This window comes from Prunus persica, chromosome G2 (genome assembly GCF_000346465.2).
Source record: "Prunus persica cultivar Lovell chromosome G2, Prunus_persica_NCBIv2, whole genome shotgun sequence".
Taxonomy (NCBI): Eukaryota; Viridiplantae; Streptophyta; class Magnoliopsida; order Rosales; family Rosaceae; genus Prunus; species Prunus persica.
Genome location: NC_034010.1, coordinates 11,422,831 through 11,538,241, shown reverse-complemented (window position 1 = coordinate 11,538,241; position 115,411 = coordinate 11,422,831). Strand labels below are relative to the sequence as shown.

The 115,411-nt window shown below is 38.3% G+C and overlaps 6 protein-coding genes and 1 long non-coding RNA gene across 10 annotated transcripts; 5 read left to right on the top strand and 2 right to left on the bottom strand.

The window, feature by feature from the left end:
- Positions 27,099–29,323, top strand: LOC18780564 (40S ribosomal protein S2-4). Its single transcript, XM_007211745.2, has 2 exons — positions 27,099–27,860; positions 28,915–29,323. Exons 1-2 carry the CDS (start codon positions 27,198–27,200, stop codon positions 29,071–29,073), a joined length of 822 nt encoding a protein of 273 aa, XP_007211807.1. The 5' UTR covers positions 27,099–27,197; the 3' UTR covers positions 29,074–29,323.
- Positions 30,720–31,453, top strand: LOC18778590 (40S ribosomal protein S25). The gene is made up of 2 exons (XM_007212210.2): positions 30,720–30,838; positions 30,919–31,453. Exons 1-2 carry the CDS (start codon positions 30,836–30,838, stop codon positions 31,240–31,242), a joined length of 327 nt encoding a protein of 108 aa, XP_007212272.1. The 5' UTR covers positions 30,720–30,835; the 3' UTR covers positions 31,243–31,453.
- LOC18779029 (L-aminoadipate-semialdehyde dehydrogenase-phosphopantetheinyl transferase) lies at positions 32,990–35,923 on the bottom strand. Of its 2 annotated transcripts, none has more exons than XM_007211704.2 (5): positions 35,673–35,923; positions 35,156–35,288; positions 34,658–34,902; positions 33,911–34,082; positions 32,990–33,480 (listed from the first exon to the last, which is right to left on the bottom strand). In XM_007211704.2, exons 1-5 carry the CDS (start codon positions 35,786–35,788, stop codon positions 33,289–33,291), a joined length of 858 nt encoding a protein of 285 aa, XP_007211766.1. In that variant the 5' UTR covers positions 35,789–35,923; the 3' UTR covers positions 32,990–33,288. The 2 variants fall into 2 exon arrangements, with proteins under 2 accessions (XP_007211766.1, XP_020411963.1); XM_020556374.1 differs by having other exon boundaries at positions 35,156–35,278; positions 35,673–35,811.
- LOC18778550 (ubiquinone biosynthesis protein COQ9, mitochondrial) lies at positions 36,074–38,420 on the top strand. Of its 2 annotated transcripts, none has more exons than XM_020558094.1 (2): positions 36,074–36,228; positions 36,967–38,420. In XM_020558094.1, exon 2 carries the CDS (start codon positions 36,989–36,991, stop codon positions 37,895–37,897), a length of 909 nt encoding a protein of 302 aa, XP_020413683.1. In that variant the 5' UTR covers positions 36,074–36,228; positions 36,967–36,988; the 3' UTR covers positions 37,898–38,420. The 2 variants fall into 2 exon arrangements, with proteins under 2 accessions (XP_020413683.1, XP_020413682.1); XM_020558093.1 differs by having other exon boundaries at positions 36,963–38,420.
- On the top strand, positions 63,633–68,566 carry LOC109947537. The gene is made up of 3 exons (XR_002270305.1): positions 63,633–63,785; positions 67,214–68,061; positions 68,162–68,566. It is a non-coding gene; the product is annotated as an uncharacterized LOC109947537 (long non-coding RNA).
- On the top strand, positions 79,798–87,700 carry LOC18779495 (calcium-dependent protein kinase 1). Its single transcript, XM_007213883.2, has 8 exons — positions 79,798–80,031; positions 80,270–81,483; positions 83,903–84,046; positions 84,182–84,334; positions 85,040–85,155; positions 85,348–85,515; positions 86,324–86,548; positions 87,293–87,700. The coding sequence occupies exons 2-8, from the start codon at positions 80,694–80,696 to the stop codon at positions 87,398–87,400; spliced, it is 1,704 nt and encodes a 567-aa protein (XP_007213945.1). The 5' UTR covers positions 79,798–80,031; positions 80,270–80,693; the 3' UTR covers positions 87,401–87,700.
- Positions 88,523–93,854, bottom strand: LOC18780678 (probable alkaline/neutral invertase B). Of its 2 annotated transcripts, none has more exons than XM_007211490.2 (5): positions 93,594–93,767; positions 92,403–92,895; positions 91,299–91,730; positions 89,934–90,492; positions 88,523–89,231 (listed from the first exon to the last, which is right to left on the bottom strand). In XM_007211490.2, the coding sequence occupies exons 2-5, from the start codon at positions 92,829–92,831 to the stop codon at positions 88,936–88,938; spliced, it is 1,716 nt and encodes a 571-aa protein (XP_007211552.2). In that variant the 5' UTR covers positions 92,832–92,895; positions 93,594–93,767; the 3' UTR covers positions 88,523–88,935. The 2 variants fall into 2 exon arrangements, with proteins under 2 accessions (XP_007211552.2, XP_020413507.1); XM_020557918.1 differs by having other exon boundaries at positions 88,548–89,231; positions 92,403–92,931; positions 93,594–93,854.

The following is a 115,411-nucleotide window of genomic DNA, read 5'->3' as shown; positions in this document are numbered from 1 at the left end:
GGAAATATCATTAAAAAAAAAGATATAAATATTAATGTATCAAAACTTTAACATAGGTAAAAAATAACACCAATGAAATGTGTCATGCCAAACATTAGGGGAGTACATGAATAATATGGTAGTAATGCACATTTCGTACATAAAAACCTATACCATATATATAGTGGAAGTACTACAATATACGTCACTTTATTGGCGTGAATGGAACCAAAAATCTATTACGATCCCAATGAAAACATATCAAATAAACAACCAAAAATAGAACTGAGTTGAATTCCCCTATAGGTGCTTACCAATGTAAGATTGAATGAATTAGTGGTGGTTGCTAATGAGATTGAGAAAAGAATTTATGGTTATATGAGTATGGGGAACTATGGGTCAGCGAAGGAGAGAGCGAGAGAGATGGGCGGTAAAGAGAAGGTGGTGTTCACCATTATCGTCGTCGTCAATGGTTGCCGGTTGGTGATTGGCTGGTTGGTGGCTGCTAAGATGAAGGAAGTGAAAGCGAAGGCCTAGGTTTTGACAGGTTGGGTTGGGGATTTTCTTTCAACCTACTAAGTAGGTTTTCAAGTTATCTCATCCAATGGTGTAGATTTGCCTTTGTTATTTTGTTTAAATCTAAAGGTCAATATCCCTTGGTGTATGGGTACACCAAAGGACTGTAGAATTTTCCATTTAATCAATTGCCTTATAATTTACTAGAGCCTATAACCTATTACGGTGCTACTGGTCCTTCAGTCACTGGGTAACAATAAGGGTGAAGGTAAAATCCAAGCCCAAGCAGAAGATGGTTCTCAGCTTACATGAGGACGTAGGTGTAGACAATGATTGTTGATGAGGACAATGACCATTCATGAGGACGTACAGTTTACAAGACCATATTGCGGAGGGGCTTGACAATGGACATACCTATGGATTGAGTATGCTTCTGTGAGAAGAGTATACTGTATATTTCCTTGTATTTTTTGACATTTAGACAAGATTCCTTTGCTGGTGCTATTCACAGACTAGGGCAGCCTGCTATGCTAATATAATTATGGCTCTAGCAAACAGTTCTTTTTGTACACTTATTTAAAGAAGTTAAAAAAAAAAAAAAAAGGGAAAATGAAACAAATCTCAAGCTATGTGATGCTATAAATTCTCCTGTCATAACAAATAACGGTTTAGTTTCTTTTAAATCCTAGTTTAGTTTGCTTCTTTCATTTTACTTTTCTCTAGCATTTCTGACTTCTTCTGTAGCAAATATTTTTAATTGCTTACTGAGGTGCTAGCTATTTTCAAATTCAGGCTGTCATCCAAAGAAGTTGTTTTCAACTACACACTACACAGACATGGGTTCATTAAATTTTTTTCATTTAGTTGGCCAAATCACTCTTGTTGGACTCATTTTGCGCTCTTCGAGTTAACCTTACTTGGCATTTGTTTTGCTACTAGAAAATGGCAAGTTTTTCTGGTTTATTTCTGTTTTTGGTTTGTTTTTGCATTTGTTGTAGGTAAGAGGGTTCTAATTATGTAATTTTGCGACTATTTCATTTTGTTTAGGTTCTTGATTCTACGAACATCTACTTCAAACTTGATCATTTTTTTTTTCTTTTGGTGGTTTCTTTACTTGAACTTGTTTTTTGTGCTCCGCTGTTGCAAGTAGGGTCGGATTTTTGGGAGATGCTTGTCCTGAACATATATATGGCTCGCAAGTTTCTGTACCAGCTTTTTCATTTTTACTGTAAGATGCTAAGCAGGTGTTGTGTAATAGCTAAGTAATATGCTTATTCTCCTTACCCTGTGTCTCTGGTTGAATTATGTATTGACTGTACTAAATAGTAATCTATCATATTACGCATATTGTGGAAGAAAAATATCTATGGATCGTAGGTCAAATAATTAAGCTATTCAATATGGGAATTATTTGATTCTTACCCTAATTAAATCAATTTCTCCAAATTGGAGGAAGAATAATTCCTTTCCATCTATGGAATTATTCTTCCGAAACCCTAACCTCCGAGGCTCCTATAAATACATGGCTACATCAAGGGTTGAGGTATATCTAAGGCTTGATCTGCTGCATATTTCACGCCCTAGTCATCTGCATCCAAATTGAACAAGCTGTGATCGAGCAAGTTCACATGGACGAGGGCAGCGCAGCCAACATCCTGCAACTATCTATTATCCAATAGATGGGATTGGAGCCCTTAACAAACTTGCTAGACCACTTATCGGCTTCAATGGGGCTACATCAATAACTTTGGGAATGATTGAACTTGACATCCACTCACCTTCGGTGGTTTGCTTGCAAACCTTCATGGTCATCGACGAGGTCTGCTCTAACAACGGAATCCTGGGCAGATCAATAGTGACCAAACTATGGCGAGGAGATGCATAGCCCAAGAGCTCAAGAAGAACAAGCAGTTGCACCAATAGTGTAGGCTGCCATTGGGTTCGGCAATAATGATATCTCCCAACATACCAAAACTGGCCGTCACCCCACCTGTGGTAGGGGATGTAAGGATTGATACATAAAATAACTTTTTATTTGATTGATAATCATATAAAGCAAAAGATATTTTAGCCATTTGCATCAAGCTCAAACTTCCTTCTTGCATGCGTACTCCTCCGGAAGCACACACTATAATAAGAGGTAAAAATTGATTGGAAGAAAGTTGCTACCTCACAATAGCAATAAAGGAGCCAGGATTAAGGCGAGGGAATATGCCTTGAAGACTCATCTGAAAAGGGTAGGAAATCTGAGGATGATGTTGAGTTAGTACCCCTTGATCCTGGCCCGCCAGACAAAGAAGCATAGATTGGCTAGCGCCATAACCCAAACGAGAAGGATCGAGATGAAGGGATCCACCCAGAAGGCTCCCTTGAAGAAGGTTGGGAGCATGCAGAAGGTGCTGGATTAGTACCCTTGAACCTAGCCAGCCAGATAGAAAAGCGCTGATCGGCTCGCTCCTAAGCCCAAACGAGAAGGTGGAGCTGACCACCTTTCTTCATAACAACAAATTGTTTGGGCCTAAATTCTGCACGCCCAGCCCAAAAACTATTGGCCCATAAAGATAAACAATTTCAGGCTCCATGTTTTGAAGAAATTAAATTATCAGCCCAAAATTAAAGAAGCCTATTCCATTTTTAGCGACCACCAAAATTCATCTTGTGTTTGGACCAAAACTTTGCACACCAGTCTATTTTTGTCGAGAGGCCCATGAGCCAAACATTTGGGCTTTCATCTACAGGAATCAGAAGAAGAAAAAACCCCAAGACACTGGAAAAGCCCAGACCCTTTTTACAAATACAGCCATGATCTGAAGAGAGTAAAATCCTATTATTTGTAACCAAAGAAATGATACACACAGTTTTGGATAAAAAGCCCAACTTTTGAGAAAGATCTTATCACTTGGTCTCTATCCCAAAAAAGCAACAAACAACAGATCTTTTTTAAAAGAAGCCCCACGTGAAGTCCTGAACTTTGAAAAAGTCAAAAATCTCAACTATCACAAAGGAGTTGATAGAGAATTAATGAAGGCAGGTATAAAAGGAAGACTTCTCTAAATCTTTTCAACCAAAAAAATCAAAATGCTTTTCTATATTCAAAAAAATTCTGCAGGTATCATTTCCAAGGGATAAGCAGACTACATTTTCTGAGAAGATAAGCAGGGAGTTGTTCATCAGAAAAAGCAAACTAACCATCATGGCAGATTGCATTCTTACAAAGGGCAGTTGAAGAATAAGGGATTAGATTTTCTTTTCAGGAAAGGTAGGGAAGTAATCACCATAAGAACTGACTATTGATAGCCTTTTCTGCCAGAATAGATCAAATTCCCCTTTTTCTTGGTATTTAAAACAAAAGATCTTTCTTTTGGAAAATTTGCCGCCCATTATTAAAAGATTAGAAGCCCCACTCTAGCATTTTCTATAAATATGAGAGGAGGTGAACAGATCAAAGACAACCAAAAAATCAATCAAAAAACAAAAACTCTCAAAGTCGCAATTGACAAACTCAAAATGATCACTCGATCTCAAAAGCCTACAAAACACTGAAGCAACCAAAGCTCATTGAGCCACAAGAAATAAGTCAGTTATAAGTCAAAATCTCTTATTTCAGCTCAGTTCAGAGAAATAGTTCTACAAAGCGAGATTTCTCTCGTTACAAATTTGGTTCAGCATAAGCCAAATCAAGCAGAGTCCGGCTTTTTATAAATATAAAAACCTCAACAAATTTATGAAAAGCCCTGATCAAGCAGAACAGGTACTACAGTACAGTTCCAGCTTAGTAATCATCAAATCCAGCCACTTTTGCCCCTTCCAGACTGAAGAGTCTCCAATTCTGCCCGTTCAAAAAGCCTTCCAGGGCTTGAAATAGATTAAAGCTCTGCCAAACTCGATTTATAGCTGAAACTTGATAGTTGAAGGTGTTGATAGTCCAATCCAGCAGAGACATACCCAGTCCAGTCCAGATCAAAGGTAGTTATCCAGGTAGAATTTGAAGTCCAACATCCTGTTGTTTTGCTTCGGAGTTGTCATTTCATTTTTGAGTCCTGTAATAGGCAGTTCTGCCTAAAACAGTTTGTCTTCCTTTCGTCTATTCTGGCCAGAACTACCCATTTTGTACTGTGAAAAATTATGAAGTCCTCACCAATCTGAGGCAAAGAAAAGAACTTACTTGGGATATATTCCTCACCCAAATTCACAACCGCTTGTTTAGCAATCAATAACTTGGGGCAAAAGTTATTTATTTTTAAGAAGTCTGCTAGGGTTTTCATTGCTAGTAGTGGCACGCTCATATACAAAAGAAAGTTGACTTGTTGACCACTAATGGTTGTCAAGCCAATGGGAAACCTTACCTTACCATCACAGGATTAAAATCAAAACGAGTTAACACAAATACATGTTCGCATGGCCGCCATTTGAAATGCCTGGCATTGACTCAAACGTCATGCCACTGACTCCATGTCAACCTTGCTAACAAGCCAGTGGCCTAGAAGAGGTCTCTTACTCAGAGTGGCTCCTAGCTGAGATCGACAAGCTCCTAGCTACCAGCTTCATCGAAGAGGTCTTCTGCTTAGAGTGGCTAGCCAACGTTGTTCTGGTGGCGAAACAATAAAAGGGCAAATGAAGAGTTTGTATCGATTACACCGACCTAAACAAAGCATGCCCTAAAGACAACATCACATTACGGAGAATCGACTAGCTCGTAGATTCAACTTTCGACAATCAGCTGCTCAGCTTTATGGACTCATACTCTATCTAAAATCAAATCACAATGCACGAGAATGACAAGGCAAAGACTTCTTTAATCATCGAGAGAGGGACCTACTACTACAAGGTCGTGCCCTTTGAGCTGAAGAACACCGTAGCAACCTACCAAAGGCTTTTGAATAAAATTTTCAATGTGCAGATAGGCAAAACCACGGAAGTTTACGTGGACGACAAGCTAGTCAAAGCCCCTGAGCTTGCAGACCACATCAAAGCACGTTCGGTGATCATCCTGTTGAGTCCTGGGTTACCCAATCCATTCTCGAGATGAATTCACCTTGAATAGTGAAGAAAAAAAACACAAAGTTTAATGGGCAGAGCAGTAGCCCTCAATCGATTCCTCTCGAGATATACCGACAAGTGCAAACCATTCTTCAAAGCTTTGAAGAAAGGACAAAAAGACAAGTGGGACGAGGAGTTCGAAGTAGCTTTTCAGAATCTAAAGACTTACCTCACTTCACCTCCCCTGCTCTCAAAGCCAGTTCCTGGTGAAGACTTGTTCTTGTACCTGGCAGTTTCCAACTAGGCTGTAAGCTTAGCTCTCATCCGAGAAGAACTTGGGGGCCAACATCGGGTATTCTACATGTCAAAAGCTCTCCTCGATGCAGAGGTTCGCTATTCAAAATTGAAGAGGCTTATTTTGGCTCTTGTAGTTTTCGCGATAAAGCTGCGAGCCTACTACTAAGCTCACAGAGTCATCGTTATGACTGAGTTTCCTTTGAGATCAATCCTTCACAGCCTTGATGCTTCTCAACGACTCATGAAGTGGACTATATAGCTAAGCCAATACAACCTCCTCTACCAGTAGAAGACTGTAGTAAAATCCCAAGATTTAGCATATTTTGTTACAGAATTCACACCATCGGCCGAAGTAGAGAAGCTGGTCAACAAAAAGAAGGAAAGTTCGAGAGCAGACAAAACCACCGCCGAACCTTACCAACCTAAAGGCATGTGGCAGTTACACAAATAGAGCATCGAATGAAAAAGAAGCTGGAGTAGGTGTCATCATCATCACCCCGGATGAAACCTTGTTGGAGCAAATTATCATGCTTAGCTTCCCAGCCTCAAACAACGAGGCATAATATGAGGCACTTGCTTGCTTGTGCTTAGCAAAGGATCTATCAATCAAGAAGCTAGTCATCTACTTAGATTCCCAACTGATCACAAATTAAGCCTCAGGAGAATACATGACAAAGCACCCAAGAATGTTCTTGTACCTTGACAAAGTACAAGAGTTGTTGAAGGCATTTTCGAGCAGAGAACAAGCATGCAGACGCATTGGAAAGCCTAGGATCAGCGCTGGATATCCAGTTCAAATGCTCCATCCCAGTCGAGCACCTTGACCAACCAAGCATAGAAAAGGCAGAGCAGCAGGACTTTATGCATATTGATGAGGATCCTAACTGGCAAGATCCCATCATTAACTACTTGGTGAACAAACACTTGACTAAGGAAAAATCCGAGGCCAGAAAAATCAAATAGAAAGCTGCGAGATACTACATGAAAGACGACATGCTTGTTCGCAGATCATACACTGTCCCTCATCTTACCTGTATCAAGTACACGCTAACGCTCGAGGTTCTTTGTAAAATACATAACGACGAATGTGGGAATCATGCTAGAGGCAGATCACTTGCTCAGAAGGCTCTTAGTATAGGCTATTTCTGGCCTACCATGCAATAAGGCTTCACGAAATATTCTCGAAGATGTAATCAATGCCAACGCTACAAGCCAATCCCTGGCCTGCCAGCCAAGATATACCATCCACAAAACAGTTCATGGTCATTCATACAGTGGGCCTTATGCCAAATGCACCTGCCAAGAAGGAGATGATGATCGTCGCCACCGACTACTGCACCAAATGGATCGAGGCCGAGGCTTTATCTTCTACCAAAGAAGCTGATGTCGAACGGTTTATCTGGAAGAACATTATTTGCCGATTCAGTTGCTCGCAATCGATAGTCAACGAAAATGGTACACAGATCGTGGGCAGGCAGATCACCGCATTCTTTGTAAAGTATGACATCAAACAACACTTGTCAACTCTCAGATACCCTCAAGGTAATGGCTAAGCAGGGGCATCTAACAAGATCGTGTTGAACTGCCTAAAGAAAAGACTAGAAGGTGTAAAAGGAAAATGGGTCAACGAGCTGCCAGGAGTCCTATGTGCATATTGCACAACCAAAAGGAAATCCACCGACGAGACACCATTTTCCTTGGCCTATGGGACAGAAGCAATCATCTCCTCACACATCACAGTCCCTTTCATGAGCATTGAGGTGGGTAGTCTTGACCAAAACTGCAAGTAGATGAAGTTAACCTTGATCTGCTTGAAGAAGAACTAGAGAATGCCATTGTTCGAGTTGTAGCCTATCAGCAACAACTCACATCTTACTACAACAAGAAGGCCATTGTTCGAGTTGCAGCTTACTAGCTCAGCTCCATGCAGGCGACAAGCCTTACCTCCATTATAGGTAAGCTACTTCCCGAATACAAACTCAATGAAGTCTTTTTAGAGCGTTATGTCCTAGACATACGCACGTAGGTGACAAGTCTTACCTCCATTGTAGGCAAGCTACTTCCCGAGTACAAACTCAATGAAGCCTCTTTCAAGCTATGTCCCTGACATACACACGCATTGACAAGCCTTACCTCCATTGTAGGCAACTTACTTCCCGAGTACAAACTCAATGGAGTCGTTTTCGAGCGATATGTCCCCGACATATGCACATAGGTAACAAGCCTTACCTCTATTGTATGCAAGATACTTCCCGAGTACAAACTCAATGGAGTCTTTTTCGAGAAGCTATGTGCCCGACATACGCATGTAGGCGACAAGCCTTACTTCCATTGTAGGCAAGCTACTTCCAGAGTACAAACTCAATGGAGCCTGTTGAAATGATAATCTTTATGAAATAAATAAGGCACAAGGAAAAAAGGGGGGGATGGCTGCCTATGTGGAAATTGATTAAAGGTGAATGACAATAACAATGATTCATCCAGCATATGTTTAGAAGGAATAAAGTTCCTTTGATGCAACGGTTGTACTTAGAGTGTTTCTATCAAACACTAAGGCCAAGGAGTGATGGTTCACTCAATCTTAAACTCCTCTAGACTTAGGGCCTATAAAAGAGCCATGCCTGCGACCAAAAAGAAAAAAACAGAAAAAGCAGAACAATGAGCAGCCGCATGAAGAAAAAAAGACAGCAAGCTCACTAGGGAAAGCAAAAGCCATCTCAAGGTAAAATCATAGTTCTATGGCACAGTTTTCTTGTTTGCTCACAACTCTAGGTTTTGATGTTCCTGGCTATGATGATTTCTATCATCATAAAAAAAAAAAGTCAGGGATCTCTCTAACGCATGGCTCTGCTCAAATATTGCCATAACCAACAGGGAAGATTTTCTTCCATGATGATCAACTCCAATTAAATGCTTCCAATATGTGTTCAATATCCAATTCACAAGCAATCCGTGAGAATTGCTTGTCATGGTGGGCAAGCCATCACAAAACCCAAAATGGTGTACAACGCTTTTCAAAAGACATAGATGAAATCCTAGAATTCTTTGGATTCCTCTTACTGTTGAGCCACAATAGCCAAAATCGTTAAATGATGTTCATCATGAGATGGACAACAAACAAAAAAAATCAAAGGCAGGTAATTCATGTAATTACCCATGAAGAAATTCCAAGCTTTCCCACCACAAGGGGACAATTTGGTTTGTCTTTGATTAAAGCTCACTACTTGGAGATCAAACGATATGAAGACAAAATAACAATTAAAGCAAAGGAGAAAACTATTGTTTGTGAACTCACCACGTGAAAGCATGAGGGTTTTTTTTTTTTTTTCCTTTGTGTGTAGTTGGCGATGAGCAAGGCAAAGTGAAGTGGAACTCTAAGGAAGAGTCCTGCCAATTGATAGTCTCAAGGTTCTCTTTGGTTATTGACCTTGGGAAGTTACTGCAAACAAATGACAACAAGGGGATTTGTGGTTCCACGTCACTTGCAAAGAAAAATCCCAGAGTCTCCCAATTGACAATAAGGTCTTCTGTTGCTGCCCATGCAAAAGCCAAGTTAGTTCAATAAATAAAAATAAAAAAATAACTAAAGAAAGAAAATAAGAGGATGATGCATGGGGATGCTACCACGTGGAGGACAAAACAACAGAATGAATTCTCTCTAATTGGCAGCAGAGATCAAGTAAAGTCTATGGTTTGATAAAGAAGAGTTCTTTGCCTTAGTTTACTGTGGTGCGAATGTATCTATTTAAAAAAGAGACACATAATCCTATTCGGAAAAGGGCCTGTTCTTCTTGTGCTTTTTGTGTTTAGTTGCAAAGAGACAAAAAAAAGGAAGGCAGCCAGAAGAAAAAAAATTTAAAAGGGGGCTGTGTCGCACAGCCCCTCCCTCTCTTGAATGATTCTCTTGGTCTACTTTGACTGAAAATTGAGTACAGGAAAAGAGATTGGCAATAGGGAAAGGATTGCTACAGTAGACAAAAAGAAAAGAAAAGAAAAATAGGGAAAGTGTTGTAAAGTCAAGGATGGATCCCAAAATGGTAGAGTCCACTACCTAATTGATTGAAGAACATCATGATGAAAGTACTGTGGGAAGACATCATTACACATTCACGGGAAGCCAAGAAACTTTGCCTATAAGTGGACTTCCTCCCTTCATTATAATTGACTGAGAACAAACATTCAATGAAGAGATCAGTTTCTATACTTTCTCTATATCTCAATTCCCTCTCTACAATTTCCTCTAGATTTATAACACGTTATCAGCACAAATATCTCTAAAATACCAGCTGGGATATTCGATCAAAGTACTCTTCTCCATTGTTTCCTTTCTTGGGTTTGGTTGAGTTGCTCATACTCTTCTGTGTATCAATATAGCTTCTGTGAAGCTTTGTTCCCACTGTCTCAGATCTTTGTTTCTCTCTCTCTCTCTGTCTTTAACACTTCCAGCCCCAATAATGGAAGCTGGCCAAGCTCTTTTGGCATCACTTCGATCAAGGCTACCCATGCAGAGCTCCAAATAGTCCAAAACCCACTACTACAGCAACCCACTTTACTAGAGAGAGAAATTATGCAATTGAAGCCCTTCTTGCTCCATCATTTCCAGCGCCTTGGCCTCTGCAAAGTTCATGAATGACAACAAGTAGTACTGACGGGAAAAAGAAGATGCGGGTGGCTTTGCTTGGGCTTTGATTGCAAAATTGGTCAAAAAAAAAGAAACAACACCGAAAGGGGGCACAGCTTTCGGTGCTGAAGATTATTGGTACCTTTTGTTCTCGTCCACACAGCTTTCTCAGGGAAGTGCTAAAGCAAAGCTCTCTGCCTCCTTATTCTTTCAATTATTTCATTATTATCCTACACTATTTAACACCAATATTAGTACAGGTGTGCTGGTTACAAGTGGAAAGGCAGAGCAAGCGTGATATTTATCTATCATGCACTAGTTTCCTTCGCTTGCCTATTATATACTTTATATAATCTATTTATATAGTAATTCTATGGACGGTTTCACCCTCTTATATTTTTGGTGGTGGTTTTATCCCCACATTTATTTTATTTATTGTATAGTATAGGTTTATTACCCATACAACAGTATCTATTTAAAAGGGTGGCGCGAGTTTATCGTCCACGCCTTTATTTTTATATAGAGCAGAATTATTGCCCATACAACAGTATCTATTTAAAAGGGTGGCGCGGGTTTATCGTCCATGCCTTTACTTTTATTTAAATGTATGGAGCAGAATTAGTGCCCATACAAGCACGTTTACTTTATCGCAAATTTACTTTTACTTAAAGTATGATGTGGAATTAACCCTCATACTTTATGAATTTATTTTACCGCACATTTACATTTATTTAAAGTATGGTGCGGGTTTATCGTCCATACCAGTAATTTATTTACCAGTAATTTATTTACAAGCAATTTATTTTATGGATTAATTGTGTGGTATGATGAGTTTTTTTCAGTATACAGATCAGGACCAGAAGTTCCTTGATCCTCATCATACAATTACATCAGGACTTGAAGATCCTTGATGATGATATTGATATAGGAGCTGGCAGTCTCTCTGGTACTATATTTGTAAAACATGTGATTGGACTTGAGGGTCCTTGATCCCTAACATGTAAATAAGGACCTGGGGTTCCTTAATGATGTAACAGTACCGTATTGGTTAATAGTGCCATACACATGGATAATAACTGTACTGGCAAATGTACTGTACACATGAATAGATACGTATTCATGACTTGATGAATAGTACCGGATATATGAATAGTGACGTATACATAAATATTAACCATTTTGAGTAAACCGTCACTATATACAAAAGGGAACCTACAACTCCTTAAACTCATGGATGAGCAATTAAATGAGATGCCAGAAGTTCCTCAAAATATGGACAATTATGTTAGGGCTTGAAGTCCCGAAATATGTACAGAAAATTGTAAAAATGTCCATACCATGAGAATATGTGATTTTGGCCTGAGGTTCAAAATCTAACAGTGTTGAGAACCTGAAGTTCCAACAATTAAATGGACAACCCTTGAGGTATTATTGCAAATTGTGGTATGCCACATATTTCTTTGGCATAAGAGAATGATGAATTTAATAAAGTTCGATTCTGTTATAATCGACACCTCAAGGAAGAAATATATTTTGTGAATTCCGGTTGTTTAGAATACACCGTGAAATGGATAATATCAGTATAAACCTCAAATGATGAATTGAGGCTCCCCACATATTTTGTTATATTTGGGCCGGAAGCCCATGGACCCAAATATATGAGAGATCCTGAACTTAAAGTTGTGGGTATATAGTAGTTAATGCTCTTCACTACTATATTGCGATATTAGCGTGGCTTTTACTCAATCCATATTTCATGTCCATTTGAAAAGGGCGAATAAATTTTGAGTTTGTGTTTAGCCCGGGCCAGGAGTTACGGGCTCACATGCGTTGAAATATGAAATTTGGGAGAGTCGATGTGGTTATTTGAACCTATAAGGCACAAGGTTCCAAACCGTCATTTTGAAAAGACGTAAAAACCATAGGTGCAAGTTTAAGAACGTGCGCAATTATTATAATAGGAAAGGAGCATACAACAGATAGATTTTTTCCACCTGCAATGAAGGTGCAGACCCTGTAAAATCTATAAAATTACATTATGTTCTGGAAGCCTCTGAAGGAAGAGGACGGCGCCTCTTAAGCTTAGCCATAAGCCTCTTGTGGTCTCCCAAAATTCTTTCATTGGAGACGTACAACATGTCTAGCCTTCTCAGTGTATCAACGGAGTACGAACTCACCAGTTTCAACAAGGCATTATTCTCTCCTTTAAGTTTCTCAACCTCCTGTTGAGACTCATGAAGCATTCTTTGAAGAGAGGAATTTTCAGTTGTTAGCTTCTGAACCTCGTTTGCTCTGGCACGCAAACGATCAGCCATGTTAGAAACAGAAGCAGCACTCTGAATGCTAGAAGCCATTGAGTCATCAATAGCCTCTTCCTCAGACCTTCTTGTTAACAGTATTTCATCCATTGGAGTAATGAAATTCCTAGCTACTATGACAACAGTAGCATCATTCATCATCACAGAATCATTAACTGTGAGATGACGATTTTGGAATACAAAGGATGGACGCCAAACTTTGGCGTCACTGGTTGTTGTGGGAGCATTATTTGAATTGAAATAATTTGGGCAGGAAGAAGAGGAAGCCATTTTAAGAAGGTTTCGAAAAAAGTCTTAGAAAAACTAAAGTTTCAGAAAATGAAGGAAGTTGAGTTGAGACGCAGTTGCTCCAATCAAGTTTTGTATAAGCAATATCTATAGATGGAAATGTGGCAACTTTTCCAAGATCCCAATATCTTCTCAGATCCCCATATTCTCTTTTTCTTTTCCAGATTCCAAAACTTCACGCGGCCTCTAATAATGTCTGTCGGCTCTTTCGCCGTTTTCAAGTATTATTTTCGTCAAAGTCGATCTTGCTTTGCGGATTTCACAGAGCTACTTTGTCAAAAGCACCCCGAGAATCTCGCAATTTTCCTATTGTTAATTTGAAATTCACCGGTTCTACCTATTCCTCTTATTTGTGTATAAATGTGTTACTAACGAAATTTTCTTTGCAGATCTAGATATGCGATATCCACTTGTTTTTCATATCAGTGAGCACTCAATGTGCTTAAGAAGCAAGACTATCTCTGATCATCCATTCATGAAGCGAGACTATCCCTGATCACGTTTCCGCTACATCGGGGAACTGTGAAGGCGACCACATGCCCTAATCTCTTGAAGTTCTTCTAGACTAGGAGAAATGAGAGTTTGTTGTCTGCTCTCATCAGCTTCCTCACCTGATTGCTTACCTTACCTTGCAATCAATATCACAATTTTTGTATCATTTCTTTCTTTTTATAACTCTCTGTTTATAAGGGATTTTATTTCTTTAGAACGAACATCCGAAGAAAGAATTCATGCAGTGATCCTAACTCTAAGGGTTATTTGTTTTTGACAGAGAGAAGAATTGTGATTTTTGCCCTTGCAAGATATAACTAGATCATCAAGCACTACATTATATTTACTGGGCCGATACGAGCTTGAATGATACTTGAGAAAAGTTTCTCCCACCTAAGGATGTAAGCAATACTTGTGTTATTTTATGCTTATATACTTATTTGATATTTTATCTTGAAAGGTAACCAAATGGGGAGATAAGTCCGTTCCAAAAGAATGGCTTGTATGTATCCATGAATTATTAACGCAAATTTTACAGATTGCAAGTTGGATACATTGATAATACACTGCACATATTAAAGTCCCATAAAATATAACATGGGTATAGCAGTGATCAATATGATGCACGCCTGTTGCGTAGCAAATGATGTGGATTGAAGTCCCGAAAGGACAATCCTTTGACATATCAATATTGATATTGTGCACGCCTAATGCATAGCAAATTGTATGGGTTAAAGTCCCAGAAATTAATTGACATGTATGTATTAATCTGTGGCATGCCTGCAGCATGACAGATATATGGGTTCTAAATGTTCCAACTCTGTAAATGGAGATTATCCTCGCCCTACTGTAAAATAATGCTCCATTGGAAGTTATAATCCACATTCTCACATAATAAAAGCCCTCTGAAGTGGCTTGGGTACCCAAAGGCAAAGAAATGCTTATAATTGATGCATACGCATGCACATGAGAATGGTGGGATCATGAATTGATGAATGACAATTTTTGGTTTTGGAGTAGCTACTCAAATCATCAATGGGCTGTGTTGATTGGAACCACGTTCAATTATTAAATGTCGACAATATCATTGGCCAAAATGGAATGAGGCAATTCCATTATAGATGAGAATGAACGTGAAAGAACAAACCCACAGTACGAACCCTAAAAGATGTTAATATTGAAAGTTATACTTGGGTGTTCGGAATAAAAGGGAATATACCTACTTTGTATGACACAATGTTTCTGGCAGAAACAAGGAATGTTGGGTTTTCTCCATATTTACAAATTCAATTGTGCCCCCTTATTGCACATTTACGGAGACCAACATGTTATCTTTAAAGGTTATTAAATGCACGGAGCATATCACCAGAAGTGGTTTCCTAAAGATGTATAAATAGCTGTGTTAAAGCTATATAATGTGTCATAAAGTTTAATCCCTTTAAACAAAATCCTTGAAAGGATTGAAATTGCATGAAGCAAGTCCCTGAAGGATATGTGCCTGAAGCACAAAATCTGTACTCAATACTAATGTGCATAAATTGCCTCAGTGAGTACATTGATTATAATGTGTTTGTAACACATTAAAGCTTCTGAAGAGTTTAAGAAATATTTATCTCGACCCAACGATCGAGCGTTGTGCCAACGAAATTTTTTGCTTATACTAAGAAAGTATTGAAACATTTTTTGAGGATTATCCGTTGGGCACTTAAATGTTTTTCCGGAAGTATACTGGACCAGATAGAGCTCAGCTCCATCACCACCACTTTGGGATGATACTATGAAAATTCCTATGGTCGCTTACTGGAAAAAGCTAGTCATGAAGTTTGGTTTTTATCCCACTGAGTTTTCCCTGGTAAGGTTTTAACGAGGCAGTGTGGCTCAAGATTGACTCACAAAAGCAGTGTCAACTCTGATATTAAGAAAGATGATCAACAGTATGGCTTAAAAGATATTTTGCCAAGCATCAGGGGGAGCGTGCTGTTAATAAAGACCTTCACACACTGTACTCTTTTTCTTTCGTTTAGGTTTTTATCCCACTGGGTTTTTCCTGGCAAGGTTTTAACGAGGCAGTGTCGCACGCGTGTTAATATACACAGAATTTTTATGTTACACATGGTTATGTACTCTTTTTCGCTTCGACCAGTTTTTTGTCCCATTGGGTTTTTACTAGTAAGGTTTTTAACGAGGCATATTCCATACCATTTATGGTCTCCAAGGAGGAGTGTTGTAAAGTCAAGGATGGATCCCAAAATGGTAGAGCCCACTACCTAATTGATTGAAGAACATCATGATGAAAGTACTGTGGGAAGGCATCATTACACATTCACGGGAAGCTAAGAAACTTTGCCTATAAGTGGACTTCCTCCCTTCATTGTAATTGACTGAGAACAAACATTCAATGAAGAGATCAGTTTCTATACTTTCTCTATATCTTAATCCCTTCTCTACAATTTCCTCTAGATTTATAACACAAAGCAAATACTCAACCTATATTTGTCTTTGGTTTCTGAAGCAAGAAGACAAATTGCTCTCAAAGCTCTCAATGTGGCCCACGGCAAGACACCTCCTTAATCTGCATATCCAAAAAGAGAAGTCAGCCACATGGAAAAAAAAAAATTGAAATAGAAGAAGAGAAGAAAAGGAAGATTATGGGTTTGTGGGTTACCGTGTGAAATCTCAAAAGGAAAGAAACAATGTGTTGCTTCTTTTGATGATGCAGCAGATGTCTTGGGGAAGTCTACAATGTTAACTATGGTTAGTATGTTAACTATGGTTAGCTAGTCAGTAAGTTTGTTACAAGTCTGGTACCTAGCACGTGTATTAGTTAGACAGCTAAGCTGTGTGGTTAGTTAGTTAAGCTCCTCTGTAATCTGTTTACATATAAGAGTGGGCTATGCTTTGTAAAGGATATACAGTGCATAATCAAAATCTCAGAAATTCTTTAGTCTTCTCTATTTCTCTTTTTCTGAAATACTCTTCTCCTTCCTTTCTGTTATCATGGTATCACGAGCCAGCATCGCTCACGCTCCTTCTTGATCCTTTTGCTTCCGCTCTTCCCTTTGTCACATTCCGCTTCAATTCTTTCGTTTGTTCTTCCATTCTTCAATTCTTCTGCTTGTTCAAATCTTCAATTCGTTTGTTCTTCGACTCTTCAATTCATTCTTCTTTCTTCATATTTCTTCATTTTGTTCTTCACATCTTCTTTCGGTCTTCGATTCGGGATTTTCTTTGCCTTTTAGGGTTTTGCTGCACTTCAAGATTTATTACTCCTCATGGCGTCGTCTCCAACAATCAAGGTTGAAGGTCTCTTGGGTATGGTTACTACTCGTCTTGGTGATGATAATTTTCTTAAGTGGGGTTTTCAGATTGAATCTCTGCTCCAAGGCTATGATCTCTTTGGTCATTTTGATGGCTCGCTTGTTCCTCCCCCCAAATTTGCGATTCTGGATGAGGTTGGCGTTACTTCTGAGGTCACAGCTGCTTATAAGGATTGGTTGCGTACTGATAAGTCTCTCTTGAGTTTTCTGATTACTACTCTTTCTGATGAGGCATTAGAATATGTCATTGGCAGCAAGACCGCTCGTGAGGCATGGCTTCAACTTTCTGATCGCTATGCTACTGTCTCGCGGGCTCGGATTAATCATCTTAAGACTGAGCTGCAGACTGCTCAGAAAGGTGCCGACTCCATTGAGCGATTTCTTCTTCGCATCAAACATATTCGTGATAAGTTGGCTTCTGCTGGGGTGCCAATTTCAGATGATGATTTTATGATCACCGTATTGAATGGGTTGCCTTCGGAGTATGACATGATCAAGACAGTTCTCATTGCTCGTGACTCGGTGATCTCCCTAAAAGATTTTCGTGCTCAATTGCTTGCTGCAGAACAGACTGCAGATGCTCGTTTTCACACTCCCCATGCTCTGTATATGTCTTCTCCCGGTCAGGTGTTGCAGCATCCTGGTTCTTCTTCTGCTGGTATGGGTTTACTTCCCACTCCTTCGGTTGCCTATATGGGTTCTCATGATGCTTCTGGTTTTCATAATAGAACCTCTGGTTTTCAATCATTCTCTGGCAATGGTCGAGGTTTTTCCTCTGGTACTGGTAGAAGTTTTGTCTCTGGCCGTGGTCGGTTTTCACAGACTCGGCTTCCAAATTCTGATTTTCATGGCAGGTTTCCTGGTGCTCCAGCTTCTAAATTCTCTGTTGTTCCGGAATGCCAGATTTGTGGCAAACGTGGCCACACTGCCGTGAATTGTTATCATCGTCATGGTGATGACAGTTCTAAACTTTCTGCTTCCATCATAGCTTGTCAAATTTGTGGTAAGAAGGGTCATGGTGCTTTGGATTGCTTCCATCGCTCAAATTATGTCTATCAAGGTCAGGCTCCTCCATCCACTATCTCTGCTATGGCAGCTCACAGTTCTTATATGCCTACACATGGTTATGATCCAATGCCAACTCCTTTGGACCAAGAGATGACAGAACATGTTTGGATTGCAGACAGTGGAGCTTCCCATCATATGGTTGTTGATGTATCTACTCTGCATGATGTTCGCCCCTGTGAGTCCACTGATCAAGTGACTGTGGGGAATGGGGAAGGTTTGAATATAACAAATATTGGCACTACTGCTTTGTCTTCTGCTTCTACTTCTCTTAAAATGCCTTCTGTTTTTCATGTTCCAAAGCTCTCTGCCAATCTTTTATCTGTACATCAGTTATGCAGAGATAATCATTGTATCATAAGCTTTGATTCTACTGGTTTCTGTATACAGGACAAGACAACAAAGGCAATACTGCTAAAGGGCTCTAGCCGTAATGGCTTATATCCTATTCCTTGTAAAGTTCCGTCCGCTCGGTTCTCGCTTTCTAGTCCAACTGCTTATCTTGGTCAGCGTGTGAGTTCTACTACATGGCATCAGAGATTGGGTCATCCAACGAATGAGGTGGTGAAGCTTATGCTTACAGAGTCCAACATGGTTGTTTTAGGGGATGCACAGTTTGATTTGTGTCCTTCATGTCTTCAAGGAAAGATGCACAGGCTGCCTTTTTCAAGTAGTCATGTTAAGACAGATATTCCTTTTTCTAAGATACACAGTGATGTCTGGGGGCCTTCCCATTTTAAGTCCATTCATGGCTTTCGATATTTTGTACTCTTCTTAGATGAGTGTACTGGCTTTGTATGGATATATCCCCTTATTAATAAATCTGAGGTGTTCTCCAACTTTCTCAAATTCTTTGCTTTGGTTCGGACTCAATTTAATGCTCGAATTCAGTTTTTTCAGAGTGATGGTGGTGGCGAGTATATTAGCAAACCATTTACTGACTTCCTTGCCAGTCATGGTATTTTGCATCAGTTTACATGTCCATACACCCCACAGCAAAATGGTATGGCTGAGAGGAAAAACAGACATGTTGTGGAGACTGCTCTAACTCTTCTGACTGCTGCTAATATGCCTGGACAGTTTTGGTATCATTCTATTGCACATGCTGTCTACTTAATAAATAGAATGCCAAGTCAGTCCTTAAAGCTTCAAGCTCCTTATTTTCGATTGTATGGCAAGCAACCAGAGTTACTATCTTTACGAATATTTGGCACTGCTGTATATCCATATCTCAGACCTTATAATGTGCATAAGTTTCAACCTCGCACCACTCAATGTGTTTTTTTGGGATATTCTTCAGGGTATAAAGGTGTTTTGTGTTATAATATTGTCACTAACAAGATTGTCATCTCCAGACATGTGATTCATGATGAATCAGTTTGGCCTTTCAAGTCATTACTGCACAGTTCAACGCCTGTTTTTTGTACACCTCAAGCAGCGGCACCACATATTCTTGTTTCTTTGCCTTTGCACGAAGTTACACCTCAGGTTACCACAGTCACACCATCAGCTCCTTCACCATCATCTTCTCCTTCTGTGCAACCATTAGGTGGATCCGATTCAATTCTTGCTTCAGAGGTACATCATTCCCCTTTAAGTGATCATCATTTGACACTTTCACCTCCTCATGAGCATTCAACTTCGGGTACTTCCTTACCTATTAATCCTATTAATGCTCATCCCATGCATACTAGACTTAGGGATGGCATAGTTCAGAAGAAACAATTTCCTGACTATGTGGGGTATTATACATGTTTGAATGCTCATATTGAATTGGATGAACCTGCAAACTATAAGGTAGCCTCATTTTCTCCACAATGGAAACAAGCCATGCAAGAAGAAATTGATGCCTTGCATATGCAAGGAACTTGGAGTTTAGTTCCTAATCCTGGAGATAAAAACATTGTTGGTAGTAAGTGGATTTACAAGATAAAGAGAAATTCTGATGGTTCTATAGCTAGGCATAAAGCTCGGTTGGTAGCTCAGGGATTTAGCCAAGAGCAAGGCTTGGATTTTAGTGAAACTTTCAGTCCTGTAGTGCGCCACACCACTGTCAGGTTAATACTAAGTCTAGCTGCAATGAATAAGTGGCAGTTGAGACAACTTGATGTTAAGAACGCATTTTTACATGGTGATTTGGAGGAAGAGGTGTTTATGAAACAGCCACAAGGGTTTGCAGATCCAAGTAATCCTGATTTTGTATGTAAGCTTAAGAAATCTTTGTATGGTTTGAAGCAAGCTCCAAGGGCTTGGAATGCCAAATTCACCGGATACTTACCAGCCATAGGTTTTCAACCTTCACAGTCTGATCCTAGTCTCTTTGTCAGACATTCCAACTCTGAGGTTGTGATTCTCTTACTCTATGTTGATGATATTATTCTCACAGGTTCTAATGAGAAGATGGTTCAGCTTGTAGTTGATGAGTTAAGCTCTGTATTTGAAATGAAGGACTTGGGTAAGCTTAAATTCTTTCTCGGCTTGCAAGTATCCTATGGCTCTAATGGTGATATTTTTGTTAATCAGTCCAAATATGCTAAAGAGTTGCTTCACAAAGCTGGGATGGACTCTTGTCGAGCCTGTTCAACTCCATGTAAACCACATACGCAGGTGTTAAAAGATTCCGGGGAAGTATTAACTGATCCAACATTGTTTAGGAGCATTGTAGGGGCTCTCCAATATTTGACTTTTACAAGACCTGATCTTGCTTATTCTGTCAACTCAGTTTGCCAATACATGAATCAACCTACTGATCTTCATTGGCATTTGGTGAAAAGGATTCTAAGATATGTTCAAGGTACTCTAGAATATGGCCTGAGTTTTACAGCTGGTGATATGAATCTCTCTGCATATAGTGATGCCGACTGGGCAGGAGACATCAACACTCGCAGGTCTACAACAGGTTTTGTGATATTTTTGGGCAGCAATCCTATATCTTGGCAATCAAAGAAACAGGGCTCTGTTTCAAGAAGTTCTACAGAGGCAGAGTATAGGGCTTTAGCCAATACTACTGCTGATTTGGCTTGGATTCGACAGGTTTTACAAGACTTAAAGTTGTATCTGCCAGATCCTCCAGTTGCATATTGTGATAATCTGTCTGCGTTGGCTCTTAGCTCAAATCCAGTATTTCATTCCCGAATTAAACACTTGGACATTGATTTCCATTTTGTCAGGGAGCGAGTGCAGAAGAAGGATTTGCTGGTTCAATATGTTTCAACAGATGAACAACTTGCTGATGTTTTTACAAAGGGTTTACATGGTCCTATCTTCTCACAGCATTGTGCTCATCTTAGGTTAAGAGAGTTACCTAAGTAGGGAAAATGTTAACTATGGTTAGTATGTTAACTATGGTTAGCTAGTCAGTAAGTTTGTTACAAGTCTGGTACCTAGCACGTGTATTAGTTAGACAGCTAAGCTGTGTGGTTAGTTAGTTAAGCTCCTCTGTAATCTGTTTACATATAAGAGTGGGCTATGCTTTGTAAAGGATATACAGTGCATAATCAAAATCTCAGAAATTCTTTAGTCTTCTCTATTTCTCTTTTTCTGAAATACTCTTCTCCTTCCTTTCTGTTATCATACAAGCTGGTCTAGAAAAGCAAATATATCAGAAGTTATCGCTTTGTTTGCTGGTTCCTTGAAGTTGCGGTGCACATGTCCTTTTAAAGGAAATTACATATTGCCTAATCCTGTATGGACAAGGGGCTTACAGCTTCCCCGGATCCTCAAAGGGTTCCAATGCGATAAGGAGGCTAATTCATACTTCACTTGGAGAAGGATTTTTGTCCTTGGGTGTCTTGATCAAATTGAAAGGCATTTGCTTTTGGCACCAAGCAGTAAAAGAACCAGTTGGAGCAAAGGCACTAATAAAAAATTAATTGGGACTAGCATAGTGCACATCTCTCTCAAGACCCGACAATATCAAGTCAATATTCCAAAACTCGATGGTCTAAAATGCAACGTTCTCGTCTCAGGCACAATGGGATTGTCCATTAAACATTCCAATTGGTGAATAATTTGTGCAAAGACCAAATTCTCAAACCAAAGCTTGAAGGGTCCAACTTTCTCAAATTACTTTGCTGCAGGATTGGCCTATTTACCAAATATCTTTAAATAGTTTTCAAGGATCATGACAATTTGAAGAACCCAAGGAGATTTGGTCCACGTCAGATGGCAAACCAAATGGTCAAGTCTTATGGAATGAACACATCCCACATGAATCAGTGGAAAGGGGCAATCAACAATTAACAGGCTGACAAAACTGGAGACATTTAATTTCAAACTTCGACCAAATAAATTATCAAGAATTGTTCTCTCCTCGCGGCAAGCAAATGGTTTTCAATTAGCACTTGTTCCTAAACCAAATGGTGTTCTTTATTAAGCCTTCAAGTTGCTGATTTAACATAGAAAGCCAAGATGGCAAAGATGGACATTTCACTCTGAGGTTTGCAACATAAGTTACCATGGCAGAAGCAAAATTCCATTGTCAATGACAATTAGGAAGTCGCGAAGAGTGTCAACAAAGGTTCACAAGAACTATATCAATTAACGATCGAGGCTTAATAAAATGTTTATGGCATTCGGTTCTACCTGCCTCGATTCTCAAATGCAAGATGGCTATCAAACATGCCCACAAAATCTCAACAAGAAATTTGGGAATCAACCACTGTGGCAAGGAAGCTATTTAGAAAGGAGTGATAAGCGACTCAAACCATGTTGTGATGGTTACTCCAATCCAAATAAATGATTGGTCATGTGTCGAGCATCAAGCTCAATTTCAAAAGACACCAAAGGAGCATTAATATGGATTAACGGGTTTATCAATCACAAAAGCCCATTCATTTCAAATCCTTCAAATAATTCATGGATACAAATGCATTTGCTAATGATCAAATTAAATTAGTGGGTTCATCAAAATTGCCCATTAGTTTTCTTTGATATTGACAATGAAAAATGGTACAAAACCATCCAATTTTTCCCTTGGGTTATCTACCTATGAAAATTTTCAAATCGTCTCAAAGACACAAATTCTAAATTAGTGGGCCACACTTACCCATTAATTTATAAATTTGGAACTACATCGGTTTGATCCCGTCAAGGGTACGTAGGCAGTCTAGCATCCCAATAGACGCAACCGCAACCAAATCTGAATCCATGGTTTATCATAACCAAAATTCGAGAAAACACTTTCCCAAGTGCAAATGTCAATTTAAGAAAAAATTAGTATGTTAATCAAAATTGCTCATTATTTTTTTTGGACATTGACAATAAGAAAAATGGTACAAACCATCCAACGTTTCATGGGTCATCTACCCATGCCAATTTCAATTCAAATTTCCAAACACAAATTCTTGATTAGTGGGCCACATTTACCTGTTAATTTCCAAATCTTAAATCTGACCAGAATCCCTGGTTTATTTCTTTAACCAAATTTGCCTTCCAAACACAATGTCATATCAAAATTGAATCCCTAATTTATTCAGCTAAATTCACTCAAACACTTTTTCAATCAAATTCATACAAATCCCCTTTTTTCAATGAGTCATTTATCATTGCAAATCTTTGAACTACGAGTGGTTTGATTCCCGCGAGGGATATGTAGGCACCCTAAGGTTGGACTTGGGAGTAGCTACGAAACCAAAGACATCTGTTCTGTTTCTTTATGATGGAATCAAAAGGTGTTCCCTTGAAGCAAGAGATTGTAATATAAGAGACTTGCGTCTTGAATGAGTCGAACCTAAAATAATAAGACCCCATTATTTAATTAGTGGAGGTGAAATTATGTTGGGAGGTTCACAATTTTTTTTCTCTCTAACAGAGCCTCTTTCAAGCGCTATATCTCTGGACATACACTCACAAGATATAATGCGAATTGAAGTTTGAAAGACAAGTGAAAATTCCATAGCAAAGTGCCCAACTAGCTAAGTTCAACAAGAAATAAGGTGGTCGACTGAAGACCACTTATTGAAGAAAAAAAAAATTACAAAGTTCAAAAATAGCAAAAAAAGGACCACATCCACTAAGGGACTTTGACACATGACCCTTAGCCGATCACACCCTCAGCTACCTCTTGATGAACCCCACAAACAACAGCCTCATTCTACTAAATCAGCACCATCTGCTCTACAGCCCCAGTTGCCTACTCCTCTGCATTTGCCCTAACCTCATTAGCTGCAACACATTTGGCATTGTCTTCCTCTATTGCAACTTCGTCGGCTACCTGCTCTTCAATTGCTTCTACATCCACAACATTGATTTGATCACTTTGAGCAGGGGGCAGGTCAAGATAGAGCTGCTCACCATCTTTATGTTTGAGAGGGAAACAAGGAGAAGCATCGTTCATACAGTCCAAATATCCTAACTTATATGTGTTAGCAGCAATCTCATTCTTGGACGCTATTGTGGCTTCAACATGAGTGTCCAACATGACCAGCTGAGCTATCACCACCCCCAGATCGGCAGTGAGCGCAACTGAATGACTCTTTGTTCGAGTAGACGACTCTTTAGCTCTCTTGGTTGCAACTTGCAACATTGAGTCGGCTTCATGCTTGACTGCTCGTGGTCTCGCAAACGACTCATGGTTGCTATGCAGAGGCATAGTCATCTCATTTTGATCCTTGGATTGGCGCAGATGACCCAAACCTTGCTTCTCAGCGGCCTCCTTACAAAGCAGATCACAGGTTTTGGGTAGTTCGGGTGGAGACTTGAGCGGAATAGCCCGGACATTTTGCATGCCACTAACCTTTTTCCTACTCACACTAATGAGGCACTTGATCCCGGTAGATGAGGCAGGAGCAACTCCAATAGGGACCTTCTCAGCCGACGAAACAACGTTGAGAAAGACTTGCTCGTGGCAAAAAAGGTCTGGCTGCTTTCGCTGGGGGGACGTATCCCTTGATATTGAGACTGCGGCTTCATCGAGAGCGAATTTACTGTTAGGCTTCCTCTCTTTTGGGAGCTTGGTCGAGAACTCCTCCTGCTCAATTGGCAGATCATTTAAGTCCAAGCCATATAGCTTCCATTTTCCAACATCTTCGGCAAGAGGCAGACTACCAACCTTCTTCCAATGTTTGGTTAGCAACCAGGGCCATTAGAGTTCCATTGTATTATAAATATGACCTCCTACAAGGAGAAGAATACACAAAACAAATATTCTCATATTATGTTTCATATTTTAGCTCTTATAGTATGCAGAACAAGATACTAATGTTGTATTCTGCGACCTTAATACATATTCGGATCTCCATCAAAACCAATTTCATCATAGGGAATTGCCAAAACTTCGTTTACAAGAGCATATTGAAGCAACCGGCTCACAAGTGCTCGCTTCCTCTCTTCCATCCGTACAAATCTACCAATAACAAAACACAATGCAGTTTCGTTAACTGTCTCAACAATTCTCCCTAACCTCAATCCATTATCATTTTGCTCTCTTGGATGATAATTACAACATCAAAATTCTATAGTGCATTTAATGTATTGATTATATATATAAGTTCAATAATTTCATGAGACAAGTCCCTTTGACTTTGCCAAAAGCAAGTGTCAAGTGTGGTCATGAACTAACGTAGTTTATATGATTTAATATATATTTTGTTTATAAAATACTATAGAAATTGTAAGAGTACAAAAACAATGATCATTAGATTTTTAGCTAATAAGTATAGCTAGCCCATCCATTGAAAAAATCATGGTTCTGTGCTTCATCAATACCACCTGCAAAATGCAAAAATAATACCAATAAATGGCACCAAGATTGGACACAATTACTCGTTTACTTTGATCACTATATTGAGTTTTCTTCTTTCTGTGTTTTGTTGGAACAAAAAAAAAAAAAAAAAAAAAAACCAAATAAACGAAAGAGTGAGAAAGGAAAACCTAGTGACAAGATTACTCTAAACCTGTCAAATCGGTCGTGTTTGCGGGTTTCAAATCGTGTTTGTGTTAACCCATTAAGTTAACGGGTTGACACGACACGACCTGTTAGTTAACAGGTGAAAAATATTAGACCTGAACACGACCCGTTATAATTCGGGAATCACATGACACGACCCGTTAAGAATTAAAAAACTAAATAAATAAATAGACTGGAATTCAAGAATCTTTGTATGTCAACAGAGGAGGAAGGAGCTCAAGGTCTCGATTCCACCTCTACCCCTCATGGATCTTGGACCCAGAGGTAAGGTGGTGGGGGCTGTTGGGTTTTGGTGTTAAGGGAGGTGGGAAGGGGAGAGGCAGTTGATGAGGATGAAGATCTTGCCCTTGGTTCTATACAACGACAACGAGGTCGGTGGCGATGGCTTTGAAGGCAGTGTGCACGGAGGGAGGGTGGGTTGGGGTTGGGAAGAGAAACAGACGAAGATAAATTTTTTTCCTTTGATGTTTGCCAGATTTTTATTTTTTAATTTAATTTTGCTTTTTAAAATTTGAATTAATTTAACAATAATAAATAATTTAAACAGTAAAATAATTTTTTTATTAATTTTTAGTCCACATGGAAGTCCACGTCATTAAAAAAAGGGGTCCCACTTTTGACAGATCATCATTTTACAGACTGACTAACAGTTTGACTAATGGAGGGGGCAAATTGTAGAGTTTCTGTGACGTTGAGTATGTACTGGTAAATGTCCCCAAAATCGGAGATGAACTCATAAATGACCCTATAGGTTGGAGAGTTTACTGTAGTTTGTCCTTAAAACAATTGCATACAACCAAGTGGGTAAAGGTGGTTTCTTTGAGAATGTGTTGGTAGGGGTTCGAATTCCCTTCTTGGATTCAGATATTTTCACTTTTTTAAAGGGAAACTCATGTAAAATTATAAAAGTACCCCTGTTCTTAACGGGTTAACGGGTGATTCGCAAATGACATTGACACGACATGTTAGCTTAACGAGTGGCTAATAGGTTAATCCGTTGTCAATCCGACCTAATAACTCAGATCCGAATACTGAATTTTTTGTGCGAATTCGTATCGTGTTAACGGACTGTTTACAAGGTTTAGATTGCTCAACTGGAGGAAGAAGAGAGAGCAGCGGAGAAATCTTGAGAAAATGAAAAACCCACAGAAAAAATAAAAAATAAAAAATAAAAAATCTGCAGAAGCACAAATCTATTTCTTTCGTTTGGTGGGGCTTACTTCAGCCGTTGGATGTTCCCAACGGTTGAGATTACAACCACCTAACTTTTTTTTGGTTAAAAAAAAAAACATTTTGCTATAAAGGTGAAGATATAAAATCCCCACATCTCCTTTCGCCCACAACCCTAAACCCTCTCGGTCCAGCCGTCGCCCTTCTTCCTTCTCCTTCTCCTTCTCATCCCTTCTCACATAACCATGGCAGAGAGACCAGCAGAGAGAGGCCGGGGTGGGTTCGGCCGAGGCTTCGGCGGGCGCGGAGGCGACCGCGGCCGCGGAGGAGGCCGACGCCGCCCCGGGCGCCGCGAGGAGGAAGAGAAGTGGGTCCCAGTGACCAAGCTCGGCCGCCTCGTGAAGGAAGGCAAGATCAAGAGCCTGGAGCAAATCTACCTCCACTCTCTACCCATCAAGGAGCACCAGATCATCGATGCTCTTGTCGCCTCCGGTAGCCTCAAGGATGAGGTGATGAAGATTATGCCGGTCCAGAAGCAGACTCGGGCCGGTCAGCGAACCCGATTTAAAGCCTTCGTTGTCGTAGGCGACAGCAATGGGCACGTCGGGCTCGGAGTCAAGTGCAGCAAGGAGGTGGCCACTGCGATACGTGGCGCGATCATATTGGCTAAGCTGTCTGTGATTCCGGTGAGGAGAGGGTACTGGGGTAACAAGATTGGGAAGCCCCATACGGTGCCGTGTAAGGTGACCGGCAAGTGTGGCTCTGTCACAGTCAGGATGGTGCCCGCTCCCCGTGGTGCTGGAATTGTGGCTGCCCGTGTGCCCAAGAAGGTCCTGCAGTTTGCTGGTATTGATGATGTTTTCACCTCATCCCGTGGCTCCACCAAGACGCTTGGCAACTTTGTCAAGGTATACCTAGTCTATCCAAATTTTCATTTTTTTTTTTGTGTTTTCACATTAGTTGATTGTTTGTACATTATTATTATTTATTGGATGTTGTTTAGTTTGCCGAATAAGTGTCAGAGTGTGTTGGGAAGCTTTTGGTGATGCTATTAATCTTGAATTAATAATATGCAAATGAAATTTGGTCAAAGAGTTCTTACTCTTAGAAATATGCAAATGAAATTTGAAAGAAGAATGTGATGAGCTTGTGGAGTTGAGTGTTGTGTAGTTGAAATTGAAATCTACCCATCTCAGGAAGCTCTTAACAATCTTTAACATTTTGTTTTGCATGTTTTTAGTAGTGGGAAATCTTTGGTTAATGCTTCAGCAATGGTTTGTGCAGATCTAATACATTTTCTTGATAATCTCTTATTTGGCATATAATTTAACAGTTTTAGTTTGTGTGCGTTAGCATGATTGAGGATGCATGAATGCAAAAAGTTTTAGTGCATATTGTGGTTGTGGAAATTATGGAAGTGGCATTTTGAAATGAAGTGCGGTTGAAGCATTAATATTTTTGAACAAGATAGCACTAAATTCTAATTCTTTGCGTAGTCGGGCTTTGAAAACTTTTTAATGGTTGGGTTGGTAAATGGATATGGAAGGTCTGGCCCTTGGCCCCTCTGATGATCCTGGCAGCCTGACTCTGAAGTATGAGCATTAAATAAATATATAAATTTGATTGGTGATGTCGCAGAGCTTCTTCAAGATAGGACTTCTGTGAACCAATATGTTATGTTTAGGGCTGACTCTGACTTCAATGTAGTCTGGATTGAAATGAGTAGCATTCCTCTTGACCCTGAGTGTCAGTTTTTATGATATTATAGTTTGCTCGTTGGTAGTCATGTTAGTTCTTGATTTGCCATTGCCTTTGGCACAAAGAAAATTTATAATCACCACCCTTCAGTTTGGGTTGAATTCCTCAGTTAAAGATGTAATTTAACGAGACTGAACAAGTGTTACTTGAATCTCGTATTATTTGCATTGTATCTAATCATTTATGTGAATGCATTTTTTGCAGGCTACTTTTGATTGCCTCCTGAAGACTTACGGTTTTCTGACCCCTGAATTCTGGAAAGAGACACGCTTCAGCAAATCTCCATTCCAAGAGTTCACAGACCTGTTGGGAAGGCCAACCAAGCCCCTTCTCATTGAAGATGTGGAGAAAGTAGAAGCCTAGTCTGACTCAGAGAAGCTAGTGTTTATTGAAGATGAAATCTTAGTTTCTGCATTTGATTTCTAGTGTTGAAGACATAATATGTTGCCATTTTGGTTTATCAACGTTTTTATAATTTCTTTCATCTTATTTTTGTTTGTTTAAACCATATGCTGGATTGGGCAAATATGTTACTTTGCTGGAATATTTGTGTTCACTGAGATTTACCAATGCTTCCATTCCATTTGGATATTTAATCAATAGCCTTCTAATATACACGAATGAATGCGATAATTTACTAGAGGCTACCTGTTGTGGTGCTACTGGTCTGTCAATCATTGGGTAACAAGAAGGGTGAAGGTAAAACCCAAGCCCAAGCAGAAGATAGCTGCTATCAATCTCACCTGATTACGGATTAGTATACAGTTTGCAAGACCATATTGCGGAGGGGCTTGACAATGGACATACCTATGGATTTGAATATGCTTCTGTTAGACAAGATTGCTTTGCGGGTGTTATTCTCAGAGTAGGGCAACCTGCTATGCTAATATTATGGCTATGGTACACAGTTCTTTTTGTACACTTATTTAAAGAAGTTTAAAAAAAAAAAAAGTAGGAAAAGAAAAGGCCTTGTTTATGTGGTGCTGATAAATTCTCCTGTCATAAAAAATAACAGTCTAGTTTGTTGGACTCATTTTGTGCTCTTCAGTTTTAACGTTACTTGGCATTTGTTTTGCTACTAGAAAATGGCAATTTTTTTCTGGTTTATTTCTGTTTCTGGTTTGTTTCTGCATTTGTTGTAGGTAAGAGGGTTCTTGATTCTAAGAACGTCTACTTCAAACTTGATCATTTTTTTTGTTTGATTTTCTTTTGGTGGTTTCTTTACTTGAACTTGTTTTTTGTGCTCTGCTGTTGCAGGTCGGGTCGGATTTCTGGGAGATGCTTGTCCTGACCATGTACATAGCTCGCAAGTTTCTGTACCAGCTTTTTCATTTTTACTGTAAGATGCTAAGTAGGTGCTGTGTAATAGCTAAGTCATATGCTTATTCTCCTTGCCCTGTGACTCTGGTTGAATTATGTATTGGACTGTACTGAATAGTAATCTACCGTATTATGCTTACCATTGTTGAATGTTTTGTACTGTGCCGGATTAAGAGGTTGGACAAGTTGTATTGTGTTCAGTACTGTACAAGGTAAAAGGTTGTTTTCAAATGAAAAAAGAAAAGCATCCCACTCCCTTATAAGGCAATTTACCGGACTGGTAAATTTAGGCCGAGTCCCAAACAATTGGGAACATCTCTGCACAATATTGGAACATGGGACAATTTGTATGTGTTATCGAACCTATAAAAAAAAAATTAATTAATTAACAGTATATTGAAATCACAAATACCATTTACAAAGAGATCACATTTATATACCACATTTGACGAACATCACATATTATGACGTAATAATAAAATTAATGAATTGAGTGGTGAAAAAGGAGCAAGAACATCAATCATAAAATTAAAGAAAAGAAATTGCATTTTATTGGAGTTCTGGGCCCAAATATCTGGATCCTTCAGAAATGGGCCAGTCAATCAATCAATCAAAGGAACAAACTAGCCCATAATAAAAACAAAAGGTAGCCAAAACGACGTCGGTACCATGTAACCCCGAGGAAACCCTAAGTTAATAAATCTCTACCCCTCACCTATCTTCCTCTTTCACTCGCACTGCCTCCCGCCCGCAACCCTCTTCTCCCTCTCTTCCCTCTCTTTCTCAGTCGCTGTGTTCCGATCCAATGGTACGGACCAAATTCCTTAACAGATTGATCGCTATCTGTTTGTGAAAATGTCTCTGACAATCTGGAGTTTTTAATTTCAGGCACCGAAGAAGGACAAGGCACCGCCACCGTCGTCGAAGCCGGCGAAGTCTGGAGGAGGAAAGCAGAAGAAGAAGAAGTGGAGCAAAGGAAAGCAAAAGGAGAAGGTCAACAACATGGTGCTCTTCGACCAGGGCACGTACGACAAGCTCATCGCTGAGGCACCGAAGTATAAGCTCATCACACCCTCCATTCTCTCCGACCGTCTCAGGATCAATGGGTCTCTGGCGAGGAAGGCCATAAGGGACTTGATGGCCAGAGGGGCGATTAGGATGGTTTCTGCTCATGCCAGCCAGCAGATCTACACCAGGGCCACCAACACCTAGGTCGTTTTGTTTTCGATGGTTATTATGTCGTTTTGGTGGTTATTATATCGTTGTAGACTATTTAGCATCCCTTATTTATTTGCATGCCAGTTTTGTTTTTATTTTTATGGTTAATGAGACTTTGATTATTCAGGATCATTACGCATTAGCTTGCTAGTAGATTATGAATCTATTCAAATAGTGAGAAACCGTTGTTCTTCTTTGTGGCTTTTTCCATGGTTTCTATGATTCTTTCTTCCTTTCGTGAACTTGTCATTCCAACCTTAAAAGTTGAAACAATATTTGCTTATACATCTATTTAGAGGCTAGATTGCATTACCCTTACATGTTCTTATAATTTTGAGTTCATCCAGTTTGACAATGCTGCCAGAAAAGTAGGCAAAATATGCAACCTAGGTAACCGACTGATGTCATCTCTCCCTTCTCATTCCTTATTGCTCCTCTCTTTTCTCTGAAGATCTCAACTCTTTTTTTTCGTGACATCTTGTATGCCCTTCAATATATTTTCTTGTTCTTTTAGATTATTTAAGCTATGTATTGTCTACGCAATTTCGTATGCTTTGGATTTAGTTTTCTGATTCTTTTTCTGCCAGAGAGATAATATAGTGCTATGTGTTTGAAGCTAACAAGAGGATGTTTTACTGATTTAAGTACTTGCACTAGGAGTCTAAAATGGTGTTTTAAACGCGAATGATGCTTTGGAACTGTTATATGGCTGACAGTGAACTGTAACTGTGTAATTGTGCAAAGCAAACCCTAGTTAGGTATATAGTGTGATGATTGATGTAGAAGAGCTCTGAAATTTTGTGGGAGTGTAGAGTAAGATTCATATTTTGAGTAGTTTTAAGGACTATGCGTAGTTTTAAGGCACAGAATGAAAATGTTTTCAGAAGTTTTTATGGGTTAAAACCTAGCATGAAGTTTTCTGGTGCACCAACTGGGTAAGATGTTGCTGGCATCTTAAATTTAGGGTTGGGATAAATATGGATTTTAAGGTTTTAATAAAATACATGATGAGAGTCTTCTTCACGGTTTTAGGTTGGCTGCCTTCTAGCACTACACTATCCATTTTTCAGGTTCTGAAATTGGCTGCTTCTAGTAGATTGGTTGATAATTGGATTTTCTTGAAAAATATTGTAAATTTACAAAGATTTTGCTTCTCCACAATTTTATAATGAAGCAGAGGAATTTGAGCCAATGATCCTATGACTAATTTAAAGCATTTATCTGGGATGTCAAATATCTCTAGATTTCATCATTTATAGTGTACATCTTGTGATACGGATTGCATTTTACTTCATCCTTAGGCCTGTTTGTTTAATTGGAAAGGAGGCTTAGGGATGAGAAATCAATTACTTTCCCATGTTTGGTAAGTTTAGGTATGCGAAATCGTTGCTTAACTCATGTGAAAGTAAAGCCCTCCCAACTTAGGTTTTGTTTTCCTTTTTAATGAGAAAGTTTTGGAAAATGAGTTAACATTAAATATATATTTTTTATGATTATTATGCACATAGAATTATAATATATCATTAAATGCAAATTTGATTTAATATGAGTATAATTGAAAAATTATACAATCTTTATTTTCCATTCCTACTTGAAACAAACATGGAAAAGAAAATAAAGTGATTTCTCGTTTATTAAACGTGAAAAATGAATCTTCCATTTCTCATTCTTTGAGAAGTGATCCTCTCAGATCTGTTTTATGTACCAAACGGGCCCAAGGATAAAAGTTTGGCTCAATCAATTTACCCAAAACATAAATATATAAAATTGATTTTTGTCAACCTTTAATTACAACTTACAAGCATACAACAAAAATCAAGCTTACATCTTAAGCAATATAATGACAATGCCCGAGTCATCTAGACCCATCCTACCACACATGCCCAATTTACATACAATAATGCTGACGGAACCGGAACAACGCTATGCTGCAGGGACATTAAACTTTATATACAGAAGTGCTACTACAGTTTGATTTTAATTTCTCCTGTGAAAAGCTGAAGTGAATGCTTTCTCATGTTCATCGGCGCTTCAATTGTATCATGAAATCGAAGTCCGATGTACACGGTCTTTGTGTGAAACCGGAATGAGTTGTTCTACAGTTCTTGAGACAAATCTGACATTTGGAAGATGAAGAGCTGCGTGATACTCCTCTTCATCAAACTCTGCCTGTTTTAATGTTCTCATATAACTCTCAGTAGCTGATCTTGGATGACCCCTTGCAATGGAGACCTGCGATTTCATGGAAAACTGTTACAGAGCAGGAAAGTAATTGCCTCGTTCCAATAAAATTAGTATGCATAGTCTTAATCCCTTGGTTCAGATGGTAGGATAGCGAAGGTCGAGCGGTAAAAAAGGACTTAAGTTTGACTCGTCCCCAGTGTTTATGCACGCATATTCAGATTTTGTTGCATTCCCATCCATATTTTTAGCACCCCAGGTATCCATTAAGCAAGAACTTCGGATTAAACCAGAAGAGTTTTGCTTTATAAGGTGTAATTAATCTAGCACTTTTTACTGTCTTAGATAACTAACAACTATGCAACCAAAAAAGAAGCCAAAAAACTATGGATGCTATAAATTACCAACGAAACTATGTAACCTTGAAAATCAAAACGGCATCTCAATGAAAACAAAGAAAGAAAATTAACAAGAGAGTTACCAAATGTCCCTTTCCTAGCTCAAGAAGCCAAAAGCGCCATTCTTTCATAGCCTTCCCCTCAACATTAACAGAGATGTTAGTCCAGCAACTGTGATGAAATTCCACTCTGTCCAAACCATATGCCACTCCACTCCCAATCGCTTTGACATAAGCTTCTTTCAGACACCAATATCTACAAAACACACTATAAATCATCAGCTACTCAAATCTTTGGACCTCTCCCGCATGCTGCTTACTGCACCATAAATAAACATTATTTTGCCAAACCCTAATGATTCACCTGAACATTCAAGCTCAACGCATATTTAATAAACTTTTATTGAAAGGTTTCTATTCTAATAGACCTGTGAACTTATCCCCAACAGATAAACAGAGTGAATATGCAGTAAAAAAATTCAGGCAAGGTTTGCTAGCCATATCTAAAAGAGAACCAAGCCACACAGAAAACTGCAAAACTGTGACAGTTAGATGTTCTGACACAGATACTGAACTTTATTCCATAATTTTAAACTCAAGGGAGATTTTACATGAAAACCAACAATGTTAGATAAGATAGGAAACAAAGTCTTTCTTTCTTCCAGTAGTTCTCTAGTGGGTCACTCAGATTTACAGAAAGAGTACAAGTGCACAAATCATAAGTATATTGAGATAAGAATATCTGACAAGGAAACAACAATGACAAACTATAACTTACAACACAAAAGTATTATGGAATAAATTTTCACAGAATGTCAGGAAACGATTTACCTGTAAAACTCAATCAGAATATCATCAGATGTGCCAGCATTGACTATACTATCCCATTCAAAACTTGAAAAGTATGAGGAGAAGTTTTGAATAAACTCTATAACCGTCTCTTTCTGAGGAATGACTATGGAAACAATGTCCACCCCGACGAGGCACAAAGGTTCGGACGCTATAGCAACATAGTCACCATGATGAGATGCATTGAAATTAAAATTGGGAAAATCTGTGCAAACATCACCACATTCCTGAAAACAAAGACATTATGCAGAGTGTAGTGAACAAGATATTAATGGTGGATGTACAAGCAAGGAAGGTACAAGAATTGTGCCAAGAAAAGGATGTAAAATCATTTCTTGTAAACACACAGTTGGAACTTATACATAGTATGCAGAACAAGATATTAATGCCGGATTCCGTGACTTCAATACATATTTGGATCTCCATCAAAACCAATTTCATTTGGATAAAACAAGAACTGGCAAGTTTAATCATACATACCAGATATGGTTTGCCTTCCAAGGTGCGCTTAATGATAATTTCATCATAGGGAATTGCCAAAACTTCATGTACAAGAGCATATTGAAGCAGCCGGCTCACAAGTGCCCGCTTCCTGTCTTCCATCTGTACAAATCTACCAATGTCAAAATACAATGCATCTCTGTTAACTGTCTCAACAATTCTTCCTAAGCTCAATCCATTATCATTTTGCTTTCTTGGATGCTAATTATAACATCAAAACACTAGTGGAAATTTCCCGTTTCATGTATTGATTTTTTTTTTTTTAAAGGTTCAATCATTTATCAGACAAGTCCCTTTGACTCTGCCAACAGCAAGTGCCAAATTTGGTTCATCTATATTACTTGCAAAAGGCATAAAATAAAACAAATATATGGCACTAAGATTGTAGACAGCACTCATTTTCTTTGATCACTATTAGGTTTTCTTCTTTCTAGGTTTTCTTGGAATCCAAAAAAAAGAAAAAAAAGACAGCAACTAAAATAGAGCAAGGGAAAACCTGGTGACAGAGGGTTGCTCAACTGAAGGAAGAACAGAGAGAGCAAAGGAGAAATCTTGGGGAGATGGGTCCCACCCTGATATGTCCACAACCCATCTCTGTACCCCTCTCTCCATTGTTATGCAAAGACCTACCAAACAAGAAGAACTCAGCTTAGAGGTAAAAAAAACCCCATAGAAAATGCTCTGCAGAAGAACTCGTCTCTTTCGTTTGGTGGGGCTTAGTTCAGCCGTTGGATGTTCCCAACGGTTGAGATTACAACAACCTAACTTCATATACAAAGTTGTCTTGTCTCTGTAGTTTGCCCCGGGACCAATGATGACCTTTCGGCTTAAATAAAACCACCCGATTTGAAATAGAACCCGACCCGAAATATTATTTTTAAATGAAAAATAAAATAAAACTCGTTCAATCAAATCAACGCAACAATAGGAAACACTCATCTTCTCCGCGGGTCTCTCTCAGCCTAAGAAAAACGAAGCACTCTCAGTCCTCTTTTCCTTTTGCCGTTGGGTTCCATTTCCTCTGCAACAAGGAAGTTCTCTTCCAAATCCAGGTTTGTGTTCGCAATTTTTCTTCTGCTTTGTCAATTTCTGGTGCAATTTTTTTTTGTTGGGATTAAACTAGTGTCTGTAACTTAGAGGTTTACGCTAGGGCTTTTGAATTTTTTTTTTTTCTGTTCCAAAATTATACCATTTGTTGTCATGGGTTTAAATTGCTGTTAATGTTTCTAATTTAGGCATCTCCGTTATCTGTATCAAGATTGTTCTTGAAAAAAAAAAAAAAAAATTACAAATTTTATATAAAAAAAATACTACTATCAATTTTGTGCAATTGGGGTGAGTGATTATCATGTAAGGTCAGCAATGTCAAAACTTTGATATCTATCAATTAATACAACATTGAGCATCAATGAAAAAAAAATTGATTTTCTTCTGCCACTTAAAGGGGAGGATTATGGATGGATTGCAGCATTGTTCTGTAATCTTCTTGATGGCTATAAGTCTGAATATTTCTTTGGGGAAATTAATAACATTGAACTCTTCTATATATTCTGTCAATTTAGATTCATTTCCATGAGAAAGAGATTTTAAGTGAAATAATTTGAAGAAATTAACAATTCTAGGTAAAATTTATTTTATTGTAAATGAATATTTGATATATTATATTTATACAGAAAAAACATTAACTTGTTTCTTGCAAGACTAGTAACTCATTTATAATGTTTATGCTTTTAACCTTTTATATTATCGTATCATCACTTCATCAAAACCCTCATTTGCCTTGTAGGCAGATATTGGTGATACCAAATCAAAATGTATAGCTCAGCAGCGAAGCGGCTTCTCCATCTCTTTGGTACATCCTTGGGTAGCAGTACCAACCACCGTACTATTCGTTACCGCCCTCTTCAATCCCTCATTAGTCGTTCTCACTTTTCCACAACTGTGAACTCTGAATCTTTCGTCAATCAAAGCCCTAACTTTCAAAACTCCACGTCGTCAACGGCCGATCAAATCCCTAATTTTTCAAATACCACGTCGTCAACGGCTGATCACACTAGGAGACCGAGAGCGGAATACCAAGATGAGCAAGCTCGTGTGCTCCAAGCCTCACTCCCCCATGTTATAAGGTTGGGATGGAGCGAAGCGGCTATGATTGCTGGTGCAAGGGATGTTGGTCTGTCTCCATCGATTGTCGGATCATTTCCAAGGAAGGAGGGTATGCTTGTTGAGTTTTTCATGGATGACTGTTTGCAAAGGCTTAGTGATATGATCGACTCTAGTACAGAGGAGTTAAAAAGTTTGATACCAAGTGAGAGGATCACAAAGCTTGTGAAGATTCGCTTAGAAATGCAGGCACCCTACATATCGAAGTGGCCACAAGCTCTTAGCATCCAGGCACAACCAGTGAATGTACCCACAAGTTTTAAGCAGAGGGCAATGCTTATGGATGAGATCTGGCATGGTGCTGGCGACGACACAGCTGATTTTCAGTGGTATGTGAAGCGGACTGTCCTTGGAGGTATATACTCCACAACCGAGATTTACATGCTTACTGATAATTCCCCAGATTTTTGTGATACATGGGCATTCTTGGATGATCGAGTGAAAGATGCTTTTGACTTGAAGAAAACCGTCCAAGAGGCAACATACTTGGCAGAAGCTGTTGGTGCTGGGATGGGGACTTCTTTGCAAGGATTTGTGAAGAGAGTCTTTCAGGGCTAAGATATTATTACTAAAGAATTATATTGCAAGCATCAGTCCTCTCTCTGGTCAGTAAACTTGGATGAGATGCTCTGTTACGACTTTACTAAAGAATTATATTGCTAGCTCAAATTATTATAAATCTTTTCCTTCTCTGCTGAAGCCTGAGTTGAGTTTAGCTGTCTATTGCAAGATCCATTTCTTTGTCAATTGAAGCTTCATTTAAGCTCTCAGGGTCCAGTTTTAAGGTATTGCACATTTTTGGTACTGTAGTCTATTGAATTCATGTTGGCCGGGGCTTCACCTTAGACCTGAAATAAATAAAAGGGAATTTACCAGGACAAGAAAATGGAGTGTAAATTAAAGTGTATGAGTCTGTATTATGTATAACATGAAAATACTGTACAAAATAAAAAATGTTTTTCTTTAAAAATAATTACTATCATTGTATCAGGGTCTTTGACATTGTAATTCATAAACAGTACTATGTTAGTAGCTGTTCAACTATGATTGGAATGTTGTGGAACAACCTGAGTTTTTTGCATCATGAGCCTATGCATTTTTCCGCATTTTTCTTTATCTTAATCGTTGTAATAATCTAACTACTTATAACATGACATGTCAACTACCATCAATTTAGGTTTAGTTTTAACACTCTAAAAAGTCTAATTTTACCCTTCCAGTAGAGTTAAAAATTTTGAAATTTGAAACTTAAATAACAAACCAAACCCAGCACTTCCTTCGACAACCAAAAACTCCATTTAAAGTTGGTAACTCCTGCCAACGGTAATCCCATTTAAAGGCCCTCCGAGTGCCCGGGATTGTGCTTCCACAAAGCATTGATTCCTGGGTTGCTCTGTCCAAACTCATACACACTGGCAGACCCATAAATATTTTAACAGAGGTGCAATATTGACTAAGTATGAAAAATGATTTTTCGGAATAATCATTTTTTTAAGATAATTTTTGGCGGCTTTTATTCCTTATACATCAAATAAGAAAATTTGATTTTATGGGATTTTAGTATGAAGTATATATTGACTTAATGAGCCATCATTTTTAGCCTAAATCGTATTTTGCACTAAAACTGAATTTTCATATTTTGATTTGGTGGGAATTTGATTTTCTAGTATTTTTATTTGAATCCAAATGGGGGGTACTTCCTTATTTACATTGTAAACTTAAGTAAATGGAGTAATATAAAAATAAATAAAAGTAAAAGTACAAAGGGGCAATTTGAAGCACCTACAATAGATTTTCCGACGAGAGGAGGTGCAGCTACACCTTCTTGCGCCTTAGTAGGTCCGTCCCTGCTCATACAGTGAATTAATACGTTCTCAATTTTTTCTTCACAAGCTAAAGATACAGGGGAAGCCATGACCTAACCGATGGCAAAGCTAGTCCAAGAGAACATCAAAGTTGGCTGATCGTGGAGTGGCGGTGTGCCGATGCTACTAGGGGTGGGTTTTATTATTAATTTTATTGAAAGGGTAAAATTGGACTTTCAAAATGTTAAAACAAAACCTAAACTTATGATAGTTGACGTGTCATGTTATAGATTTTGAGATTATTACAATGATTATGATTAAATGAAATATTTTGAGATTATTACAATGATTATGATTAAATGAAATGCAGAAAAATGCGTAGATTCTAAATGCGAGGCTCGAAATTCGAGTTTATAAGCCTTATTTTGAAAAATAAATTAATATCAAACAAGCTTCCCACATAAAAGATAAGAGAACATATGAGAAAGCAAATTGGTCTTCCATATGTAATATTCTTTGAAGTTTTTTCGAGTATTCACTTCAGCCTTTGTATTTCAATGACTGCAATTAAAGACATGTAATTTTACCTAAACTTACAATGAACTCTAATCCATTAAAATATGTCAGGGCAATTTTCGTCTAGTGATATTTATCTAAACTAAAATAAAAATAGATGAAAAGATATGCGAGTAGCATATATGTTGGGTAACATCATAAAACAAAATAAAAAATGGAGGAAACTAAGGCGGCGTTCGGTAATGTTTTCCCCTAGATGTACTAATTTTGAATGACCACGAAAGATTGGGTAATTTTATGTTGTTAACCCTAAAATATGCAAACATATTAGGAGTGATAGTATTACATCGTTTTGGCACTAAGGGTACCATAACCTGGTAAAATAGATCTTTATAACAATATAAATTACTATATTTGGGTCCTAATTTACAACCTTTTGCATGTGGATATAATCCGGAATGTAGTAATCCTCTACTTGAATTGATGGGATCCGCATTACTATGGATTTTTGGCGCATGGGGAGGAGTAGGGGTGGGCACGGTCCGGTTCGGTCCATTTCTCACCTCAAACCGAAACCGAAACCGGTATTATTTAACCGGTCCGGTTCGGTCCGGTTTAGGCAAAAAAAATTTCAAAAACCGACCGGTTCGGTTCTAACCGGTTCCGGTCCGGTTCTGACCGGTTCCGGTTTTGAACCGGATTATTAATTTTTTATTTTTTTAATTTTTTTATAAAAAAATTATAATAAATAACTTATTTTTTTAGCTTAAAAATGAACAAATAATCCAATTCATACATTTAGAAATTTTTTGAAGTTGAACTTGGAAAATTAGTGATTATAAAAGTTAAAATATGGCATTAGATTTTAAAATTTTGTAAAAATATAAATATAAAATATATGACCGGTCCGGTTCGGTCCGGTCCGGTGTGGAGAGATGTAAAACCGGAACCGGAACCGGTTGGAACCGGTTCGGTCCGGTTCCAATCCGGTTTGTTGACTTTTTTGGTCAACCGGTTTTTTTTCCGATTTTTTTTCACCGGTTCGGTTCGGTGTTCCGGTTTTCCGGTCCCGATGCCCACCCCTAGGGAGGAGATTACTGGAAAATGTCATGGAGTTCAACAATCAATCATTAGATCAGTTCATCAAAGAGCATGACATGTATGGATATGATATTGGCAAAAAGGTAGTGTTACTCTTGCACTACCAAGTCATTATAAAGGATTTAATCGAAAACATTTGGCAAGGATCACGAGCTAGGGGATCTAGATAAGATGATTATTACAATACTAGATAAATATAAAGTGATGCTTCCAAGTTCCTTTCTGTCTCCCTCTGTCTCTCACCCACTCACCGGACTTGAGCTCCATCACCATGAGACTCTTCGGAAAATTATTTGCTGCAGCCACCGAGGTTTTGAACCTCACCGGCTCCCATGTAAAAAAGAACTACCAAAAAAAAAAAAAAAAACCCCAAAAAACGCCTTGAACATGTTGAAGAATACACGAGTCCCACATCGGAAGCTTAACAAAATAGAAAGTCTCATATAATAAATGGTTCCACTCCTAATAACATCGAGGCCTTTTGTATAAAACCCCACACCTGCTAAACAGGTGTTTAAGTTGGGGACAATATCGATGTTGCTAGTGGTGGGTCAAGGGTCCGTCCCTCTGAAATCTTAACATGGTATTAGAGCGGGTCGGTTGACTGGATCCGATTAAACCAAATCAAACAAACTCAAATCAAACAAAAACCCCAAATTGAATCAAAATCAAACAAACCCCAAATTTTTTTTAAAAAAAAAGAAAAAAAAGAAAATGAAAAAAAGTGACTGATGTGGAATTGGTTGCACGTGTGGCCCACTAAAAAGTGGTCCCACGTGAGGAGGAGTGTTGAAGAATACACGAGTCTCACATCGGAAACTTAACAAAATAGAAAGTCCCATATAATAAATGGTTCCACTCCTAATAACATTGAGGCCTTTTGTATAAAATCTCACACCTGCTAAACAGGTGTTTAAGTTTGGCAAGTCAATATAATTGATATAATCGAAAATATTTGGCAAAAGTCGCGAGGTAAAATAAACATATGGGATCTGTTAGAAGTATGCCCTAGAGCCAATCATGAGATGTAATTATCTTAGTCATTTACTTAATCACCAAGTCCATGGATCGTGAGACGTAGAAAGTGACTTAAAGAAGTTAAGTTGAGGAGACCTTTTTGTACCATGTCCACATCCTAAACTGTTCATAGTCGTAGGATAATCATCCGTCTTCTCAATCAGGAGGATGACTGGTCTCGAGTTATTCTTGTGAAGACACTAAGATAAGTGTATGGGTGTTCGTTAGAGAATGAATTCATTGAACGCGATCAACAAAGAGAACTTGAAAGGAAGTTTTACTTACATATCAATCAAGATCTCTCAAGTTGGAATAGTGCAAATTAGTCCTTGATCTAAGGCACCACAAGTTGTCTTATGAAAGCGTCGTGGGCCCTTAGCCATTTGTGTTCCTTTGGACATAACCCAAAGATATGACTATCATGATAAATTCATGGCGACATGTGAGTGTACAACAAAGGATCTCAAGAGGAGTCCCATCTGTTGAGATGGTCCCCATGGGAATTGTTCATTCGTCATCTGCTGGGATAAAGCGCCTTGTCGGCGTGAGCAACAAAAAGGTCAATGGCATGCAAGAGATTCGAGATATTCTGCTAAAGTCTCCACTCGAACTGCTCAAAACTCATTATCCACCCAGTAAGGAGGTTGCCGAGAAGCAGGGTTCGAGTCGTCTGCGTGGAGCTGATTCAGTATTGCAGGTTGTGGTCAAGAGGGCTAAAGAGTCATCTGCTCGAGCAAAAAGTCCTTCAGTTGCTCGAACTGCTGGTCCGGGAGCTAATGATAGCTCTGCTGGGAATGAGCATCTGTTTGATATGCTCAAAACAAACTTCCTGTCAAGTCCATCTGCTTGTGCCATGTTGGTTGACCACTTACATTAGGCTGGCGACCTTAGCATGTTCTCGAGACTTTCCCTAGTTAAGGAAGAAAAATTTGTTACGTATCATCTTCAAAAGGGGATGGTTTTTGCTACTGGGGTCATGCGAAACTCATTTGTTGTTGCCTTCTCTTCTGCTCTACCAGATGAGCTGACGAAGAAGAATTCTGTTTGGTCGACAAGCTCTTGAATGAGCTGATTCGCCATTATGCCATGATGTTTAAGATAAAGGAAAGTATGTTTACGCTGAAGAGTTCTCTTGGCCAAAAAGATGGTGAGCTCGAGTCTCTTGTCGCTACCCAGCTCGAACACAAGGAAGCCCACTTTCACATTGAACACAAGTATGTCGTTCTGGCCTAAAACCGTAACAAGCTGCTAGTCAAGTTTGATACCCATGCCACAAAGGCGTCCAAGCATGAGATTGCTGCTAATGCGTACTAGCTAGGATACTTGGACTGCAGGAACGTCACTTCTCCTTGTTGCCCTCATTAAAGATAAAGATGCTGAACTACTCTACGTGGATGTGCTCCTTGCTCAAAGTGAGCAGATTAACACTGTGGATGTAGGAGCAGTTGAAGAGCAAATGGCTGATGAAGCTGCAGTGGAGGAAGACAGGGCCAAGGATGGCCCAGCTGATGAGGTTAGGGCAAATGTGGATGAGCTGGTAGTTGGGGCTGCCTAGCAGATGATGGCAGTTGAGTAGAGTGAGGCCACGATCTGCGCAACTAATCAAGTGCAGCTGAGGAGGTAGTCGACCAAGGGTCACCTGTCGAAGTCCCCTAGTAAAAGTAGACTCCTTTGTTATTTTTGAACTCTATATTTTCACTTCTTGTTTTAATAAGTGGTCTTTAGTTGACCATCTTCTTTCTTGTTGAACTTGGCCGGTTGGCCGCTTTGTTATGGAATTTTCAGTTTTTTTTCAAACTTTAACTCGCATTGTATCTTGTAAGTGTATGTTCGGAGAAATGTAGATGAGAGTGGCCCATTTCTCCTATGACTAGAGACATGTTGATAGCTCTCGTGGGAGTGGCCCATTTGGCCTATGTCTGGAGACATGTCGATAGCTTCCGTAAGTTTATGTTCAGAGACATGTAGAAGAGAGTAGCCCATTTGGGCTATGTCCGGAGAAATGTCGATAGCTCTCTTAAGTGTATGTCTAGAGATGTGTAGATGAGAGTGGCCCGTTTGGCCTCTATTCAGAGACATGTCGATAGCTTTGTGGAAGTGGCCCGTTTGGCCTATGTTCGGAGACATGTCGATAGCTCTCATGAGATACTCCATTGAAAGAAAATCTCGAACTTGTATTGATGTTGGTGTGGGAGGCTCGATCGCCTGCTCAAAGCTAAGTTGGTAAGTAAGTAGCTTCATAGATGACATCAAAAGTAACTTGTCTTCAATAAAGGTGTGGGAGGCGATAATCGCCTGCTTGAAGCTAAGCTAGTAAGTAAGGAGCTTCATGGATAGTACCTCCGAAGGTAGTGGGTTTTCCATTGTCTCAAAATTTCCTTCCCTTCTATGGTGTTGAGGGTGTAGCTTCCTTTGCCTCCAGATTGGTTGCTCACGTAGGGGCCTTCCCAGTTGGGCTTTATCTTCTTCGACCCTTGCCTTGGTGCTGTGATGAAAGTTTTTTTTAAGCAAAAGGTCTCAATGTTGAAATTGTCTGATCTTGGCTTTCTTGTTGTAGTAAGACGTTAGTCACTGATGGTAAGCTGCAACTCGAACAATGGCCTTCTCTCGTTCTTCTTTAAGCAAATAAAGGTTGACTTTCATCTGCTTGCAATTCTAGTCAAGACTGCCCACTTCATGCTCATGGATGGAACTGTGATGTGCGCTGCCGGGGGGAGGGGGTGTGGTGAAGTCTAGCACAATCTTTTTAGATGCCTCAGCTTGGTCATTCCTTTGCGGGACTTCACAAAGAATACGATGATTTTCCTGTTTACGATTTGTGTGCCATTTTCAGTGACTATCAACTGCGGGCAGCCGAATAAACATATGATGTTCCTCTAGATAAATTGTTCGATGTCAGCTTCCTTAGAAGATGATAGAGCCTCAGCCTCAATCCACTTTGTGAAGTAGTTAGCGGCAACGATCATCATGTCCTTCTTGGCAGGTGATGGCGACATGGGTCCCACCAAGTCAATGACCTACTACAGGAATAGCCATGGGCTATTCTACAGATGTTACACCTCGGCTGGCAAGCTAGGTATTGGTTTATAGCTTTGGCATTGATCACATCTTTGAACATACTTCGTGGAGTCTTGGCGCATGATGGGCCAACAATAGCCTATGTTGAGAGCCTTTTGGGCAAGTGATCTGCCCCTAGCGTGATTCCCACATTCGCCATTGTGTATTTTGCAGAGCACCTTGAGCGTTTGTGGCTACTTGATGCAGGTGAGATGAGGACTTGAATATGATCTACGAACAAGCATGTTGTCTTTCATGTAGTATCTCACAGCTTTCTGCTTGATTTTGATGGCCTTGGACTTGTCCTTTGGAAAATTCTCATTCACCAGGTAGTCGATGCTGAGATCTTGCCTGCTAGGATCCTTGTCAGTTTGCATCAAGTTCGACTACTCTGCCTCTTCAATGCTTGGTTGGTCAAGGTGCTCAACTGGGATGAAGCGTCTAAACTGGGTATCCATCCCTAATCCCAAACTTGCCAGTGCTTCTGCTTGAGCGTTCTCTGCCAGAGGCACCTGTTGGATGGTAAAGGTAGGAAATACCTTCGACAACTTTTGCACTTTGTCAAGGTATAAGATCATCCTCAGGTGCTTCACCATGTATTCTTCTGAGGCTTGATTTATGATCAGATGGGAATCTGAGTAGATGGCCAGCTTCTTAATTGATAGCTCATTTGCCAAGCACAAGCCTACGAGCGATGGACCGTACTCTACCTCGTTGTTTGAGGCCGATAAGCTAAGTGTGATAGTTTGCTCCAATAATGTTCCATCCGGAGTGATTATGACTACACCTGCTCCAGCTCCTTTTTAGTTCGACGCTTCATCTATGTGCAACTATCACATGTCTCTGAGTAGGTCAGGTTCGGTGGAGGAGGCCTTGTCTTCTTCGGTTAATGGAGTGAATTCTGTGACAAAGACTACTAAAGCCAGGGCTTTTATTGCATTCTTTGGCATGTAGAGAAGGTCATATTGCCTTAGTTCTATAGCCCACTTCATGAGTTGCTGAGAAACGTCAGGGCTATGGAGAATTGATCTCAAAGGAAAGTGGATCATGACGATGATCCGGTGAGCTTGGTAGTAAGGTCGTAGTTTTATCGCAGAAACTACGAGGCCCAAAATGAGTTTCTCCAACTTCGGTTAGCGAGTCTTTGCATCGAGGAGAGCTTTTGACTTGTCGAATACTGAATGTTGTGCCCCCAATTCTTCTAGGATGATAGCTGAGTTGATGGCCGAGCTGGACACTACTAGGTACAGGAATAAGTCTTCACCAGGAGCTGGTTTTAAGAGTAGGGGAGGTGAAGTGAGGTAAGTCTTCAGATTCTGGAAAGCTACTTCACATTCCTCGTCCCACTTGTCCTTTTGCCCTTTCTTCAAAACTTTGAAGAATGGTCTGCACTTGTCTGTAGATCTCGAAAGGAATCGGTTGAGGGCTGCTACTCTGACCGTCAGACTTTGTATTTCCTTCTTCGTTGAGAGTGATTTCATCTCGAGAATGGCCTTAATTTGGCGCGGGTTTGCCTCAACACCTTGTTGAGGGACTAGGTATCCCAAGAACTGTCCGGATGATACACCTAATATGCATTTACTTGGATTCAGCTTCATGTGGTATTATCGGAGCAGGTTGAAGGCTTCGACAAGGTTCTTGATGTGGTCTGCATGCTCAAGAGCTTTGATTAAATATCGTCCATTTAGACTTTCATAGTTTTACTAATCTGCTCCTTGAAAATTTTATTCACGACCCTTTGGTAGATTGCTCCGGCGTTTTTCAGCCCAAATGGCATGACCTTGTAATAGTAGGTCCCTCTCTCGATGATGAAAAAGGTCTTTGGCTTGTCATCCTTGTGCATCAGAATTTGATTATAGCTGGAGTAGGCGTCTATGAAGCTGAGCTGCTGATTGCTAGAAATTGAATCCACGAGTTGGTCGATTCTCAGCAGCTGGAAGTTATCCTTAAGGCATGCCTTATTGAGGTCGATGTAATCGACACAAAATCTCCCTTTGCCATTTTCTTGCTTTGCTACCAGAATAACATTGGCCAACCATTCTAAGTAAGAGACCTCTTCGATGAAGCCGGTAGCTAGGAGCTTATCGATCTCTGCTTCAATAATCGCAATTCGCTCGAGAGTGAATTTGTGTCTCTTCTGCGTCATTGGTTTGCTGGTTGGGTTGACGTGAAGACAACGGCAAATGATTCGAGGGTTGATGCCAGACATGTCAGATGGTGAGCATGCGAACATGTCCTTATTGTTATGGAGGAATGTGGTTAGCTCCACCTTCTTATTTGGGCTCAGGCGTGAGCCGATCTGTGTTTTTCTGTCTGGCTGTTCAGGATCAAGGGGTGCTAACTCTACATCATCCTCGAGCTTCCAATCTTTTTCAGGGGAGGCCTCCGAGCAGATTCCCTCGTCTTGATCATGGCTCCTTAGTTGCTATTGGGAGGTGGCAACTTCATTCCCTTTCAGGTCTGCTTGTCCATTGTGAGCACGACCTACCTCGTCGGCAGTCTGCATCAACGATGTGAACTGCAACTGTTTACCCTTCTTTAGCCCTTGGATTATGCATCTTCTTCCCATAGCTTGATCACAGTTGATTTGCCTGGGTAGCGGATATTCTGGTTTGAAGCGAATGTGACAGCATCGATCTTGCTGATCCATGGTCTGCCCAAGAATTCGTTGTAGGGGAGATATCGTCAATGACTATAAAGGTCTGCGAGCAAACCACTGAGGGTGAGTGGATATCAAGGTCAATCGTTCCCACAGTGATCGATGTGGCCCCATTGAAGCCTGTGAGCTATCTAGTAAGTTTGTTGATCTTGGGCTACAATCTCATCCGCCGGACAACAGATAATTGCAAGATGTTGGCTTCACTGCCCTCATCCACGTGAACTCACTCGATCTCAGCTAGTTCAATCTAGATGCAAATGACAAGGGCGTCATTATGTGGTAGACATAGCCTGATCAGATCCTTTTTTCTGAAAGCTGATGATGGGAGTATCCTCAATGGCTGGATCGCCGATCAGGGCGTCGTCTTCCATGTACAGGATCATAGCACTCTTGAAGTGCTTCAAATGGCTCTCATCAGAGTTTCCCTTAAATGATGTGATGGACCGTGTCATGAACTGCTATGGAGTTGTGGCCTAGTCCACCTCGGTGAAGGGCTATGAGTTGACTTGATCAACTTCCCTGCGCATGGCCTCCTAAGTGCTTCCTTTAAGTTAGAGACTCTAGAGTCGATCATTCATAAGCCTCTAGACATCTTCTGCCCGTAGGGCTTGTGGCTCAGGTCGGCATCTTCAGTGCCTCGGACGCTGCTGGTTAACGTCCTCCTTAGCCTCCAGGGGTCGATCCCCTTGGTTGTCCTGCCTGTGGGGCGGGTTTGTAAATTGAGCTTGTGAGGGTTTCTCTGCGGCTCATAGCCTTGAGTTGGTTCTCCTTGAGCGGGTTAGCAAGCGTTGGTCGTTACATTCGTCACGCAACAGTTCACGAACTCGAGCTTTTTATGGGCCGAGCCTAGAATGGATACTTCCTTGTGGGCCTAAGCGAGTGTGGACATTGGACTGTGGGCTTAGCCTCTCATGCACATTGGTTCTTTGACCTAACCTTTAATGGATCATTGACTGGCTTCGAGTACTGCTTGTGGATGTTTGTGTCTCGTCAACACGTTCTCATTCTCCCCATTGCCCATTTGTCACTTTCCGACTAGCTTGGGACCTCTCGAACTTTGTGCCGGTATGCCATGCATCCTCCTCTCCTCGTCTTGAGATCCAAGGTCAGGGCCTTGACTCAAGTTGATCTCCTTGAGTAGTCGGCCAATCAAATTGTTTTGGTCATCAACCCATTGTGCGAGCTAATCAACCCATAAGCTAAGGTTCACCTCACTGCGTGGGTTAGGAAGAGTGGTGTGCATTGGGCCTAAAGGCATATGTGCTAGGGTTCCATTGGATGCGTACACGGGTGCATACATCAAGTGTGACGGCAAATGAGGGAGTGGATAGATTTGTTCCAAGACCAGGATGGCGTTGAGATAGCCGTGAATGGCAGTACCCTCATGGGCAATGGCAAGGTGAAGGAGAAGGTCATAGGGCCGTGCGGCTGTGCTACAATTCCAACAACCCTATGGCGCAGCTGCTACTGCATTCCAATGGTAGAGTGGCGTGACAAAATAGCAACGGCTATAAGGAGCAACTGTGCAAAGGCTGTTGGCGGCTGCAAGGCTCCAGCCGCATGGTTTGGTGGCTGAGTTGCATTGGCAGCCATGGGAGGTTGTTGCTAGATGCTGGCAGCTACGGTTCCCTATGGTTGCAACAAGGTTTTAGTCGTGGATTGCGATATCGCGGTGGCCATACTCCTCGTAACTCATGTATCAACCATGATTGATCATAACAAAGTGTGGAAAATGGATTTGGAGCATGCGTTGATTATTCACTCGCGCTCTCAATGGAAGCACCAATTTGTGGATATGATTTTCTTTCCTAGAGAATATTCGTCTCACGATCCCTTCTTCCTCCTCACTTCTCTTTCTCACTGCAAAACAACACGGAGTGAAAAGGCCACACTCGGGGGGTGTTGGCCAAAGGTCATCTGATGCTTAAGTTAGGTCGACTGTGTATAAGATAAATAGTAGCTAATAAAGTGTATGGAGATTTCTCTCGGGGAGAACCAGGTGGCCAGAGCCTTGTGTGTGTATGTGAGAGAGAGAGAGAGAGAGAGAGAGAGAGAGAGAGAGAGAGAGAGAGAGAGAGAGAGATAGAGATAGATAGATAGATAGATAGATAGAGTGGCAACTAGGGTTTGTGAAAGGGGATTTCTGCAGAGTTTCAGACGTACCTCAAACCTTGTGCATAGTCATGTATTTATAGGAGCCAAGGAGGCTAGGGTTTCAAAAGAATAAATCCACACATGGAAAAGAAATATCAAAATTAAAGGTGAAACTCAAGGAAGCACAGGTGTAGGCTGTGATGTACAATGAATTGTGCTGTGATGTCGAAGTCGTTATGGCAGATGCGCACAAAAAGTATGATAAGTTGTCAAACAACCCCCAATAACTTCTTGAATTTATTCAAATAGAGAATAGGGTAAAGAGTAAGGAATCAACACCTTATTTGAAAACATGGGTTATAAGGCTTAAACAAAAACATAGGAAACCGAAACGCTTGCCTAGGTATGTGTATGATGAGATCATGATATTCAGGGAACCAAGGAAGGCAAAGGTAGACAGCCATGGACGTGTTGTTGTGAGTATTGAAAAGAACAAGCCTTGCAAAGAAGCAGCGAATGTATCTACATCGGTCGTGCGTAGAGATGAAAGCAAAGGGAAACAACAATTAGGTACGATAGTTGTTGGTCATAACGATGTTAGAGGGAAAAGACAGATATCTGCAAGCATTGACCCTTCTTCCATGTCTGTGTGGATTTATCTATCAAATGAAGAACAAGACAGACTACATCATTTTCTCATTTGCATTGATTCTGGGTGAGTCGGAGCATTGTGCTTAAATTATGCATAATATATCAGGATTTTAAGTCACATATATGTGTATATTAATGCAAATGTATAATTGTAAAGCAACAAGGATTGTACTCGGCTGTGTATAAGGATGATTTGAAGGACCTACTGACAGAAGTTGCAGTAATGTGTAACGTAAGTTGTCAATTATGGGTTTAAATTTTTTAAAGAGAATGTCATAATGGTTACTCATTGCAGGTTATTAATTCATTTGCGAAGATTTTACAAACTAAGAGAAGCAATAATCCAGAAGTGGAGACTAAATCGCACATGATGACAATGTTTTGCTGGCTATATTTACCAAGATGAATCACATTGAATTTTATAAAATTAGTTTCCCTAATGTGTTAAGAATAACTATGAATGAAGTATATACTATTATTAGTTGTAGGTAAACCACAGTTTGATACATTAATAGTTGGTAAATTACTACATGTAGGTAAATTACTATATCTGATATCACCTAGTTGAAATTGGTTTTAGTTGTACGTAATTTACCTACCTGTAGGTAAATTATAGAATGATGGGTATATGTCTAGGAAATTTGTGTAGGGGCTAGTCACATTGATTTCAACTTCAACTCCTGTACCTATATATTAATATTAGCCACATGTATTCCATATCATAAACGAAGTACATACATAATTGTTTCATGGGCCTAAAGATTATAAGATGGTGGGTAAAAATTTCATACGGATGGAAAGCCTCATTTGAGTTTTAAATGTGGCCAATGATATGTTGGGTCATTGTGGAATGTAGATGCTAATAATAATTAAAAAATTCATGATTAATGTGCGGGGCGATGGAGTTAATTATGTACCTCTTAATGCATTTTGGGTTTGTGCTTATTAGTACACTCTTCACAATTTTGTTTGATACATTAGGAGTTTCTGCAAAAGTGTGACGATAAAAACATCAGACTATTCTTGCATGACCCGTTGTTAGAAGCATTAGCTAGGGCATACTTCATTTTTTTTCCCAATGAGACATGCAAGTCAGTACCATTTCACATTTTTAGTGTTACACAAGGAAGAAGAACAATGGTTTCACTACGACCCAAGACATTCAGTTACAAAATCATAAATTGACCCTTGTTTTGAAAATGCACAAAAGCTGGAATGTAACATTCCATGACCAAGAATCTTCAATATTTGTTACTTTTGATTTTGGTTTTAGTTGAACTAATTACTTGGTATGACTTTCTGTAGCGTGATGATGTAACAACATTTCTTCAATTTAATAGTTGCATTGCATCAAATGTATTAAACAATGGTCTTCGAATGAGACTGTCTGAAAAGGATGGAGGGAAGGCAATCCAATCGCCATTAACACATGGTGAGAAAAAAAAAAAAAACTACAATGGTTGAAGTCTACCGATTCTAATTATCCATTATGACCATCGACTACCTGCCCACAACAATTGGATGACTCGTAAGTATTTATTAAATAAAATTAAGGCATGCCATTTTTCGAGTTTGCTATTGTCTTTTTTATGTAGTATGTGGAAACAAATTATGTTTATATCAGGCATGCCATTATTTACTTAGGTGCTTAACACATTGCGATCAGTATGAAGAACCAAATCCTGTGATATTTTTCCGCAAATGGGATTTGATATTACCTTATTTTCTTTTTTGGTGTTTTACGTTGATTGTGGGGTCATTGTGATGTACTTTATGCGGACAATCTCAAAAGGTCGAAACATGGTGCCTCAGTTTACAAAAAACACTATATCGTGCGAAAATCATTAGTAAATTTATTAATTATGGGAAAAGTTGGAGAGATGATATGTAGTAAGTCAAATCTAACAATTATGTATTTTTTTTTTTTAAAAATGCGAACCAATGTCATCACGACATCGAAACTCTCTAGGTTATGATACGTATGGTCCACCTATTCTATTGTTACAATGTGACATTAAGCTTTTATCATTTTCTTTATGAGTTTACGAGCCAAAAGCTCTCTGACCAGCTATGAAATAAAATAAGTATTTTCATACTGTTTCGATGCATCTATTTATCATGTTTAGTGCCGTATCATATATGCGTTTTGTGTCCTGAGAATTATTTGGTAATGTCATTTTTTTTGTACCTATTACTGTTGTTAAAATGTAATCATTATCTCATTCAGACAAAAAAAGACATGTCTCACTCCGATATAAAACATTCCGAAAAGACAAGTCTCACTCATATTTTTTTTGTGTACCTATTATTTGAAGACAACTAATAATGTCCTTAAAATTGTACCTATACCTGTATCCGATTTCACTGTAATTTACCTACAATTTAAACCAATTTAAACACGATTTCACTAGGTAATTTCATATCTACAACAGACTGGTTGTTTACCTACAACCTTTGAGACAATATATACCTACAACATTGAATGTGCCTACCAACAATACAAAACCATATATACTAATCAATACAACATATACATTCTATTTTAATTATAAAAAAAACAATGAACGCATGATCTTACCAGGATAGTAAGTAGTTGACCAATTCTCTTTTCGAAGATTTTTTAGGAACTCTCTAATTATAGCACCACCCTCATCTTTTAACATCCTCATATGCATTTCAAATGCATCTTATGTAGGAGCATATGCACACCTACCAAAAAGTTGAACAATCCAATCGTGGTATGCCTTACCCAAAGAAGATGGGTACTTGGCAAGGATATTGTGCTTGAGGTGATGGAAACAAAAGGCATGTGGTGAATGGGGGAATACATATGGCAGTGCTTCAAGCAACCCTTTGTTACGATAAGATATAAATGTAATATTTCTTCCTTGGAGATTGACAACCTCTGATAGATTTTGGAGAAACCACGTCCAATTTTCTTCATTTTCAGAGTCAACGACTGCAAAGGCTAAAGGATACATACCTATTTCATTATGTCAACGATATCAGCATTTTAATTTAAAAAATTATGTTATAGGCATTATATAATTGGTGGAAATGGTGATCAATAAATCAAGTTGGCAAGAGATACTAAGTTAATACAATTGAAATTAACATTTACCTTGGTTACCGTTTTTTCCTGTTGCAGTGAGCAATTGACCTTTATATTTATTCTTGATAAACGTACCATCCAGAAATAACAATGGCCTGCAATATTTGAAGACTTCTATGCAAGCATGGAAGGAGATAAAAATCCGTTTGAAGCGGGATGTCTCTGGGTCACACTCCAACGTACAATGTGAACCATAATTTGAACTTAATACTGCTTCCACATACCAAGCTAGGTGTCTGTATGACATTGACTCATCACCGTGAACCCCTTTGCTAGCTAATTCCTTACCATACCAAGCACTATGATAAGAAATATCCAACCCATAATACTTTTTGAAATCCTTTACAATCTCAATCGGTTTCATTAATGGTTTGGAAGCTGTTGCAGCCAAAATGGAGGACACTCTTTGTCATTTTTTAGGTACATAGCCTTAAACCCTTTCTCAATGGCGTATTTGCACAGCTTGTCTCTAACTCATGAACCCCACCAATGAATTTCTGGCCCACATGATTGATATAGTTTCTCCAAGTGTGAGATAAATATGCACGGTCAGCAGTGCACCATATTTCCCAATGTAATCGTTCTCATCAGTGTGATTGTTATCCTTCGGAGCACGTGTGGAAGATCCAAATACATCATCAGTATCATTACCCTCGTCAGGCAACTGACATTCCTTGACAACGAGGGTGACAATATTTTTCTTCTAGTTCAACAATGACAAATACATAACACGCACATCTAAATCGGACTCCAGTAAACATGGAGGATACTGCTACAAGGTATGTGATCTCAAAAGCTCCAACCTCTAGCTCATCAAACCTTGAGCAAACATCAGAACACAAACTCATATAAGTTTATTCACTATACATAGGAATTTTCACCATTTTGTTCTTAAAAAAGCATCTCCCAAATATAGAACGCTCCATTCGCTACGAAAAAAAGAAGATGAAAAGCACATATTTTCGTGTGGTGCATACAGATTTGTAATTTATCACAACTGGGAATACAAAAGTTTGCAAAAACAGAATCTCTATACATAAAAACAAATAAAGGAAAACCTATATGCATGTTCATGCAGTACCCGGTGGTTGTAAATAGGTGCATATAATTTAAAAAATAACTAATGCGAAGAGCAAATAACTGTACACGAAAAATAGTCCTTGGTTTCATCTGCATATTTATTGTACACAAAAGAAAAAAAAAAAAAAAAAAAAGGAACTTCCAAAGTTAGTAGCAGCAAAATTAGAAGAGAACTTTCACATGATGCATATTAGTGGGTAAATGCATTAGGAAAACCTATATACATGTTGATGGAGTACCAAGCGGTTGTATATAGGTGCATATAATTAACAAACAACTAAAGGAAAAAAGAAAATAACAAGTAATACGAAGAGCAAATAAACTGTACACGGAAATAGTCATTGGTTTGATATCCATATTTAGTGTGCACGAAAGAAAAGAAAAAAAAAAGTAACTTCCAAAATTAGTAGCAGCAAAATTAGAAAGAGAACTTCAACATGATGCCTATTAGGCAATCTTCAACCCATGATGCCTATTTTCTGATGCACATGGGCTGTGCCAGTTGTAGTTGGGCTCCATTGAATAGTTTTGGGTTCAGACAATACTTAGACTGGTATTTAGGTCCAGACAATACTTGAACTGGTATCTGAGTCCAAGTTTTGGGTTTCCCAAATTTTGGCCCCTTCATTTTCTTGGGTTAGAGAGATTTTGGAATATAATTTGGGATATTTTGAGTTTAACGTCTTGGGTTGGAGATGACCTTAGTAGGTAAATCATTAGGTTCGCTTATATTGGCATACCCCTACAGGCCATTGCCCATCATTTACCTGTTGTGCATTATGTACCTACCTATATCCATTTGTATCAAATTAATTTGAACCTATCTTTTTACATCTCCTACATTATCTACACAGTTGGTATTTTGTCAAACACGTGATGTGCAAAAAGTAAACACAAACCCAACTTCTTGCTGGAAAAAAAATTAAATAAAAAATACCCACTATGCAAGTGACAAAACAAATTTCAGCAAACGACCAATTGTATTTTCATGGATATATCATTTGCATCAAAACCCCACTAGGTAAATTACTCATTAGGTACCTACCTGTTCTTTCTCCTAGTAAGACTTTGCATCGATCTTGTCGAGTAAGACTCCATGCATCGTAATTTACCTATCTAAGAAATCATATTTTTAAATATGCATAAATTACATGTGTTATGCAGGGCAGACCACTCAAGATTTAAGTCGTCGGTGCCGAAATAGTTTGTCTCAGTCTTGTCGACGTCGGAAGCCAGGATGCAACAAGAACTCAAGTGAAGGAAAATCAGGGCTTTTCTCAGAAAAATAAAACTAATCCAACAAATCATTATCCCTATGCTAGACACCATTATGTAAATTAAATTCATAATCAAAACTGATGCATTTACAGGATTGAATTGCAGGCTAATTTGCTGGGAGGAAATCAAAACAATAAATTTAGGAACCAAGGCTTAGAGCATCCATAATGGACTCCCTAAACCACCTCCTTAGATAAAATTTAGGGAGGAAGTAAGAAAACTCACCTCCAACCATGCTCCTGTTTGGGCTTAATTTGGCACACCTAGCCCCAGGTCACAAAGCCCATAACAATTTTTAAACCAGCCATCAATGTTCCCTTGAATTGGGCCAAGATTATACACTCCGCCCAAACACTACGGGTCCAGACCCAGACTTTGCAAAATAAACAGGAAATCCAAAAACAACCAGCCCTTGGTTTGATTCCAGAAAAATCAGAGCAGGCCCAGCATGATTAAAGAAAGGAGAAAATAAAAACAGACCCATGTGAAATCTCTTTTTCTCTGACATTTGAAAAGTCAACATTTTCAACTAATTTGATAAAGTATGTTAATCAAAAGCAGGCGAACTAGGAGAAGACCTCTCTAAAAATCTCTGCCATCAGAAGATCAAACCCTTATATTTTATGTATAAAATATTTTAGAGATATTTTCCTGTACTCCAACAAAAGGGTGATTCTCCCAAAAGATAAACAGGTCATACTTTCAAAAAGAGATAAGCAGGAAGACAGGGAGCTGTTCAAACTGAGAATCAAACTAACCATCACGGTTTGAGCTCTCACAAGGGGGCAGTTGGAAATTAAAAAGGGGTTAGGTTCTCTTTCAGGAAAAACAGGGAAGTGATCTTGAGAACTGACTATTGAGAGCTTATCTGCCAGAGTTGATTAAAACTTTTCTTTTTCTTTCATTTAAAAATAAAAAGATCTTTTGAGAAATCTTTGCCGCCCATTGTTAGAAGAATGAAACCCTACTCCAAAGCATTTCCTTATAAATACTAGAGAGGGTGAACAAAATAGGGGACACTCAATTTTCATCAATCAAACAAACAACCAAAAAATCAACCAAAAGCTCACTTGAACCACAAGAAAAAAACAGTTTTAGATCAGAATTCCCAAAGTTCAGAATTAAAGAAATAAGTCATTCAAAACAAGATCTCTCTCGTTACGAATTTGGTTCAGCAAAAGCCAAGACAAGCAGAGTTTGAGTTTTCTCAAATATGAAAACCTCAAGAAATTTCACAGTGCAATTTCCAGCTCATTACGTTCTTAAGAACGGTCACTTCTGTCCCTTCAAACAAAAAAGCTGTAGTCCTGCCCGCTCAAAAGCCTCCCAAAGCTTGGAGTAGATTAAAGCTCTGCCAAAATTGAACTTTGGTATCGACCTCCAGTTGAAACTGAGCAGTTGAAGTTGTTAAAAGTCCAGTCTAGCCCAGACATACCCAGTCCAGCCCGGATCAGAAGCTTCTATCCATACAGGAATGGAGTTCCGGCTTTCTTTTTGCTTTTCTAGATTTGATTTCTTCCTTTGTAGCTCTGAAAAGAGCAATTCTGTCTAAAAACAGTCCACTTTATTATTCATTATTCTGGCTAGAATTACCAATTTTATACTGGGATAAATTGTGAAGTCCTCACCAGTCTAAGGCAAGAAAAAGAACTTACTTGGGAGATATTCCCCACCCAAATTCATATCGTTTGTTTAGAAATCAATAACTTGGGGCGCAAGTTATCGGTTTTAAAGAAGTCTGCTAGAATCTTGATTGCTAGTAGTGGCACGCTCATACACTAAAGAAAGCTAACTTGTTGACCAATCAATGGTTTCCAAGGCAGTGAGGAACTTTGCCCTTCCATCTCAGGAATAAACTCAAAACAGGTGAACAATTTGGCACGCCCAGTAGGACTTCTCAGTATACATATTCTGACAGGATTCTTCTTAAGTTTATGAATATTGGAAGCACTAGCCAGAACTCGCACCACGCCATGGAGATAAACCAGGTAGCTCTCAGGGAAGGTTTGGAGTCAGAAGAAAGTGATGCCAGGCAATCAGCCCACGGCAGTACAAGAAGCAGATGCTTCAGGACCGGCTCCAGAAGAATGAATCATACAGGAATCTGTATTCTGACAAGAGATGGCAATACAAAGGAGCCAGGATACTCTCAATAATATGACAGCCATGATGCAATGGCAGGTTAACAGGCAGTTCAGGAAGGACGTGAGGCTGCCATGGCCAGAATTCTAAACCCAGATGCTGTAGTCCAGCAGCTAGATCTTCCTCATGGCCCTCCACCAGGATTAGCATGGCCATACCAGGAAAACCCTCTCATTGCACAGATAGCTAGGATACCAGAGCATGGAGAGATCCAGGCTGGACAGAGGGGAGAAGCCCTTCTCGTCCAAGGACATGAGGCCCCAGTCCGGCCAGGAGGCCCTGCACCAATCCAGAACCAGCCAGAACCACAGCCTATTCCACAACTTGAGGCCCCATATGAACAACCTTTGGCACTTCTGCCTGAGCCACCAGTAGTATTGCCATACAGACCCAGAAGGATGGATCCCAATCCATTCCCTCCACCTGCAGGGGGCAGAAGAGGTAGATGAGGAAACAACCTTTTTGTTAACAATGACAGGAACAGGCCGGGGGCAAACTGGAGGAATTATCCAGATCTAGAAAAGCAGGAAGAACACAGGGAGGAAGTTCCGCCCAGACTCTATAAGGCAGAGCCCAGGGTTGATCACGGCCAGCCAGAACAGGGACATAATCTGCACCTTATCAATGCTTTGCATGACGTGGGGGCATTACAAAGAATGATCAAAGAAATGATGGAGCCTGAAGCCAGAAGAGGAGAAAGGCCAACCTATAGGAAACCATATCCAACTTATATTGATCAGATACCTCTATCTCCAGGTTTCAAGGTGCCAAACTTCTCCTTGTTCAACGGAGAGGATCCCCATGCTTCGTCGGTTGAGCATATAGGCAGGTTCTCTGTCCAGTGCATAGCCATAGAAAATAACCCTCTGTTGAAGTTAAGGCTTTTTGGGAATTCTCTCTCTGGACAAGCTTTCACTTGGTACACCAGTCTGCCAGCTAATTCTGTTCAAACTTGGGAGCAGATGGAAAGTGTTTTCCATGACTATTATTACAGGATTCAGCCAGAAGTCACTATCAGTGACCTTGCTGCCCTCAAACAGAATGAAGATGAACCTGCCCAAGACTTCATAACCAGATTCAGAAAGCTCAAAATGAAGTGCCGGATCCCTATGGAAGAAAGACACTTCATTGAAATGGCTCAGGCTGCCCTCAAAATCTCTCTAAGAAAAAGATTTGATGGGATGATGTTTGGAGATCTGGCAGAACTGGCAGATAAAGCATCCAAGTACGAGAAGCTGCTTAAGGAAGAACAGCAGAAGAAGAACTCTTCTAAGGGCACGTATTACAAGTCACATTCTTCTTCAATACATCTGATTGAGGTAGAGTCAGAAAAAGATGCAGAAGGCTCGGAGGAAAGAGAGATTGCAGTGGCAGAAATGGCAAAGTTAAAACATCCCATCAGTTGCAAATCCCTTACAAAACCTCCAAAGGATCAAAAGCCCCCACCATTCACAGGAGGGTTCGTTCCAAACAAACCAACACAAAACAAGGTTTATTCTTTTGATCTAACTAAGGTGGATGCTTCATTTGACGAAATTTTATACTGGCAATAGAGACACCCCACAGAATGCCCAAGCCAGAAGAGCTCAAGGGCAAGCAGTATTACAGGTGGCACAACTCTTGGAACCATTCTACCAATAGTTGTGTTGTTTTCAAAGATGTCATACAGGAAGGAATAACATCAGGAAGGCTAAAGCTGGCAGAGAAACCTTCATCAGTCACAACAGATCCTTTTCCCCAACCACAAGTCAACATGGTCAACCTAAATTGGCCAGAACAGAAGAGAAGCAAGCCAACAACAGAAGCCAGCTCCAGCAGAGGCAGAATGGTCTCAAGGGAATCTATTGAAAGACCAAAAGCAACTATCTCAGCTGGGGTAGCGCTCTGCAGCAAGTGCAAGTGTGAAGCTAAGTTAGAAGTAGTCCTTGACAGACAGAATCAGCCCACTCCGAGTGTTTTTGACATGATTGGAACCTCGTCCCGAGATAAATCCAGGCAGAAAGACTATCTTAGGCCTGCCCAGCGCAGCAGGAGGATGACAGAGCAGCCCAAGAAGGAAATTCCAATCAAGATGCCCGGGATAAATTGTGAACTCCTCACCAGTCTGAGACAAGAAAAAGAACTTACTTGAGAGATATTCCCCACCCAAATTCATAATCGTTTGTTTAGAAATCAGTAACTTGGGGCCCAAGTTATCGGTTTCAAAGAAGTTTGCTAGAATCTTGATTGCTAGTAGTGGCACGCTTATACACCAAAGAAAGCTGACTTGTTGACCAATCAATGGTTTCCAAGGCAGTGGGGAACTTTGCCCTTCCATCTCAGGAATAAACTCAAAACAGGTGAACAGCTCCTTATCCATCTCCTAAAATAGGGAGACCTCTAGGAGCTCCTAAATATGAGGAGAGAGAATGAACTCTTAGTGGCTCCCTATAATTTAAGGCTACCCTATTTAATGAATATTTTTAAACCTTTAATAAATATTGTCCATTTTATATATATATATATATATTTTTTCATATAGATGGACCATTTATGTTGAATTAAAATATAATTCTAGCATACTCCCTAAACCAGAGAGTATGATTGAAGTTGATATTTTATAGAGAGCTTCTAAAATAACTTTTGTGTGTTTTTAGCTAAATTTTAACTAAAAAATAGAGAGCATGATTGTAGATGCTCTTAATACACCTCCCAGATAGCATGTTAAATTATAAATAGGGGTAGTTTTAGAATCCGAAAAATATAATAAATCATATTCTAAGTTATATTAGGTAACTGCTTAGTTGGATCCTAGTCATCGGGTATTATTTGAAAAAATTGGGTATTATAAATAGAAAAATAAAAGGAAGGGCTATAGATGATTTTAAATGAATTTTATGGGTGTAACCTCAATTTACTGGTCCTTTGTTCTTAGCCCGTTAAAATTTTGTAAGAACCAATTAGAAAATGACAAGTGGCTATTTTGAGTTGTTCTCTCCAAACAGACTCTATATGGGTTTTTGTATAATGTATCATGCTAAAATGGATTTTTTAATAAATATCTCTACACATAATAAGGTGTAAATGATGAGTTTTAGTATAATACAATTATGATGATGTGGACTTATTAAAATTCATATAATTAATCTAACAGTTATTATTTTTTTAAATATGTGTAAATGCACTAATACTAAATACAAATACTCGAGATCGAACTAATGATAGTTGAAGCTTGGCTTGAAATGGATTGACATGCATCTAGTACTAGTATGGTGGAGAAAGTCATCTTTCATTCAATTTTGTGTCCACATGAATATATTAATTCCTCTCACACTCAACGTACCCAACACGTTAGTTAGTAAACAAAAAATCAGTCAAAATTAAGATATTTCTGTTTAATTGGGTGACCAAACAGAACCCAAAAGGAAAATTCCAAAGAAATTCTTTGACCTACTTCAACAAACATAAACAAAAAGATGAGTTTACCACGACGGCAAACTAATATAAGCCTTTGCTTCATTGAAATGGTAATTAAAAAAACAGCTTTATACTGTTTTTGGCGCACACTTAGCTGTCCCAACCAAACACGTCGTTATTATTAACGCGTCCAGCTAATGCATAAATAAAGCACAACATGCATCCAATTTGTAAATCACCAAAAATAAAAAAATATTTTTGGAAAAAAAATAATTTAATTTGCAAAAGAAGGTTTGGGTTTCGAAATTGAAATGTTGAAGATGAAGAAGTACGTGAAGCTTCAGAAGTGCAAGCTCCAGCAGGATAAAAAGTCTTCTCGAAGACCCAAGTTGATAGAGGAGGAGGAGGAGGAAGAGGAGGAGGAGATCAACTACAAGCAGAGCCTGCAGAGGGAAAGAATCAGGGCCGTTGGTCGTAAAGATGAAGTTGGTGTTGGGCCCCACACACCTAGGAGCACAAAGCTTATGGATTCAATGCGCAAGCTGATTTTGCAAAGGCAGCCCTCCAATTTTGCTCCCAACAAAAGCAATACTATTATTGCTTCTGACCCGTAGTGATTATGATAGTGGTGCGGCCTACCGGAGGGGATAATTATCAAACTCTGTATATTGATTGCATGCATGCATGCATGGCTTCTCACTTCATGCGTGTTCAATGGAATGCATGAAGAGAGAGAGAGAATCTATTTTTTCTTTCTTTCTTTTCTTTGTATTATAGTTTTCTTATTTTTCTTTCTTTGTTCTCTTCCTTTCTGGGTTGTGCATACCTATAGAATTGGCATGAAGAGGCAGAATTAAATCATTCATATTCACTCAATGAAATGTATGAAGGGTGAGTCTGCTTGAACCCCGCTAAACTTTTTATTTTGATGGTGTTTTTTTTTTCTTTTTTAAAAACCGAACATTATTATTTTTTTCTTTCAATTTCTACGATTAAAAATTTCATTGCCAAATGGCCACCATTATAGGCAGGCACATATGCCATCGGTGCCTCTAAACGCCACGGCCAAATCGTCACGATGTACCTCACTGACTTTGCAGCCTGATTTGCTTCTGGCGGAGGGTTGGGAGACAGGGATGGAGATGGAGGGAAGCTAGTGGGGAGAAGGCAATGGTTTGAAGTTTTTTTTCTCCTTTTGCAACGTTTGTGTTTTATTGCATTCAAATGTACAATAAATTGTTATACCCAAAAAAAAAAAAAAACAAATGTTAATTAGGATTCAAAGTTGCAAATTGTTGATGCCTAAATTTGGTTCAACAGAAGATGACCTCTTCGAGATCGAGGTCGGGCAATTCTTTCGGACTAGGTGTGCATGATCAACCAAGTCGTCCTCCAGAACCTGTAAAACAAGATAGCTTCAGTGGGTGACACCTGGGTGGTGCCGGCCAAGGATCCTCCAATGCTTAAGTCAGTCGAGTGTTTGAGAGTAAAGTTGTACAATAAGTTCTTGTGCATAGAATTGCATACCTTTTACGGAGGATGGCCTTAGCTTTTTATATCATCCTAGACAACCTAATCCTTCTCGGAGTGGGACTCTAGAGCAAACCAACTCTCCTCAAACTAGGACTCCTGAACAATCTAATCCTCCTCGAACTAGGACTCCATTTAGATTGGCGTCTTGGTGATTCCGAAACATCCCAACTTCTTTGGGATTAGAAGTCCTTTGAGTGAACACCACGTAAATCAAACTCATGTGCACCGAGGCTGAGCTCAAATGGACTCCCAAGTCCACATGGGTCAGGGTGGAAAAATATATGGTGACCAAGCTCGAGCCCAGCCCGACCACTAACACTGTGGTCTAGCCTAGCTCGACCAATAACACCGTGGTGTAGCCTAGCTCGGCCTAGAGGTATTTCACCTCACAAACAGAAGTCCCCCAAGTCCCCAGACAAGAGAGTTTTGTGTGGGGAGTTGTACTTTAATAATTTGGCCAAGCTAGCAATGTTAAGTTATAAAATAATTTTTTAATATTTTCCATGTCACAGATCGGCACCAGGAGTCCCCCAAGTTTCCACAAAAACGAGCTTGGCAAAAGGACTTGGTTAGTGGCGGGAGAATAAGAATTTAGCGTGAAAGAGAATAATAAAACCTAATGCTTGCCTTGTCTCGCGTTAACTACCATGTGGCTGCTTGCGTACAATTATTTGAGTTTTAATTGTACATATGATATTTGATTTCAGACTTGTGTGTCTTTGAGAATAACAAAAGATGATATTTGAAAATATCTCATGATGAGGACGCCACATGACAAGTATGCATTGGTAGAGAGCTAAAAAATTGAGCTTTCCAAGACAGCCCCATTTTTGAAATGAGAACAACCCCAAAAGCTGGGTTCAGACCACAAAAACGCACAGCGAAAAAAGTGAGAACATATCAGCCCCCAACCTAATTGTTATTTGGAGAAGAAAGGAACGGGAGAGTGATGGCGAAGTGGAAGGCCTGAAATCTGATCCCAGCAACGCCAATACATCCAAGGAGGTAAGATCTCACCACCCTATTTTATATTTTCTGCTACCACCACTTCTGAACTGAACATATCAGCCCCCATTTTTTATTTTGTGAAGAGAGATCTATACTTTTCTGTTAATTTTTTTATTTGGACCCACGCGTTTCTTCTTGCTGCTTTCTTGTTGCTTCTTAATGGAGGCCATATATGAATTAATGTATAACAATGTCTGGGACCTCATGAATTAATGCATAAGAATGTCTGGGACCTCATGTCTGCTGTTTGTAGGGATTGGTGTGCTTTTATATAATATAATATAATATATATATATGGGCGGATCTGTGGCACTATGTTTTTTACACAAGTTTTGGCATAATTTTTGAGCCATTAGATTACTCCACTTTCAATGATTGAGATTAAACCTCACATGGTAAGTAGTTTTTTACATAGACAATCATTAATTTTATTTTCTCTCTCATAAAAATAAAAGAAATGATTTTCTCTCTCCTCTTTTTTTTTTTCTTGGAGACGTAATCCCAGCTACCTCTTTAATATCAAATATTTATTACGGTGTAATAAATAAAGAATTTCACCAAAAACTAAAGGCCTAAACCGGAAAGAGTCTCTTCAGTTTCCCCTTCTTCCCACACCTGCATGTGCAATCATCAATTCATCTTCAGTAGTTTTTTCTTTTATGTCAAAGCAATTTCTCCTATCTTAATACAGATATTGTATCATCAAAATATTGGAGCACCCACAAGATATTTCCTCCAACTCTCAATCCCATATCTCCGGAAAAATTAATTAAATTTCAAGTCAACTTCCAATCATAGCTGTAGCCAATTTCTGGAATGGTAAATGCCCAATTTATTAAGCTCATGATTCACAACAATCTGTAGCTCAAAGAATGACTTTCCCCCCAAGGCTACCTGTGTATATTGTATAACCCCGACCATGCCAGGTGCCATCTTGGACATTGTTCAACCCTAATGTTTTGATATTCCTGTTCACATTATAAGAATACTATCTATAAGTTTTCAAGCATAAAAATCTTAATCAAAATTAAGCCATTTGTCTACTTTCAATGATCTAAAGAATTTCAATAGTTCCAAAAGGATAGCTGCCAGTCATAGAACATCATTTTTAATCATGAATGGTTATTCAAATTAAAGAAGTTCTTTTTTTTTTGGTCGAAAAGATCTTCTATTCAAAGCACAAGAACCTCTAAACAAGAGTCTCACGCCCATAAAAGGAAAACAAGTCTGTCCATGCAAGGAAACAGACAAAACATAGAGAGTCCAGAAACCAAACAATACAATAGACTGATCAAGAAGAAAAGCGCCAGAAAGACGATCCAACCATAAAGATGTCAAAATGATTCAAGACCAATCAACAACCAAATTAGGCATGGTGAGGACAAGGGAGTCCATCCTTGCAAAGGATGTGCACAAGAGAGGTGGGGGGCCATTCAACCCAAACTTCCGTACTCCTCCTCGATAGTGCCAGTGACGCAAGATGATCCGTCGCTTGATTACAATTTCTGGTGGTCCAATTCCACCTGCACTCTTCAAAATATCGTTGCTCATCGCGGATAAGGGTAAGAATTGGGTACAAAGTCCAACTCCCTCGACCAAAAGAGCCACAAACACTTTTGATAAGCTCCAAATAATCTGACTCGAAACAAACCATGTTGTGACCCCGCTCCTTAGGAAATTTGCAGCCCTCCCATAACGCTGTTGCCTCAGCTATAAGAGCATTCTCCGCTTGAAAATCCACAGATTTGGCCCCAAGAAATCTTCCTTCAAAGTTTCGAATAACTATGCCAGCCCCCGCAAGACATGTGTTTTTCCTCCAAGCGGCATCAACATTTATTTTGACAAAAGGCACAGAAGGGGCTGCCCAAGACGCCTGGGCAGAGGGATGAACTGATCTTGTAGTGGAAGAGGTGATTAGATGCTTTAGAGATAATCTTTCATTTACCTGGTCGAAAATGGCCTTGAGGGTTTGCTGGGGTTGGGGTGTGAAATTGTCAAACACCACCCTATTTCTAGTCTTCCATATATTCCAGCAAGTGTATGCAATCTGACAGAAAATTCGGCTTCTCTCCTCCTTTGTGTTAAGGCCTATGATCACGCAATCCCGCAACCATGTATGCAGAGAAGAAATTTGTTGCCTAAGCTCATCTAATTGGTAAAAGTGAAGGTTGATCAATGGAACTTGTGTTCTTCACGAGATAATCAACAAGTGTTGTGGCATCAAATTTTCACTTTGTATTCTCTCTCTATTAAAACGATAAAAGTTTTTAATGAAAAAAAAAACAGTAATAGTCAAAATTTTCAGATATGAGACGATTAAAATCCCTAAATCAAACCCTCAAAAGAGATGGAGGTCTTTTCTGGTTTCATGAAAGAGAGGGAGGGAGGAGACTCTTGTTGTAGATAAAGAGAGAAAAAGAGACCGATATTTTTTATGGTCTCATGAAAGAGAGTGAGAGAGATGAGTGCGAGAAAGAAGAGAGATTACCAAGAAAAAAGGAAGGAGAGAGAAAATCGTTTCTTTTATTTTTATGGTGAGAGAGAAAATAAAATTAATGATTGTCTAATTAAGAAATAAAAATTATTTCCCATGTGAAGTTTAATCTCAACCACTGAAAGTAGAATAATCTACTGGCCCCAAGAATTGTGTCAAAACTTGTGTCAAAAATATAATGCCACGGATCCGCCCCCTATATATATATATGATTTGATAAAGTGTATGCATGTGGTCTATGCTTGTTGAAATGTGTTCTTTGTTGCTGCTTGAAAACCCACGGCCAATATACTCACAGGTTTGGCATGTTGGTGTGCAACCCATGTATGAGAGAATCAGTACTCAAATGGGTAGCTGTGATAATTAAAACACAAGGAAGAAGTCCCTAGGCATATGTAAACATGGAGAACTTTATGAATTGCTAACTGCCTTTCTTTGTTCTGAATATATCTGTTGAAGTAAACATAAACCAAATAGTTCACTACCTTGTGATACTAGGAGGCCATGTGTCTTGATATGCTGAAAAAAGTTTGGAGTTTGTCCCTCTTTATGTGACTATGTCATGGAATTAATCTTTGGGACCAGGCTCTGTTCTTTATTTTTCTTCCTTGGAACCCCTTGCACTTTAAATTGTTGACATAGCGCCGTTGTGCTGTTGAGATCTTGGTATCTCTTGTTCCCCCTTTTTTTTTCTTTTTCTTTTGGGTGTGGGTATGACCCAAAATATATGGATGTGAGTTGTTGGGCCGCTGCCCTGTGCCTTATATGAACCCCCATACACCTTGTTGCAAAAAATTATGTGAAAAAATAGAATTTCTAAACAGGTACAATATATGCTGCTGAATTGTTTGTCTCGTCGTCAGTTTTGTCATGTTGGTGTGTCCATATCATTTTCGTCATGATTAAAGGATATGTTTATTGGTGCATGTAGGCACAAGCAAGGGGTAGGAGAGCTCATGATCAAGATCTATCGACAGGGTCATAACCTAAAAGAAAAGAACCTCGCCATCTGAGTTGGGTAAGTCCCCATTCTAGAATATGACCTAGTGTATGCGACGTGCCAAGTAGATGTCTGAGTCGGATAGTTCACGATTTGGGATGGAGGATTGGGAAAGAGATTGGGATCCGAGAGACGAGAGTGAAGGGGGGATGAGGATGAAGAGGCTGAGCTAGTAAGAGGAGATGACGGTCTTGTTGATGATGAGGTAGATATGGAAGATGAGGTGGTAGCAGGGAGGATAGGCCAATATAGCATTGATAAGGTAAAAAATGAAATGACCGAAGGTGAGCTTAAGCATTTGAGGTTGGAGTATAGGATCCCAGACAGCATAAAGCTGAGGTTACTCAGGAAGGATGAGAAGGCAAGTCAGCCTCCAGATGGCTCGGTCTTGATACATCCAGGGTTCTTTAAATGTGGGTTTAGGTTGCCCCTTCACCCGTATGTCCATAAATTCCTTAGAACCTTAGGGTTGGCTCCCGTGCAAATCAACCCAAATGTCTATATAGCCTGGTTAAGCATGTATGTGTTATGGAAGCAACTAGGGCTTGGTGAGCCTTCCTTTGCTCAGTTCGCAAACTAATATTGTCTGAAGAAGCATCCAGGTAGCATAGGGTGGTGGTATGTCTGTGCTTTCATGAATATAGAAGGTGTCTTGATAACAAATAACTCTTCAAAGAAAGCTTGGAAAAACAAGTATTTCTTTGCCTCAGGGAATTAGAAGTTTAGAAAGGGAGATGTGGGCTCTGGCGCTCGAGTTCAGACTTGCTTCTGTCGAGCAGGTGGGTACTTGGATGTCATGTAGGTCAGCATATTTTTAATCAGTACACCTTTGTATGATTGGTTGACTGTCTAATACACGGTGTATACGGGGTTTTGCAGATAGGTGGGCCAGACCTTCCATTTGAGGTCAGAAGTTGGAGCAGATCGTGAGAGTCCGAGCTGAGAGAAGCCCCTTCCTTGGACATAGGGGGGTCTAATGGTGGGTGAGGTGAAGATGGGCACCTCTGAGGTTGATGCGCACGATGAGACCGTGATGGGAGGTATTTATGGGGATGACGCTTCTCTGACCTGATCGGGCTAGACTGGCCTTTTTGTGTACCCCACATGGAGTGCTAGTATGACGATCATCCATGGAGTTCAGGAGTTAATACTCCTTTTGTTATGCCTTAATTATATCTGTTTTGAGACATTTGTGTTGTTTATTTTGCCGCCACTCTGTGATCATGGTGGGTGTTCGATGTATTTTGTTGGACCTTGGTCTTCATTGTATTATCTATGTATGCCTCAACATATGTTGTTGTAGACAAAAAACTCAAAGGTGATTTTTGTTGAAGCTTAGCAAATTTTCGGATAATATATATATATATATGCACACACACATATATACATATATCTCTATGGGTATGCTAGAGCTCAACAAATTGAGGTTGAACCCTTGCCAACTTGAGCGCGAGCTTGGCACGTCGAGGTTGGTTCTTTACCAACCCGACCAGGAGCTTGGCATGGCGAAGTGGGCTTTTGCCAACTTGACCATGAGCCTAGCGAGTTGAGGTCGGTGCTTTCTCAACCTGACCATGAGCTTGGCATGCTGAGGTAGAGGTCGGCTCCTTGCTGACCTGGACATGAGCTTGGCATGACGAGGTGGGTTCTTGGCCAACCTGACCATGAGTTTGGTATGGCGAGGTAGAGGTCGGCTCCTTGCCGACTTGGCCATGAGCTTGGTGAACTAAGGTTGGCTCTTTGCCAATCTGAGCACGAGCTCGGAAAAGGTTGAGCTCGAAGCTTTCATCCATCAAAGCTTGATAAAAATATAGCTCGGACCTCTCGTCCATATGAGCTTGATAAGAAATATAGCTAAGACATTTCGTTCATCTAAGCTTGGCTAAAAATGAGCTTACACCTTTCGTATATATGAGCTTGATAGAAATATAGCTCGGACCTTTCGTCCACATGAGCTTGATAAAAATATAGCTCGGACCTTTCGTCCATATGAGCTTGGCCAAAATTGAGCTCAGACCTTTCGTCTATATAAGCTTGATAAAAATATAGCTCGGACTTTTCGTCCACATGAGCTTGATCAAAATATAGATCGGACCTTTCGTCCATATGAGCTCGATAAAAAATATAGCTCGAACCTTTTGTCCATATGAGCTTGATAAAAAATATAGCTCAGACCTTTCGTCCACATGGGCTTGATAAAAATATAGCTCGGACCTTTCATCCATATGAGCTTGGCCAAAATTGAGCTTAGACCTTTCGTCTATATGAGCTCAATAAAAATATAGCTCGGACCTTTTGTGCACATGAGCTTGATCAAAATATAGCTCAGACCTTCCGTCCATATGAGCTTGATAAAAAATATAGCTCGGACCTTTCGTCCATATGAGCTTGATAATGGGTTTGATAAAAAAATATAGCTAGGACCTTTCGTGCATATGAGCTTGATAAAAAATATAGCTCAGACCTTTCATCCATTTAAGCTTGGCCAAAATTGAGCTTAGACCTTTCGTCTACATGAGCCCGATAAAAATATAGCTCGGACCTTTCGTTCATCTAAGCTTGGCAAATCTCTGGAGCTTGATTTCATCCTGACTTGAATGTGGCCTTTTGAGTTACTTTGTTAAGGCTTGGAGAGACAATACGTTGGAAAAGGAATCCCAATTTTATTCACTAATAAAAAATTGAAAACAAAACAAGAGCGAACTCGTACGCTGGCTGACTAAGTTCAAGAACTAAAAACTACCTCATGAGATATCATAACAGGATAGTCCCACACTGAACAAAAAGAAACAAAGCCGAAAATCTGAATCTCAAATTGATGATCTAACTCTGAGAGCATGTAGATGAGGAGGAAATCAATGGTAATACTTCTTTAAATGCTCAGCGTCCCAAGGATGAGGCAGATTTGCTCCCTTGAGATCCTTTAGTCGATAGGTGCCCGAGTGTACAACTTCAAAGACACAATAAGGCCCTTCCCAGGTCGGTCCCAAGCTTCCATTTGAAGGTTTACGAGTAACAAGCATGACCTTGCAGAGTACCAGGTCACTAACCTGGAAAGCTAGGTGTTTGACACGGGAGTTGTAGTAGCGAGCTACACGTTGTTGGTATGAGGCATTGCGCAGCGGAGCATGGTCCCGTCGTTCATCTACTAAGTCCAGGTTAAGATTCATCTGGTCATCATTTGCTTCAACTTGAAACACTTCCACTCTGTGCGTACCCATTCCAATCTCGACAGGCACTACAGCTTCGGTTCCAAAAGCAAGGGCATTCAGGGTGTCTCCCGTGGATGTTCGTGTGAAGTTCTGTACGCCCAAAGGACTTGGGGTAACAGTTCAGCCCATGCTCCTTTAGCCTTGTCTAGCCTTGTTTTCAAGTTCTTTTTGATCAACTTATTGATTGCTTTGACTTGGCCATTAGCTTGAGGATGAGCTGGAGATGCAAAGAAATGCTTGATGTTGAGCTCGGCAAACAACTCACGAAGCTTGGCATTATCAAATTGCTTGCCATTATCAGTAATTATGGAGTATGGGATACCAAATTGACATATGATGTTCTTTCAGAGGAACGCGGTGTAGTTCTTCTCAGTTATTGTAGCTAAGGGTTTAGCCTCAGCCCACTTGGTGAAATAATCCACTGCAACAATCGCGAACTTGGTTTGACCTTTTCCCTTTGGCATAAGGCCAATAAGGTCAATTCCCCATTGAGCAAAGGGCCAAGGACTACTAATTGAAGTCAAATTCTCCGGTGGTTGATGGGGAACCACCGCGTATTCTTGGCACTTGGGACAGGTTTGAGCAATCTTCTTGGCATCAGCTTGGAGTGTTGGCGAGTAATATCTTTGTCTGAGGGCTTTGTGGGCAAGAGATCAAGTGCCTGAGTGATTTCCACAAACACCTTCGTGGATTTCACGAAGCACATAATTAGCGTCATCAGGTGTCAAGCATCGCAGGTATGGCAAAGATAAACCTCTTTATACAACTTGTTATTGATGATCAAATATCGGGATAACCTATACCGTACTCATCGAGCTTCTGCTTCCCAGGTAGGACTCCATGCATTAGATAATCGCGTATTGGATCCATCCAAGTTGACTCGGAACTAATAGGGAACACTTCCACACAATCTTCCTCTATGCTCAGCTTTTGTATTCTCGAGCGGAGGAATTTGAATGATTTCATAACCAACAAAATCATCCAACAACGCTTCTGCTTCCCAGGTAGGACTCCATGCATTAGATAATCGCATATTGGATCCATCCAAGTTGACTCGGAACTAATAGGGAACACTTCCACACAATCTTCCTCTATGCTCAGCTTTTGTATTCTCGAGCGGAGGAATTTGAATGATTTCATAACCAACAAAATCATCCAACAACTTCTTGACCTTGGCTAGGTAGGCACTCATGCTTCTATCTCGAGCTTGGTATTCTTCGGTGACATGATTTACTACCAACTGGGAGTCGTTGAAAATGTGGAGCTGTTGAAACCCGAGCTCAGATGCTAGGCGAAGTCCTGCAAGGAGTGTCTCATACTCAGCTTCATTATTCTAGGCCTTGAACCCAAACCGTAAGGCATATTGGGTCTCATCGTCTTCAGGTGAGGTTAACATTAGCCCTGCCCCACTTTCTTGCTGATTTGAGGCACCATCAACATGTAGAATCCAAAGTGGGAGGTTAGGTCATATCTTCTTCTCCCTGCTCATCTTAGGCTGATCGGTTGGCAATGGTGGTGGTTGTACATCGGTGAACTCAGAAAAGAAAATCGGCCACAGCTTGAGCCTTGATTGCTTATCGTGAGCGGTATATGATATTAAATTCACCTAGTTTAATTGACCATTTGATGAGCCGACTTGAGGTGTTAGGCTTTTGCAAGACCTGCCTCAATGGGTGGTTGGTCAGCACAACGATGGTATAAGACTGGAAGTAAGATCTCAACTTCCAAGCTGAAATAACAAGGGCGAGGGCCAACTTCTCAATCTCAGGGTACCTCGTTTCGGCATCCTGGAGAGCTCGGCTTACATAATACACGGGGTGTTGAACCTTGCCTACCTCTCTGATGGGCACTGAGCTTATCGCTATAAAGGACACGGATAGGTACAATAACAGATCTTCACCATGTTCAGGCTTGGACAGAAGATGGGGTTTGCCCATGTATTCCTTTAACTGTTAAAAAGCGCGCTCACACTCAAGGGTCTAATCAATGAGTTTCGTCCTCCCCTTTATAGCTTAGAAGAAAGGTTGACAACGGTCTGCAGCTCGAGATATGAATCGATTTAGTGCAGCCAATGGCTTGTAAAGCTTTGCACTTCTTTTAAAGTCCTAGGTGACGTCATGTTAAGCAGAGCTTGAATCTTTTCTGGATTCGCCTCGATGCCATGCTGGCTGACCATGAACCCTAAGAATTTTCCCGAGCTAACCCCGAAGGCACACTTGGCAGGATTAAGCCTCATCTTATACCTCTTTAATACCTTGAAGGTTTCAGCTAAGTCTTGAATGTGATGATCAACCGTGACACTCTTGACTAGCATGTCATTGACATACACCTCCATATTTTTCCCGATTTGGTTGGCAAACATCTGGTTGACAAGTTGCTGGTATGTTGCACCTGCGTTCTTGAGACCGAATGGCATGACCATGTAGCAATAAAGACCTTGATCTGTGATGAACGAGGTGTGCTCCTAATCTGGTGGGTACATTACATCAGAATTTGGTTATAACCCGAGTATGCGTCCATGAAACTAAAGAGCTCGTGGCCCGCAGTTGAATCAATGAGCTGATCAATACAGGGAAGCGGGAAGCTATCCTTGGGACACACCTTGTTCAAGTCAATGAAGTCAACGCACATTTGCCATTTTACAGGTGTCTTCCTCACCATGACCACGTTGGCCAACCAACTTAGATAGTTGACTTCACGAACGAAACCAATCTTCGTGAGCTTGTCCACCTTTTCCTTCATAGGAGCATACCATTCTACATCGTAAGCTCGACATTTTTGGCGTATTGGCTTGAAGACGGGATTGATACTTAGACGGTGTGATATGATCTCAGGATCTATTCCAAGCATGTCCTCATACGACCATGCAAATACCTGAGCGTTCTCAAGTAGAAAGTTTGTCAGGTCATCACGAATTTGAGGTGGTAGTTGGGCACCAATCTTGACGATCCGATCTGGGTGATTATCATCGATTTGCACTTCCTCTAGGTCCCCTCCTAGCATTGCTTGTTGTTTATTGGTACCTTCTCGTGGGTCAAGCTCGACCTCACGATCTATCCCATCTCGCTCGACGGCGTACATTTTCATCTTTTCTTTTCTTCTCTGCTTGAATGCTACGATGTAACACTCCCTAGCTTTTTGTTGGTCACCCTTTACATATCCCACACCAGCTTTGGTTGGGATTTCATTAAGAGCATATGGCTGGCGATGAAGGCTCGGAGAGAGCATAAGGCTGGCCAACCTAAAATGACATTATAATCAGAAGGGCATTCAACTATTAGAAAAGTTGTGTAAACCGTTGTTCGTTGGGGTGCTGTTCCCAGTGACAGAGGTAATGTGACGCTTCCAATGGAGTTAATGTTGTCCCTAGTGAATCCGAGCAAGGGAGTGACCACTGGTTTGAGCTCTTCTAGTGATATCTCCATCTATTCGAAAGCTGATGTAAAGATGATATTAACCGAACTACATGTGTCAATGAAGACCCATTTCACACAATAATTTGCGATCTCAGCTTGGATTATGAATGGGTCATCATGCGGGTAAACTAGACATTTTTCCTCTTCCTCGTTAAAGGTGATCGCTGAGTACCCGAGCTTGGGTGACTTCGGAGTCCAATAGCCTGGACCAATAGAAAGGGCCTCGAGTCCACCTAGGGTACGTCGTGCATACTCCTTTCGTGCTTTGTTGGAGTCCCCAGCTAGGGTTGCTCCACCTGAGATAACATTGATGTCTTTCGTAGCACGTGGATGCTTATATGGTGCATTGTCATGTGGCTCTGCTTGCTTCTTCTCACCCACAAATTGGCTTAGACGACCTCGCCTAATTAATGCTTCAATCTCATCTTGGAGTTCATAACATTGGTTCGTCGTATGACCGTTCTTGCGATGATATCTGCAATATCGATTTGGATCCTTTTGCCCCTTGGAAAACCTCGAAGGTCGTGGTTTCGGCAACTCAGTTTAGATGTGGAAGAAGACCTTCTCTCGATTAGTGTTCGATGGGGTATAGTTGTTGAACCGTGGTCGAAATAGATTTTGTGGCTGATCTCGGTCTTTCCCACCTCGTCTAGAATTCTCAAATCTTCCTTTCTTGTAGTCTGGCTTCTCGCGTACATCATTCTGATCTTCTCTTTGTTTATCTCCCACACCAGGCTGCGACAGGTCCTTTCCTTCTGGTGCATCATATGTCATCTCCTCGGCTATGGCATGACGATACGCCTCAGACACCAGGTCCTCATAACTCTTAGGTGGAAACTTGTTGACATTGAACAGGAAAGGTCCTCTTCGGAACCTAGCTAGAAGGGTAGTATAAGCTGTATCTTTAGAGCAACTAGATGCTAATTACTTCTCGATTGAAACGGTTGATGTAGTCTCGCAACTTCTCCTTAAGGCCCTGCCTGATGCTAAGGAGGTAGTTAGGTGGGTATCTCTTCTTTGAGGCAGATAGAAATTGGTTCTCGAAACTCTGTTTGAGCAAGTCAAATGAGCTGATGGAATCTGGCTTCAAGGACTTGAACCAATCCTTAGCTGATCCTTCTAAGAGCAGAGGAAAAGCCCAACATTTCATGGCATATCCAGCATCCTTCACATTCATCTAGTAACCGAAGTTGTTCAAGAAGTCCACTGGGTCAGTGGTCCCATCATAGAGTCGCATCCTGGGCTGTTTGAAATCTTTTGGGAGCTTGAATTCAAGGATGTCCCTAGTAAATGGTAGGGCATCAGATGTCGTGACCAGGTCGATAGGTCCTGGACCTCGCTCACGCTCGAGGGCTGTTAGGCGGAGTTCCAGCTTCCGATCCATCTCATCTTGCATCCGCTTCATGGCCTCCAAAATTCTACTTTCTCCAGCTTGCTTGTCCCTATTAGGGCGAACTTTAGACTGATCCACTTCCCGATCACGATCGACCTCATGATCACGACCATGATTGACTTCACGATCACGATTATGAGGTCGAACGTACTGAGCTTTCTTTGCCTCAAGCAAATCTCTTAGGTCAAGGTATTCCCTCTAGCTTTCAGTTGGCATGTGAGAGAAACCAGAGAATGAGCCGCGAAGGCTAGGCTCGAAAGTTTGCAGCTTCCCACAGTCCGTTCCATTAGGAGATCGGGGATGGCTCTCACCCTCTTCATCGTTCTATCCTTCACGTTGAAGTTTGCCTCAGCGTTGAGGTCCGCCTTGTTGACTATCTCCATGTTCTTGACTCCACTCTTCTAGCCTTCGCTGCCTTCCTGTATAGGTCTTCTCAGCTCCCCATCCGACCTCCTTATTATGGTCACGGAGTTCATTAATGTCTTTCCTCATCTCCTTCAGGTAGGTCTCGATGTTAGTTAGGCGATTGGATTTCTTCCTCCCCTTGATAGTCACAGCAAGGGTGATGGGTTCGTTGTGGCTGGACTCTTGACTCATGGTTTCAAGCAAGTGGTTGTTGTTTAAAAACTTAGATGGAAATCAACAATATGTCGATTCCCACAAACGCGCCAAAGGACCCTCCGATACTTAAGTCAGTCGAGTGTTTGAGAGTAAAGTTGCACAATAGGTTCTAGGCTTAGACTTGCATACCTTTTACGGAGGATGGCCTTAGCCTTTTATATCATCCTAGATGACCTAATCCTTCTCGGAGTAGGACTCTATAGCAAACCAGCTCTCCTCGAACTAGGACTCCAGAATAACCTAATCCTCCTCGGACTAGGACTCCATTTAGATTGGCGTCTTGGTGATCTTGAAACATCCCAACTTTTTTGGGATTAGAAGTCCTTTGAGTGAACACCACGTAAATCAAACTCATGTGCACCGAGGTTGAGCTCAAATGGGCCCCCAAGTCCGCACAAGCCAGCTTGACCACTAACACCATGGTCTAGCCCAGCTCAACCAATAACATCGTGGTGTAGCCTAGCTCGGCCTAAAGGCATTTTACCTCACAAACACAAATACCGAGGGGGTTAACAAAACAGATTTAGAGTTCATATAGAATTAGAGTTGATTCATATATGTAACTCAGCTATGGATTTTCTCACCTCATGAATCTAGGCCAATGATTGAAACTGTTTAGTTTTCAGGTTGTCTTTCCAAGATTGCCCACGAAAATCATGAGCTAAATTATACACTTTTTAGCTATTTGATTATTCACATTTTCGTTTCAATTTTATTCAGTTATGTATTCTTCTTCAATATGGAGGTATTTATAAGGAAGTACAACCCTAAATAAAATAGGAAATAAATCTAAATTATAATAAAAAATAAATCTAAATTACAATAAAAAATAAATCTCAACTATAACTAGACAAATGGGTAAACCAAAATCTTAATATAGTAAGGAACCAAAATCCTAACTAAATAAGGACTAGCCAACATATTTGGGGGTATGGATTTAAAAATCAACGTTGAAACAAGAAGGAAAATGATCGATTTGTTGAGGGGGAAACCATAATGTACTATTATTTATTTGACTAACAAATATAAAACAATATTGTTTTATGTGTTAAGGTTTAAATTTTAAGATTTGGAGTAAGGCAAGTACATGTTAAGTTATATCCAGATGATTAAGTTATATTCAGTTTATTAGCTTGATTCTTAATCATCTGGATATAACTTAACATGTACTTGCCTTACTACTTGTTTTTTTTTCTTCAACAAAGTAATTATAAATTGGTTTTTTCCTCCATAATGGGGCGGGTCTGGGAATCCATTTCCCAACGAAGGTGGGGATGGGGAATCCCGGATATGAATATTGTGGGTATAAAGGGGGCAATGGAGGAAAAAAGCTTAACGGAGATGGGGATGGGGATGGGGATGGGGATGGAAATGCCATACCCACCCCCGATTCGACCCATTGTCATCCCTACTCTCCTCATGCTCTTCCACGATTGTGAGAGGCTTTTTTTTTAAAAAATTAAAAAAGATAATGGGTAACTGTGTTCCATAAAATAGGATCAATTATCTAATTTTTCTTTTAATTTTAATTTTTTTAATATGAAAAAGTATGAATTTACCATATTATTCTCATTTAATTAATAATTTCAATTCTTAATGTTTGCATTAACCAAGATATTTTCTGATATTTTGATTTATCATTCTTAATTCTTTGCTTTATATATATATATATATATATATATATATATAGGTAATATAATTGTTTAGGTTTATAATGTTTTTTTAATCAATAAAATAAAAAAAAGAAACAGTGGTGGCGAGGGAATGGGACAGATGAGCATGGAAAAAGTTATAAAATAGAAGAGGGTCACTGGCATACAAGGACTTGACGTGCAATTTTCAAACCGATCCATCTCCCACGGATCAGGGTTTTATTGAATTTAATTTCATGTCATTTTCCTTTAAAAAAAACTTTTATTACCAGACGGTAGCCATTTGATTATTCATATTTTCATTTTAGTTTTATTTAAAGAACTCCTTTTTCCACCATAGATGACCAAGCACCTTTCAATTTTATCAGGGTTAATTCTTGAAGGATGATGTAAAGTTCTGATCGTTGAATGGAAAACAAGAGGAGGGGAGTACTTGTTGGGCCGAATCTATCATATGGAGAAAAACACCTCGAATAGAAATGACATGGCCAGTATGGCGGATCTAGGGTTATTAGACCAAGGAGTCGTGATGTAAAAGTTTGAATTTTTTTTTTTATGACGAAACAACGCTGGAAATATTAGAAAAAGACAAAGCCATCGGGTATCGAACCCCCAACCTCCTTCCTCGATCACAATCATTTGACGAAGTCCAGATTCAGCACATCATCCACATCACCAACGTCACACGCACTCTAGGTCACCAATGAAGGACCTCAGTTGTTAATCCTCGAACATACTTTGTATTTTATTATTTTATCATAAATAAAGGTCCGTCGAGAGTTATTCATAGTCAACATGAATTTAACGTTTTGCTTTGCAGACCGATGAAGGTAGACATTGCAATGACTAGGCAATTGATTGAAGTGTGTTTGCATGCTAAATACTGAGAATATCAAGTTATTGAAACGTGATGAATTGACACTTCTCCATGACTACTAGGAAATGTGAAGACGCGTTTATCTTAGTTGTGGGAGTAGTTTGTTTACTAATAAAAGATTGGCATTCGTCCATAATTTTTACGTTGTTGAGTTCAACACGTTGTAGGCCTATCAAGAATGAATTTTATTTTTTCAAAATCTTTTCACAATTGACTCTTGCCTAATTCTCCAATGTCACTGACATTATAGTTTTCTTGATTTGATCCCAAGGAACGAGTGGGAGCAATGTGAGATATTAGAGCATCCACAATGGATTTTTTAAACCACTTCACAAATTTTAAAGAGGAATTGGAAAAATACAACTCCAACCATACTCCCTATTCACCTCTTAAAATAGAGAGATCTTTAGGAGCTTCTAAATCTGAGGATAGATAAATGACTCATAGTGGCTCCCTATAATTTAATGTTGTTTTATTTTATGTATAGTTTAAAATTTTAATTAATGCTAACTATTTATTTATTTATTTATTTTAATATAGATAAACCAAGCAAATTGAATTAAAAAATAACTATAGTATTTATGACTTGCTCAACTAGGGAGTATAATTGGAGTTCAAATTTTATAGAGAGAGCTCATATAATAACTTTTGTGTATTTTTAGCTAAATTTTAACTAAAAAGTAAGGAGCGTGATTGTAGATGCTCTTACTTTGCGTGGTTGTTAAAGGATGCTTCATCTGCCAGGGTAATAAGGAGCTTGGACCTCGCCAGGTAACAGATAGTAGACTGATCAAGCTCACCTACCATTAAACTGACATCTAAAGAGTGCAAGACTCTCTTTTTTCCCTTTACGAAAGCTTTTACTAATGATGGTCATAACTACATAAGTGAAGGTCAGATATTATTTCTAGTTTTCAACAACAATGTAAATAAATATTAAAAGGAAAAGAACACTCAAATGATGCTCAATCATGCTAAGGTCATTTATAAAAGAGGTTTAAAATTAATATAATTTATGAGAAAAATTAATGAACAAATTTGAAGTCTATATTTGAGGGAAAAAAAAAATCTAATTAAGTTATTGAACTAGAACTCATGTTCCATACCTTCACCACTCCATTCACTTTACATTCTCTTGTATTGATTAATTTTTTTTTTTAGTTTTTATTTAAATTATAACCGGTATTTAAAAAAAAAAAACAATTACGAAGAAGATCCTCTAGACAGGGCGTAGTAATTGGAATTTTATTTTGACTTTAAAAAGAAGAAAGAGAGAACAAAGTCTCTTCATTTTAACAGTATATATAAGGCTGAGTAAAGTGGGACCTAAACCTAGCCAAAACTCGAAAAATCACGCATGAACACAAGCAAATCAACTAACCCAAGAAATCCGGGATTTTGAGTATTTGGACCCAACGCGTTTACTTGATGGTCTTTCCTTGCACTCACACAGAAACCTGTCTAAATATAATAATACCGCCAGTGGAAGTATATAAAGACAGCCAGACAGCCTTTATTCTCTTCCTCTCTCTCTGCTCCTGCGTATTCTACTAGGCAGGCACCCTGGTAAACCGAAAGGTTGAGTCTTTTCTTTCTCACCTATTTACCCGTCATTCATTTCTACCCTTTATTCTACTCAGTTGCTCTTTCTTTCGGCTCAATTGGGTTTTCTAGTTTCGTGTTGAATTGTTCAAATTTGATAGCTTTTTGTTGATTTGTGTATTGATTTTAGTATTTTTCTTTTGTCCTGTTTCTGTAGACCTTTTCTTGGTTTTGTGGTCTTATATGTTCAGTGACTTTAGTTTGTGATCCACAGATTCAAAGGTGTGTTCTTTGTTGTACAAATTGCTGATTCAGTCGCTGATCAAGCAAGGTGACCCTCTCTGGGTTCTCTTTATTTGGTTGTCTTGTCTCAAGTTTCATCATTTTTGTGTGGTTGCACTTTTGATTTATTTTTCCTGTTTCTTGTATCGAAGGGAATTCATCTGTCATAGATGCCATATCAGAAAGTTGGTAATAGTGATTTCTGTATGTGGATTTGGTGGTAGCAATTGTACATCACTTGTTGGGGGGTATAAATCCATGCTTTTTATTTTACATCTATAAAGTCAATCTAGAGGGATTTGACTTCTCAAATTTGGAGATTGGAGATTGGATCTTATGTATTTTGTTAAGACATTCAGTAGAGTTAGATATTGCTGCTGAGGAAGTGTTAAGGAAGGAATTAAGTGTAGGTCTAAATGGGGAATACTTGTGTTGGACCGAGCATTTCCAAGAATGGATTCTTCCAATCGGTTTCGGCTGTAATGTGGCCAAACCGGTCGCCAGATGACTCAGTTCACACAAACGAAGAAACTATCAATGAGACATCAACACCTAAGGAACCTGAGTCACCTATGCCGGTACAAGACAAACCACCAGAACAAGTGACAATACCAAAACCAGAAACCGAGCCAAAGCAATCCGCAAAACCCAAAAAGCCACCACAGATGAAGAGGGTCTCTAGTGCAGGACTTCGGACCGGTTCAGTGTTACAAACGAGAACTGGAAAGTTAAAGGAGTTTTACAGTTTGGGAAGGAAACTGGGACAGGGGCAATTTGGAATAACGTTTTTGTGTGTGGAGAAGGCAACAGGGAAAGAATTTGCGTGCAAATCGATTGCAAAAAGGAAGTTATTAAGTGATGAGGATGTGGAGGATGTGAGGAGGGAAATTCAGATAATGCACCATTTGGCAGGGCACCCAAATGTTATATCTATTAAGGGTGCGTATGAGGATGCTGTAGCAGTTCATGTAGTTATGGAATTATGTGCAGGAGGTGAGCTCTTTGATAGGATTATCCAGCGTGGGCATTATACAGAGAGAAAGGCAGCTGAGCTTACTAGAACTATAGTTGGAGTTGTGGAAGCTTGCCATTCATTGGGGGTTATGCATCGAGACCTTAAGCCAGAGAATTTTCTTTTTGTCAGTCAGGATGAGGATGCACTCCTCAAAACTATTGATTTTGGATTATCTATTTTCTTGAAGCCAGGTAAATGTCATAGCCCCATTTTCTTATTATTGGAATCTCTTTTTAGATATTCTTCTATTAATGTTGCTTCAGTTATGATGCTCGAGGCTTTAAGTCTATCATGCCCCTACCAAATGAAATGCGATCTAGTACAATATTGTGCGTAAAACTGATCACAGAAACTTTTTTGTCTAAATATTTCATTGTCCATCTGCTCCTTTCAATCATCTTTTAAACAGTATCCATTCACTCACTTGTCTTACAATATGCTTTGAATTTGAGGGCGATTCTCCAATAAGTATTTAAGTTAAGGATTGGTTACATATTTCTAATCTCGGCCGTTGGATTGCATTCATTAGATGTGTTGGTAGATTTAATATGCAACATACATGCAATCCAACGGTCGATATTAGAAATATGTAACCAATCCTTAACATAAAATACTTATTGGAGAATCTTCCTTGAATTTGATACTCAATCATGTTTTAACATTTCGTGGCTCTGTCTGGACCATTATGCTGTGTACCATTTTCTCTGAACTAATCACTTATAGCATGCTAGCTTTTTCTTTAGTAATCATCCAGTTAACTCATAAGTTTTCTTGGATACTTGAGTCTGGGAATTGGAATACCTGAGGCCATATTTACATTATACTCCCCATTTTAAAATTTTTAAAATTTTAGAATTATCTTCTTCCAGGCTTCAAAGTTCCAACTAAAAGATCTGATTGTGGAAACCAGACACAGTCTGGTAGCTTCAAAAACAGGGGAAAGCAGGGCCAAGACTGCTATACAATTGCTTATGTTACCTTGGGTTCTCTAAGAAAATTTAAAATTTTGATAATGAAATTTAAAATCGGAATTTTTTATTTCATATTCTTGTGTAGTTGATAGTATTTACAAAAACTCTCAAAAAGTAAGTACTTTAACGTATGATTCAAGTTATATCTCATGAATGGTTTAGAACTTATATGAATTTTATGAGAAAATGGGAGTTTAGAACAAATGCTATAATTTTTCATGTATGTAAATTCGAATCAATAGATTTTTTATGATAAGCGTGATCCCTAATCTTATTACCAACACATGAAAGTTTTAAAGGTCACATAAATAACCTAACCTAAGTTTTTTCCATAATGGTCACTTCTTAAATAAGCATTACACAAAATGTCTGAGAGCCACTACTTTTTCATTGGCATTGCATCTTTTTAGTATACATTTATTTCTTGCTCTATCCATTCAGTAGCCTATATACCTTGAGCTGAGACTGGGATGACATTTGTATTACCAATAATTCCAATTCATTCTCTTGTTATACACTGTTCAACCATTAACTCTGCAGTCATACTCACTGAACGCCTGAGATCCCAGACTATCTTCTTTCTACTTTTGTATCTTGGCCGATTTGTTTGGCTTGTTTCACGCAATGTACCACCCTCTTTTACAGTTTTGGAAAAGTTCTGGTTTGGGAGAGCTTTTATGCCGCTGTATTCCTATATAGTCAAATAGCTGTAGTGATTGCAAATGGCATCACCTTCACCTATAGGATTTGTATAAGCCAACCTTCTGTCTTCTAAGAAAAAATAAATTCAGCTAAATGAATCATCCTCTTTTACAGTGTAGGACAACTTATGGTTTTGGATAGCTTTGTTGCAGTATTCCTAAATAGTCAAATTGCTGTAATGATTGCAAAATGTATCACCTCTGGGATCTGGATAAAGTGAACCTTTGTTCATGCACATGGTTCATTTCTTCTAAAAAATAAGTTCGAGTGTGAGGTCATTTTTTTAGTTTATTGATTTATGTTATTGTGGATGCTAATTATTTGATTACTACTTGTTCACATTCCATATGTAATGATCAAATTCAGTTAGCTGTTCGAAGTTTCTGACAATGACGTGAGTTTTTAATATTTTGCTTTTAGCCACCTTCTTCCAGTCAGGTAGGTTCCTAATGTCTTTTTTAAAAATCTCTCCACAAAACTTTACTTAACCTTGTACACTATGGGATAAGCTACAGTACCTATAATGTCAACTTTGGATTTGAACTTTAGCTTGAGGTCAAAGTCTGGTCATTGTGGAAAATGAAATTTTGGAATTTCATGACAAATACTTGGTACCAAAAAAATAGAATACTTACAAAGTTTCAATAGTCGAAAAGATAGATTCCATCAGTGGAAATTTCAATATAATATTTGAATCCATACAAATTTCTAGGATGCATTGGATATGATTTTATGGTAATGCAAATAACCATACATTAACTCCTTTTCTGTGCATAGTTTCCGAACTTAGTTTGGTGAAGCATGCTTCTTGTCTGTGCTCTTTTGACTCATTGGTACTTAGTTTTTTTAACAAATAATAACTAGAGTTGAAGATTAAACTATTCAGAATTTAATGATGGAATCTAGAGTTGAAAGATCCATGGTTGCCTCCTTGCAGGAGAAAAATTTAGTGATGTGGTTGGAAGCCCATATTATGTTGCACCTGAAGTTTTACGAAAGCGTTATGGTCCAGAAGCAGATGTCTGGAGTGCTGGAGTGATCCTTTACATTCTGTTAAGTGGTGTACCTCCATTTTGGGCTGGTGAGAACTTTTGACTTGATATACATTTGATTTTTGATGTTCTTTCATGCTTTAATAAATATGATTTTACTTTTGATCGTTGTAATAATTTTTCCCATTTTCTTGTTTTGACTTTACTTTGTTGTGATTCCACAGAAAACGAGCAAGGAATATTTGAACAGGTCCTGCATGGTGACCTCGATTTTACATCAGACCCGTGGCCTAGTATTTCTGATGGTGCCAAAGATTTAGTGAGAAGGATGCTTGTTCGAGACCCTAAAAGGCGATTGACTGCACATGAAGTTTTGTGTGAGTCCCTTTCAATGTTAAAAAAAAATAAAATTATATATTCTTTCAGGTTTGTTGATAGTGAAATTTGAGGATTTTTATTTATGGCTAGGGTATTGGACTAATCAGAATCCAAACTGGAACGCATATTTGTACTTAATTTCTTCCAAATCACCATTGGATTGCTCTACTTGGAGCTTTCTAGGTCATAGGCCTTAAGTACTCTTCTGGACTGTTAAAAAATCTTAATATTGATGTGCTGTCCAAAAAGGACTAAAGAAAGTGGAAGTTGAACAAAAACAGGTGCAAATATGACTGCTGAGTAATTCTCCCATTGATGTTTACCCTTTCAGTTCTTTTTGTGAGCTCTAATGCGTGCAGCATCTACCTCATATACTTAAAAAGAAAGACAATTTCCTGCCTAATCATTTGTGTATTATGTGTCTTATCAGCATTGTTTTTCTTTATTTGGTATTAAAAAATTTACCTTGTCTTTCAGATCGGCAATATAAGGTTAGAGTGGATGTGATTGTTAATGATGTTTAAAAAACCTTAACACAGCAGTTGAAGTCAGATCTTTTTTTTTTTTAAAACCTCTTAGGAAAGCGCAAGGATTACTTCGGCTGCTACACTTTTAGGCATTTTTAAGTCATATGTATTTTGTTGTGATCATTTTTAGGCATGTCATTTTCTTTTAATTGATTACATGGGTTTTATTCCTTTCAGGCCATCCCTGGGTGCAAGTTGATGGTGTGGCTCCTGACAAGGCTCTTGATTCTGCAGTTCTAAGTCGCTTAAAGCAATTTTCAGCAATGAACAAGCTCAAAAAAATGGCTCTCAGAGTAAGTATCTGAATGTGCCAGGCACAAACATTAAATATTTGGAGTGCTAAATATTTGAACTTGTTGCCTAAAACTTATTGAAATACTTAAGAACTTTTGTCTTTTGGCTGGAACTTTGATTAATAACTTAAACGAAGTGTTTTTTGGATTGTCTTTCACCAAGATGATAATTTCTTTTTTAATTTTTTGCAGGTCATTGCAGAGAGCTTATCTGAAGAAGAAATAGCTGGCCTCAAAGAAATGTTCAAGATAATAGACGCTGACAACAGTGGTCAAATCACTTTTGAGGAACTTAAGGCTGGATTGAAAAGATTTGGAGCTAATCTCAAGGAGTCTGAAATTTATGATCTAATGCAAGCAGTACGTACAAGATCAAAGTTGGAGTACTTTCAACTCTAGTAATTCATTATCTTTTTCATGAAGTCAGAAGTAGAATAGTAGGAACACATATTTTACCCCTAGAAGACTTGACCAAAGTAATAGATACGTGCCTCTCTCACTTAGCTCTACCTGCCGCCACACTTTGTCTTACCCTCTCTGGCCTGTGCTTTTTTCTGGTCATAGCCACCATGGTCATTCCAGCCAGTGACCTTTTTTTAAAGAAATGAAAAGATGAGTGCAAGTTTTTTTCTGATGTTAAAAAAATGAAAGAAATTTTTTTTTAGAATAATACAGTTAATTTTAAGGTGGCTATACAGAGAAATTAGTTTGGTTCATATAGAATGGCCTCTTCAGGAGAAGATAAAATATTGAAATGGGCAAACTACGGATGCACCTCATGTGGTTGGCCCAAAAACAAAAGCCAGCATACGATTTGTTTATCAACACTTATAGAACTTATGGTTTCATAAATAGGGGTAAATGCGACTAAATTCGTATGATGGTAGAACCTTAGAGGTAAAAATAATTCTAGATTTGTAAAAAGATTAGAAGATCTAGAGTTTATTTTTTAATAGTAAAGTTTCTGATAGATAAACTATTCTTGTGTATGGTGAAAAAGAAGCAAATATGTCCACATTTAGAAGTTTAACGCTTAATTGTCACGTGTCACAAATTACACAGATTTTCTTTCTAGGTTAGAATGCCTTTCTTAGAGGGAGTGCAAGTTAATAATGTTGTTTTGCAGAGATTCTTTAAGATCATAAGTAACGCATTTTCTGCTTTGCAGGCAGATGTGGATAACAGTGGAACCATTGATTATGGAGAATTCGTAGCTGCAACATTGCACCTAAACAAAATTGAGAGAGAAGATCATCTATTTGCAGCTTTCTCCTACTTTGACAAGGATGGAAGTGGCTATATTACTCCAGATGAGCTTCAACTAGCTTGTGAGGAGTTTGGCGTAGAGGATGTTCGCCTTGAAGAAATGATACGAGAAGTTGATCAGGACAATGTAAGTGATTCTATGTTAACAATACATCATTGGTATTAGGATGGGAAGTAGTTGATGATGTGGCTCAAAATAAGGCATGGATCCCAAGTGTCTAAACTTGGGATGATTCAATAGTAAACTAGCATTATTTGGAGAGTAATGCAATAGGTTCACGTATTCGAAGGGTGATGCAACAGTTACAAATAGTTATACAAAAAAAATTATTTTATAAACTGACATGGCAGTTCCATTTTCGGTTTGCTAGCATACATAAGAGGCATGCTAAATGCACCAAATTAATCATGTGAGTACGGGTGGCTGCAAACTCAATTGCTGCGTCAGTTTATGAAACAAATTTGTTACGGTCAAACTGTGTCAATAGTATTTGCTTTTGCATGCACCCAGTAGCCTTTTGGTGACTGATTAGAAAGCAGTTTGCATGAAACTTGGTCAAACTGCATGTCTGCTTTGCGACCCTAAGTAATGAATTCAAACAAAATTAATGACTTAAATGTCAAGCAAAAGCACTTTTACTATCATGGTAATGTTGTTTGAAATAGTACAGTGGATTTGGTGTTTAGAACTCGTGATGACCCAAAAGGGGAATGAGTATGTCAAGAATCCGTGCCTTGTCTTTGTTTCATTACTACATGTTTATACTAATATTTATTGCACAAGGGATGAGTTCTGTCAAGCCAGCTTCTGATCTTTTTACATGTGAGAGTTACCCGTGTAAATTTCTTTTCTTTTATTTATTTATTGCAGGATGGGCGCATAGATTACAACGAGTTTGTGGCCATGATGCAAAAAGGAAATTTTGTCGGCCCGGGTAAGAAGGGCTTGCAAAGTAGCTTCAGCATTGCCTTTAGATAAGCAGTTACAATTTAGTTTCATAGATAGCAAAAGGGTTTCCCTGCTTCATTCTTCATTGTTTTGAGGTATTAAGATTGTATAGAAAGGTGCTTAACTGCTCATCCAAGTTGCAGCCAGACATTTCTGGTCATCCTCGCTGAATTTGTTGAGACTTCCACCCTGAAGGGATTTTGCAGTTTTAAGTCGAGCCCTTTCTATTTTGTATACAGTGGTGAGAAATTTTTTATTGTCATATGTAAAACTTTTTTCTTATAATCCATAATGAATATATGCATACCTTGGATGGTTTAAAAGGCACAATTCTGATGGCATGCAGGCAAGTTTGGTTTCATTCGTACAATCTTTTGTTCTCGAAATTGCAAACCAATAAAACAACATTGTAGACAAGTTTTTGAACCAAGGCCAGAAAAAGAAAACAAAAACAGGGTTTTAAAATCACTTTTCAGGAAAGGAACTTCTGTTTAGGAAGTATTGAATTGATGTCATTTTTCTCTGAGTTCAACAACGAACCTTTAAAAAAAAACTGTTATTGTTTATTAAAAATCATTTTCCTAAATCTGATGCATTTATGCTTGATATCAAACGACTACCACAAAGCCCATATGATGCGTATAATAACTTCAAGAATAATGCTACTCTTACCACATTTGTATACCACATCCTTATATCATCTTATTTGGCTACTCTTACCACATCCTTATATCATCTTATTTGGCTGATGAGGTGGACAGCCACATCAATTAAAATTATTTAATATTTTCTTTTCTTTTATGATTTATTCCAGTATTTGATTTTCTAATTGTCTAAATTAAAATACACTTCATGAATTTAATTGATGTGACATATAATATGAATATGCCACATCATATGGTATAGAAATGTGGGATAAAAATGTGATAAATGTAGCATTACTCTAACTTCAAATATTAAAATAAGCATCGAAGTTTTTAAAGAACCAAGAGGTGCTAATCCGAATCCAAATACTCTTGGATGACAAGGCACCGTTTTTTTTTTCCCCTTCATTTTAGAAACAACTTTTATGTTTCGTTGGTTAGCAGAGACCATTGCGTACGTGTATATACGTAATATAGTAAATAATTATAAAACTGTAAGTCAAAAAAATTTCAGTATCCAACACAAGTTGGAATTTGGAAATTCTATTTCTTGTTTTGTTTTGTCTAGAATCATATTTCAAGAAGAATTCTGCATGTCCAATAAGAAAAGGAAAGAAGAATTCTACATGTACAACATTTTATCAGGAACGTATATTGGTTTAACCCATTCAGGAAACATGATCTGAGAACTCAGAGAAACCCTGGGAAACTAATTTGGACAATAATCCAGTCCAACTTGGTTTTATCCGATGAGACCGAGTGTTAAATTCATCCATGATGTAGCATCCAGATAATTCCTACTTTCCCAGCAGTTTTGAATGAAGGCATTTTGGCGCTGACTTGTGCTCAAAAGACTTCTCATGAACAGTAACAACTCCAACACAAAACCAGGCTAGTAGGTCATAGGTTGACCAATTGAATTTAGCAAGTCCACGAATTTGATCTCTTCATTACCGGCTTCATCTGTCTGTCTTCCTCGAGCGCTATCATACCCAAATGAGACGGATCTTCCAACATCATCTTTGCTACCAAGTACCCCGCAACTGACCAGGTCTGGAATTTTCGGGCCTGCTTCCCAACGTAACGACCAAGTTTCCCATCATAGTATTCAGGCCAATTGTCTTTCAGCAACCTGCTCTCAGCAAGTTCAATGGCACGTCTAGCAATCTGGGGCCGCCCAGTCTTGATGCATGCAGCAGTGAGAAGCCATAACAGCACTGTATCAACCACAATGACAACATGTAAATGGCAGGAAAAATAAAGGAACACCCTAACAACAACATCACCACATCATTTAATTATCACGGTGAGATGTATACACAGGTATATGTAGAGTACTCAAGCTTTAGGCAAAGTAAAAATACTACAGTTTTTATCTCAATTCACTGCTAATAACTCATGACCAAACCTTTCTAGTGACAAAAATGACAACTTCTCCAAAAATTTATGGAGTAAAATAGTTATGAAACATCCTACTCTACTTGCAAGTTGCATCTGTTGCTCTGTCCTAGAAAACCCCTATATTCTCTCATCTCGTCTGCAATTATTTGCAGACATTCAGTCCATGCCAAGATAGTGTTGATGCTGTCTTGAAAAATTTCAAACGCTGAATTATAGGGAAAAAGAAATTTGCACCATGGATAGAGAAATGTGGACAAAAGAGGGTGAAATCTACAAATTACTGAAGAATAAGAGTTGGTTGAGTAAAGATTCAATATGCTTTCATGTAAACTGCAGAATTGGTCCAGCAGAATGGGCCAAAGGAGGGGTGAAGGAGGCGACATGGGAGAAGGATGAGGAGCAGGGGAGAAGTTCTCTTTTTCCAATCTTTTTCTACTGATCTATTGTGCAATTTCCATAATACCATCAGTAGTTACGGTAAAATTTTGTACAGAGGAGGCTATAGAGTGCAAGCATACCTGGCCAAGACCCTCCGTTGTGGTAGCTCCATCTTGTATTTTTCGGGTCGCAGCCTGTTACAATCCGCCATTCATGACTTTCTATAGCTGGATAACAAACCTTTAGTGGCATTTCTCCTGCCAATTCTTCCCACCGTGATTCTATGAGATCCATTATTGCCATGGATTGTTCAGGGGTTGCCAAGGATGAAAGAATCGCCATACAATTACCCAAGCAAAACCAACGGAAATCCATTCTGGCGGGACTGATATTCCCAACAAAGTAACCACCACGAGTTGGCATAAAATCAAAGACCCAGTCTGGAAGAGAATCTGGTATCACATTGAACTTGTTGACCGCTGTATGTGAGTACTCTTCAGTTTTATATCGATATATGTCATTTAACTGCTTAAAGTCTAGCCAAAAGTAACTTCTCATGTGATAGCTCAAGGCATGAAGGCGTTTTACTATGCGCTCTACAAACTCCTTCCCCTCATCATCTTGCTTAAGCAACAGCAAAGCACATCTTAAAGCCATGAAGAAAAGAGCCTGAATTTCGATGGGGTACCCATAGACACCCTGAAAACACAACCAATACAGAAGTGAGCCTAAGGAATTGAAAAGATAGGCAACACAAAACCAAAATCTAAAAAAGCAGCATATTTATCTTAAAACACAAAATTGAAAGCAGCTAGTAGTGATGACTGATGAAGATCAATGAATGCTCTAACAAGAGAGTGCCCACAGTGCTTCATATTACAAGAAAATGTAATCTAAATTAACTTTCTTTTGCTTTTGTTTTTGTTTTTTGCAATTTAATTGATGACAAGCCGAAAATTTGATGGGGAGATTAAAAGTTCTTATAAGTCTGTGCACCAAAACATCACGATGGGTTTAGTTGCATGAATTTACCTCTGCCAGGGTCATAAGAACCTAAAACAATCCTTCAGGCAGAGATAACATCGCAAGTGAGTGACTTAGCTCATAAGCCTTTACAACAAACCTGATTTACAATATAATTTCGAATGCTGCACTCAGATCATGAGGAAGAAGGCACTAACTGGGAGATTCATTTGTTTTGGCAGACAAGAAAATATCGACTCAAATTCAAATATGTTAGATCCAAGTTCCATCCTCCTAGACAATTAAACAAACGAGAAGGCTGACCAGGTTGACACGAAATTCAATATTAGAGTTACTCACAGAAGGATGATTTGAGTTTCTGAATGTTGTAGACTAAGTTACTAGCTGCAAAACTAACAACTTATGCATATGCTAATATTTTAAGGGCTTTGACTGTGGTGAACTCATGATATTAGGCATAATGGCCTGATTCATACCAGATGATAGAAAAACAGGACTCAACATAATTATGAAAATCTTACCATTCTACGATCAATCATGCAGCATCCATCAGCACAAAGAAGGGTTGGAAATGTGTCGAACCCTTCCGATAGACATAAACTTAGAATAAGCCGCATACCCTTCTGGCATTCAGGAAGTTCCGCCAATGAAGAGTCTCCAGTGGATTTTGTGTATGCTCGAAGCAATATGATCCACCAAAATCCAGAATCAACAGGAGCAACTCTTCCTATCGCACTCTCGCCAAAATCTGCTATTAAAGTCTCACTGTTCCTGACTGGATCATGGAGTACCTTGAAACTAGCTGGCATTACTCCTTCTCCAAGATGGAACCTATCAATCTTTTTCTCCCATGACTGAAGACGCAGAGTCTTCAAGATAAAATTTTTAACTATTTCAGGTTCACCATTCATCAAAAAAGCCAATCCACTAGGGACAAAGTCTCTGACAAACACCTTCACAGATGCATAAGAAGAAAAAATAAGAATAAAATTTGTGATCGCCAACTTTATGGAACAGAAACTCTGCCTGGTAAATCAGAGTTAAAGAAAAGCACAAATGGAGAACTGGATAAGTTGAAAGTTGAAACTAATAAAGTTTGTTCAACATATAAAAAAATATGTCCTGCATAAAGAATATCCAAGGCAGATCATATCCCACAGTTTGAAATATATTATTGGAACATTAAATCAGCAAGTTAATTATAAAGCTTGGAAACTTGGGTATTCCACCCCCCCTGCCCCCAGGCAGACAATGTGCCTAAGCCTGTTTGTATGCATGTATCAAAAGTCCTAAGACATGTATACATATAAACATGGTGGTCATCAAAAACTGAAAATGAGGCTCCCCAAGACGACTCAGGGACTGACAAGAAGGATAACACAATGCATTTCAAATTTGTTACTAAATGGATGTGTCACAATAACTCATGTCTTCAATGCAAAAACATCATAAATGTTCCTCACGTGTGTGTGTGTATTTGTAGGGTGATACTAACCAAAAGATTGAAAACATAAACAAATGGAGATATACAAACAATGAAGTCTTTGGTTCTCTCTATTATTGCAGAATCAACGTTCCAAGAATATGTACATTTAATACGAAGAATAAGGAGAGGAGGTCTCTACCTGATCATAGTTAAGTTTTTCTTCAGAGGTATCTGTTGCAGCAATTGTCCCAACTGGCTGACCACGGAAAAACACCAACGAACGCCTCAAAGTTTCCCAGGCTTCAGCAACCATTGGATGTGGCTCAAAGCCAGTCAGTGACCTAGGGGTGCCAATGAATGACGTTCTACTAGGCGAAAATACATATTCAGGATGGTCAAAAAATCTGGAAGAGTAATCAGCATTTCTTGATGAGTGACGCGGGGACAACGCAACAGATAGTTCACTGAGTGACCTCTCATCAAATGATCTTTTTCTCTCCATATTCAGAAAGCTTGGTCGGTCTAACAACTTTGAAAAATCAATTTCTTCAATTTCTGCCACACTACATAAGGCATCAACATGCCTTATATTTCCATTATGAGACAAGTCTGAATTGGGTATTGACATTTCCACAGATTTGAGCACTTGACAGACAGTGACCCAATGGTTAGTTTAGTGCTCAACACTCACCCTGCAATTCAACCACCAGATTTGAACCATTGATCATCTGCAAAGAGGCAGTAATCATCTATTTCCACCTCTCCCATGTGACCAATAACGGATAAGAACCCACTTACTTTACTACTCTATCCAATGAAAACAAATAGAAATATTCCAACCACCCAAGTAAGAACTGTAAATGAGATTAATTTATAGAATGATAATTGACAATTAAGAAGTGGTTTACAAACCAAGTTTGTTGCATACAGCAGGAAAATTCACAACCCTCCAGTTTCCCAATAACAATCAATAATACATATCATTATAACGAAGCTCCAAAAGAATGTAGGAAACCAAATATATTACTATGTTTCCAATCCTTCAAATTTCAGCAGTTAGGTATCTCAATAATTTACCAAACAAAATGAAAGGTGGGTTTTCGATTTCTGTAAAGCCAAATAAAAGGTAATAATCAATGGATTCAATTTGATTCTCATTTCCACTTGTTTCTTCAGCAACCAAACAGATATGAGACTAGCATGTAAGAAAATACTCAAATTTGTTCGAAGCAAGAAGAGCAATTCCCGGAAAACAAATCCCAGAACTGATGTAGAATGCTTCAAGATCCAATCAAGTTGAATCCCTTGATAATCCAAACCCATCAAAACATGCATGCATTATGGAATGGAAATTGATTAATTAATTGGTTTTCAAGAACAGAGAACTAACCTCAAAGGAGTCTCCAAAGGACAAAGCTTGAGAGAACTAACCAAGCTCACTACTGACAGTGTATTCTTATAGAATCTTTCTTGGGTACCATGAGGCGGTGGTGGGTCGCTCAGTACTCTGTGAAATGGTAGAGATGACTGGCAGATGGGTTTGGGGTTAGAATGCCTAAACATCACTGCTACATCATATACATGACCTCTTCGGCCTGGCAGATGAGGCTCTGTGATGTACGGAAGATGTTGACACTTTGGTGCATCGTGGATGATTTTTATTGACTGTGATGGGCAACTTGGTTGCGTTACATGTCGACTTAATTAGTGTTTCCAATGCATATTAATATTAGAACATAAAGTATAAATCAATTGCATATTACATGTTAAAATTTGAGATGATTTTTAATCAACTGGCTCTTATTATAGTAATATTATATCTAAAGTTCAAATTTCTCTTTTCATAATTATCAATGAAAAAAATTATTATATATAAATATGTCACGAGATGATACTGTAAGAAACATGATATATAATGTGGGGGACTTTAGTACTTAGGGCAACGTCTACAGTGGATTTGGCGCACCAATACGCCAATTTTCAAAACTGCCACAACAGGTAGCAGGTAATATTATATATATATATATATATTATATTTCAAAAACAAAAAGAAATAAAAAGAAATAGAAAAGATTATGGTGGTGCTCTCCACACCCTAACATATCTATCCATCTCAACCCTAATCCCTAATTTCATTTGAGATTTGTTTTTCTGAAACAGAAAAGTTGCTCTTTTATCACTCTCTCGATGACGACCAAAAACCCACCCATCTCAACTGCCAACTCCTCTATTTCTCGACAACGGTGACTGAGTCTTCCTCCCATGTATAGATTGCTCAACTCTCTTCTCTCTTGATAGTGACGACGGCTTGATGCAAACTGCACGCGCCATCTTCGATCTCATCTTAGCCCAAGTATGATGTGTTACTGCTGTATATTCAAATCTTGGACCTCATCTCATCACCCTCTAGTAAATATCATTTTCCTTGATTTTGTTTTTTTGTTTTTAATTCTCTTGTATTTCTTGTTGAGCCTAATATTTTCTAGATTTTATATTCTGCTATAGTTTTTTCATTGAATTAACTCTCAAGATCCACTTGGTATGAAATTTTAGATTGAAATTCCAAATTTTCGTGGGTCAGTTTCAATATCTATAAATTGTTTCTTTATTGAACTTTATACTAGTGTTTAAATTATGTAATGATGATCTTCTCATAATTTTTGAAATTTCCATTGAATTTTTCTCTAATTACCTCTTCCAAGGTCCACTTAACCAGCTTAGATATTTAGGTATTTCATGTCAAAATTTGGTGAACTTTATTTGATTAGAGGGAGTATAATGAGCGAAGGACTACCAAGAACGACTCATATTGGTCCCAACAATGCTCTTCAGGGTGCCTTGAGTGTGCAATAAGGACCTAATTTACTTCTCCAAGATTCACCATTACCTTAATATGGTAAGATAGATCATTTCTAATGTAAATTATAACATTACAAGATTATGGATTATAAAGAACCTTAAAGTTGTAATCGTAGTGCAAAAACGCGTAAATGAGAACCCAAATCTTATAATCTACGAGATTAAGGGTAAATTATTATATTACAAATTTATGGATACACGTTACAAGTTTATGGAACATGGAGGTCCAAAACATTGTAAAAGAGGTTCGTAATATTGTAAACCCTTGTGTTTACAAGAATAAGGACCACATTTACAAAGTTAAAGTCTATCCTTACCTTATCATTGTAAGAGGGATCCTTTCAATTGTAAATCAGGATATTACAACGCTAGGGATAAGGAAGAACCTCAAACTTGTAATCATGGTGCAAAAAATCATAAATGAGAACCCAAATCTTGTAATGTAAGAGATTAAGGATTTGCGTTACGAGTTTATGAAAAGCTTGCATCCAAAGCACTTTAATACGAGTCCTTAATGTTATAAACCATTGCATTTACAAGAATAAGTACCAATTTTACATCTCTAAGGTCCATCATTACCTTAAATTTGTAATAGAGATCCTTTCTATTGTAATTTATGATATTACAATTTTATGGATATACTTTATAAGTTTATGGAACATGCAAGTCCAAAACATTGTAAAAGAGGTCCTTAATATTGTAAACCCTTGTGTTTACGAGAATAAGGACCACGTTTACTTCTCCAAAGTCTACCTTTACCTTATCATTGTAAGAGGGATCCTTTCAACTGTAAATTAAGATATTACAACGCTATGGATAAGGAAGAACCTCAAACTTGTAATCATGGTGCAAAAAATCATAATTGAGAACTCAAATCTTGTAATGTACGAGATTAAGGATCTGCGTTAAAAGTTTATGGAAAGCTTACGTCCAAAGCACTGTAACACAAGTCCTTAATGTTATAAACCATTGCATTTACAAGAATAATTGCCCATTTTACATCTCCAAGGTCCACAACACTACTACAAAAAGTGAAAAAGACGACCAGAAAACAACGACGGTCTAAGTGAAAACTGTCGTGGTTTTTAAAAAGACGACGGTTCTAAAAACACCGTCGTGTAATACAACCTTAGACAACTAAAAAATGGAGATTCAAATGGCTGTTCAAAAACAACGACGTACATAATTAAACAACCGACGTCTATTTGAAACAGATTTCCGCAGTGTAAAATCAATGCCAACAAAGAACGGCAGAAGTTATGAATTGACCGACGTAGAAAGTAAAGACGACGATTTCAATAAAAACCGCCGTTTTTACTCATAAAATAACACGACGAGGTTTTCGTATAAGACGCCGTATAATTACAAACAAATCCACGGCTTTAAAATACAAAATATCGCCGTATTAAATTAATGTACAACGACGAAAAATATAAATATATGGACGTCATTCTCGTATAGTTCTACGACGTTATCTTTAAATCGTACAATAAAATTTAACGTCGTATTTATTCATTTTATACGTCGTACCTTTAATTTTAACCGTCGTTTTAATAAGAATTTTTGTTAACAATTTTTTTCTTTGATTTTCTTATCCTACGTCGGTAGATCTACTTAATGACAAGAATTGAAATAACCACGACGGTTTATATAGAAAACCGCCGACATAATCAGATTTGTCTGAGATCCCAAGGGTTACGAAATCTTACCAGATGGAACTCTGTTCCACATCATAATCTTAACAGATGACACAGATTTGCAATCAGAGAGACAATTTTTTGGAAGTTGATGATGTGTGTGCGTTTGTGTATCTACAAATATTATACCTAACGTCGTTGTAAATTTGTAATCAGAGAGACAATTTTCAACGACGGTTATATTATACCTAACGACGTTTAAAAAACAAATCAACGTCGCTAAACAAATATATTACGTCGTCTTAGTCTTACTTAAGACGACGAAAAACGACGACAGTAATAAAAAAACAGTCGTTGTTTTTATATTCTTATTTTATTTAAATCTGTCCTCCAAAAAAGAAACTTTACATATTCCAGAACATTAATTTCCTTCATTTTAAATTTCCTCCGGAAAAAAAAAATCTATTTATAACGCACTGTAATTGAAAAATAAACTGAAAGGTCACGGGAAAAAAAATTCTATTCATAATTTAAAAATTCAAATCCACGTCGGTTATATTAAACATAACGACGTTAAATGAAAATATTCCACGTCGCAAAACAAATATTGCGTCGTGTTAGTTAAAAACGACGGCATAACAAAAAACCGTCGTTGTTTCAAACTGAATTAATTTAAAATTTATTCGGGAAAGCAAAATCTATTTATAATTTCCTCGGGTTAGTAATATTGCATCGTGTTAGTTTACAAATTCAAGAACATTAATTTCCCTCATTTTAAATTTCCTCGGGAAAGAAAAATCTATTTATCACGCTTTGTAATTGAAAACTAAAACTGAAAGAATTCGGGAAAAAAAACTCTATTTATAATTTAAAAATAAAATCCACGTCGGTTGTAGTACACTTAACGACGTTTAACAAAATAATATACGTCGGTAATTATAAATCTACCGCCATCTTACCTTAATATAGACGACGAGAAAAGACGACGGTAGAACAGAAAACCGCCGTTGTTTCAGTTTCTTTAACAGTTTGGTCCTTTATCTTTCTGCAGGACTTGTATAGTTCAAAGCATTGACAATGTCTTCATCATATCTCCCAGCAACTACTGATTCGATTGCTCATGCTTTAGAGGCCATCTGAAGCCATTTCTATTCTTTATCGCATTCTTGAAACCCATCTTCTTCTTCTGAAGCTCTACGGATAAAGGAAGAGGCTATCACAAATCTGACGGATCTTCTTAGCCAAGAAAATCAAGCAGATTTCCCTGAGAAGCGAACTTTCCTTCGACAGCGAGTGGAGGCCAGGCTTGCATCTCTTTTGATGGAAAGCAAGGAGTATTCAGAAGCACTAAGTGTCCTATCAGGCTTGATCAAGGAAGTGAGAAGGCTAGTTGACAAGCTTCTTCTTGTGGACATATATTTGATGCGAGTAAGCTCAATTTCTCTTTGAGAAAGACATCCAAATTATTGTCTTTGAGACGTGAGAGACTGAGAGAGGAAGAACTTGGAACCCTAAATGTAAACCGAAAATGAATGAAAGCGACAAATTTATAGAATAAATTTTTAAAACCAACGGCGGTCCTTACAAAAAAACCGCCGTTTAAATTGTAAAATCAACGTCGGTATTATCGACGTATATTACAGAAATCCACGTCGGTACATTAATAAAAACGACGTGTTAAATAATCTACCATGACGCGAGTTATTACTTATGTACTTTAATTTTTGAGTTTACTACGACGGTACCTACAACACTACTGTCGTATTTATTTACCACGTCCGAAGTTAAATGTACCGTCGTATTTTGTAATTTATACGTCGTGGTTATATGTAACCGCCGTATTATTTTTTTGAAATGGTTTTATATGTAAGCAACTTTTCGTCTACCTGACATACACATGCGCTGTTTCCAAACCCGATTAAAAATTTCAATCTCCCAGAGAAAACTTTTAGACTTTTTTCCTTGTCAGAGCACTGTCAGAGTATCTCATCGTCTTCCTCTCGTCTTCTTCGTCGTCTCTGAACTTAAACATAATCTTCCTCTTGCTTTCATTGCACGCAAAAGGTAAGCTTTCATTTTCACTATTTTGGTTGCTGTTTTGCATGCTCATACGTTTTTTGTTTGAAAAATCTTTTTACCTTTTTTCTGGCCAAAATCATTTTACTTCTTTCCAAGTTCGATAAAATATACAGACAAAGAGGGAAAGTTTCCAACTTTGAAGACAACTACCTCAACTAAATAAGACGACGGTAGCTTCTTATTTACGTGGTTAAATATGTAGACCACGACGGTTCGTCAGTCGTTCTAGCGTCGTCTGAAAATTGACAAAGTTGTTTTTAAAATTATAGTCTTTTTTTTATTTGCTTGTTTAATTGCAGGTTTGATTTCTCTGAACAATGGTTTTTGTTTTTCCCTAATTTGATAAAATATAAAGAAAAAGAAAGTAGGGTTGGTATCTAATATAGACGACAGTATCTTATTGTTTTACGTCGTGTGAATGTTAATACCACGACGTCATATTAAAATACCGTCGTCTATATAAGATTCCAAAACTTTCTTTCTTGGCCTTGTATTTTATCAAATTAGAAAACAAAAACCATGGTTCAGAAAAATCAAATCTGCAATCAAACATTCACAGAGAAAGAAAGAAGGGTTTTGGATCCTTATATAGACGACGGTATATTACTACTGACGTCGTGTGAACATCAATACCACGACGTTATATAAATATTTCGTCGTTTATAGTTAATTATCACGTCGTTTATAGTTAATTATTTCGTCGTTGTTTAATTACCTTGGTTTTAAACATTTATTACGTCTGAGATTATTTCATTGCGTTGTTTAAAATCATATCATACGTCGTATTTTATTAATAACCGTCGTTTGTGTTCTTAATCTTTTCCTGAAATATTTTCACTTGCAGTTTTGTCTGTAAAAATGGTTTCTCACCAAGACCAAAGTAAGGATTCTGGCTCCAAGAAAAATGGAGGTAAGGAGCTTGGAATGGTACCTCCTCAAGTGAAGCCTTCGAAGAAGATGAAGTTTGCTTCATCATCTGCTGAGACAGAACCAACCAGCACGACAACAATCTCTGATGATTCAAAGTCTGGTCGAGGTATGAGCACAATGCCTCGTGTTGTGAAGAGAAAACTTCAGAAACTGAGGCCAATTGTTGAGTACAATAAAAGGGGGAAAGGAATTGGCCAAGCACATAGTGAGATGCAGTCCTACATTGGTGTGTTGGCACGCTCCAGAGTTCCACTTGTGGACATGAAATGGGCTGAAATCCCCAAGGATATAAAGGAGCAGATTTGGGAAGCAGTTGACATTGCTTTTGTGGTAGGTCAAGGGGGCAAGAGCTCTGTGTTAGCTTCTGCTGCCAAGAAATGGAAGGATTTCAAGTCTACACTAACGAGGCATCATATCCTTCCATACACCAATGACAGGGAGAGATTAAGCCAACCCCATGAAACATATAAATTCATAGAGAAAGCACAATGGGATGCCTTTGTAGCTTCAAGGTTATCCAAAGATTTTGAGTCTGTGCATTCTCAACGTGCACAGATTAGGGAGAAACTTGAGTACAATCATCGATTGTCTTGAAAAGGATATGCTGGTTTGGAGGATCAATTGGAGGAAACCATGCCTGGGGTAGAAATTGATCGATCTACCTTATGGAAGAGAGCTAGACAGGACAAACATGGTAACATCCCGGATCCAAAGGTGGCAGAGAAAGCAAAATTAATTGTAAGCCTACTCACTTTGTTTTAAATTTTTATTAAACTGTGAATAATTCTTATTACGTCTTATGTTATTTTTTGCGTCGTGTGAATGATATTACCACGTCGAAATTTTTTAAAAAACGTCGTTAAAGGTCTAAATCAGGAATCACTACTCTGTTTTCTGTAATTATAGCATAAGATGTCGGTGGTTCATTTTCGCGTCGTTTGTATTGAATTACTACGTCGAAATGTTTTAAACAAGGTCGTTAAAGGTGTGAATATTGAATCATCCCTCTGTTATCTGTAAATAAAGCATAAGACGTCGGTGGTTTATTCATTTCGTTGTTTTAAAAACTAACCACGTCGGTATAACTCCGTCGTGATAAATTATAATAACGTCGATTTATATGTTATTGCGTCGTGTGAAATTATATAATACGTCGTTTGTATATAAATAACCGTCGTGTGTTTTTGTTCTTACTTTTTTATATATCTTTGTTTTAGGATGAATTGCAAAAACAAGTCTCGGAAGGCAAAGTCACTGTTTATGGCAGCAATGATGTGCTGACCATGGCTTTGGGCCCCGAGCATCCAGGCAGAGTGAGAGGAGTAGGTGCTGGGATCTCACCAAGGCAATATTTCAATTTACCCAAACCACAAAGAGTGAGCTTTGACGACCGTTTGAAGGACAGTTTAAGAGTTCTCCTTCAAGAAAAGACTAAAAAGATGGAAGCTAAGGCAAGGGAAGAGGCTTTAAGGATGGAGGCTAGAACGAAACAATTGGTAGAGGCTGAGAGGGAGCATTTCCTGAGTCAGCTTTCCCAATTAATTCCCAATTTTGATCCACGCATGCTTAAACCCAGAATTAGCCAAAGTCCCAAAAATCCAATGTCTGACAAAGCAAGCTGCTCTGGAGGTGATGTGAGATCCCAGCATTTTGAGGATGATACTGCCAAAAATGGGAAACATCAGGAAGAAAAGGTAACATATCTGAACTTTGAATTCCCTGTTTTTTAAAAAACCATTAGACGTCATTATTATTAATAAAACCGTCGTTTGAAATACATACCACGACGATTTTAAAAATAAACCGTCGTTTGTATTTCAATACCACGTCGTATTTAGTTTACTTGTTTTACACGCCATTAAACGTCGTTATTTTTAAAACTTTGTGGTTTTTAGACGACGGAGTTAGTCATTCCCGACGTAATAGATGAAGAGAAGAAAGAAGAAAAACAAGATGAAAAGGAGAAAGAAGATGACGACCAGGTATGTTCACATAACTTTGCCTTATTTATTTATTTTTTAAAATTCCAGACGTCGATATTTTTCTTTAAACCGTCGTTTGTTTACAACTTAGACGGCGGAATTTTTTTCTAAGACGTAATAAATTATTCACCACGACGGTTTCTTCACCGTCGTTTAAATTCTTTTCAGACGACGTTTTATTCCTTAAACCGTCGTTTTTATTGAATTACCACGTCATTTTTTTTATTTCTTTAAACAAGTTATTAAAGTTGTTGATTATTCAAATATGGAGGCGCCATCTTCTTTAAAATCCCTTTGTCGTTATGTGGAAACGATACTCGTGCCTCAGGATAAGACCCTGCACTTTACAATTGATAAGGAGGTGTTTGGTCTAGAGCGCGATACCTTCCTCCTGCCTGAAGATATTACACAATTTGCAGGCATGGAAGAAATAGGAGCCACTGTCATTGCTGTATATAGGAGGTTTGTCATTCTAAAATAATACGTCGTTGGTTTATTTATTGCGTCGTCTTAACCAACTAACCACGTCGTTAGTATGTACCGTCGTGATAAATATATTATAACGTCGTTGTCTATTTCAGTACGTCGTGTGAAATTTTATAATACGTCGTTTTGTTATACATAACCGTCGTGTGTTTTTTTGTATATATGAGGTTTGTCATTCTAAAATAATACGTCGTTGGTTTATTTATTGCATCGTCTTAACTAACTAACCACGTCGTTAGTATGTACCGTCGTGATAAATATATTATAACGTCGTTGTCTATTTCAGTACGTCGTGTGAAATTTTATAATACGTCGTTTTGTTATACATAACCGTCGTGTGTTTTTTTGTGCTGACTTGTTTATATTATTTTATATATTTAGGTACTTACACGATGTTTTGAAACGAGCAAATATGTGCAGCATGGTTGGCTTTATCGACCCTGCTACAGTTAGTGCCAGCTCTGGCACAATAGCTGACAGATCACGCCTACTAGCAGCTCGACTTCAGAGGACTGACGGTGAACAGATTTTCCTGATGCCTTACAATCCAGGGTTAGTCTCCTTAACAGGATTTTGTTTTTATGATTTTCAATAAATGACAGCGTATAAACTAACTACGTCGGTGTTTTATTTTATTGAGTCGTTTGAAACTACTAACCACGTCGGTAGTTATTTATCGTCGTGATAAATGTATAATGTCGTCGATTGCTACTTTATTTCGTCGTATGAAATATTATAATACGTCGTTTTTGTAAATAACCGTCGTTTTTATATTAATTTTGTGCAGCCGTCATTGGATCTTGCTGATTGTAAGAGCAAAGAGAGAAACCGTCTATTTTCTAGATCCTCTGCCAGGAAATCGTGTGGTCGATGAAGAGGCCAAAAACATTGTGAACAGTGCTATAAAAATTTATAATTCTCACATAGCCAGACCAGGCCGTAAGGCAGTCATTTGGAAAACTCTGTCAGGCACACCAAAGCAACCCAGCAATGTCGAATGCGGGTATTATGTGATGCGCTTCATGAGGGACATCATCATGGATCCTTCCTTGGGGTTTGAGAAGAAGGTAAGAAGAAATTACCTTCATACATTTTACATCGTTTTTTGTATTATCAACGACGGTTATGTAAATTACCGTCGTTGAATAGATATAGTACGTCGGTTATGAAAAATATCGTCGTCTGTGATTGAATTTCTTTTTATTTATAAACCCTAATAGTCATTGTTTATGCAGTATGCGAAGGGAAAACAGGAAGCGCCATACCCCCAAGAAGCAATTGATGAAGTCCGGAATGAATGGGCAGAGTTTGTTTGCCTTCACCTGAAATAGGGGAATTATTGAACACTTGATATTTATGTATAATGTACAAATTTTGTCTATAATATATAATGTAAAAATTTGTTGAGGTTTTCTTAAATTAAAAAAAAAACCAACATACAAATTGCGTAACCGATGTGTAATACTTTTCCAACGACGTAATAAAGTCAAAAGCCGTCGTTTTTTGTTGTTTCGTTTTAAACAAATCCGACGTAAAAGGATATTTAGACGACGTTCTTTGAACAATTGAGTCGTTTATGGTTTACAACGTCTTCAATTTCTTAAGGGTTCAGGGTAGTACTTTGTAACGACAGCGGTTAAGTCGTGGAATATATATTTTACGTCGGATAGTTAAATATCCGCCATGGTTTCTCATTTAAACGACGTCATTTTAACAACTTAGTCGTCTATTACAATTTACAACGTCTACAATTTATTAACACCGACATGGTTTGTTGTTGTGATAAGAATATTTTATTATTTTTATATCAAAATATTCAAAATAAATTTAAAATAAATCAGAAAAATGCAAAGTCAACTCCTATGAAGTCATTGATATATTTTCTTCCCGCTAAACCTTGAAAAAATTCATTTTGAATAACAAAAATTTAAAATGACCATCCAAAATAAAATTGTTTTGATGAGTCATGAAATCACTTCTAGTTTTATGGTTTAGGGTTTAGAGTCTAGGGTTTAGAGATTAGGGTTGTTATTTATTGGGGTTTATTTTTAAAGTATAATTTTTGGGTAGTCTAGGGTATATATTAGGCTGTAAAACCATAAACCCTTTTATAAACTTAATTTTTAAAATTATATAATTTAGTTTTAAGGGTTTAGGGTATTAATTGTTAACGACGGTGGTTGAGTCGTGGAATATATATGTTACGTCGTGCAGTAAAATATCCGACATGGTTTTCACTTTAAACGACGTCATTTTAATATATAAGTCGTCTATTATAATTTACAACGTTTTCAATTTCTTAACTTCGACGTGGTTTTTCAGTCGTCTTTATATCAAAATATTCAAAATAAATTTAAAATTAATCCAAAAAATGAAGCGTCAAAATAAACGGCGTTACGTTCAGTGTTTCCGTCGTGGAATATTACATTTACGTCGGTTCTTGTAGAACTTTCGCCATGGTTTTTCTTTCGACGTTTTAAAGAGCGCGCGCTCTAAAAATTTTCGCGCGCCCTAAATTTTTTTATATTTGGCTCTTATTCTTATACTTCTAACCCTGAACCCTAAAATTTTCAGATTTCGCGCAACATAACATTCGCTCTCTCACTTCTGCTCTAATTAAAAGTTGCACTCTCCAGGCTCCGTCGAATCTGTGAGCTCGTCCAACCTGTAAGTACAAACCCTATCTTCCCCTTGTAAATTCATTGAATGATATTAGGTTGTTTTGTTGAAGGGTTTTAGGTATATGCTTTGCGATCTGTTAATAATGTGCTTATAGGTATGGGTTCATGGATTTTCTGTTTAATGGGTTCATGGATTACATTATCTGTTATGTTGAATTGGGAATGGATTTAATTTTGTCGGATCTTTTAATCACCCTATGTTACGTTGAATTGGGAATGGATTTATTGTTTTCATGCTTGGTTTCATGTATATGTTGGTTTCTTGCTTGGTTTCATATATATGTTGTGTTCTTAATGGGTTTTGGGTTCTTGAAAATAAACTGAGCTACGACGCCTTTTTAGGCATACGACGACGATTACACGACGGTTTATGAAAAAACCATCGTTGTATTACTTATACACGACGGTTTTTTCATAAATCGTCGTTTGTATTACTTATATTAGACGACGTCTGTTGAAAATCCGTCGTCTATATATGCCAAATACGTCTGTTTTTGTTTAAAACCCGTCGTCTCTATTGTGTATTACTTGCTATTAGATCTTTGTATAATCTGCTATAGTGATGGTCGTTGCCTGTATTTTCACTTTATTATAGATAATAGGTTATAGTGTCGGAGATGGATAAGTCATGGATGCACTCGGATAGAAGATCGAAGGCATATGAGTTTGGGGTGGAAGCATTTTTGAACTTTGCTGTAGAAAATCTTCTAACTACAACACATATCCGTTGTCCATGTGTTAAATGTGTTAATTTGAAGTTGTTTGGGGTTGGAATTATAAGGGATCACTTATACTTTAATGGAATTGACCAAAGCTATAAGAATTGGACATTTCACGGAGAACCTTGGGAAGCAACTACTAATGCTAGTAGAAATATTGAAGAAGATGATGGCCATAGTAGGTACAGTTTTGTGTCTGAAGAAATTGATATGGATGATAATGATTTTGGTGATTTTGGTTCCGATCCGTATGAGTTTGCCAATGTGATTGGGGATGGAGATCAACCAGTGTACCCTGGTTGTAGAAAGTACACGAAGTTATCGGCATTAGTGAAGTTGTATAATTTGAAGGCAAAACATGGGATGAGTGATGTCTGTTTTACAGAATTATTGATACTTCAAGGCGATTTGCTTCCAGAAGGAAATACAATACCAACCTCTATGTATGAGGCTAAAAAGACTTTGTGTGCATTGGGGCTGAGTTATGAGAAAATGCACGCATGCCCCAATGATTGCATCTTGTATAGGAAGGAGTATGAGGATTCAACTAATTGTCCTACTTGTGGTATCTCAAGGTGGAAGGAAGGCAAAGATTCAATCTTGAAAGAGGGTGTGCCAGCGAAGGTGGTGTGGTATTTTCCTCCAATTCTAAGGTTTAAAAGGATGTTTCAATCACATGAGACAGCTAAGAGTTTGACTTGGCATGCTGCTAGAAAATCAATTGACGGTCAGATGTCTCATCCGGCGGATTCCCCGTCTTGGAAACTTCTTGATGATAAATGGCCTGAATTTGGTAATGAGCCGAGAAACTTGAGATTGGCTCTTTCATCTGATGGATTCAATCCCCACAGTTCTCTAAGTAGCAGATATAGTTGTTGGCCGGTTATCTTAGTTACATATAATCTCCCTCCATGGCTGTGCATGAAACGAAAGTTCATGATGTTAACCTTATTGATTTCCGGTCCTAAACAACCCGGAAATGATATAGACGTCTACTTGGAGCCTTTGATTGATGATTTAAAATCTTTGTGGGATGGGATTAGAAGAGTGTATGATGCACATAATGGAGAATACTTTACACTCAGAGCTGCATTAATGTGGACAATTAATGATTTCCCCGCCTATGGAAACTTATCTGGTTGTGTTGTTAAAGGATATAAAGCTTGTCCAATATGCGGCGATGATAAACCTAGTCACAGGTTGAAAAATGGCCATAAAATTTGTTACATTGGGCATAGAAAATGGTTACCAATCAATCATCCATATAGGAGGCAACGTGCAGCTTTTAATGGGAAACCTGAATATGGCATACCTCCCGAGCCATTAACCGGAGAAGAAGTGCTGCATATGGTTGAAAATGGTGACAGAGTTTGTTGGAAGAAGAAATCAATATTCTTTGATCTCGAGTATTGGAAATACCTTCCTGTGAGGCATGCCCTAGATGTTATGCACATTGAGAAAAATGTTTGCGATAGTATTATTGGTACATTACTGGAGATCCCTGGAAAAAAATAAAGATGGGATTGCTGCTCGATTAGATTTATTGAACATGGGGGTCAAAACTGATTTGCAACCCGAGTATGGAGAAAGACGTACTCGTTTGCCTCCTGGGCCTTGGAATTTGTCAAGAGCAGAGAAGAGAGAGGTTTGCAATTCTTTCTATGGTATGAAGGTCCCTGAAGGTTATTATTCAAATATTAAAAATCTTGTATCTTTACAAGATTCAAGACTTCTTGGCCTTAAATCACATGATTGTCATACCTTAATGCAACAATTGCTCCCTGTGGCAATTCGTTCTGTTTTGGAGAAGCCTGCAAGGTATGTAATAACTCGTTTGTGCTTCTTCTTAATGCTATATGTGCAAAGATTGTTGATGTTTCCAAGCTAGATAAGTTGGAAGAAGATGTAGTAGTTACTCTGTGTTTGCTTGAGAAGTACTTTCCCCCTTCATTCTTTGATATCATGGTTCATCTAGTAGTACATCTTGTCAGAGAAGTTCGTCTATGTGGGCCAGTATATTTTAGGTGGATGTATCCGTTTGAAAGATATATAAAAGTGCTGAAGGGGTATGTTCAGAATCGTACTCGTCCCGAAGGTTGCATTGCTGAGCGGTATATAGCTGAAGAAGCGGTAGAGTTTTGTACTCAGCATTTATCTGATGTTAGTACAGTTGGAGTGCCTTCAAGCCAAAAGATGGGACTTTCAAAGCCATTATCAGGTTGCACAGTGAGCGTAGTTGATCAGGACCTGTTGAATCAAGCACATCTATATGTCTTGGAGAATACGGAGGAAGTCCTACCTTATATCGAGTACGTATGAGTTTTATTCTTTAACTTATTGATTTTAAATTATTTCTTATGTTTATCTTCTATATTTGGGACCATAATGCTTGAATTTTTCGTGTCATGTAGGCAACATATGATCCACATCAAGACTGCTTATCCAAAATTTAGAAAGAGAACAAAGTGGCTGCAGGATAAGCACAATAGCACTTTCATTCAATGGCTACGCTTCAAGGTATATGTTGTTGAATAACATATTTCTCTTTTAATTTTCTTCTTATTTCTATGTTAGATTGAATTAAGATATATGATTAATTTGCAGGTTCAAAGTGAACTTGAGGAAGACAATCATGGCGTATCAGAAAATTTAAGGTGGCTAGCAGCTGGTCCAAACATGGCAGTGCCATTATATAGGAGCTATCTTATTAAAGGTATTAAATTCAATATCAAGGCACAAGATGATGTGCGGACAACTCAAAATAGTGGAGTTTATTTACTTGCACATACCATGCAAGTTGCTAGTGCCAAGGATAAAAACCCAATTCTCTCAAATATGGGTTTCTATGGTGTCATTCAAGAAATTTGGGACCTTGACTATCAAAAGTTTACAATCCCAGTCTTTAGGTGTGATTGGATAGATAGTTCTGGTCTTGTAGTCGACGAACTTGGATTTACCCTTGTAGATTTGAGTAAAATTGGACATAGGAATGACCAATTTATTTTGGCTTCTCAAGTTAAACAAATATTTTTTGTTGACGACCCGATGCATCGTGGTTGGTCGGTAGTGTTATCAATGCCTAATAGAGAATATAATGATGTTATTGGTGATGAAGTCTTAGGTGATGTGATAATTGAGTGTGAGCCATTTACTAGAGGGATGCCAAATGTTGACACATTTGATGAACTGATGGGTGAGTTAGGCGGTCAAAATATTCGAGATGGGTGTGAAGATATATGGATTGAATGATGCTTATGTAATTGGCAGTGTATGACATTAATTTTGTAATATATTGTAATGTGATTTCTTCACTTTCTACGTTCAAATAAAACACGACGTTATTGTGAACCAGTTATTCAGCATATTTACCGACGTCTTAAAGCAACGTAACAATGAAGAACCACGACGCTATTGTGAAGCAATTATTCAGGATATCACGTCGAGGAAGGATTAAGAACCGCCATGTAATTCAAAATAACATGACTCCAATCCCATAATACCGACGTCTAAAAAACGAGATATATAATCTGAACGTTAAAAAATACGACGTCATCATACATTTTCCACGTCGCAAGTTCTTTTATAAACGAAGAGGAACGAAATGAATTCCGACGGTAATTCATTATAACCGCCGTCTAATATCAATTAAACGACGTTATTTGTAATACGGCTCTCATCATAATCAACGCCATCTATATGTTCTGTAATACGGCTCTCATTTATTTGGAACCGACGTTGTTTAGAAGTTCAACGTCGTCTATATTAATAAGTACGTCGTGAGTAATGAATACATATAAATACAACGTCGACTACATAAATGCCACCGACGTTGTTTCGCATTCAACGTCAACTATATAAATACATACGTCGTAAATAATGACACTGACAACTATTTCCACGTCATCTTTTTTAGAAAAATCGAAGTGGAAAATTTATTTCACGACGGTTGTTTGTAAATAAGAGACGTAGTAGATTTCAATAACGTCGTCTTCTCATATATTTAAAGACGTCATATTTTTTCTTGTCGTGAAAATTATATTTGACGGTGTAGTGTTTTAGTTGTCGTCGTTGTATGTCTATCTTGCGGCCTTGTTCTTTTAATATGTGTCATATTTTCCTTTTTAACGACAGTCATTTGTTTGAGTTGGTCGTCTATTCTCATCCTCGACTATTTTTTAGAACTTTAGCAGACTAAACACGTCTGTTTTTATTTGTTTTCGACGTTGTTTTATTTAACAACGTCTAATATTTATCGTCGTTGTTTGTTTCTGAAAATAGGACGTATAAATTTTGTAATACGACTCTCATATATTTGTAACCGACGTTGTTTCGTTATTCAACGTCTACTCTATAAATACATACGTCGTAAATAATGACACTGACAACTATTTCCACATCATCTTTTATAGAAAAATCGAAGTGGAAAATTTATTTTACGACGGCTCTTTTTATATAGGCGACGTAGTAGGTATCAATAACGTCGTCTTCTAATGTATTTAAAGACGTCATATTTTTTATTGTCGTGAAAATGATATTTAACGGCGTCATATTTTAATTTTCGTCGTTGTATGTCTATCTTGCGGCCTTGTTCTGTTAATATGTGTCATATTTTTCCTTTTTAACGACGGTTTTTTTTAGAGAGTTGGTCGTCTATTCTCATCTTCGACTGCTTTTTTAGATCTTTTTGCAGTACAAAGACGTCGTTTTGTATTTGTTGATGACGTTGTATATTGTAACAATGACGGTGATTTAGCGTCGTGGTTTATGAGGGAAAAGATGACGGTGGATTCCACGACCATTGAAAAACCGAATACACGACGGTGATTTACCGTCATCTTTTTGCTTTTTTGTAGTAGTGCAATTACCTTAACCATTTAATAGAGATTCTTTCTATTGTAATTTATGATATTACAAGTTTATGGATACACTTTACAAGTTTATGGAACATTCAGGTCCAAAACATTGTAAAAGAGGTCCTTAATATTGTAAACCCTAGTGTTTACAAGAATAAGGTTCACAATTACTTCTCTAAGGTCCATCTTAACGTTGTAACAAAGGTGCAAAGTCTCTTAAATGCAAGACCAAAGATTGTAATGTACAAACTTGAGGATATGATTTACAAGCTTATGGAATGCATATGTCCATGATAGTGTAATAGTAGTCCTTAATGATGTAAACTCTTGTGTTTACAAGCCTAAGGACCCAATTTTACTTCTTCAATGTCTACTTTTACTTTAGCATTGTACTATGGGTCATTTTCTTTGTAAATTAAGGTATAACATATTTATATATTTTTCATTTAATATTTATTTATAATTCTATATTATTAATATAGAATTATTATATTTGATTATTTTTATTATATATATATATATTTATAAATACACAATGAAAAAATTAAAAAGAAATCGCATTGAAAACATGGACAAAAAAAATTCGATTAATAATTGGTCGATTTTACAAAGAAGTATTTATATGATCTTATGCTTGTGTATGATAGTGTTCTTTTGCTTAGCAATAATATGTTATATTATATGCAAAAAAAGACTATACTTTAAATTAAGAATCAATTTTATAAAAATCTATATTCTTAGATTTTAAATTATTAGCAATAATATTTTATATTATATGCAAATATAAACTATACTTTAAACTAAGAACAAGTTTATAAAAATCTATATTATTATATTTTAAAATATTTGGTGAAATAACATTTATGTAATTTTTTTATGTATTTTATGCACACAAAATTGTCAATGAGCTAGATATATATTTTATAAATGGTAATCAAGATGTTCACAAAGTTACTTAACATAACCACAAATAAATAAATATTAGCAAATTTAGGTTTTAGCCATAAAAAAACTTTCACTTTTGAAAAAAGCCAAAGCTTTTTCAAAAAAGACAGAAAAACCTCTCGACTTTCAAATCAAAGACATGCAAATGTAAAGGATTCCTTGAGAAATCCAAAATTAAATAAGGGCAATTTTGTCCATTTTGACTTCTTTTAAAAAATTTCTCTCTCCTTTGGGTTTTTCCAAAGTCTCCCATAAATATTTGACATGTAAAAATTTAATGTTTTACTAACTACTTTTTGAAACTTTAGATCATTCTATTATTTTTCCTAATTTTGTTCATACCTAATATTTTTATATTTTATTAAAATATTTGGTTTTTTATTTATAGAAATCATTTACATCCTAGTTACTGGTGGAATAATAGAGAAATAATAGAAGTGAGATTAGTGGAAGAAAAACATGGAACAAATTTTTTAATCCCTATTATTATTATTTTAATCTAAATATATTTAAAATTTCTGTTTATTGTAATTTTCTTTTAATTTATATTGGTTTTTTCAGTTAATTACATTCTTACTTTAAGTTTTCACTAGCCTCTCCGCACGCGCTTCCGCGCTTGCGAGAGGCTTTTTTTTAAAAAAAAAATTTAAATTTATTTTAGAATTAAAAAGATAATGGGTAGTTGTGTTCCATAAAAATAGGATCCATTATCTGCTTTTTCTTTTTCTTTTTCTTTTTTAAAATATGAAAAAGTGTGAATTTACCGTATTATCCTCATTTAATGAATAATTTGAATTCTTAATGTTTGCATTAACCAAGGGCATTTTCTGATATTTGGAATGTTTCACCATTCTCTGCCTTTTGCTTTATATATATAGATATACAAAAACATCAACCCAAAAGAAAAATTAATTAAAAAAAAAAAAAACTAGCCTACAATTCGTATACATTAAATCAACTCAAAAGATAAATAAATAATATATATATATATAAACATTGCCTTTTGTCTTTTTTAAATAGCCCATGTTGGCTGCCATATTTTTTTGGTTTGTTTTTTCTCTTTCTTCCTTCACCGGTTGTACAAGTTGGTGGGATTCAATTTCAGTGTTTGTTAAGAGCCATAGATTCAAAGTGATGCCACGTGGCTTTATAAAAAATTTTGTTATGAGCTGAGCTTCTGGTTTTATAGAAAATTTTGGCAAGATAGAGATGTCACGTGGCTTGATTTGATTGGATGAAAATCTTATCTGAAATTTGAAATTCATCCGAAATTTGAACCCAAATTTATCTGAAATTTGAATATTGAAATTCATCTGAAATTTGAACCCAAACATTTATCTGAAATTTGAATTTTGAAATTCATCCGAAATTTGAACCCAAAAATCTTATCCAGAAATTTTATCTGATTATGAATAGTCTTGATATGTAGGAACCCGGAAATCTTATCCGAAAATATTATCTAAATTAATTATTGAGGTAAAAAAATTTGTGAAAAAAACAAAAAAATGAATAGTAATTGCCTTTTGCCATGGCAACGGGTGGAAACACAAAATACTTTTTGCAAGGGCAACCACTGTTCACGTGAATAGTGGCTACCCTAACTCCCCCCCTGCCATGACTAAGGACAAATTGATGAAGTTGCTCTAATGACTGAAATTTGGGCGCATCCATACTCCTGGCACATGGTAGAATTTTCGTAGTACTTAGACCTTATTAAACAAGAACATGCCAACTGGCTCAGTGGCCTGTTTAGCAATTGAAAATATGCTATGGCAAAGATGTCTCTTTGTTTTGAGCAGTAGATCCAAAGTGGCTGGTGAGCTAAAATGCTTAAACGGTGATCCTTTACAAACAACAAAGAGCACACTCACAAAGTCACATGAGGAACCCTGGACATCTTGTGATCTAATCAGCAAATTGCAAAAACTGGGCCAAACTTTTGAAGTTTCTAAGATTAATCAGCAAATTGAGACCATAAAATAAAACCTTGTCTTACGTTGACCTAATTGTTGTACGTGTGTGGATTGATCACCATGTGCAAGCTACTTGGCATGGTTAAGTAGTGCATGCCTACCTCATGCAAGCATGCTTCATGTGGACTTAAAAAAAAAAATGAAAACTTAGACACCTAAGGCCACATGCGGATCTACTCCAGCCGAGTGCTGAATTTTTTTTTAGGTAGGCTTAGTGGTATAAGTCAAATGAAGGTAAAGTACATAATAGCCTAGTCTATTTAAAAGAAGCACAATCTTTTATATAGAAATAAGCCCATTCTTGAAGCATATATGAAATAGGTAAATTACTCAAATGGTCCTCAAACTTATACCTGATTATATTTTGATCCCTCAACTAAATTATTCGTTCAAATGGTCCATCAACTTTATATTATTCGCTCCAGTGGTCATACCGTCTAATTTTCTGTTAGATTTAACCTAATTTTAGAAAAAAATAATGACCAATTTGCCCTCATATTTAACAGAAATATTGACATAATGTAACGGTAGGACCAATAAAGTGAATAATATAGAGTTGATGGACCATTGAACAAATAATTTAATTGAGGGACCAAAATGTAAATCGAGTATAAGTTTGAGGACCATTTGAGTAATTTACCCTGTATGAAATAGTAAACATGCAATCCATAACCTATATAAATTTGATTAGAAACAGACATCATAAATTTTCTTTTAGCCACCCAAAATGCCATATTTGAACCTTGAGAGCCCTCTCCCCCTCTTAAAAATTGTACCAACCTATCATTTTGTCTTCTGAATTCACTGTCGCTCTTTCTCTTTTCCAATTCTTCTTCTCTTCTCTCCGGTGTCATACTCAAAGAAAACCTAACTCACGCTCTCAGCTCCAAATTTGGTCATCTCTTTGTGGGAGCAAATATTTTCATCTCCAATTATGAGACGTCTCATGGACAAAAAGAATTTTCCCTAGGTTAATTAATTGAGCCCATTTATTTGGCCAACTAATTAATACTAAAAATAAGGATAATATCTTAAATATGGGATATTATATTTATTTAATAAGATAATATCACCAATTTAGATATTATCCATATTTGAAGATATCATCATCAAATTACGAGATTTGATCACAATCAAATCCCTAATGGACTCAATCTCTGCAATTTTTGGAAACAATAAACTCCTTGCAAAGAAGAGTTTATATTCTTTGCAAAACCCTAGCCTCCGAGGCTCCTATTGTAACATCCCGATCTAAAATAATTATTAAATTAAAAATTTAACCGTGGAATTACATTTTTATCCTTAAGGGTAAGGGTAAATTGGTCACTTCAAATTTGTAAAGGATTTTGGGGAATTGAAACAAGCAATGGCATAGAGCTTGCTCTCATGAGTTCGTAGACATATAGTGGGCTCAAATCGGAGTTTTAATGAAGAAGTTGTGGTAAAACAGAAGGGCAATGGCACAACCATAAATTTGTTGAAGTTGGGTTTTAAAAAAAATATGTTCCTCTCTCTCTCTTTCTCTCTCTCTCTCTCTCTCTCTCTCTCTCTCTCTCTCTCTCTCTCTCTCTCTCCATCGATACTGCTGCTTCCTACGGTGTTTCTGGCATCGTCTGGCCACCAAATCCAAAGCCACAACTTGCAAAACACTCCTCTCCACCTCCTCTACACGACCACTAATTTTCCAGACCCAATTTTGATTTGTGAAGTGATTGGAATGAGGAAAAAAGTCGTGGTTTTTCCGTAGTCATTTCCGGCAATCCCGGCAATGGAATCCGACGAGTAAGGTATGCTTCGTCATGCATTTTTTGCATTCCAGCTGTTTTGATAGTTAGTTTGGATCCATTTGAAGCCGTGAGTGTGATTAGAAACCTAGGTTTTGTCAGACATTGACAGCGTTTTCCAGCCACTTCCCAACCAAATTGGAGGTCGGCCCAGTTATATAAGTTGCTCCCCTAGTTGCCCTGATCACGTAGGTATAGGTATTGTTGGGTAATTTGAGAAATTTCCTTTGCCGAAAATTTCTCAAGCTACCCACGCACCGTCGGCGCATGCGGAAATTTC

What these genes read in the sequence shown, in the direction of transcription:
- LOC18780564 (XM_007211745.2), top strand. Translation starts at nt 27,198, where the DNA reads ATGGCAGAGAGACCAGCAGAGAGAGGCCGGGGTGGGTTCGGCCGAGGC. An exon ending in CGCTTGGCAACTTTGTCAAG is followed by an intron (nt 27,861 to 28,914) that starts GTATACCTAGTC and finishes CATTTTTTGCAG; the next exon opens with GCTACTTTTGATTGCCTCCT.
- LOC18779029 (XM_007211704.2), bottom strand. Translation starts at nt 35,788, where the DNA reads ATGGAGAGAGGGGTACAGAGATGGGTTGTGGACATATCAGGGTGGGAC. An exon ending in TGGAAGGCAAACCATATCTG is followed by an intron (nt 34,903 to 35,155) that starts GTATGTATGATT and finishes CTTTGTTTTCAG; the next exon opens with GAATGTGGTGATGTTTGCAC. An exon ending in ATTCTGATTGAGTTTTACAG is followed by an intron (nt 34,083 to 34,657) that starts GTAAATCGTTTC and finishes TGTGTTTTGTAG; the next exon opens with ATATTGGTGTCTGAAAGAAG.
- LOC18778550 (XM_020558094.1), top strand. Translation starts at nt 36,989, where the DNA reads ATGTATAGCTCAGCAGCGAAGCGGCTTCTCCATCTCTTTGGTACATCC.
- LOC18779495 (XM_007213883.2), top strand. Translation starts at nt 80,694, where the DNA reads ATGGGGAATACTTGTGTTGGACCGAGCATTTCCAAGAATGGATTCTTC. An exon ending in TGTACCTCCATTTTGGGCTG is followed by an intron (nt 84,047 to 84,181) that starts GTGAGAACTTTT and finishes GTGATTCCACAG; the next exon opens with AAAACGAGCAAGGAATATTT. An exon ending in TTTATGATCTAATGCAAGCA is followed by an intron (nt 85,516 to 86,323) that starts GTACGTACAAGA and finishes TCTGCTTTGCAG; the next exon opens with GCAGATGTGGATAACAGTGG.
- LOC18780678 (XM_020557918.1), bottom strand. Translation starts at nt 92,831, where the DNA reads ATGTCAATACCCAATTCAGACTTGTCTCATAATGGAAATATAAGGCAT. An exon ending in GCATGATTGATCGTAGAATG is followed by an intron (nt 90,493 to 91,298) that starts GTAAGATTTTCA and finishes TTGTGTTTTCAG; the next exon opens with GGTGTCTATGGGTACCCCAT. An exon ending in CAACGGAGGGTCTTGGCCAG is followed by an intron (nt 89,232 to 89,933) that starts GTATGCTTGCAC and finishes TGGTTGATACAG; the next exon opens with TGCTGTTATGGCTTCTCACT.